Genomic DNA, 136,731 nt, shown 5'->3' on the forward strand with positions numbered 1-136,731 from the left:
CGTCGGTCCCATCTCGTGAACGTGATGTCTTGGGAACACCTTGAGTGGGATGCCCAAAATAGCTCCTACCACTTTGCAACTCTATTAAAGGGCTAGTTCACCTAAATTACCAAAGCACATACTTTCTGACCTACCACTAGTGGTATTGAGCCATGCAGAAACATTTGATTTTCTTTGTCTAGATTTTGAGATATCTGTCTCTGAGATTTCTTCCATCTTGCCAGTGCAATGGAGCTGAATGGAATTTATGCTCTTCTCACTCTAAAGTTGTACTCACAGCCTTAAAGGGAAGCTGCCTACTGAAGCTTTTTACATCATGTTAAATTTGTAACATTTAATAAACTAATCAGCAACATGGCTCTGGAGAAACAGAGTGCATTCTAGTCTGGATGATCTTTTCTGTCCACAGTTTTCATTGAAACTACTTCCTACCGATGAAATAGTCCCTATGAAAATTGACAGCGAGGTGTGTGGATTATCCAGACTAACAGGGACATTTATGTTTGAAAAGACATTTTGCTGTTGGATTCTTGTAATGCAATATTTCAATGCCAAAAGAACCCAACGTTGAGCCAAAGGTGACATCAAGCCACTTACACACTAGACACTCAGGTGAGCGACATGAAGTGATTCCTGCCAAGCAAAGGTTTTAAGATTCTTAAATGAGGACAGCTTCCCATGTCCCTCCTGCATTGACTTGCAGAGACAAGGTAAACGGGCTTAAGACAGTCGAGACGGTCACTTGGGGAATACCATGAAATCCCAGACAGTTGCCCCAGTCTGGCTGATTCACCTCCGAGATGACCTACATGCCATGTTGTGGTGTGAGACCTGTTGGCTTCGTGGTTTAAGAGGAATAATGTGTCTTGTTGCTTTCCAAAGCAACTGCTTCAGGACCATAAAAGATCTTTTGTTCTCAACGTTTTGTCCTTAAAATACCTAGTTACACACAACACGGCATATGTGGGCTCAGGTAATGTGATAGGAGTCTTCTGTTTGCTCTGTGGATATGTGTCAGATACCGATAGGGACTGGTTCAGTCACTGCAGGCCGATTCCTCTCAGACATCAATCACAACAGGCCCTCAAGATGTTTTTCACACCAACATACTTGAAATGTAGTTCCAAAACAACATTAGTTCAGTAACGTGTCTATGCAGGCATAAAGACTTGATACACAAGACACTGAGTGACACAAAGCGTGGTCATTTGGGACTTTGACTTAGCAGGTTTTAAGTGCGCTCTTGAAGCAAATCCCCTTTGTAACTTAGCTCAGATACTAAAAGGTGTTTTTACAGTAGGTCTGAGACTGTTGACAACACAATTGCCGTTGTCTTTCATCATCACTCACCTGTCTGAGACCATCACTCACCTGTCTGTGAAAGCCCCCTCGCCCCAGCTCTGTCACTTACAAGCTCGTCTAATGGTACATCAAAGCACCTTAACTTAATCACCAAAGCTGCAGCAAGAGACCACAACAAAAGCAAGAAACAGTGGGGAAACTCCCCAACCTCTGACCTTTTCCCTTATGAGACTTCCCATGAGGAATTAAAGCACTCAGATGTGGCACACATGAACCCCTTATTTCAATCCCCACCCCCCCTCCTGCCCAGTGAGCTTTGGTTGCATTTAACTGTAGCCACCCTTCTGTGAACAGCAGGATCCAAGGTGGGGTCAGTTACTGGATCATATCTGAGGGAGAACAGGGGTGGATCCTCTGGAGACTACAACATGCAGATTTCAGAGGGAAGCCGGAGGCAGAGCGTCTATGTCCTATTTCCCCGTCTGTCTCGACGCTTGAGGTTCCCAGACGGTTCGGTCATATAGGAAAAAAAACAGCCAGGTCTTTCAGTGGAGAGGAAGCATCAAGCTGTCCAGTCATCGAGGTTACCGTGTAATATAGCGCAGGCCGACTATAATAAAAACAGAGGGAGGAAGGCATGTCAATAAAGAATGGCCTTGATCTCATACATCTGCTCAGCATTTGGGCAACACCATTCGGACAGGTGTCTGAAAGCTCTCAGATGAAGTTCAGGTAGTAAAGGTAGACACTAACAGGCATGCAATTTTACAAGAATACACAGAATAAAGGTAGCAGCAAGGTTTTACTGCTGTATGCAAGACTCCAAATCATAAACAGAAACTGAGAGAGCTGGAAACAGTGGTGGAAAATAACTGGATACATTTACTGGAGTATTGTACTTAAAGTACAATTTTGAGAAACAGACTTTTTTCCATTTTATACTACGTTTACATTTCAGAGGCAAATATTGCACTTTAACTCCCCTACATGATATGACATATATAGTGTACAGATTAAGATTTGCCTTATTAGACGTATAATCAATATATAAAATGTGATTTGTATAGATTAAACTATCCAATAGTATATAAAGTAGTTACAATTATTTCCAAATCAACCAACTACTAAGTAAATGTGCTCATACTGCAAAATGGCCTCTGTCAGAATGGCATGTGAGCACATTTACTTTTCACACTTACGTATATTTAGCAAATTATGTTTTTTTACATTTACTTGTACTTACTTGTAACAAAGTATTTATACATTGGGGTATCACTACTTTTACTTAAGTATACAATCTGAGTACTTGCCTCAACCACTAGCCGGAACAATTAGTCCATTAATTGGTCAACAGAAAATTCACAATTTTGATAATTGTTTAAAGGGGACATATTGAAAATCTCCTTTTGTTAGTGTGGGTATCTGGAGTGCCTACCAACCCACAAACTGTGAAACAAGACAACCCAGTCAGTTTTTTGTGGGCTGCCTGGATCAGAAAACATGTGATTTAACGAGCCATTCAGATCTGGCTCCCCTTCCTATGTCACATGCAGGCTCATTAGAATATACCGCCCACAGCTGGAGAACTACCTTTGCAAAGGTGCACCGTATTTTTCTTTCAATCAAATCGGAGCAGACTGGGATTTATTCAAGATTGGGGTAATGTGTGTTGAAGTCTGAACCTGAAAATGAGCATGATATGTCCCCTTTAAGTAACTTTTCATTAAAAATACTAATTATTTGTTGGATTGTGCTTCTCAGATGTGGTTACTTGCTACATGTATCTGTTTTATATCATCAGACATTGAAACTTTTTGGGTTTTGGATTGGTGGTTGAACCTAACAATCAATCTGAAGATGTCATCTTCGGCACATAGTACATGGCGACGACATGGTCAGCGTCTTAAACCCCTAGCTCATCACGACTACCTCAACGTTTTACTATTTTTGACACTACACTCACTGGCCACTTTATTAGGCACACCTGTTCAATTGCTTGTTAACACAAATAGCTAATCAGCCAATCACATGGCAGCAACTCAATGCATTTAGGCATCTAGACGCGGTGAAGACGACTTGCTGAAGTTCAAACCGAGCATCAGAATGGGGAAGAAAGGGGATTTAAGTGACTTTGAACGTGGCATGGTTGTTGGTGCCAGCGGGCTGGTCTGAGTATTTCAAAAACTGCTGATCTACTGGGATTTTCACGCACAACCATCTCTAGGGTTTACAGAGAATGGTCCGAAAAAGAGAAAATATCCAGTGAGCGGCAGTTGTGTGGACGGAAATGCCTTGTTGATGTCAGAGGTCAGAAGAGAATGGGCAGAGTGGTTCAAGATGATAGAAAGGCAACAGTAACTCAAATAACAACTCAAATAACAGTTGTTATTTGAGTACACCTTGTACACCTTGTACACCTTGTACCTAATAAAGTGGCCGGTGAGTGTATATAATAGATTAAACAACTAATCTGTTGTTCAGTAATGAAAATAATTATTAGTTGCAGGCCTAAACTAAATGTGTTGAACACGTTGGGGCTCATAAAGGATGACGCATCAAGATGGGCACTTGAAGAGGCAGAGACGTCACAGGGAAATGAAAGAGTTACAGAAAGGAAGACTGAATGCGAGCGACGTGGGAGAGAGCGAGATCGAGAGATGAGGGGAGAGTTTACTCCTTTCCCGTCATCTGCTGTCCTTTTATTCTCCTGTATCTAGATCTGGCCTGCATATCTTGGACTGATCCCTCCCCGGGGTTCCTCAAACTGCCCCTCTGTGTTTGGGCAAGCTTGAAAGAGAGCTGATAGTATTCAAAGTACCATGACAAGAGATTGACGCACACAGTCGCTGAGTTTTATCTCGACATCGGCAGCTGGGAGTGCAGCTTCGACGCATGTCCGCCGTCTCACGTTTCCGCAAGCAGCAGCAGCAGTCCCAGATGCAAAACGGGTAATGAAAGGTGCTTCATAGGTCAATGGCTTGGTGATTTATGAGACAGTGAGGTACCACACAATAACAATACGCTGCACGGTGTACTCTGGTGTCACCTGAAGAGATGCATTGATGGTCTTGAAATTCCATCAACTGGATCTCTGTTAAACCTCCCCGAAGCCACGGGTAGATGAACTAAAAATCGCCAACTCTTGCGGAACGCCTTGAGGAGAAGTCAGCTGATAAGTTAATTATGTCAATGTGCCAACGTGGTTGGTCTAATTTCAAACAGATTGTTCTAGTCAGAGAACAACAGGATGTGTGTTGTAGTTTAGACCAACAGAGTTGCTTTATTGTCAGCAAAACTGGCAAATAAACCAGCGCTAACTGAGCGGATGTCCTTAAAACGGCCTTCGGTGAGGATGTGTGTCTAACTCTTCCTCGCTCATATCAGCGCCACAGATCGCTGAAGATTGCCGCAAGGTCTTTCACATACAGGCTGGTAACTGCTCCACAACAACGATTGTGTTTGTTTGATATGCTCATCTGCAGTTTAAGTATATAAGGCATTTTATTTCTCCAGAAATCTTGGAAAAGAAGGTCCAAAATACAAACTTTAATCAAATTTGCTCTGCTTGGAGACTCTTTATAATTTAATTTGACCAATGAGGTGGTTATAAATACAGATATTGTACAGATCCAAAGGTTCCATAGTTTTATCCCACAGTGGATGATTTCACAGAGGGTCTGATTGTCTGTGTGCTCCATGTTCCCAAATGAATGTAGGCACATACATACAGTGTATATATAGTGTATTTATATCTGAGTATGTGATTAACAAGGCTGGTTTATCAACTGGCCAAATTGGGAGATCGCCGCAGACTCTCATGATCCCCAAGTTTTCTGAGTGCAAAATTGTTTTTTGGTAACTGATTAACTGCTAAATTTCTTTGGTAATATGCACCACTAAAGGCATGGATGGATTATGAGACAATGGGCCCCTGAGCATGTAAAAGGCCCTCCACCCTGTCTACATTTGTGGTCATTTTGCATCTCCTTGTAGTCGTTTTGCTTCTATGTGGTTGTTTTGTGTCTCTTTGTGGTCTTTTTACATCTATTTTTAGTTGTTTTGCACCTCCTTGTGGTCATTTTGTGGTTGTTTTGCATGTCTTTGTGATTGTTTTGTATCTATTTTGCATCTTTTTGTTGTAACTCTGGGTCACCTTGTGGTCATTTTGCATCTCCTTGTAGTGGTTTTGCATCTATTTTTAGTGCGTTTTACGTTTCTGTGGGGTCGTTTTGGGTCGTTTGTAGTCGTAATGTGTATGTTTTTGGTCATTTTGTGTCTGTTCTCAGTCAATCCGCATCCCTTTGTGGTCGTTTTGCATCTCTATAGTCATCGCGTGTCTCTTTGAGGTCATTTTTGTTCATTTGTAGTCGTTTTGTGTGTGTTTGTAGTCATTTAGCGTCTCTTTGTGATCGTTATGTGTTTTCTTCAGCAACATTTTGTGAGTCGGGACCCCAGACCCCTTGGCCCGTGGGCCTGTGCCTGGTAGGCCCGTTCAGTAATCCATCCATAACTAAAGCATAAGCTAAAATGATAAAGGTGTCAGTACTCGGGACTAAGTTGTTCATACGAGGTGTTGTCTGACCACATCCAAAGGCAAAAGTGTTTATGCCTGTTCCGATGGCCACATTGAAAGACGGATTGAAAAGCTGGCTGTCACAGGGAGGGATGAGATGTGATGATCACTCAGATATGGTAATAACAATGAGAGCTTGAGAGAGAACTTAAAAACTCACCTTTGCACAGCTGGCCAGTGGCTGTGGGCATCCTGATCTGATTGAAAATGTTGTCCGACAAAGCCTCCAATTCAGACATTGGAAAGGTGTGGGGGGAGGGGTTTTCACAAGCTATTTGACCATACATCAAGTAGTATTAATGCTTATTATTGTTTCTGGGGCTGTAGCTAAACATAGTGAAGCTGCCCTGTGTAGCCCACTGTGTGCACTGCATACTTAAAGACAACAGGGTACACACACAACTCACAGAGAGTGTGGAAAGAACGGGGGTTCCAATAGGGGTTCTCCCATGATCTCCTCGCAGGGTGATCCTGCCCTGGTCACACACCATCATTAGCAAAGACTGAGAAAAAGTGCAGGGTGGTTGTGTCACACTATTCTGTCTCTGTCTCCTACAGGACGTCACAGAGGCCTCAGGTCTAATGTACTATATAACAGCAATGGTCTCCGTTGTTCTTTGTGGATATTTGTTGAAGATGAAAATGTCAAACCTGGGTCACTTTGAATCCGAACCCTGTCAGGCACCATGCTTCTGAAATGGTTTCACTTTGACCTGAGCCTTCAAGCACTTCAGTACCAGTGGTATTAATGCTTTATGGATGAGGCTGATCAGACATCTCCCCCCCAGCCATCCAGTGTTGTTATCATAAACCTACTGGAATACTGAAGCAATGGCATTTAGAACAAGTTAGTAACAAAATGCTGTATCTATTTGCATGGAATTTCAAACTTCCGAGGACTTATCAACATGTCAAACGTGTACCTGGTGAAACTGAATAACCCTCAGCAGTCATCTTCAGTAGTGGACTCACCTCTTCAGTGATGATGTCATCAAGTGAACAAATGATGATAGAATCAGTCAAATACCCATCATGGGGCCTTTCTGTAGAAAGTGATTATTTCAGGCAAAGAGCAATCCAATGCTTGTTTTAATTAGTAATAAAGTACATTCACATTTATTTTATTATTCTCAAATCTACAGGTTTTTATTAATATTGTTGGCATGTGGAAATCCAATGGAAGGTTTTCTGTCATCACTCATTAGGAAGGAATATGTCTAAAACCATTGGGCTAAAAGAGAATGTGTTACCTGTTAAAACAGATACACATTGACCTGGAAAACCACTAGAATATCAAAGCAATAAGCAGATACAAATTTGAATTCATGAAATTTAAAAAAAAAAGTTGTTTTTACATAGGACCACAGATCACTGGTTCCTCCTAGTGTTCACTAAAGGTATCCCACCTGACACCTGGCACACATCTCTGAAGTGAGACTCTAAACTCAGCACAAAGCAACATTTATTACTTCTATAAAAGAAAAACACTGGCTCCAGCTGTAAACCTTCCTCTAATGTGTGATTTTGTTGCTCCTCTTTACCGTAACAGCGGGGGGGAACTTTTTTTACTGGATCATTTGGAGACATCACAGAACTCCCTCACTGATTCCTCCCCTGAGAGAGGACTGTTAATGTGTGATTAGTGGTCGGGGGTGCGTGTTGGCGTCTGATGCTCCTCCATGGGCTCTGCACCGCACGCTACCGTGACTCGGAAAACCAGACTGGGCCGTGAGTCAGAGAAGACAGGGCACTTGTGGCCTGCTTTATACTGCCAGCTCACTCAGCCAGCTGTGACTGCTGTGGTGAGGCTTTGGCTGTGGATAGCCTGACAGCTACTGTATATGCAGCAATCTGTGGTCGGGAGTCTGGACCTCAAGTGACCAGAACTACGTTCTCATGGTCTTCAGAGGGGAGATGAAGGAAAGTCCCAGGCAAAGTCATATCCGAGAGAAGCAGCCTTGTAATTCTTCCTGTAGATGAAAGTAGAATTAGCAATCGAGGCGGTTCAGTTGGTTTTTGAAGTCTTGAAACTTTGAAATGACTTGTTCCCACCTGCAGGATTCTTAAAAACCTCAAACAATGACAACCTCTTGACCACTTCTTCCAGTTAAGCCAACAAAATGCCAGGACCGGATGTAATAGACCGGATCCTTTGAGGTTGACCATGAGTCACTGAAAGGGGACAACACCCTCCTCCCCCACCCCCCTTTCGGTCCCCTCCCACAGCTTTGAAGTGGTGGCAGATTGTGCACAAACAACATAAACCTGGACCTAGACAAACGCTGTGATTTACCACCCAAGGCAAGGAAATAGCCACTAAGACAGTTCCATTCAGTTTATAGGGCTGTTTTGTAGCTTTCGTACCTCCGGACGGACGCTCCTTTGTGATTGCCACTTTGAGAATGCTGGAAATGGGGATTCCCAAAGCGGAGCCAGAACAAATGCCTAACTGAGGCTTACAAGCTCAGGACAATTTTGTCACAACGAAACTCACACTCTAACTGCTGTGGTTGGGACATCCAAAGACCAAATGTCACTGAATTCAGAGGTTGGGAGATCCTCTTTCAGTTTCAGTGTTCATGTGTGATCCAACTTGAACAATGAAATCCTATAAACTGTAAACTGTGAAATTGGATAGCTTGTTGGTTCTTCGACATATTTTGAGTCAACTACAGTTCAGTCCAACTGAAGGATACACATTTTGTTGTAATCTCATGAATCAGAAATCTTTTGTCACAAAAAGAGTATATTCAATTTATTTAAAGAGTAACTATCAGGTATAATGTTTTGTCCTTATAAGGCATACAGCATATACACTGTTGTGTATGGTAATTCAAGCTGAAATAGCAGCCTGCGGTTCTTCCTGGCCTCCAGCTATTTCACTGTCACGTCAAATGACGGCACTGGATGCAAGAAGAACAACAAGTTTTGCAGCTGTGAACTCTGTGAACTTTCTGCTTCACTATAGCACACACTGAGGAATTTATTGTTTCAATCGACTACATTTATCATCAATACTGATTGGACATCCACATAAAAAGTGGCAGATTTTCTCTTTAACCCTCACACAGAAGTGGTGTACATCATCTGAAAGCTGGGAACCTGAAGATTAATATGAGATGCAGCTCAGCACTGTGTGTCAAGTTGTTCTAGTCATTAATCAGAAATAAACATGAATTCATTCAAATAAATTGTAAAAGTGTATAAATGTTTAGAACATTATGATGGAAGTATAACATGGTCATCCCCGTGCTCTATTATTGTCTCATAAGTTGTTGCAGCAAATTTGGGGTTGATACTATTTGTTACACAGATCTGGTGCTAAATTTAACCATTTTCTACCACTTGAGAATTGATAAAAAAAAATGATCAATAATCCCTCCAAAATACCACATTAAGACACCAAGACCTTGAGGAACACCATAGAAAAAGACATGCTGAGATTTGAAAACAAAAACTTTTGACATTTGGAAATTTCTGCAAGAATTGCATTTTCTAGCTAGGAAAGCCATCCATCCTCTGAATGCTCTAGGTCTCTAGTTTGTGGCTGTAAAGTTTCACGAGGCTGTGATTATCCTAGAGGTCACCACAGGTCATTTTATACAGTGAGTTCAAGTTTCAAAATATGGTCTCACTACAATGAAATGGCTCCTATGGGGACTAACATCATCACACATGAATACAGTTGGGCTCTTTGGATCCAATAGAGTCTCAGCTTTACAGTGAGACACAATACATGTAATTCAAGACTGTTTAGGGAGCCCAGTATGCAGAAATATTCAGATACACCATTTTAGGATAGGAGACAATAACACATTTATACTGCATTCAAAAAACTGCATGTGATTATCATAAAGAGGGCATGCCTGTAAAGGAGAGACTCGTGGGTACCCATAGAACCCATTTTCATTAACATATATTGAGGTCAGGGGTCAAGGGACCCCTTTGAAAATGGCTATGCCAGTTTTTCCTCGACGGGGTACCAATGGATTCCTGAGGTTTTCTAGTTTCATATGATATTACTTTCACGCTACTAGCACGCACACTAGCTCTAAAACTGAACCTGCTACAGCTTCTGAAAGACAGTAATCCCGCGGGTCTTAGAGGGTTAATGCATTATATTGTATGATATATTGGACAGTGTATATACAAATATCAGATTCATGTCTCCACAGTTAAGACTGGGATTATTTCAATATATCTAATTACTTCTCAGTTAAATCATTCAGTTACTCTTAAATCGTACATGTTGTTCAGGAGCTCTGCTTGCTCTAATGTTGCCCACCACATACATACATAAATGAATATTACAAACACATTTCAATACAATGCTGTCCCATACAACACCATTACAAACAACAACCTCAGTAATAAACATAGAGTTGAATGTATACCTCTCTGACCGTGACAGTGAAAACTGAACATTATTATCTTTGTAAAGGTAGGATGTTTGACCGAGCTGCAGTATTGTATTGGATTGCATCAGATTTTACAGGTGTACCTAATAAAACATACAAACATTCAGATTCAATTGTTGCAAACAGGGGCTGTGGTCTAGCTGGTAGACAGTAAAAAGGTTATTGCATGATGTTTGTCAAGTCAAACTGAAGGTTGCAGGAAATTAAGCTTTATAAAAATTTATAAATAGCAATTAAGAAAATAATATAAATAGAAAAATAGAAAATAAATAAATCAGAAAGAAAAAATAGAAAATAAATAAATCAGAAAGTAAATTGTAAATTAATAAGTCCACTGGAAAAACTGAGTGCTCAGGGAGTAAACCAGAGGGGACTAATTACTCTAATTACGCCCGGAGCTTAGAAAAGTAACACTCAGTGTGTCACAGGAAAAAGGGTCCTGAAAAGTTAGCAGCGCGCTAACAAGTAGGGCTGTCAATCAAACAGCGCTGCGATCTGCAGTAAAACTATGTGCAGAACGGACATCTACAAAGTGTGAGAGGCAGCCGGTAAGAACCCATCTGAATGTCCAATAGATAATACAGTGAGAGATTCACGGTGAATTGTGGCGATCAAAGCGCTAAAAGGGGGTTGATTGCTTGTTGATTTGTTTGTTAAGTGCGGGCATATCCTGGTTCATTCATTCACAAATGTGGTGAGAAGTACAGGGGCTTATGGGAAATGTAGTTTAAAATTACTGCATGATTTAATATGAACTCAAACGTAATTATAAAATACGTTGTGTTTAAATAAATACTTAAAAATAGTAATTAAATAAAATAATATAATACACATATACATATTACCTTTTATGTTAAGGCAAAGGCTATATGGCAGCCCAGGCATTTGCTTATTTGCATTTAACATGAGGCATTTTAATAGGAGTGTGTGTATTAAATTAAATGAGGATTAATGAATTTTTCAAAGACTCATAAAATGAATTTGTTCTTATTTATACTTATTTTGTAATAATGTGTATATTTTCTTTTCTGTATCTTTTCTATTTCAAAGGTTTTTCACCTAATGGCTAATGACTAATGACTAAATGAAATGGATAATAATTCCAAAATCAACTGAACTTTCATCTCAACCTACAAAATAAAGGAGAGAAAAAAGGAAAAGCTGTTTGTCATTGAGTGGATTCCAGTTGGAAATCTTCGAGTGGATGTTTCAATCTCTTTCAAGTTTCTTTCAAGATACTGCACATATTTAAACAATAACTTGACAATGTTTATATTGCATAAATGAATGGTAAAGTGAGATGATTTGGTGTTACAGGGTTGTTGTTCCAAATGGTGCTGCCTCTCCCACTCACAGGTCTTCACTATGAGTATTAATGATCCCGCACAGTCACACAGCGGTTCTCTGCTCAGGGTGGAGCTGTGCTGGAACTAACATGAGGTCACCGAACTTCACGAACCAATAAGAATGATAAAGGTACAACTTTTCCCACCTGAACAGATGCAACCAAACTACAAGGACGAGGGTCAGAGAGATGTTAATCAAACACCGTGTTTAAACGCCCATACAGTACTGAGAAGGAGTCTAGTTATTAGGGGAAATAAGCAACACCAGTGTGGGTGGACCATGGCTGTGTAGGGCCTTTTAACTAAAGGCTTGTAAACACAGCAGCAAACACGCATTGTTTTTCAAGGAGGATAAAAATGTAATGACTGAGCCTACTGTGACAAACAAGCTGTAATATTTCAAAAGACCAACAGAGGGCGGCATTTTCTAAGAAATTCACGCCACTGCTTCCTCTAACGAACATGTTCTGTGAGACCGACTGAATGTATTCCTTTTCTATTGGACAAGTTAGTTGTTCAAACTTCAAAGTACTTTTTTAAAAATCTATAGCAATAAAGTATAATACTGTGGTACCTGGGGGTCAAGCTGAGGGGTCAGCAGATACTTTTGTGATGCAACATAATGTATATTTTTCTTGAAATCCTGAATATTTTCACCACTTCAGGCCTTTTAAAAGTCCCTCAAATGAAACAACCTCAGAAGAAAAAAAAACTATTTGGTTGAACTGCTCACATCTCATGTCCACATGAAGGCCACAACCTGTGACAAGTAGACATGACTTTATTCTAAAGAGGTCGCAAGTCAAACAGGTTGGGAACCACTGGTATAGTATTTTATTATAGTAGTAGACCTCAGGAATCCATTGGTACCAACCGTGTCATACTAGCTTGTCGGGAAGGAGGATAAATAACGCTCCAAACATGGGTACCCACGAGTCTCCCCTTTACAGACATGCACACTTTATGATAATCACATGCAGTTTGGGGCACATTTTTTATGCTAAATGCAGTACCTGTGAGGGTTTCTGGACAATATCTGTCATTGATATATGTTAATTGATTTCCAATAGTAAATATATACATATATTTACATAAAGCAGCATATTTGCCCACTCCCATGCTGATAAGAGTATTAAATACTTGACAAATCTCCCTTTAAGGTACATTTTGAACAGATAAAAAATGTGTGATTAATTTGCAATTAATCGGGATTAAATATTGTAATTGATTGACAGCCCTAGTATAACACGTGTACGATGCAGAAGAGTAAACCAGTAGACTTTAAGAAATGTCCCAAGTCAAAAATTGAATAAAATATTTATTTTTGAATTACTTTAATTATTTAGCACATGTAAAGTAAAATGTTTGAATCACCTTAAGCTCCTGTCTGAACACTCGTCGATGGGTATCTACAACCTGAACCTGGTGGACACGGGGAGAGGTCGAGCCAGTCTGCTGCCCTGAGGAAACAGTGCAGTGCTGTGGAGGCCGCAGAGAGTGTGGTTGAATAGACTGTCAGCTCAGTGATGAGCAGATAAGAGGACAAAGTCACTACTGTACTCCAGCACAGGGCTTCCTCACTCACCTCGTCCACTCTACATGGATGTGAGTGAAGTCAACCTTATTTATCTAAAGAGTCTAAAGATAGAGAGTCTTTTTATGTTGTACAGATTGTAAAACCCTCCGAGGCAAAGCTGTGATTTGAGGCTATATGAATAAAACTAATTTAGCAATGGAACAGACTGTCATTCAGGACAGGGTTAATAAAATAAGCAGTGACAAATATTGTTGGTAAACTGAAACTAAATTTAAAAAATAAAAACGATACTCTAAGAAAAACTAAAACTAAACTGAAATGATATTGCCTGGTTAAAAAACAAATACAAAATTAATAAAAATGTAAGTAAATTAATTTTAGTTTTTTTTTTAGCTATAATATATCACTACCAAAAAAAGGAGACGGCATGCATTTCTGTCGACTCTTGTGACATTGAAGCACAGAAATTAAACAGACTTGATATTCCAGATGGCGCTATGCCGCAAAGTACATTGCGCAAAAATTAAACATTAAACATTATGGCCATTCCTACACAGTTCTCCAATCATGTATTCTGTATGTATATAGAGCTACATACTTGTGAGACTTTATAACAAAAACAAACTAAAACTACTGTAAAACTAAAACTAAATACATCTACTAATACAACCTTTCTGAAGAACTGAAACTAAATTAAAAAAAAAAAAAACTAGCTAAAACCAAACTAAAATGAAATCAAAAAATCAAAACTAAAATAAAGTAAAAACTTATAGAAAATGCAGAACTATTATAACCTTGGTTTAGAAAAGCTCTTTGGTCTATACATGTGAGTAAGGTGCCTGGTAGATAGTAATAATATCATTATGAGCTAATATATTTTGCTTTTGTGCGAACAATCCAATTTCTAAAGATTCTTTTGTTGTGGTTTTTAGGCAGAAACATTTGTTAAAACCTCAAAAATAGTTTTAAAGAACCAACATTTCAGTCATTGACCTTCATAAGGCATCAAACCATTTCGCATTTAGGCTTGAAAAACCTCAGAAAAAAAGCATTAGATCATGAAATTCAGAGAAAGAGAAAGACATTTACCAAAAACATGAATTAAATATGTATACTAAACACATACTAAACACTGAAATGGGTAAAGAGACTCATTTTGATGACAAATGTGCTGGTATATTCATCACGTCAACATGACTCAGCAGTACAATGATCACTAGCTTACCAATGTATCAGTCAAAACTACACACAGCATCATAACAAGATGTTGACCACAACATCATATGAAAATTTGTTTTGGATTATCCACTAAAAGAGGCGATGAGTTCATTTAAACAACATGTGCCCCATAAACATTTGGGTAAATAACAAGTTGCACCATCACAGGCTGCAGATGTTATCACAAAGGAATGCATGAGGTAATATGATCAAACCATAATCTTATGGTCTCCCTATCAAACTCTCCTCGCCTCCTCAACTTTATCCCTCTTCTTCCTCCTCCTCCTCCTCCTCCTCCTCCTCCTCCTCCCTCTGTGATCCTTTACTGTCAGTGTTCTGCAGTTACATTCTTCTGTTCCAATCAGAAAAGGCCCAACGAGCTCATTAAAATTCCTGCCTGTAAGACCAGACCGGCACGGGAGAGAAGGCCAGAGAGCCTGACACTGGCATTCACCCTCTGAGGACGTGCTCAGGCTCAGAGCTGCACAGGTCGCTCATGTGCACATGGCGTGTTCAGAGAGTGGCCACTCGGGCATGATGCAGGCACAGAGAGAGACAATAGGTGGCAGCACCTCGAGCCACGAAAGCAACCAGGCCTGACCGTCCCTCTGTGACTCGTCTCTTTTCAACCTCTCATCTAGCCACCTCGTTTTGTCTGCTGTCTCGTAAGGACAGGGAGACCAGTCTGTGTGGAGTTTACATGTGATTACCATGTTTGTGTGAATTCTCTCCCACATATAAAAGACCAGGCATGTCACTTAGAGATACCAAACTGCCTCTTACACTCTGTACGGGATGAGCAAGTCATGGGAAAACTACATGACGGAGTGAGTGTGGAGGCCATGAGGGGAAGCAGCCTCATACCGAGGACTGTGTGGTAGCATTTCATTTCACAACATAACTAAGTAGATTGTAAGGTACTTTTACTTTACTTTGCTCCACTGCATTTATCAAACATATAATCAGTTCATAAGATATGGTGCATTGTTATGAAGTGCCCAACACTATATAAAGTGGTTCGAAGTAGCTCCACCTTGACCAGCTACAACATTAAAATGTTGCTTACTCATGAATGCATAATAATACAAGATAATAATCCAATAATATAAAATATATATCAATGTAACACACCTGAAAGACTGTGAAAAGAGTACTTTTACTGAGTGACACTGGGTCATATCATCTTGCAAATTTGTGAGGTTTTTTTCTCATAAATTTGCTGCATTAATCTCAGAGAATATCTGGGATTTTTTTTCTCGTAAATTTACGACTTTAATCTCTGACCACATTTTTTAAAATTATGAATATTACCCCCGTCCCTCCGTTGTACTGGGTCGGGACCCACTGATGGAGATTTTAGCAGCTTCTTCCATCGTTTTTTATTTAAGGTGTATATCTGCAAGACACCTTTGAGCCACATGAGGGCCTAGATGTTGGTATTGTTCTGATGTATAGCCTGCTAATAACATTGAATCTAATATGAAAGGCTAGCGTTCATTCTGTTGAGAGCCTGTTAAATCCACGTCAATGCATTTATTTGGTCTCATTTATAAAGTATCTCACATGTAAGTTTTCAATAACACATGCATAAAACAAAGTTGTGATTTATCAGACATATATCTCTTCGACATGGCTGCTTTACCTGATCTAGATAATATAAGGTGATGTGGAAATGGCGGTAAAAATGGTCAGAAACGTTCATTTATGCACAATTTTGCTCTTCTCACGATGTATAGATAAGGCCTGTTGTGACTTGGGTTGTGATGGTTTCTTAGTTTTATACAGTGGGTTCCCATTAAAATTTAAAAATAAAAAGTTTGGGAAACACTGCTTTGATATATATGATAATACATGAACGGATGATTCAGTAGAACTAAACACGATTACGTTTTGTTGGAAGTAGGGCTGTCAGAGTTCACATGATAACGCGTTAATGCAAATTAGTTTTAATGCAAATAATTTCTTTAACGTAACTTGTGATTTTTAGGTTGTAGCGGGCTCAGTTTTAAAGCTGGAGTGAAGATACTGGTCTCGTATGAAACTAGAAAACCTACGCTAAATAATGCTCCACCCTTACGCTAAATTTTGGCAAGGGAAAATCTGTCATGGCCATTTTCAAAGGCGTGCCTTGACCTCTGACCTCAAGATAAGTGAATGTAAATGGGTTCTATGGGTACCCACGAGTCTCCCCTTTACAGACATGCCCACTTTATGATGATCACATGCAGTTTGGGGCATATTTTAATAATAATTTATAAGTCATAGTCAAGTCAGCACACTGACAGCTGTTGTTGCCTGTTGGGCTGCAGTTTACCATGTTATGATTTGAGCATATTTTTTTATGCTAAATGCAGTACTTGTGAGGGTTTCTGGACAATATTTGTCATTGTTTTGTGCTGTTCATTGATTTCCAGTAATAAATATATACATATATTTGCATAAAGCAGCATATTTGTCCACTCCCATGTTGATGAGAGTATTAAATACTTGATAAAGCTCCCTTAAGGTACATTTTGAACAAATACAAAATGTGCGATTAATTTGCGATTAAATATTTGAATCGATTGACAGCCCTAGTTGGAAGATACTGAATTAATGAAAAGACTTTTGCATGGTCCGAACATCTTGACAATGCATGGACTGTGACAAAAACAGTGTTTTTATATTGTATTCTCCTGTCTTTGCTTTGCTTTTAGTGTGTTTTATGCAGCAATGATTCTTCTTTCTTCGGAACATGGACGTCAACTGACAGAAGTCTTTTTATATTTTGGAGTGAGTAACGTTATCGACTCCGGCCCAAGCAGGAAGTGTTAACAGAGTTTGGTTTGTCCGTTCTGGGCTACTCGAGAAACATGGCTGTGCAACATGGCGGACTCCGTGAAGAGGACCAACTCCCTACATAAATATAAACGGCTTATTCTAAGCTAACTAACCACTCTTATTATCAGGTGATTATTCACTAAAGAAAACATACTTATTAATATCATATTCCATTTCTGCCAATAGATCCCACTAAATGCTACACACTGGTCCTTTAACCCTCATCCACCTACTAGGACTACAGACTGAATAAACTACTGTAAGAAACAACCATCATAGCAAAATGTGAACTTATTTATTCTCAAAATGTTATTAGCTATGTAATTAATGTAATTAATGTCATCTGAAGAAAAACAGATAATAATTATTTTAGGAAAATTACAGTTAATTTGCATATTGTGTAAAATGAAAATAGACAGAGCACATGAGTAAGTGTGAGTGCCGCCCTGATAGTGTGTGACACTTTAAATAAGGACCCATGGCAAACATTTGATCCACCTTTTCTATTTTAAATATTTAAACAGGCTGCAATAACACATCGGTCTTTTTAAAAAGCACTAAACAATGATATGAAGTCATTAGGAAAAAATTGATTGACAAAGTTGTGAAAAATTGGAATGATAGAATAAAGCGTCTGTGAGATATTATATGACAAAAAGCCGACCTCGGGCGGTAGAATGAGGGTTAAAGATGTTTCTGCTTTATCATCTAATCTAGTTTCAAGACCTTCATCATTTCACTTTTGCGCTTACAGTATATGTTGTGTATCCCTAAATTTATGTTTTACATAATGAAATCACACAGCTAATCTGTGGCCAAGTCGTATTCCAGGATAGCAAAAAAAAAACTGTACACACAGAGAGGGAGGAATTTTCTTTCTTCTCTCTACTTCACTTTCCTTAGAAATAACCATGAATTAAAAACACTAAATGAGCATTTACACTGGCACGGACAGGGTTACTTTGGATAACAAACCCTACAGGAATGCCCTGCTGAATGAAAGGTTCCAACCAAGATGAAAAGGGATGGGAATAAACAAAGCATGAATTATGAAGACTGTTTGCTAAAATCAACGAGCTTTAACTATAGGGTCTGGATGTGTTTGTTGGGGGAATGTGCGTTTGGTTTGTTCTGGTTCTTGAGAGCGCCTTGATCATCTGTCCACCCACTCACAGGAATCACTCAAGAAAAACAATACAATTAGAGCTTCAAGAGCTCTCTTCTTTTTTTTTTTACAACTGCAAGAAACTTGATGTTAACAAAAGCTTTGTGGAGCTCTACAGTTGCAGCTGATGATGTGTGATAGCTCCTGTGACTTGTAAACCAAAACCGGCTCCAATAGACATTCTTAAAGGTCACATATTATAAAAAAGTGAGATTTTCATGTTTTTTTTTATTATAAAGCAGGCTTAAGTCCTATTTAAATATTGTGAAAGTATCGAAACACTCAATCCACAGGGAAATACACACAGCCCATATTCAGAAACTCTGCTTTTGAAACAAGCCGTCAGGATTTCTGCCCATTCGTGATGTGGCGAATATACAATATTTAGACCCTTTACACAATTTTAAACGTAAAATTCTAAATGTGTCCCAGTTTATTCCTGGTTGCAGTGTATGTGAAAGTCATCAGCTGACAGGAAGTACACATGGACCAAGCTGTTGCCTAGCAACGCAATTCTGTTGCAATTCCTCAAAATGCGCTAAAACAGAGCGTTTCAGACAGAGGGTAAATAAAGGTATATTCAAGCTGAAAATAAAGTTTTTTTTTTAACATTACAGCATTTAAACATGTTCTAGTAGAAACACAAAATATAAGTATGGACCTGAAAATGAGCATGATATGTCCCCTTTAAAGCCCGTGAAAAATCGAACAATAAATGAAACTTTATCTAACTTTTTTCCCTCCGTCTTGCAACTGCTGGATAGAGTTAGCCCGGCCCATCTGGTGCAGCAAATGGCCCAACTCACCAGGGAGCACGGGGAGTGAGAGAGGGGGGTTGTGGGGGGTTCGGATTGAAAACAGATCAGCAGCCTGAAGATCTCAACACCACCGCATGTCTCTGCAACAACTGTCGAGTGAAACCCCCGCTTTTAGTTCCAAACTTTTACGCAGCAGACTTTACGCACGAGAGAGAGAAAAACAAATCTTTTTTACGCATCATGTTAGTTTGCTGAAAAGCGCGCAAAGCAGCACTCCACACGCTATAGAGCGCAACCTCTCTGGAGAAGATGGATTGTAAGAAAAAGTTCGACTCGACTTGACTCTCTCTCCGGGACTAGAGGAGCTTTGGTAATGCTGGTAGTGCGAACTTTGAGCGTCTCCAAACTTTTTGGTTTTTTCGGTTCATGGAGTTTCGCGTAAAGTCCGGAGAGGCTTGTTTGCGCGTTTTGCGTTCAATGGTGGTGCCAGCTCAGTCCTCCTAGTTTACGGGAATCAGACTCCAGGCAAAGTTTTCCTCGGGACAAAAAAAAGAGAGTGAGCGGAAGAGAGAGAGCCTCGGCTTTGGGAGTGAAAAAGAGACGGCAGCGGAAGGTAAGGGGAGTCTGTGGTGATGCTGACAGCAGCTTCTGTGTTTTTGGTCTTTTTCTGCTCTTATAGTCTCACTTCAGTGGAGTTAACTGTTTTTTTTTTTGCTTTCCTTTCCTCTCTTCTCTGCTTTTCTCTGTTGCCGTGCGTGTCAGCGGCAGATGAGGCTTTAACAGGGGGCAGCTTCACATCTCATTTGCACTTTGAACTTATCTGACACAGGAATCCAAAAAATGTTTTGTCCTGCAACTTGATCCATATGGGAAGAGATGTGATCAGAAAGCTCGGCGCCAATCCCTTTTTTGCATAGCTTTATAATAGTTCAACATAAACTGTCTGGAGTGTGTTTTCCACTCAGGTCTCCAAAAAACAGTGCTTTTATGGTTCAAACTAAAGATAAAAAACAAAACAATTAAAATAGCATGCAACATTTCAAATTAGGTACATTCTCCAACATCAAGAAAACCACTAAGCTGTGTGTTTTTTTTCTACCATTTCACCTTTGAATGAAAAACTGTTAAAACAATTACAATGTCACCCCACTCTTTGCTTTTTTTTAATCTCTTAATGCTACAAAGCAAAAGGACCCAAACATGAGGCAGAAAGTGTGAGGGATGCAGCAGCAGCAGCCTGTGACAGGACTGTGGGAGATGTGTACTTATTGTTGAAAGATTCAGAGTTTACTGTTTGCTCTCCAGCCTGAGCAGTCAACAAACACTTGACGCCTTTGTGGGGCCCTTAAGCAGCTATATTTGCTGTTGGCTTTTACTCCTATCTAACAGGCGCTGCTAATGATCTCCAAACTCATGTGTGGACTTATGAGTCCCACTTTTTTGTGTTAGTTGTTTTGGCCTACATATAAATGAAAGTGTTTTCTTAAAGCTTTTTTTTTTCTCCCCATATAATTCACATTTGAAAAACGGGCTCCCTCTTTGGATGACGTTTTTTTTTTTTTTTTGTGCATGCTGATGAGAAACAGACCTAGAAAAGTTGTAACATTATTGGGGTTTAAGATAAGAAGTGCAGGCTTTTAAATAGATGACTAATTCAAGTAAATTAAAAGTTTCACAAATGTGTAAAAGTTCATAAAAAACAACATTTTAAAAAAAAGGACTATATACGTGCATGTGTGTTTTTTCCGCTTCACATGATGACAACCCCAGTCAGTCTTGGCTGAGGTGATTTGCATGAGAAAAAAAAGAAAGAAAAAGTTTTAGTGCATTTGGCCATTGTGAGGAATGAAGAGTTCCAACAGTTAGGGCCTACGGAGAGTGAAAGGAGTAAAGAATGGATGAGCCTATTCAGCTCATTCAAGCCTCAGTTCGGGGGAGACCCATAGTGGCCATGTCACTTTCATCTCCACAGCCCCAGCCCCTGGGTGCTGTTGTATGGATGCTGCTGGAGCCCCCGTTTTCACACATCGCCTCTCTGCACAGGCCCCACTTTATTGATCTGGTTCCCTTCTTTTTTGCCTCTTTTCTGGAAGTCCGCAGAAAATTTAATGAACCAAATACTGGAAAAGGAGTGACTGTGTTGTGTGTGTGTGTGTTGGAGGGGTATAGGGCAAGGAGGAGGAGGAGACGGGTGGTGGCGGTGGTGGTGGTGGGGGGGTACAGCTTTTTTTGAAAGCAAATACCGATGAAGTCTAGCGTACAGGGACAGAGAGGAGGGTTGGAGGAGAGGGTGAAGAGGGTGAAGTCTGAGTGACTCTGAGGAGGGGGAGGAGCACACCCCACCACCACCACCACCACCACCCCCACTCCTGCTGAGTAAACTCAGTAAAAAGTTGAAGAAGAAACAAAAAAAGGAGAGAATACCTTCCCACCCCAGCCCATCCCACCGTGACCCTCGTTCCACTGATCTAACACGCCGTACTGTACCGATGAAGCCATTCAGCGGCCTGTCACCCCGTGATGGCAGCTGTAAGAAAACGCAGCCTGTGTGTGGGGATGCGGTAGGTGGTGTGTGTGGGAGGGTGGGTGCTTCTGAGGCCTCTGTGGTTTGGCTGAAAAATGTTTGCACTGGAATTTAGTGGCGGTGGATGAAGGGTAGCTGCTGCCGTTTCCCCTTAATCGCTGTGTAAACCTCTGACCTGCTGCTAAACATACTGTAGTTATAGCTACGAGTCATTATCATCCTCACAGTAAAGTCTCATCACAGATGTGTTCTTCAGTGTGTTTCTGGAGTTATTTGGTGATGACCTGTTTTTGTTTTGTACCAACCTTCTTCTCAGTTTTTTCTCCTTCATTTCAATTAGTTGATGTGCTACATTTCCCATAATAGAGTGACTTTATACAAAGCCCAGAGAATGGATGTTTGGTTGGCCATAGGTGGTGGAGTAGCATAGTTGAGCCTGATCTCATGGGGAGGCATAGAAATAAGACAACATTTTAAGGACATTCCAACATCACAGTTGGGCTTGAAGCTTCAGTAGGCAGTATATTTTTGGCATCATTGGGCATAACATCCATAATAACCTTTCAGCATATTGTAATTCAAGTGTTCTGAGAGAAATCTAGACTTCTGCACCGCATCATGGCTCTGTTTTCAGGCTTTAAAACATCTAGCCCATGACGGAAGACTTTAGATAGATAGATAGTAACTTTATTGATCCTGAGGGAAATTCAAGTTTCCAGCATCACAGTTCCATAGTGCAAACATGTTAGTAAAAAGGCAGTAGTACAAAGTACAAAGTACAAAAAATATACCAGATATAAAAATACCAGGAGATGAAGAAAACTGTTAAAACTGAATATAGTGCAGGGTAACAGCTGAGATACAGGACTATTAAAAAAGTGAATATAGTGCAGAAGAAACTGTTAAAAATGAACATAGTGCAGGGTAACAACCGGGATATGGGACCATTACAAATGTGAATATAGTGAAAAAAGTGATATAGTACTGGATAATAAAATATAGGAGATATACAGTAGAGACCAATCACAGGTCATTTTTAAAATTGGATCCATCCGCCTCCCCTCCGTCCCAACATCAGCAATCTCTCTCACTTTTTAAAATCTGTAGATTTCTCCTAAATTCACCCAAAGTTAGCATTAGATAATGCCTGATTTGCATATTTAAACATAACATTTCAGAAAACTTGTAATTCAAAAAAATATTGTCTTAATGTCAGTAATCAACTGGGGAAGTTTCATGGTGATATCTATTAGTTATTTATTTTTTTTTACCCTATTCACCTGTATTGTCTCCCCTTCATTTTAGGTACAGGAAACAGTAATATCAGTATTCACAACTTGAGAATCAGCAATTGTTTGCTACTTTTACTTAATCATTTTAACAAATAATGATTAATGGTGAGAAATATTGTTCTATCATCAGTGATCGGAGTGGGACTTTGGCTGTCGGGGTGTGTTGTGGATGGACTCATGTGCAGGGATGAATTGATGAGACTTTAATGGCCATTTAGGGGGCTGTAAAAGGCAAGCTACGTGTCGGGCGATGCCACAGCGATCTCTCACAGTCAGCCTGCACTTCAGACGGAGAGACGAGTGGGAGAGCGAGAGAGAGAGATGGCCGCTTACATTCATCTGTAGAGCCCTTCACTGAATCCCCATCTCCTTTGCTTTTGGCATGCAGGCACGGCGGCTGGACAATCCCTGCTTGTTTTAACGCCTCTTGTTTCACTCCCCTCGAAGCATCCTGTTCATTCTCCCTCAAGTGTGTGAGGTTAAATAGGCTCACATCATATCTGGGTTGGGGTTTGCACATTTCAACGCTCCTCCTGCTTCTCCCCCCCTCTTTACACTAGAGCAGCTATGAGTGGCCACTCCAATCCCAGAACAGAAACTGAGGTCACGCTGGATTGTACCACTGCCGTCAAAAGAACATGTTCACGCCATAAGGCCTCTAAAAAAACACATGTCGTTGAGAAACGGGCGGCGGAGCCTGATGTGCATTTAACAAGCCATTTTAATGGCTGTATGGTAAAATAACCGACAAGCTCATTACAGGCCGATTGACCTCATCAATCACCGGAGGCGCTCCCCTTCGTCTGGAATTGCAGCGGAAACAGTATTTCCACGTCATGCAACGAGGTCCTAACAACCCTCTCCCTATGCCGGCGCCTCTGCGATTCTCACACTGCAGAAGGACCTCAGCCAGCTCCAATATCTCCAAAAGGGAGGAACGCTCTAACAGATTGAGTCTTGTATATATACAGTGTACTCTGTGTGATGCATGATGTGTCATCACCGGCACGGCGCAGAGATCTTCCCATCACGTCTTTTCCCAACTCCGCACTCACTCCTTCACTCTCATACTGACTCATCGGAAACCCAGTTTCCCAAAAGCATTTCAGCAGTAACCTCATCATTGTCTATCGGCCTACAATGGAACAATGGTGCTGGTAGCTCTGGGGTGTACTGGGGGGACCCTGCCCAGGTCACGGAAGGTCAGTTCATTTGTAGGAGGGGGGATGGTGGAGCTAATTTCATTATCTCAACACAAGATAAACTCCACAGACAATGGGAACTAAACACGTTGTTTTATCCCGACGCTTTGAATCTTCTCATTCGGCTTCACGTCTCAACAATTTTAGAGCTGCAATGAGTTTTGCACTCTATGCTTTATTTTTTAAGAAATAGAATTCCCACAATTCTCTAGTTCTTGCTTCTCAAATGTGCATGTTTGCTGATGTCTTTTATGGCGGCACACTGAATATCTTTGGGCTCTGGAAAGGTATTATGGGATTTTTCACCATTTTCTTTAGGGCTGTCAATCGATTAGAATATTTTATCGTGATTAATCGCATTATTTTTTATCTGTTCAAAATGTACCTTAAAGGGAGATTTGTCAAGTATTTAATCCTCTCATCAACATGGTAGTGGGCAAATATGCTGCTTTATGCAAATGTATGTTTATATTTATTATTGGAAATCAGTTAACAACACAAAACAATGACAAATATTGTCCAGAAACCCTCACAGGTACTGCATTTAGCATAAAAAATATGCTCAAATCATAACATGGCAAACTGCAGCCCAACAGACAACAACAGATGTCAGTGTGTCAGTGTGCTGACTTGACTATGACTTGCCCCAAACTGCATGTGATTATCATAAAGTGGGCATGTCTGTAATGGGGAGACTCGTGGGTACCCATAGAACCTATTTTCATTCACATATCTTGAGGTCAGAGGTCAAGGGACCCCTTTGAAAATAGCCATGACAGTTTTTCCTCGCCAAAATTTAGCGTAAGTTTGGAACGTTATTTAACCTCCTTCGCGACAAGCTAGTATGACATGGTTGGTACCAATGGATTACTCAGGTTTTTTAGTTTCATATGATGCCAGTATTTCACTCTAGATTTAAAACTGGTGTACTGGCGTTAAAACAAATTTGCGTTAACGCATAACCTGCACCTTTAAAGTGGAGGAACCCTGTGTAACATGGCAGTCCTGCATCAAGACTAACTGTTGGTTGACAAAACAGGCAATTTTTTTTATCTCTAGTAAATAGTGATGGGCCTTTTGGTCATTATTTTAAATAATTGGCAGCTATGTGGGATAGCATGGTGTATAATATGAGAGCTCATGGGTGCTTTCATCTGGTAAATGAAGTCCTGGCTGGCAGTTGTAAAAAGATGATCAGCTGTTATAGTGCCATCGGGCAGACTGTAAGGAGAAGGATCATGATCTCCCTTCCACTGTATCATTAACACTTCCTCATCAAACAGCCCAACAGGCTTCGCTATGTGACTGTGAGCTATTGAGATAGAGTGACACACAGGCTAGCAGACAATGGCGTATTGTCTGCGCTGTTTGCCGCGGGCCTTAATCTGATGCAGAGGCAGAGATTGGGGTCTATGCAGAGGCCACTGACAACAAAATGCAGCCAACAGCAGAAAGAAAGCAAGAGGGGAGGGAGGTGGGATCTGTTTGTGCTCCTAACTCTGGGGTTTGCGTTGGGAGGGGAGAGGGTAACGGGTGAGTAAGTTATGATTTACACTCGGCCCTCCCATAGCTACAAAGTCGACGCGGCCTCTAGGGCAGGGCGGTTGGGCTGCTTTTCTTACGTTTCCATACGATGGGAGATATTAGATTCCAAATGGCGCTGACTCAGTGCCAGGCCACAGTCTCCTCTCAGATAGAAGCCGGAGACAAGAGACGGAGAGACCCAGTTGTGCTTGGATATATAAAGACATGTGGTTGTCTTTAGCAACAAGCTCCGCAACTTTCCCCCTCCTCCCTCTCAACGTGTCTGTTGCTGCCATCATCATCATCATCTCCTCCTCTCTCTGTTCTCTCGGTCTCTCGGTCTCTCGCCCTGGCTCTGGGCCAAAGGGAGCTCATGTTTTGTAATCAGCTCATTAGAGAGAAAGTGGGATGAAAACCGTGCTGGTTACGTGCAGGGCCATATTTGTGCTCGGTTGTTTCACATTGTGAGATTTGGGTAATGTCAGGCTGTTCTCGGACTGAACTCAGCGGTGTCAACAGGTGGTCGTAGCGTAGCAAAGCATTCCAGGAAAAAGAAGTTGGTGAGGACAGCAGAACATCTACATTCATGACATTCTTCTTCTCCGAGTGGAAGGCTGCATGTATAGCAATAAAGTACACATTACTCTTCATAGAGAAGTATTTAACTTTGACAGCCCTAGTAAGAAGGCAGCAATATTAAAATGGTTAAGCCTATATTAACACTTACCAGAAGTTGTGTTTAGAAGTGGTTGTAATGTGGCTCTTGATTGAATACATTTAGAGTCTGATATACTTTAGACTGCCCCACTAAACCAGATCAATCAGAACACACATTTAAAGGGGCACTCCACTGGTTTTAAGCACAAGTGCCAGTTTACTTGTCATGAGGAGTACTGCTCAGCTTGTGAAGCTAGTATCATGTCTTCTGTGGCAGAGGAGCTTCCTAATCATCACTCCGGGCTTAGAGACTATACAGAAAGCCTGCTTTACAAACTGGGGTTGTGGAGATTCAAAGATGTTTGGCATTTACCAGCTATCAAGGTTGTAATGAGAAAATATAGTTGGTTGCATTATGGGTAATGTTTGTTTTTTTTCCATCCGATGGACTAAACGACAGGATTTTGATCGTTCTTTTCCCTTTTTTTAAACTCTATCTTGAGAGTCCACCAACTTTATAGAAGTGCAATAGCAGTTAGGGATGTCACGATACCAGAACTTTAGTAGTCGATACCAATACAAGCTAAATTCCACGATTCCCGATACCTAATTTGATACCACGGTAAGAAACAAAAGCACAACAATAAACCCCATTTACTTCAACATTCACTCCTTTAATACTGGTTTATGTTAAGAAGTTAAACAGGTCATAATTCTCTCTCTAATATCTATTTTATATTGCTGTGAAAACATCTCCTTCAAACAACTGGATTTATTTTAGTTCCTCACCAAAGCTACATATTACAAGTTTACCTATGAACACATCATGATAACGTCATCATGGTAACCTTCACCTCATTTTTACTGAATAGAGCCTGAATGTATCATTGTGTAACTCAATGCAACCTCTATATATATTAGCTGTTAGCTCTGTTCTTTAACTAAGCAGGACTGTGTTGCTCAGCGGCATAACAGCTAGTGTTACTAGTTCTCCTCCTGCCGATTTCAATAGGGATTTATTCTTCCCATTGTAGCATTATCAGGGAATTTTTCCTATCGGTCCCTGGACAATGAGACAGAGTTTGTTTCAAGCCAAGGTAAAAACCGTCAAGTAACCTTAAATAAAAAAAAAACAAAAAAAAAAAAAACGTCAAGTACCGTGATGTTTTCAGAATTTTGGCATCAATTTGGCACCAAAGTATCGGTTCTGGTGACATCCCTAATAGTAATATTGTAATAGACATCCCCTCTAAAATGGGAAATGTGTGAACGTGCGCACACTAGTGATTTCAGAAAGAACTCCTTCGTCAATGAAACATCTAAACAATGCAAACGTGGTTAAACCTCCTGTTCTTAGTCCTCCTCCGGTCGGTGCATCTGGCTAGACACATCCCGGTCACTCTGTTGAATCTCAGCTGGTTACATCTCGTTTCTGTCCCCTCTTTTTCTTTCAAGCATTTTATTACAGCAAACTCAGGATTTAGTTGTTCTCATTTACAACAGTAGGAGCACAACATAGTCATTTAGTTGCGCTAGGCTTAGTGTGAACAGAAGGATGAAATGGTGAGAAAAAGACACATTGGCCGGCTTAGTGTGGACATAGTTAGTTCCAATTACCACAACATCTCACCTGGTGACACGCTCTGACAGCTGCTACTGCCAGGTCCTGGGCCAACAAAAACATACACATACGCTAAGATCCCCTCCGACTTCAAGGGAAGTCCCCCTCCCGTCACCAAAGGCCTGAGATCTGACTTGGCCGTAGTAGCACCTGGCTCTTGTGGGCCAGCAGCAATGAACAACCGCAGACTGTCAGCTATCACGAGCACTTCTACTGGAGTGGGGGAATTCACCGCAACAATGTGGAAGTTGCACCGCAGTGAAACCTGAGTGCAGCAAATGCCAACTTTGATTCGGCCAAATCTTTACTCACTGGCTTGTTGGCATCACCGCTGTGGTTCTGCAGAGGAACACACACACACGCACATACACAAAGCCAGTTTTGCTTAAGTAGTTGCGAGGTTATTGACAGCTGAAGCAGTCGAGAATAAGTGCTAACAACACATTTAGGATGAATGGCCCAGTCCAAATGGTTCAGAGAGGAAGCTCGACTCAGCAGTGTGCAATGTGGCACCAGTGACAGCTGTGACACACACACACACACACACACACACACACACACACACACACCTCCATTACATGGTTACAGGGTCAGTTTAGTGTTCTTTCAGCTGTGACATGTCAGCAATAAAAACATCACAGTCTTAAACTCAGGATTATTTTTTTTATTTTCAAGAAATCCATCTTGTAATTCTTTGATGAATAGTTCAGAATATAAAATGTTCGAAAATATAGAAAAATGCACAATTTCCCAGATTCCAAGCTGACAAATTTAAATTGTTTTTCAGTTTACAATTACATACATCTGAGATGATCATAGACTGTATAAAATATGGACGTAGTCTCCGTGACGTCTCCCCCAAAGACAGAAGAGCCGTCGTGACTGACTTCAATTATGCCTAACTTTAAGTCTTAATATTATTTAAGCAGGTTAGTTTTACAAAAATCCACCCCCGTACAGTTGTCATGAACGGGGATATTAGCTACAGAGACCGAATTTTATTTTTTGTACCAGGTTGTAAACATGTTTATTTCTGCTGTAAAGTTGGACATTTTAACATGGAGGTCTATGAGGATTGACCCTTTTGGAGCCTCAAGTGGCCATTTGAGGAACTGCAGTTTTTCCGCATTGGCTTCATTTTTCAGCACCAGAGGTTGCCGCTTGGAAATGAACAGCAAATATTCACATTTAGGATTTTTAGCCACGTTAGCGGCACGACTCAAGGGATGGTAATGTCGTTCGGTCCAGACTAAAATATCTCACCCACTATTGGATGTATTGCCATTTGATTTTGTCCAGACATTTCCAAGAGGATGAAGATTACTGATTTTGGTGATTCCCTGTTTTTTAGTGAATTGATAACTCACCATCAATATTTCAATTTGTCCAATTCTCTGGGGTATGTCCAAATGCCTGCAAAAATAATAGCCACCTCCCCCATGGCTGCAGACTCTTAGATTAACTGATTATCAAAATTGTTGTCCGTTAATTTCTGTCAATTGATTAATCAACTAACTGGTCCAGCACTTCAAACATCCTCCTGTAACCACCTGTCTGTACATCTGTTCGATACCCTTGCATCAGTATCTGCTCCTTCACTGCAGTTTTTTTGATTCTCTGAAGACAAAAAAACCCCAAATTGCATCCATGTCGATTCCTCCCTGCCCGGGACTATGTGTAGGCCATGAGCTCCACATCTGTTTTCTGTTGGTCGAGGGAGACGAAGAGATCAACCACAGGATATTGCCTTTACTAGCAGGAAAGGTCAGGTTCAGGGGTGGGGTAAGAACTCATCCACAGGGCTTTTCTCTGCTGTTTTAGATGCCTTTTATATTACATCAGTTGTTAGCTGCTCATTACTCTCTAGCTTCTGCAATCCACTGGATGATTGGGTTTTGGTAAGGGATTTGAGTCCCCATGTGCAGTTGGCAGATTGTAAAGATTTGTAACGGATAGAAGATTTATTTTAAGATTTTTTTTTTTTTTTAAATTTACATGATTCAAAACAGGATTGACATGCAGCATATGGAGAATCTTGCTCAACGTCAATGTGATACATAATTTTGGATTGGAATTTGAATCACCTGCAGGTTAAATTTCCCCTACTTTCCAATTTCCTTTAGTTGCTGAGCCACGTGAAGCACTTAAACGACATACCTATAGAAAAACTGCACCCTGGTTTGAGAAAAGATATTGTGGCAATACTCTCCTTCCCGCTTGAGTGAGCGTAATCTATACATGCGTGACAGCCTGTAGTGATGTTGTTTCAACCTCTGAATCAGACTAATGGCTAATGTGTTGCTGTCAGACCTCTCACAATCTACCTCATGACCTTTTAGACCTGAGCTTCAAATCCTCACGGGGAGACGCATCTCCAGAGAGTGATTCACTTGTGGAGAATGTGCCCTGTCCCAGTCTAAACTTGTCTTCTCCCAGAGGTCTCTGAAACTCGCCATCCATAGCGGTGTGTCATCTGTCAACATAAACATTCTCAGTCTGATGTGAATTGCTAAAGTACAAAGGTACGAAGTCATCATCAAATAAGACATTGACAAAAGGATATACAGTGAAATCGTTCTTCTTCGTTCTTGGAAGAGCGTCAGATATTGTCGGTGTCCTCTGAACGTCTTTAAACCTGCAATAATAGATTTTTTGGTCACTTGGGGGCAGCAGGAACAAGCTGTAAATACAACGACATATTATCATCTTTTAACTTTTTAGCATACAAATGCCTATTTACACATCCAGTAGGCAATGCAGCAATATTAGATTAGATAGTCTTGTTTCTGTCCATCTGACAATTGTAAGTTGACTTGTTTTGGTCTCTAACAATCTCTAACTTCTGAGGAAAATATTTGGCTGTGAAGCTGCTAAATGCTCCACTATTTTCACCAGCTAGTCGCTAACTTTGTCTGCCATTTGGTGCTGGGCAGGCACTTCATAGTGGGTTTCAACAGCTGTTTGCTGTGGCTGAAAACTTGCTGTTAGAGCGGTCAGTGTGAACAAAAACAGTAAAGTTACAGGCCGTAAAACAACAACAAAAAAAAACTAGCTGAGAGGTGCTTAAATGCTCCGTAGATCCTAGAGGAACTGCACAGTTAGGGGATAACTCTTGGTGAGTTTGTCACTACGATTGGTGGTCTAGGATCTTGGTTTGTAGTCAGCTTTGTGTTTCATTGATTTCAAAGAGTTTTCTTTCACCTCACCATGACCCAAGGGGCGTGTTATTATTTCTTCTCTTCATCCTGACCTAGAAAATGAAGAAAAGTTAAAACATTTAAATGATTGAAGTTGGCAGGAATACAGTTTTAAAATGTGGTAAACCAAAAGTTGAAAGTTTTCGAATGTGGTTTAAAACCTAGAGAATGCAATTTCTGAAGAAACTGTGGTGGGTTTCCTGGCAGCTTGAAAAGCCGGAGGCTGGACTGCATTGCTTCATGTATAGCTGGGTGTTTAAACTGCATTGCTGGGTTAACTTTAAATGAAGGAGCAGCTGAAGGAGTATTGAGTTGGAATAATAGGAAAGCTCATTGCTCAAGGGAATATTGATGATGATGAAACAATTTGTTCGGGCAATAAAATGAGCTGAAATAGTAGTTTAAGTTAAAATGTTTGTATGTGTTCTCTGAAATTTTCATTCAAGTGGTTGTTTAATGACACAAAGATAAGAGAAGCAGTCTAATTAGCCAATCACAATCAGCTGTGTGTCCCCACCTGCAATTAAAGGTTGCCATGGTGATGGTAACTGCTGAGTCAGACAGTTCATGTAATAGTGATTACGCTGAAACTGTCGCTTATTACTCAAAGATCATAGTTCCTATTGTCTAAATGTTTATATCGTTAGAGAGAGGGGGCTCTGTTGAACACGATGATGTAAAGGATGCGTTCATGGTGTCACAAATGTGGGAAATGGAGCCTGTTAGAAAAGTCATTTTTTGCTTCCCTCTTGTAAATTCTGGTCCCATTGTACATTGTAGTCAATAATGGCACTCCTGTCACTTTGAGGCTCATAGCACTCAATGTGTAACTAATTTTTTATTTTTCTGTATTTTTTCTGAGGAAAGTTTTCCAAAATTGTTAAATATTTCGGAAAGTACGAAAGATACAAGCACTAAAAGTAATTTAGATAATGTCCTCAACAGTCTGAAGTTTGAATAAAGTTTCTACATTAAACAGTGTTAAAGTCGTTAGGTGCCCAAAAAAAGGGGTTAATAATAAGAAAGAGAAACCAGAAGAAAATATGAGATTGCTTGCTCCAATCCACCAATTAGTACTGTAGCAGCCAAGACTAAAAATGAGCTGCTCTATCTGGAGAAGGAAGTATTTGGTAAGCTGGAGAGAACATTCGGTGAGTTAAATTAAAGGTTTCTCATGAAGTTGTTGCCAGAGAGTACCAGAGAAAGTCCGGCCAATGTGGTTAGGGCTGTCCATGTGAGGAGAAAAACAGCTGTATTTTCTATAAATTATGCAAGGAGCTCTCTGGATCCGGATATAGTGAAGGTACAACTGAAGCACAGTGAAACAAGAAGCCCTCGCTCCTACACCTGTCCACCTGTAAATTAGATCTGACGGTTCCAGCGTTCCTCCTGAGTGTAACATTGTTTTTAGCCTTTTTCCCCATTTAGGGTGCAACTGGAGGAAGGGTTAAGAGCTGCAGCAGACTGGATGGGTTTCCATATGTATCACAGCTTAAAAGTCTGCCTTAATTCTTTAAGAGTTATTAGTCACTGGAATCTTTCCTCCTGTCATCCTTTCTGTTAGGATAGACTATCCCAGCCTGTTATTTAATGTGTGCCAGTTGGGAATTCAAAGCAAGCACTCTTGACACAAGAGACAGTTGTCCCATCGTGTCGCATTAAGTCACTGGTTTCTTTTATTTAAACCATGACCACAGTCTACCCTAAGCCTTAAACCTGCAATGACAGATATTTGGCGACTTTAAGACAACAGAAACGAGCTGTAAACACACTGACATTGACATATCAACACCTTATAAAGTTTGAATTGCAAACTTGTTAGTAAATAATTGCCTATTTACACATGCAGCAGTTAAGGAGCAACATTAGCCACTTTATTTGCCACTTGGCAAAACATAAATTTGCTCTTCTTTTAGCTCAGTTTTTGGTCTCTGCCATCTCCTTAAGGAACCATCTGCCTCTTTAGCTGCTAAATGCTCCACTATATTCGCCAGCTAGTTGCTAACTTTGTGTGTCGTTTTAATGATCCAATAATGTATGAAGAGAATTGTCTTGTTCTATCTGATTGAGGTGGTTAACTAATTTATATACTGTTATATAACAATCCATCAATGATTCAATATCAGCAATGTTGCAATGTGGTTAAAAAATCATATTCTGCAAAGAAACCAGCAATTAAAGATATGACGGATGGAGTAGAATTATACAACCCGTTCGCACTCCCAACTCGTCAAATACCGCCGTTTGGTCAGCGCCCCTCGGCATCGGAAACCGACACACGGAGCCATCTTTAGCAACAGTATGTGACGAACTGGGCTTTGAACTAACTCCAATGTAAACCCGCCCATGGTGTTATTAGACGGTCGGAGCGAGTGACGTAGTATTAAAGCGATACTCGGTTTTCCTCCAGTTTGTCAAATCTTGCAGAACGTCGACTTATTTTGTCACGTCAGCTTTTTGTCACGTGACTCGTCGTTATCGTCCATTCCGTGAGTCACGTGAGTCACTAGTCGCTTGAGTCGAGTCAGTGAAGTTAACGTCAACCACGACCGTTTCCTAACCCTACCTAAGTGGTTGTGTTGCCTAAACCTAAGTTTATTTTGAAAGGACACTATGTAACAAGCGTATATTGACACGCTGTCCCTGGTCCGTCCAAAAGTAACGCAAAAGGGGTACCCCGTGCATGGATCTCTGAATCCGAGGGGCACTGACCAAGCGGTGGTATTTGACGAGTTGGGAGTGAGAATGTGTTGAATTATAATATAAATACTCAAGAACAAGGTACAAGTATCTCAAACTTGTAAGTGCTGTAGGTGAGTTACTTTCCACTACTGTCACTAACCAAGTTACTGTCCCATTGTCACAACAAAGGAAAATAATCTCTAGTATAGTAATGCAGTAGGCTGGTGAAAAACCTGATCACAGCGCTATATAAGACTTACAAAAGTCTCAATCGCTTCTCAAAAATAACACGTCAACATTGCTTCTGTGATGTGAAAATATGTGAAACAAAACCATATTTTGGCTTTTGATGGTTGTTATGTTAACCTGCATGAGTGTACTTCAGAAACCTGAGTAGAGAGGTCTGCAGGTGGCGTAGGGGCAGGAGACCTCACCTATCTATCTGTGTGTGTGTTTGCCAAGTGAGCAGAGTGTGGGACAGCAGTTGGCGAGCCTGTCATTGTGTATGTGCAAATTCACTGTGTGCACCCGTGTAAATGTGTGTGTGTGTGTGTGTGTGTGTTTGTGTGTGTGCTGCCAGGAAAGAGAGCCTCTACCAGCATACGGATCACATTGACTGAAAGATAGGAAGGAAGAAAGTAAGAAGAGCAAAGCCTGGAAATCTTCAAAATGAGAGGGCCTCTTTTGATGTGTGTTTGCATTCCTTTCAGTGTTGGTGAAAGGGGAGCTGTTGAACGGTAGTGGAGGAGAGGAACACTTGAAACTGACCGAGGCGCTAAGAAAAACACACACCAGGTCTCATAACAAAAAGTCCTGCGAGTGTGAGGTGGAGGAGGGGGCTGAAGGTAAATTAACAAGAGAGAGAGGAAGAGGAGTTCAGAGAGAAGAAAAGACGAGGCACGGATACTGTTGTCTTTAAGGGGAGACACTACAGGGGAATAGGGTCAAACTTTAAACTAATATCACCATGAAAGTTCCCTTGTTGATTACTGACATTAAGACAATTACAAGTTTTCTGAAAATGAATCTTTAAATATGCAAATGGGGCATTATGTAATGCTAATTTTGGGTGAATTTAGGAGAAATCTACAGACGCAAATAGACAAAGTAGTAAAATAAACACCTAAATGTGAATTTTCTGTTCCACTATTGTGAAAGAAGACGTGTTATGGAAGCAAAATAGCACAAAAAAACTGATGTTCTTGCCTGTAGTGTGTCTCCCATCAGAGAAAAGCTGCAAATGGAGCAAGTGACTGCACTGACTTGAACTGTAAATTCATTAGTCAACTGAGAATTCTGACTTTCATCAGCATTCTGTCAGAAAGAAAAAGAAGCTACACAAACAAGTGATCCCGCACTGGAAACAAGTAGAATTATCTGATCCCCCTTATGATTTTTAAGACTGACCTTGGCAGAAGAAAACATAACAGTGACTTTCCCCATTACCTCAGTCTTTTTCCCTGTGCCTCGTGTGGTTAAGTGGCATGTCTGGATGCTCCATCAGAGCGAGGGCTGGGTGGAGGAAAATCAAGATGTACAACATCTGCTATAAACTGTACTCTTCTCTCTTAATATTTACCATTCTGTGCACTAACCCCGCTCCAAAAAAAAACCCAGACTTTTTCTGCTACCTATTTTTGTGATGAATCATTAAATATAAACCAAAACATATCCATAGTCTTCCCGGTGTGGGCGGACTTGAAGAATTTGTTGAATTTATGAAATACAAGACATATTTCTTGCCATCTGTGTTCACTTCCGTAACAATTAAACCTTGTCAAGTCTTGCACTTGGGGGAAAAAAACAAAACGCACACAGATTCTTCAGCAAACCTCCCTCTGAATGTGTGTAAGATAATTCACTAAAGGCAAAGACATTTCCCAATGGAAAAAAACATCCCGTTTTGTGGCTCAGTGTGGCAGGAAGGAGCAAGAACAAAGCAGCCTCACTGTAAAACTTAGGGTTAAGGTTTCGGATATGGTTTGTCTAGTCTTACAAAAAAAGCAGCTTTGCATTGAAATGAACGAAAATAAATCACTTAAGGCAGTAATCTGGAAGACTCTTGTTTTGGGATTTTGGCTGCTAAACAGACATTGCTCTGGTGTTTTTGCTCGGCACTTCCCAGAAATCATTCGGTAAGCAGACAGTAAAGCCCATCCTGGGGCGTCTTTTCCCACGATTTTAAAACTTGTAGGTTTTGTTCACCATCACGTCCTGTGACAACAGATGTAGTTTTCATGTTTTGGAAAGTAACAAATCATCATTTGATGTCTTGGGAGTTTGGGGGGACGGTGTATTTTGTGAGTGGGGGTAATCCTGCTATCTGAAGTCCCCAGCCTGTGGTCACATGGCACAAGAGGGTTGGGAAAGGAGAAGGTGTGTGTGTGGGGAGGAGGGGGTTGCTTATCCTGTTTGTGCTGCAACGGGCTGCCCAGCCAACCAGAAGATGAGAAAAGAAGTGCACCCTTGTTGTTTGTTCGCCTTTGGCCCCTGCCATCTGTCCGCTTGGTTCCTGACACCTGTACCAGCCTGTCAGAGCTGGGCTTCCCTGTCATCAGGGGCAACACGGGTTTGGCCTGTAGGGAGACACCGGGATGGGGGGGTGGGGGAGGTAATGTAACAGCTCCACAGAATTAAGGGGGGGTCAGGGTGAAGTTGGGGCCACTTTTTGAGAAATTAACTCCAATCTAGCAGTTGTATTCAAGGATTTTCAAATCTTAAAACTGATAACTGATAACGACAGATTTAACAATTTTGTTTGAAATTTTAATCGTAAGAACGCACTCACCAGACGAATCAAGATGCAGGACCGCACACTTGGTGGGATTTGATAGACAGTTGAGACACTTGATAGATTTTTTAATACCAGAATCGATATATTTGCTTCATTTGAGTCTATGTGGAGGTAGAAGGAAGTTACCGCCTTTATTGTTGTAGTCTGAGTAACGTAAAGTCATATCCGTTCTGTATCCGTCAACCAAAACAAACCGCAGAAAACTGAAATGAAAAAGTATAAAACGGCGGGAGGTCGGTGGGGATATGACCTGCACCGTCACATGTTTAATCCAAAGTGGTAAACACTACACATCCAGTAAAGTATGGAAACACTTTGGGTTTCACACATTGCAGGAAAAGCAGAGCTAAACATCACGGCTAAAGCTGCATGCTAACTGTCACGGACAGGAAACGTTATCGTATTGCGGTAACTCATCTCCGTGGTCAAATGGGCCGACGCTACAACTGTAGAGCACACATATACTGACATTTATGTTAAATGCATTCAAACGGCCCCGATGGAGCTGACCATGGATGGATAAAGAGAACGGAGCTGATCGGAGAGCTAGCAACGGAGCTAGTGGAAGTAGACACGTGTGACTACGTCCGGTTTTCAAAATAAGGTGTTAACAAAGGGAACTGTATATACAACATACATATATGGAAATAAGACTGATTGGATTATATTCTCCAGAAGTATAAAACATTACATGTTCCTTATAAATTAAAAAGAAAACATCACTGTGAGGGAAATGTCTTTATTCTTAGATTTTTGAGTTGCTGGAAAAAATTTAATAAATGATTCCTGACAATGGCTGATATATTTGACTACAGGACATCTCTGACTACATACATGCTGAAAATCAAACATTTTGACTGCATTAATTTAGATATTTTCCAAACTAAAAGTCCCTAGAAGTGTATGATTCAACTTTTTCCCATGGTCTAGTGTTTAAAAAGTTAACAAAAATCACCATACATATCGAATCGGAAGTCCTCCTTTCCTGCTGTTCACCTAGAGACAAAATTCCTATTGGTGCTGTTGGCAGCTATGTTTCTGTTCTTCAGAAGTACATAACATCTGGTTGCTGATGCCTACTGGTCAGCTATTGTGGGTTTCTGCTCAATATTCCATCGCTGTTCCTTTCACGCTTCAGGATTTAAAGCGGGCAGACTGATCCAGTCGGTAAATTAAGATTATGGCTGTAAAACAGTCACACTACAGGGTAATTTGTGGAAGATAATCTGTTCAGACGAGCCTCGAATCAGGAACACCCCCGCGATTATAAGGAGGAGCATGATCAGATCCAAATTATCCTCTAGGCAGTTTTTAGATCTAAAAACTAAACTGCGCCTGCTGATTCTGTTTTTTTTAATTATTATTTTTAAATGACCTTTACAGGTGCTTGTACCCCAAACCTCCTCTCATCAAAATATTGGCTCGAGGTTCAGAGGCAATTGAAAAGCAAATAGTTGGCATGCTGTAAAAGCATGGAAAGAGCTATTAATGCGGTGCCAGATGTTCATCAGGCGGTGACGTTAAGGGAGGATTCTCAGTTATTTTTAAGGGGGCAGCCTGCTTGAAAGGCGAACTCTGTTGCTGTGAGCACTGGTGTGTTCATGGGCACATCTTATCTTTGCCAAGAGGGTTCACTACCAAAAAAAAGAGCCTGTTTTTCTGGCCAACTCCGAATAAGATAAAAGCCCATGAAAGAGCACATTAAATTCTATCACAAAGGTGATGTCAGAGTGACGGAGTTCTCTCCAAGACGAGACTCAAGGACGTTTTTTGGCACCAGAAAAAAAAAAGAAACAGATGCAGCCTAAACCTGTTAGTCACCCACCTCTAATCGGCTTACACTGGCTCGGTGACAGGCGACTGGCACCTCCGAAGGGTCACAGACACGGCTGCTAATACACACACGTCACAATAAAGGATGACATGTTGGATAGCCACATGAAACCAAAAACAGCACTTCACACATTCGGCTAGCGGTAACCAGATCACTGAACAATTACGTTTACCTTGCAATGACAGTATCATTCCCAGCACTCATAGTTATGTATTTGTGTTTCCATATTCTCATACCCCTCAACCAGTGTTTTTAATATCCTTTGATCCTTTTTTTTAATGGTCTTTCTTACAGCCAAAAATCACATTTGTTTCCCCTGACTTGAAAAATTAATTGCTGTTTCAGGGTGTTGTTTGTGTCCTTTGGCCACAAGTCAGGTCATAAACACTTTTGTTTTATAAGACTTGAGACTGCAAAAGGATTTCCTGTAAAGTTCAGTTAAACTGACTTCCCCATAGCTGCCAACAGGTGCGAGGAGAAGTGCTTCATTCGGATGCCCCAAAGCATTCAGATGCAGACTAAAATGTTTTTTGTCCAAATATGGAAAGAAGCCCTTTCCCCTCGCACCTGTGAAACATGAAGTCACCCCCACTCTGATCGCATCCACTCGGCTCCGTCTCGCCGTAATGTCATCTCAGCGTTCTGTCAAAGCACGCTGACATTTTCACGGCGGCGTCTGAAAGCAGGTGGAAAAGCGCTGACCACCAGCTAGCTGGAGAGTGTGGAATGACCTCTCCCTCCCTCCCTCCCACACCACCGCGGGACTGGGTAGTTGTTTGTTCTCGGCAGAGGATGATCTTGTAGGTCCCACCAAGTCAAACAAGTGGCACGCTGCCAAGTCATCGAGCCATTCACACAGACATGAGGAGGTATTGACACAGCGTGTGTGTGTGCGTGCGGTTAAAACCTCAGCGCTGAGGGCCACTCACATTTACTATTGGAACAGAAGAGGACTGTGAAGTCGTTACATCAAACTGAGAAACCTGTCTGTGTGTTCAAAGCCTGACCTGACATTAGTTACACTGACAGAATAAATACATACAAGTCACAGAGTAAATGTTATAATACGCTTCAGTTTGGGTTACGACATTTTAAAAAAAAAAGAGATAATTTACCTCTCTTGCTTCCTAGTTGGTCTGGTATTTGACCAAAAAAGTGAAACATTTAAGAATACTTAATATACTTAATACTGATCAATTATGAGTCAATATTCTCTTACTGTGTTTCTCTCCTTAAATGTTTCCAGAAACATATTTCAGTGTATTGTTTAGCTGTAAAATTGTCAAAGTTAACGCAAATTTGTTTTAACACCACTAATTTCTTTAACGCAATAACAAAGCTAGCGATTTTTAGGTTGTAGCGGGCTCAGTTTTAAAGCTAGAGTGAAGATACTGGCATCATATGAAACTAGGCTAAATAACGCTTCAAACTGGCACTAAATTTTGGTGAGGAAAAACTGGCATGGCCATTTTCAAAGGGGTCCCCTTGACCTCTGACCTCCAGATATGTAAATGTAAATGGGTTCCATGGGTACCCACAAGTCTCCCCTTTACAGACATGCCCACTTTATGATAATCACATGCAGTTTAGGGCAAGTCATAGTCAAGTCAGCACACTGACACACTGACAGCTGTTGTTGCCTGTTGGGCTGCAGTTTGCCGTGTTATGATTTGAGCATATTTATTTATGCTAAATGCAGTACCTGTGAGGGTTTCTGGACAATATTTGTCATTGTTTTGTGTTGTTAATTGATTTCCAATAATAAATATATACATACATTTAAAGCAAGCATATTTGCCCACTCCCATGTTGATAAGAGTATTAAATACTTGACAAATCTCTCTTTAAGGTACATTTTGAACAGATAAAAAATGTGTGATTAATTTGATCGCGATTAACTATTTTTATTTATCGACTGACAACCCTAGTAAATTGAGAAAGTTCTTTCTGGCCGGTGGGCGTTGCTTGGTTTTGGATGGACTGTTTACGAGCAGTGAGTGTCAGCTGCTTTAAAGACGGCTCAGCTCTGATTGGTTGTTTTCCTTCGGGCGTCGTGGAATCTTCCAAATGCCATTATGAGCGCAGGAGGACACAGAGGAACATGAGGATTTTTCACAGATTATCTGTTTTATGCACTATTGTCAGGATATAGTGACCGTTTTATAAAAAAAGCTCACATGAACTTTTTTTCATGCATTACTTTATTGTTGTCCGGACCGCAGAGGGCCAGCCCTACAAATGCAAAAGTCTATCACTGAGTGCTGAAGTTACACGATTGGTCGGTCGAATGTTGGAGTTTCCTCATTGGCCGTTGCTCTTTCAAAATGAAAAGGCGGGAACAGTCCTTATATGCAAATGAGCCCGTCCAGCCCGACGCTTCCGACTCACTAAGCTTGGACCAAGCTGTGAAACTAGGCCATCTAGTTCTAAAATGAAACCAGATTCAGCAGTGGCATCGCCTATTTCTCGCTTCAAATGTTTTCATAAGTAGATTTTGGTGGATTGTTTAGACGGAATAACAGAAAGTTTACGAGCAGGCCGCCATGTTGTTTCCTGTTTGAAACGCCGAGCAGAAAACCAGGGACCAATCGGGTGCATTCCACGAGAGTGTACGTCACCGCTTGAACGACCAGTTGAGTGGAGCAGCGCGTCACCTAGTGTCTTCGCTGGACCTGGTGGACATGTACCGCTGGATTTAACATTATAGATATTATTTTATGACCACTGACTATTTGTGTAACAATTTAGCCACAAATTCACAGACTAACCGTACACGGTCCAGACATATACTCGGTTTTGAAGTCTTGTTTTTCTATTGCACGGTGGTCACAGCCAAGATGGAATAGTTGACCTAACATCAGTGTCTCTCTCCTCTCTCCAGGTTGTGACGGAACTTAAAGAGCAGCATGGAGACTTCAGCTCCAACAGCCACTGAGAAGAAGGAGTGTAAGGGTTCAGGTCTGGATGGAAGCAGCTTCTCAGAAATCCCAAAGAAGCCCTCGCCCACCACTCTGACCAGAGGTACAGTCATTTACCCTTTCTACTAGATATTTAACATAGTGTGGACATACGGTAGGTATATTACCCATAATTGCTGCAGAGTGATTAGCAAGTGTTAGCAAGGTCATTTGGTAATTTGGCGAGAAAGCCGGCAGTACTTCAGCCCTGTTCATTTGAAACACTTTTACAATATAGCACTCTTGTATCCTTTTGTTTTTCTGTAGCATCATGTTCTCTGAAACATTACGGCCAGTCACACAAGTAGCCGGGTTGCACATGAAAAGAGTTAGACCAAGAGATAGGGGGCCGCATGTTTCAGAGATGTCAGAGAATGGGTGATGAAAAAATGTTATAATGAGGTCGAAAGACCTTGTTCTCACCTCCCGAGTGTAAATTTCATGAATTACTAAAGAAGGCTGGCGTAGCAGTGGACGACATGGTGTATCAGAGTCCTCGGATAAAGGCCGGGTGGAGGGAGGCACCTTTGAAATGCTAAGAAGATGTCGTACGACATTGTGGCGTTAGCGGTATTTCTGCTTAATGATGGGCTTGGTGGCCTGCCACGAGAGGAGCCACGCGCATTAATTGTTCAGGGATGCGGGGTGAGAAACTAGGACGTTTCAGTGCGCCCTCCCTGGCACCTCCACAAAGAGGCCACAAGTTTTTCAAACCAGCAAAGAAAAAAAAAAAGAAAACATTGCACTTGCCATGACATGAATTATTTAGTCATTTAGTTATGACCATTGTGTGTTATGTAGGCTGCGGTGGTTGAATTATCATAACCTTGCACCACTGGAAAAAAAAGAAAGTAGTCTGCAGCCATTAGGGCTTATTTGTGCTTGTGTGGTGGTAGTGCCGAGGTTGCAGGGTGTGCAGATTCTCACTAGAAAGGGGTCATAATTAAAAGATGAGAGCTCATGTTTTCATTAGTGAATGTGTGATGAAAACTTCTCATAACGAGGTTTGAGGACCTTGTTCATGGCCTCAGAGGTACCGGTGTTATGAATTACTAACGCCTGCTGGTGGAGGCGGCTGGTGGACACTGAAACCCCCTCAGGACAACACACTGGCATCATCTGAGGGGCCACTGCAGGAACATATCACTCAAGTTGCTTTACTGTTTAATGAAGGGCCTGGTGGCCTGCCATCACAAAGCTCACTTTTTGTCACACGGGGGAACAGCAAAAAGTAGGACGTTAGTATGTCATTAGATAGTTTTAATGCTCTGCTTTTGTTTTCCAATTTGATTATTCTTTCTTTTTTATTTGAACTGGTTCTCAAATTAGTATGCATGTGGAAACAAAAAAAAAATGTGGGGCAAATGTGAATAAATCAAGTAGCTCGGAAACATTCTTTGTAAGATGTCACAATCTGGCTTACTTAAAAGGTCCTGTTTTATCCAGCTTACTTGTATTTGAAATGGAATTGCAAAGTACTCCAAGCGACTACATTAAGCTTGAAAACCGCACAATATAATAGTGTAACCTAAGCAGAGACATCCTGAGAACATCTTGTTCACCCTCATCCCGTCGTGTCAGCTGGCCATGAAACCTCATAACTTGTTTCACGAGCTCACTTTGCTTGTGTTTCATAGAGACATGCCTTGCCTTGTTGAACTTGTCTTTGTCTGTGTGTGAAGACATAATGGAAGTGTGTCTGTCTGGCCACTAATGCAGAGTGTGTGTCAGGGGTGCAAGGGGGAAGTGGCATAAAAGGATACTGGCATGAAAAGTGCAGGTCGGTTCGATCCATACGATGGGAATCTTCTTTCTCGGGGCCTTGTTAATGGTTTTAAATGGGCGCCCACATTCTGTGTGACAGCCTGCATCTGTCTGGCAGCTACGGGGCGTGCTTCCACAGGCTGGGCCCTCGCAACCCGACTCCCAGGCCCTTCGGGATTTACGAGTCTGCGTCGGCTTGTGCTTTACCATGTCAGAGTAACATGTGTCCAGATTAGGTACCAGGACTGTAAAACATCTCACGGTTTCAAAGGAATACCTGTGATTGATGCATCCCCCCCTCCTCCCCACCACTTCACACCATGAGACTAGCATATGGACGCTCAGATGTGCCGCGCACTGTGAGAGGAAGACCGACCGCTTTCAAACACGGATCTGCCAACTTGTTGTTTTACGGCCCCTTATTATATTCCAGAGAAAGTTTGCCAAAGAGAATTTTTCCACCATCCCTCACATTGGTGTTGACTGTACGAGGCCAGTGGAGCAGACAAGCTCGCTAACACTCTGATTATTTTCTACCTAAGCAGTGTGTCGTATTCATCCGTCTTATAGAGTCCGGCCGTAGCTCCGGAACTCCCGACAGAGATTGATGTTCTTCAGCGTAAGAAACACATTGTCCACAGATAATTATTCACAGCTTTGATGTATCTAAGGAGGATGCCAATGAGAGGCGCCACAAAAAAAAATTTCCTCACCTTTGTCAACACTTGCCGTCTCGCTTGTACTCAAACAAGAACACGGCATTAAATCACCCCACCTCCAGTTTTTTTCCACCATGAAAGTGGATCGGTCGCAAAAGACCTGACTGGGAGTGGTCACTGTGGCGCAGATGGATGAAGAAGAGAAGTGTGGTATAATTAGTGTTGCCGGGAGTAGATAAGGAGAGGCTGAGATGGAGCTACAGTCTGAAGGGTCTCCACTGGGGTCTCCGCACTGGCCACAAGGCCTTTCTCTTGAGCGGGTCATGCCCCCCCCCCCACCTCCCAGCCCCCTCCGGCAGAGAAAAATGTCCCAGAGCAAAATAGACCCCCTCCTCCCCCCACGCTCCATCCCCGTCCACAGGCCTACTCCAAAGGGACAGCCACTAATCTTCCTGAGAAAGAGATTTCTGCCTTTCTTTCTATGCTCCTAAATGAGGCTCTTACGCTGCTGTGGTTCCACAGACCGGGTGAGAGGTGGAGGGGGTGGAGGGGGTGGAGGGGTCGGGGTTATGCAGGGGATGACCGCATTCAAGCCAGACCCCTGTGCCCCCTTTGGTTTAACTCCTTGGCCCTCCAACCTCAGCTGAAAGAATCAGAGAATCCATCTCCTGAAGTATTCTACTTAGCAAAAAAGAAAAAAATGCTGTTCTTCACAATGGCCGTGATACTCTGTAACATCAGGAAGAGTTCATTATTTTTTGACCAAGACGAACAAACGTTGGGGTTAAGTGTGCAGTGCAATGCGACTTTTATCATGTATCCTTGCTATTTAAAGAAGCACTGCCGATACGAGGCTGTACGTACAAGAAACACGTCCCCGGAGGCCTCCAAAACATGTCATGGATTTCATTTTTAGTACCCGTTCGTATCCCCCAGTGTTGAGAAAGAATCAGCTCGATCAGGTGTCATCTACAGTAACATTTTGTAACAGCATATCAATAAATGCCTCTCTTGATACTTGAGAAGACCTGCGAGCAACAAGCTTACAGGAAGGCCTATTGACCAAGTCCCAGTGTTGTTTATTTTCCTGTCAGGGTCTATAGCCGCACACTATCAGGAACTCACCGCCGTCCTCCAAGAATGACTTCCAAGAGAGGCCGATATTGTTTCTGTCCCGGAATGACTTTCAATTTACGACCTTCATCATCTGCAGAGTCAGTTTACACTTCTTTGTGCCTGATATGTCCAGCATGTGCACTTACTGCTCACGTCTAATGCAGCATTACATCCATTTTTATGCCTCCATGCCGGCGACAGTCGTGTGTCCCATTCTCATGAACACAATATTTCAGAGAACTTCTTCAAATTTGGCACAAAAATCCATTTGGACTCAAGGATGAACTGATTACAACTTGGCAGTCAAAGGTCAAGGCCACTGTGCCCTCACAAAACATGTTTTTGGCCATAACTCAAGAATTCATATGCTAATTTTGATGACGGAGGCATAAAACTGCGAGGCGGTAATTCTAGTTTTTCATTCCCATAATCCCAACCGGCCTGCTTGAAAAAAAATAGAATTACCGCCGTATGCCTCCATAGGCATAACTAGTCAAGTTGCAGTTTACATCCATGTCTGTCCAAAATGTCATCACTTCATCATTTGATCTTAATAGAAATTTGTGTAAAATGATCATAATTAGCATATGACACCTGTTTTTGGTCACAGTGACCTTTGACCACCAAGTTCTAATCAGTCCAAGTGGACTTTTTTTTGCCAAATTTGAAGTAACTCCCTCCAGGCGTTCCTGAGATACCGCGTTCACGAGAATAGGAGGGACAAACGGACAACCAGAAAAAACATAATGCCTCCAACCCTGCTGAAATACTTGAACTGCTGAGCAGCTATCTGGGTTACAGAGATCAGTGCTCACATTACTTCATGTGGCTCTTATAAACAGTTAACTTGGTCGCTTTCCAAGTCACTCCTCAACTCCCCTCCCAGTTTCATCCCATCCTCGCATCTTTCTCTCTCTTATCTAGAGTTTCACTTTGTTCACCGGCTGGCCAAGACTGGATTTAAAGATTAGATATTCTAACTGAAAGCAGCACGAGGGGACATCTTGTTTTTTTTCATTGCTTTTTTGGCCTCGCTGATTGCTGTGTAAAAGCCTGAAACACAGGTTTTTGAGCCCTGAGTACTCGCGGCCTTTATCATCAGTCATTACAGGGCCTAAGAGAAGGGAAATGCAGTAGGACATTCTCCTCCAGTGATTGGTAGCGATTGTTCACAAGGGTTTTGAAGCCAAATATAGTCTACTGTGTATATATATATATATATCATTACTTTATTTTCATTTAAAACTTAATTATACATTAGTTTTCTGGATTCTTTTTTATGTTTACTTGAAATAAGTAAGCAAAGAGCTGAATCCAACCATGGAGCTCAGAGGAATTCTTAACAAGTTGAATGCACTATAGAGACTTGTCTTCCCAGTTTTTAAAAAAGAATATCTCAAGACAAATGTTTATTTTAGTGAATGCTTACAAGGCAAGTCATAAAGGCAAATATTAAGCAGCCCAGTCCTCAGATTGTATTCTCTGAGCCAGTTGCCTATAGTATGTTGACTGAGTGGAGCACTGACAGCCTTTGGAAGCTCTCTAATGTGGTTATGAAACATAAATCAGGCTCAAATGAGAGGACATTTCTGATATTGGTTGTTTCTTTGGAACGCTCTGCCTCTGCTTCAAAGCACCCAGAGTTAAAAAAGCGACGTGGTATGCTTTGGGCAATGTCTGCGAATATAAATCTGTCTGTACCAGAGGCGTCTACACACACACACACACACACACACACACACAGGGCCCAAAGACAACATGTTACATTCCTCGCCGTTTACAAGCAGTGAGAGAGGAGGTGGAGGCAATATATGGATGCTTTAGGGGATTAACCAACACCCCATCCGCCAGCTTTCTCTCCCTACCCCTCGAGTCTCTCCCCTTCTCCCTCGCTTGTACTTCCCTTTTTTCTTTTTTTTCTTTTCGAGCTTCATCCTCTCTTAAACAGAAAGCTCTTTCCCAGCATGCAGAGTGTAATCCATGCCCCCACCTCTAAGACACTTCCTGCCTGTTTTGTTTGTCGGGCTGATGGGAATCAGCCCAATAAGGTGCCTATAGCTCTCTCCTCTTCTCCGAGGTGTCGCCTCAGGCAACCGCTTTTCTTTTGACGGCGAAGACGGCGCATGTTATTAAAGAACTTGTTGAAAGTCCATGCCAGTGCATTTCTATTGCCGTCAAACTCTCTGACCCAGTGTATAACACCCATCGGACTCGAGCCACCGGTCTGCCAGCCTCGGCTACTTTCATCCTGCTAATGTAGCCCTAACACTCACAGTTCAAGTGAAGCAAAATAAACGTCCGAGGAGTTTAGACGTGGTAAAACAAAAATGTGTGCTAGCTGTAAACACGGGCGGGAGGCGCTTGTGTAAACAGGCCTGGTTCCTACGGCTGAGTTGGTCTAGAGGCGGACAGTTTGTGGTCAGGCTCTTCCGGTTCGTGTCCCCCCACCCCCCTCCCACACACACATACACACACACACACACACCACCACCAGCATCCCCCCCCCTCCTCGCCTGCAGACACAGCTGTGGTCCGCCCTCGTAGAAACGCTGCTGGAGGAAAAGAATCAATCACAGCGCTGCATGGAGCTAAAAAGCCCACTCACCCATGGTGAGAAGTGCATGTCTGCAGTTACTGAGGCTTCAGTCGAGAATATATAAAACAATAAACACATTGAAAAGTTTGCATCATCATATACAGTATCTCTGCAAGGTTTTATTAGCTACGTAAGTGTTCCAGCCTTCCAGACAGTGGACAATAGGTGTCTTCTCAATTAATGCCTGGTGTCATTGTATTGTAGCTTCCCGAGAAATCAAGAGGAGGAAATTGATTTTTGCCATCAGTGAAATTCGTCCTAAGGGAAACTTCTCGCTGCTTCTTGTAATCACAGATCTAAAGTTTCACTACTGCTGCTGCTGCTCTACAGCCGCTGCTAGCGTTTAGCAATTAGCCAAATGACTGAGAGCTCCGGGTCACAGTCACATAGAGGCAGACTTGTTCGTATACATATGTCACCTGGCCAGCCAGTGAAATGAACCGGGGTTCAAAGTTTTAAATAAAACTGGTCGCGGCCAGAAACAATAGCAAACCAACCTGCCCAGTCAGCGGGCTAGGTTTGCCGCGATGGGGGAGGAATTCCATAAACATTTATGCAAAAAAATAAACTTTTACAATATATGTGCATGGTCACATCCCCAGGAGGGGGGGGAATCTGTCTCCAGATGGAGTGTGCGGCCGCGACACCGGCCAACGCAGACGAGTCGCAGTAAACCGTGCGACCAGCAAAATAAGCAGATGAGGTTGCCTCGGTAAATACAGTGGACTGCTGTCTCTGCCCACGATTCACGGGCTCTTGGAACACGTCCTAAAAACAGGATCAGAGGGGAAAAACTGAAAGGCTTCTTAAATAAATGTCACATATCAAATTTAGCGTCATTTTTTCTTCCTGCAGTTTGTTCATGACGCACAACTTCTACTACGTTCTTTCTATTATAAAGTCAAAGATTTTAAGCAGTATGCGTGACAAAATCACATTTCAAAGGTCACCTCAGAGATTTCCATTGCATCTCACCGTTTTCTCCTTCAAACGGAGTTGACTCAGGTTTCATCACGTGACCTCAACGGAATGTTGGTCACATGATAACAAGTGGACACCGAAGACCTTGTACTGTGACAGGTTAAAGGAGTAGTTAAATGGGAAATGTGCTGTCTGAGTGAGATGAGAAAATGTGACGTCTTTGTGTTAAGTATGGAGACAGGAAGTGATTAGCTTAGCTTAGCATAAAGACTGGAAGCAGTTGGAAACAGGTAGCCTAACTCTGTCCAAAGTTTTAAAAACATACACCTGCAGAAATGTACAAACAGCAGTTTGTGGTTTTAGGGGGATTCGTAAGTATTTCTCGGCAAACAACTGCCCGGTGCAGTGACTTCTTTGTCGTCACTGTGAGATTTCCAGGCAACCAGCAACCACTCACTACAGGACACCTCGCCATTGAAATCTCCACAAAAGCTAGTAAAATGACATTTTGTTTAGATTATTTTGTCACACTTAAAATAGAATATTGGCAAACGATATGTGTGAGAGAATGTAAATCTCAACTCAAAGGTCCAGTTAGCTTTTCAGGTCCTTTCAACCACATCTCATGGTCTTCATCAGCGAATGGAGCGTTCTGGTGTCATGGTCTTTAGCATGCATTTGTCATTAGGGGTGTAAGAGAATATCGATACACTTGAGTATCGTGATATTATGTTTTGTGATACTGTATCAATTCTCAAAAACACTGCATCGATTTTGAATGAATAGTTTACATGAACAGATTTGTGGCACAAAAAGTAGTGCTGATGCTGGATGTTTTTTACTCAGATTTTATGTATATGGTGGTGTATGACAGTTTTCCTAAAATTAGATTAAAAAAATATCATTTGATAGATTGAATCGTAACCCCTGTATCATGATACGTATCGTATCACAAGATTCTTGCTAATACACAGCCCTACTTGTTATCATGTGACCGATGACCTAATGAAGACTGTGAGGCGTGGTTGAATGCTCTGGCGGACACTGAGTTGAATTTATTTTGTCACACAGAATAGAATAGAGAAAGAACTCCAACTGGTGGCTGCTTTTCCTGCACATTTCCTCTTGAACCCCAGGATTTGAAAAAAAAAAAGTATATATCTGCCAGCCATAAGCATCCATTTGCTACAGTGCTGTATTCTTTGTGAGAAAGTGCTTCTGGACTGCACTACTATTAGTTACGCTGCTCTGTAATCACAGCGTAGCCTGTCATAAGGCCATTGTATGGTTGTCATGGTCCTTTGAAAAAAAAGGCAAACAAAATGCTGCCATATGGAAAACTGATTTGTAATGTCATTCATCATACGGCTGCAGGAAACAGGAATATTCTGTAACAGCTGGGTAGCAAGAGAAGATTGAGTGCTAACCCTGGCTGGGGTTGGCAGGGTAGTTTTTTTGGTAAGAAAGAAGCCGCTACGTCTCTAGAAACAGGATGTCTGAGATTTGGATATTAAATTCTTACCCAAACATTACATTTGCCCTTTGGCCGCTTCACTATGCCCTTTTTTTTTTTGGATGGCCTCAGTGCAATTCTAAGGTGGTGGTACAGCAAAGTAGATCTTGTGAAATATTAAAACATAGTTTCATTGGGACTTTCTTTGCTTTTTTTATGTGATTACACAAGAATATGTTAAGATTTAAAGTGCAACCTGAAGCTCATGAAATCCTAGATAACACAGAGCGATAAATGATGTTGAGAGAAAATTTGAATCAGTCATCCATTCATTCATATAATACCAACAATGAAAATACCCTCAAACCTTTATCTGTCAAATAAACTTCCATAACTGCTAATTTAAAGTTTTGTTCTATTCGGAGATATAATTACACTCCTCATTTTGTGATTACCGCGACAAGGTTCATCGCATTGCTTTAGCTGCATTACGTAAGTGGAAGGAGGCGGCTGTCTAATAAACTGTCTACAAATGAAAAGGGTTTGTTGAATGAAAGCCTGTGTGTGTTAGTATAGCGTGTAAGCCTGTTGTGTTTTGTTTGCCAGGTGATTTCCCCGACGGTGTTAGCTAAGCCTGAGAATTTTTGGCGCTGGCTTCAAAGAGCAGCAGGGTCATCCCCTGGCAGCGGCGAATACAGACATGTTCATGGCAGACATGGATCTGACGTGCGCGGTACTGCAGGCAGACTGTTTGTCAGTTTGACCACCATCATCTCACATTTTGCAGTTTGTCTAAGGATTTGTAGAAGTAGTTTCAGAAAAACACTAGAATTGTCTCAGCACAGTAGTTGAAATGAAAACCTTCCACACTTACTATATACAATATTATCACACAAACGCATACACTCACAATGTGAGGACACCTCGGCTCTGGGAAATTGTGTTGGTAATTTTCAGATTAGATTTTCAGATGGGCATTTTTCAGAACAGATCACTCGATAATGAAAACTATCATTAGCGTCAGCCCTATACTTACATTCACACACGTTCACAACGTGCAAAGGAATACCGTCTAAGAGTGCACCCACACTAAAGCTGTATTTAGATTTGATGCAAGGGGTTAACTGTGGTCCTGCCTCACATACCTATGGCGTAGGTGTCGTTGATTTATTAATTCATTGAGTTGATAGCACCGCTGCAGGACTAAATGGATGTGATCCAGCCGTATTGTGCTTTAATTCCACTCCCCACAGTAACTGTGTTTACATTCTTTCATTACCTTCCGCCAAGGAGGTTGTGATTTCCGTTTTTATATCTGTTGGTCTGTTGTCAGCAGGAGGAAATCATAAGTTGAGTCATTTTTACTGACAACGGTCTGTTACGAGACGCTACGTCACTGAGTCACATGATGTTACGTCCGTAGCTTATACTGTACAAGCGTAGTTATTTTAAGCCAAACCATGTTTTTTTAAAGGTAATTAAGTGGTTTTGTTGCCTAAACCTAACCGTCGCCGTTTCACAACGTTAACAACGACTGTTTCACGTTAACCACGTGGTACAACATTAACCATGTGTTACAACGTGAACTGTGTATTACTTTAACCACAACTGTTTCATGTTAACGTGTTACAACATTAACCATGTGTTACAACTTTAACCGTGTGTTACAATGTTAACCGTGTGTTACAACGTTAACCGTGTGTTACAACGTTAACCGTGTGTTACAACTTTAACCGTGTTTTACAACGTTAACCGTGTGTTACAATGTTAACCGTGTGTTACAACTTTAACCATGTGTTACAACTTTAACCGTGTTTTACAACGTTAACCGTGTGTTACAACGTTAACCGTGTGTTACAATGTTAACCGTGTGTTACAACGTAAACCGTTTGTTACGTTAACTGCAACTGTTTCACAACATCAACCACGTGTTACAACATTATCCGCCACTATTTCTCAACGTTAACCACGTCTTACAACGTTAACCGCAACCATTTTACAACATTGACCACGTGTTACAATGTTAACCACAACCGTTTAATAACGCTAACCACATTTTACAACGTTAACCGCGACCGTTGTGCCAGATGTTGGACCACAGTTTTGTTGTTTGTTCACCCAAAGAAGAAGAAGACGAGATGTAATTGTCTTCCTATTGTTCAGGCCTTCCAGTGTGGACATGGAGCTTAATGAAGACAACCTGGAAATCCTAGCGAGGAAGGCTTTCAAATTTAGCCTCTTGACCCTGGCAGCTTAAAGCAGCCTGTCTCCATATTGTTGTCTTATCAGAGATTATAAAGTAAACTGTCATGGTAAAAGATTGTATACTGTCCGGCATGTTGTGGCATGGTGCTTCTTCAGCAAGCACACCCAAGCTATTCCATTGCTAGATGCACAGCTTATATCAGTCAATGCACACCTCCTCAGGGACTCACATATTGCCATCTTGACTTTATCATAAATGCAAAGTGCTTGTAGCTTGGCTAAAACTAGTAAAAGACACATTTTATAAACACGTGTACTGGCAGTGTGTGTTTCTGTGTATGCTTCTTCCATGAGTGCACATTCTCTGAGTGTTAGCTTTGGCAAAACAGGTTTGAGATGCTTAAGCGATAAAGGTACTGTAAATCCTCTTTATTCAGCAAAGTTGTAGTCTTAGAGAGAATCTGGCCCATCTGAAATTCCCACGGAACAAAGAGGAAGGCGGGAGAGAGGCAGGGGAGGGGGTGACGGAGAGGAAGAGAGAGAGAGAGAGAGAGAGGGTACTCAGCTGAAGAGGGGGTATTGTTTACATATCAAGACGCTTCCTCTAACTCCCAGGAAAAGCAGTAATTTACCTAGCGAGGTTTTACAGTTTAATTTCTCCATTGTGCAGGGGGATAACCCCTTAATTACAGAGGAGGAAGTAGCCCTAAGCCCCGGACAGAGGGCGAGGGCTCACAGAGAGCCTCAGTGAGTTTTGGACTCCCTCTTCCTCAGCCTCGATCTGGATTCCTCACTCCCTCTTTGCTGTGGCCATTTTGCCTGTTCATTAGCACTTGTGGGGTGTCTGGGCGCTTGCCAATTAGTGCTCCGCTCCAAGTAATATTTCCTTCCGTGAGGCCAGACCAACTCTACTGGTGGAGACTTATAGGCGTCTGGGCCTGAAGGATGACGGGTGAGGGGGGGTTGGCACACGCTGCCAAAACCCTGGGGACCCTTACCCTTTACAGACTGGAAATCACTACAATAAACCATCCCAAATTTGGAGCATTTAATGCAAAAGCCATCTCATCACAACTCTGGTATGTAACGTCCAGACTGGTTTGTTGCACAGTAAGCCATCGTGACAGACATGAGCAAATATTGACCTAAGTTATAAATGTTCAAAGTATATCGGATCAAATGTATGGATACAAATGCAAAACTATCCATCAACAAGTTATTAAGTTGTGCATTCAGTCTGAAGAAATGTGCAGAGGGTTTGTGTTTTTCACTTCTTTTAAATGCAGTTTAACTTGAAGTGACAAGTGACAAAAACCTCAATGGGAGTTCATTTTTCTCAAGACATTTTCACATGATTTTGGAAAACAGAAACAAACACAGGACTTTCACCCAGGAGACCACTGTTCATGTCCCATGTGAAACCAAAAGTAAATAATGACTGTATGCTTGAAACCAAAAGTAAACGTTAATTTTACGCTTGTTACATAACTTTACGTAAGAAAGTCCGCTAAGGGTGGTTGTTATTTATTTAAGTTAGTTACGTTAGTTACGTTGTTATAGTCCCTTTAATGTTGTTACGTTATGTTGTTACGTTACGTTGTTACATTATGCTGTTACATTACGTTGTCACATTACGTTGTCACATTACGTTGTTACCTTGTAGCGGGCACAGTTTTACAGCTAGAGTGAATAAACTGGTATCATGTGAAACTAGAAAACCTAAGGGATCCATTGGTACCAACCTTGTCATATATGAAGGAGGCTAAATAACGCTCAACTTACGCTAAATATTGTCAAGGAAAAACTGACATGACCATATTCAAAGGGGTCCCTTGACCTTTGACCTCAAGATATGTGAATGAAAATGGGTTCTATGGGTACCCACGAGTCTCCCCTTTACAGACATGCCCACTTTATGATAATCACATGCAGTTTGGGGCAAGTCATAGTCAAGTCAGCACACTGACACACTGACAGCTGTAGTTGCCTGTTGGGCTGCAGTTTGTCATGTTATGATTTGAGCATATTTTGTATGCTAAATGCAGTACCTGTGAGGGTTTCTGGACAATATTTGTCATTGTTTTGTGTTGTTAATTGATTTCCAATAATAAATATATACATACATTTGTATAAAGCAGCATATTTGCCCACTCCCATGTTGATGAGTATCAAATACTTGACAACGTTACGTATGTTGTCACGTTATGTTGTTACGTTATATCGTTACGTTATATTGTAATGTTATGTTGTTGATACGCGTGATACGAGGCTGATATGAAATGTGTTTATGAAACATATTTTTGGTTCAGAAACGTCAACATTCATCCTGTGGTTTGCAGAAACATATAATTCTGACATGTTTTCTGGCAACTGGGTTGCAGTAAAACTGGTGGGCATTCTTCTATTTGTATATGGACCACTCAATGAATGGAGAAAGTCATCTGCAGCCTAGTCAGTGTTGAAAATAATCGTTAGTGTGGGGACCATACCAAGACCATACCTGGCATTTCATCGAATCAAGTCATTCAGAACATGGAACCATCGAGGGCAATTTATGTTCTTATGTTTACACAGCAAAAGGAGAGAAGAAGGTTTTAGTGAAAACTTTATTTAGTATCTAAGACGTCTTGTTGTGTTTCTGGAATATCCTGACTAACTGATGCAAGGGAAGCTGCAATAGAGCTGTTTTTGTGAAAGACAAGCATCTGTATGCTTATTAACCTCTGTCTATCTCTTCCGCTCTCTAACTTTCTCTCTCCCTCCTCCTCCCTTCTCGCACCCTATACTGCCACACAGTTACTAGCACCATTAGGCTGTCATAACACGGCACATATAACCTGAGGTGATCCCAGGACTGAGTGAACCGGGCGTCCCCGGGGGCAAGGCACTGCGGCAGCCAAACAGGATTGCTACCTCATGGTCTGGGGGTGATGGGTACCACATGTAAGCAGAGGCAACCGCTGGCCCTAATAGGAGCTGACAAGTGGCGGTCTGACAGGGGGAGATCAGATGGCTTGGGCTGGCCTATCGCTATAGAAACAGAGCTCTGTGTCTATGGGCCCTATGGCAGAGTGGTTTGCTTTAAATAGAGTCTTTGTACAGAAGAAACACTCACTCATGGCTCCCCTCCTGCTTGGTCTCGCCATCATTCTAGAGCTGGCTATAGCTGGAATTCATATGTTCCCTCGTCTTTAAACTAATCCTTTTAATTAAAGGCTCCTGTGGAGTTTTAGGGCACTTTCACAAGCCATGGGTCCGTTTGGCGAGTCCGAATCAGAGTGAAATTGATACTTTTTGGTTTGTTTTCTATTTAGTCTGGTTCGGTTTCACAGTGCACAATTTAAAGCAGACCAAATAAAAAAAAATTTTTTGCTGAGGGGCGTGTGCAAAGGAGCGAATTAATATTTTTCCGTCTCAAGATCTGCCACTTCTATGGAGGGAATCACAGACTTTGATACATTGCACTCTGCGCTGATCTACTGTGAGCACGAATCCCTTCTCCCCCAGTTTACCTCAAATGACTTTATAAACTATTTCTATGGACTTTATTTAGAATATTCTGTATGTTCTCTTCGGCCCAGATGTCAAGCAAACATCAGATTTCTGCAGAAGTCCAGGTCAGTCCTCTCCCACTCAGGATAAACTGTCGGTTACCTGTGTCCATCTCAACAAATGCCTACACAGGCAGCCGGCGTTTCGGTTTGCTTGGAAACGGTAAACGGAAACACAAGTGGTCTCGGACCGGTTATTTTGGTCCACATCAGAGTGAGAGTACTGCGCTCACAACTTCCCAAACAAACCGCACCAGAGTTCGATTACAACAGACTAAATGTTGGCTTAAAAAGCACCCTTAGACTTCTAATAATGCTATAGAGCTGTTTTTCTATGAGTGGGTACCCGTTTTGTTAACGTTGTGCATGTGCAAAAGGATGCATGTGTACGCGGGTTACACAATACACAGTCCAGCCAATGGTTTCACACTATTCCACTAATCTACAGGTGGCGGTAACACGCCAAGATATGCTGCAATGCATCACAAAAGGGAAGAAGAAGGCTCGAAGCTAATAAACATGGCTGTAAACAATTCTGGATTCAAAAGACTTGAATCATGTTTTATGAGGAAGGAAACGCACTTGACACGTTTGTTAGACCTCAGGGACACACACAACGCATTAACGCAGCAACACTGAACGTACACACAACTTTTGTTTGTTTACAAGAAAACTCCACAGGGTCCCTTTTAAAAGAGTGGAGTTGCATTGTGGGTAATGTAGGCATCAAGAAGAATGTGTGGAACAATAACATCTCTGGTTCTGCTGCATCGATTTTGATCTTTTTTTTTTTTATCCATCATGAGTGATACAATTTCAAATGAGAGCAATGCTGAATCAGTGGAGTACTCACCAGCCTTGACATGTATGATGTGGGTTGTCAGTTGCCTGAGGTGCACAATGAATGCGTTGCAATGAATACATCAGCAAGGCCACACCTCATAGTATGAAGTGTAAAGAATTTGTCCAGAGTCTCTGTCAGGTAAACATACATAGGTCACACTAGGCTTTTGAACAAGTGACTAATGCTGTTGCTTTTCTTGGGATGACAGCCTGGTCCGTTTGTTCCCTCACCTAAAGATCCGATCTTTTTTTTATACAGTATTTCTCCTCCTTACCAAGAAATGTCTTGTTGTGAAGTTATTACTGGGACTGTGGTTCGTCAACGTCGGCAGAACTCAGAGAAATGTTTCTCCTCGCCCACTGTGACACTTACAACACCACACAAGAAGACATGCTCTCACCAATCCATGGGGAATGTGAAAGAGTCGCAGCTTTTCCGGAGTGTCAACTGGTATTGACGCCGGAAAAAATAGGACAACCCAAATAGGTTTCCTGGCATAGTGCATCTTATGAAAGCACACCTCAACGCTAGTGTGTGGTCTTACATTGAACACATCAGTATGTTCGAAAAATACGTCATACACAGCTGGTGTGTAGTAAGTACCTCAGACTTTTTGCTTCTACAGACCTTGGTTGGATTACAGAAAGGATCTCTGAGACATGCAGGGTGAACAGGTTTTGTGGTGTGTCCCGCCCGGTCGGCTCTAGTCTGCCCGTGTCAGAGTTTTTCCGGCCGATGCAGCATGTTGAGTCATTTTGCTTCTTTTTTTTACAGAAATAAAACTTTATTTAGTTAATTTTCGCATATCAGCACCATGTTATCCATACATAGTCGGACGACGGATGCCACTAACTGAAAGTAAATGTGTCTGCTCCGTACAGAGTCTCAGCTCAGAGTAGCAGGAGTCGGATTTCACACATAAGGGACGAGTTGACAGACAAGACGATGGCGGAGGATTTGGTGTCGAAGCGAAAAGCAGTAGCGCCTATTTGGCAATATTTCAGGTTTTAAACCCAATGCTATAAGGGAACCATAACGTTAATGAGGTAATCACCGTGAGGAGGACGGAGCGGTCACAGCCGGTATACGTGGCGGAGCGGCGTTGGGTGGAAACCTGAGGCCCCGCAGGGAAAATTCTACCAGAGAGGCCAGACACACCGCCACCCGACGTTAAAGATCAAAGTAAGCGTGCTACACATATTGACCATCATCTTTTCTTGTAAAATGTCTGGTGTAATCGGTAACACCGTTGTAGTCACAAATTTATTAAATTTCCTCACCGTCACATTACTAGTGGAGAGTTATTTCATCACACGCAGGCGCAGAACGTACGTGCTAACTGGCCGGCGGCTGTAGTCTTTGCGGTGTGTTCGAGTGCGACTTTTGACCAAGACGAAGGCGACGTGAGGCGACTCAACAGGCGGCCTTCATCGCTGCTAGTTCTTTGATGTCGGGTTGGTGTGTCTGGGCCTTTAGATAGATGGGTGGAAACTAGTGGGTGCAGTGCATTCTCTCTACGCTAGAGATAGCTGAAGCCACCAAAATCACAACTGTTTTTACCGCCTTTTGCTGGAGCCATGACTCATTCCCCCCTCTCCTAAACCACAGCGTGCAGTGTGACTTCACATGATGTTTGCTGTAAGCGCTTAATGTGGTTCATTTAAATAGGAGATTAAGAATAATACAGTGGCAGCATGTGGCACCCTTTCCCCGCAAGAGTTGGTTGATGTAGATCACTTCTGTGCCACATGTGGATCATTATCAAGAGCCAGGCAGGAACAGTTAAAACTTCAATGTGCTCTTGGATTGGGGGCTTTGAAGCAGGGCAAAGGGAAAATGCTTTCTAATCAAGGCCTTGCAAAAACAAAAGCCACAATGCCTAAACTGTAGACGACCATCTCCAAACCTAAGGAGCCAGATGGTATTTGTTTGTTTCTATTGAAACAAAATAGTGGAATAATTATATGATAAGTCAGTCTGTAGTCATGTGTTTGTTTAGTACATAAAAGCTGAGCAAAAATTCCCTTTGGGGATTCTTTAAGAGGTATAAAATTACAACATTTTCTAGGTATATTAAATGGGGCTCCGCACTGGAAACAGACTGTAAAGACAATTTACCAATTTTTCTTTTTTTCTTTTTGAATGGAGTCAAGATAAGCGTACAAGTCTTTACCCTGGATTTGCTCTGGAGTCTGGAGTTTGGCGTGAGTCCACACTGTAATTGCTTCACCATGTCGCCGCTCAATTGCGCCGTCACTAAGACTCAAATAGCATATGGCAGTCTCCCATTTTTGGGTGTCTTATTTTAGCCCTCCAAAAATGTCAAGGTTTGATGAAATCCCACTGTTATCATCACTGTTGTAGTCCAAGAAAGAAACATTTAACAGACACTCTTCAATTTGTTCCCCAAATGTTTCACATTGTATGTTGATAGAAGCTCTCTAGGCAGTAATTCAGTCTGGAAAAGGGCTCAATGACAGAGTACGATGGCCTATAGTCAGAATTCTTAAGTATGAGTCACCAAGAGTGGTGACAACATGTTGCAAATAATGTTGGTCAACAGGCTGAAAGTCATCCACCAAGGATTTAGTTTTGCACTTGATTAAAGTTGGAATGAAAAGTGGAAAAAAATAAAAAAATTGTCCCGTTTCTCTTCACCATACTGTATATAAGAAGTGGACATAGTCACCGTGACGTCACCCATTGGTTTGTGGACTGCTGTTTTGAGGCCTTGAGAAATCACACTGTGAAAGGGTTAAAGTTGTAAGATGAAAATACGGACAACTCCCAGACCGGACAACGCCGTGGTAGCGACCTGTCAATCACAAGGTAGCCCCGCCCTAAAGCATCCCCTGCTTTATGGTCTATTTGACTCCAAATGGGACCATAATTTACTAAATGAACATCATGCTGTATTGAAGAAGACTTGGAACTAGCGATTGAGACCATAGCAAACTTTATCACTCCTTTCAACCTTGACAAAGGCAGCGCATACCAGATCAACTCCTTCCGTTCTTACCTTTCACAATAAAAGCCCTAGACATACAACATTCGCAGGTGAGTATTTCGCATTTCCTGTTGTTTATTCGTCACGCCCCCGGTGTGTAAAGGCGTTTATACTGAAAATCTGAAATCTGTCACTCACTGACTCTGAGATTGATGGCAATTTTCCATGAAGTAAAACCTGAATTTTCTTTTCACATGCACAAAAAAAACGTGCTCTCAACTCTTCTAAAAATGAGGCCCTCCTCTCTGTAATCACAGCTCAGTCGCCTACTTCTCTGTTAGTGTCAGGTTGCATGGGGACCAGGGATGTAGGGAGTTCAGGCTTTAATCAGAACCTGCATGCTTTAGTTACATTTTCAAATACTTGATTGTATCGCTGTCATCGCCATTTCCATTCTCTTTTTCATTTGCTCTAACCCCCCCACCGAAGCAGCCTTTAGCTTTTTGATCATGTGCCTCAATGTGGAATTGGATTCTTTTATTTTGACATTTGCGTGTTTTGACATGTTCACTGAAAACATTGTAAGGGTATAGCTGAGTAGTTTAGGGCAAATGAACACACAATGCAGTCCAGATGCAGAGGGGAAAGTCTGCTGTGAGTCAATGGGAATCCAATAGATTAATACGAGTCAGTTCCTTTTTACTTGTTCCACATGAACAGCAGGAGCTGAAGGCAGACATAACCCTTATATCATCTTGCATGTTTATGTGTTCTCAAGGATGCAAAAGTGTTAATGGGGATAAACTTGGACCTGACTGCCCAGCCTGTCAATGGCAGTGTATTTTCAGCTAAGAGAGACATGGAGGCCAGGAGACATGTCCATCCTCTGACAGTGTTTAATCTGCTGTTGAGATTGCTTCGAGGATTGTGTGAAAAAAACATAGCAAATGAGTCTCAATTGGCTCCCAGGCTTTACTCCATTACAAACATGGCCTGCTTCAAACATCCGATATACCTGACCATGTGCAACTCAGGTTGCATTTTCAAACTTTGTTATGGTAGAAAAAACATGTTTCTTTTTATTTTTACTTATACACGTTATTACACGGTGTTTTAAAAGTTGCTAGTTTGAATCCCCAGGCCTTTTTGGGAAAATCTGTCTCCTTTCTCAACAGCTATTGTTAAAGTGACTTCGAGTAAGGCACACACTAAAGCCCAAATGTTCAAGTAGAGCTGCTCAGTGGTCATCAGTAGACATGGGTCTGTGGTTAAACTGGTCAGATTCCCATTATGAATGTGTGCAATAGTGTAAATGTTGAACAGAGAACTGAGGGAAGTGTGAAAAACAGATAAACCTCTATCACAATAATCCTAAAACATTGTTTTAATAGATAGCTGTTAAACTTGGAGATGTATGATTAAAAAAACAAAACGAATTATATTAGATCAATTTGTTATCTATTTTCTGTTTAACTTCTCTTCTTGTATGTTATATTTTGTCATTCATTATTCCCTTATTCCATCATAATGTCATTTATGTACTGAAACAGGATAATAATTATCCAGCTCGACGCAAACCCCTCGTGAATGAATGTTACATTACACAACTGCAGAGCAACTTCCTGATGATTGAGAGCCCTTCCAGATAAATATCCAGATAAAGGAGATTCCCCCACAGGCTTACCCCGAGGTGACTCAACTCTCTCAGTGTCACACAAGGGATGCGGCATGTTGGGCTAATTTTATCACACAATGCATGCTGTTTGTCAGTGCAGCTCCAGTGACGAATGATTCCTTATCTTGAGGGCTGTTGTTTGTTGTTGCTGAGTAATGTCCTGGCCACTCGCTCGTGTCTCTGGAGCCTTCAGAGGCTTCAGCTATACTCCGCCGTCAACTGTCAAGGAACCACATTCACATTACAGTCGTGTGTGTGCACGTGTACGCACTTGAGCACACACACACAATCAAAGATACGCAGGATTTCAAGTGCAGCTCTGCAGAAAAACAAACTTTCTTTGATTTGTACACAAACTCAGGTGTCATTTGCTCTGTAGACTAACTGTTTTCTGTGTTTGCCATTTCCTCTCTGACTTGAGCTTCCCACCACTCAGCTTGATGGCCTTTCCATTCGCCTGCATACAATCTAATGAAGACGGACGTGTAGACCAACACAGAGCAAGCTCCCCTTCTCTTTCAATGTCACAAACTCCTTTATAAACGGTTCGACCCCTTTTGCCAGCGAGGGACTGATGAAAGCGACATGTGTTACTCATCGGGCCCTTTGTTTATTTGACGTCCATACTTGCATTAAGGCCAAGTAAACACATCAACTGCCCTCCAGGCTGCGGAGCAGCCAGAGAGTTGCAAGCGCTCGTCGTTCAGATCCCTTTCACAACGAGGTATAGCTGCAGGGAGGAGACTTAGATCTCCCTGGCAATGAATGAACTTGCTGATTAATGTCATTCAGCACTGATATAGTAGAGGGTAAAGATTGTGTGCAGTTGTATATTCCAGAATAATAAGCCTCTGCATCTGGGAAATAAACTAGACACTTTACAAAATACATCGTCACAAGAAATCAAGTCAAGAATGTTTTTCTGCAAAAAGGAGCTTCTCAGCCTGAGGGCTCTTTAGTAATCCTAGCACCCCCACGGCACAGAAACATTCAAATCACATGTTTTGTAACCTGGCAGATCCCAGAGGTTGTGGCCCTACATGCCATTGTTGACTCCATGCCTTCTTCCTATTTCCTTTCATCTTTTCTTATCACTGTATCAACTGACTCTCTTCACTTCTTCCTTCCCTCTAGCCTGAAGCAAGGCTGTCTTGTTTTTCTACCTGAAACCACAAGAGACAGGAAGGAAAAACCCATGCTGTTTAAATGTACCAATAACCAGTAGCACTGCCCGTGTGCTTTTCTACACGTCACTAAAACTACACAGCTCGGACTCCACATCACTCACCAGTTGTGAAAAGTGGAAAAAAAATATGCTTTTTGTCCCCCGTCTCTGCACCATAGACAGTATAGTGGACATATAGTCACCGAGCTGTCCCCTATGGTTTATGAAGCCTCGAGTTTGACATTTTGGCCGTCGTCATCTTGGTTTTTGGCTGTCGACATCTGTTTTTTTTTTGCAACCAGCAGTGACACGAGAGGGTGGAGCTAAGTACAGTCAAATGCTGATAAGACATTTTTAGGAGACCAAATGGTTATAATTAACTTACATGAACTGAACATTGTGAAAGGTTTTAAGTTCTAAGACGAAAACACAGTCATCTCCCAGACTGGACAATACCGTGGTAGCGACCAGTCAGTCACAAGGTAGCCACGCCCTAAAGCATCCCCTGCTTTATGGTCTATTTGAGTCTAAATGGGACCATATTGTATTTAATGAACATCATGCTGTATTGAAGAAGACTTGAAACTAGCGATTGAGACCATAAACTCATGTTTACAATGTTTACTGAGGTAATAAATCAAGTGAGAAGTAGGCTCATTTTCTCATAGACTTCGATACAATCAGACTTATTTTTGCAACCAGAGGAGTCGCCCCCTGCTGGCTGTTAGAAAGAATGCAGGTTTAAGGCACTTCAGCATTGGCTTCACTTTTCAGACCCCGGAGGTTTCCCCCTGCTCTGCTCCTTTTCAGACCTTTTGGCTTTCTATGCTGAACCATGGGACTACTTCCTTTCACTGATTCTGTATAAAACAACCAGGATGCTTCAATAAAGAGTCTCATGTCAAAGAGCACCCCCTTATCCCTCCCCACAGTTCTTTATCAGAGTGGCTGTGCAGGGTTTGAAACTAGCGAGGCTGTGCTGTTAAAATGCTAAGTTGGTTCATAAATCAGTCCTCTGTCGTCACTGTGATAGGTAGGAGTTGTCCTTTTCAGCACAACGGAGTCCAACTAGCCGAAACAACAACAGATGGAAAACAAGTCAGCAAGCATGCCATAGTTTACTGCTCACGACAGCAGGAATATAGGGTTGGGTACACTTTGTCTGCCTTAATCACAATTTAATTTACAGTAATTACAAACATTCATCAGAAAAAGAAGGGGTTTTATCTATTTCTCTCGATTAGAGACAATCTTGTACAAAACAATACATTTGTAATGGTACAATATACTGAAGTTCAAAGTGATTTAATATTCTATTAATTCAATTCAGATTAGAGATTTGATATTTCTACTAGTTCATGAATTATTGTATTAGTTCTGAGTAATTAAATGACAAAAGAAGCATCAGTATTTCCTCAGTTTAAGTACTGAATAAAATGCCCAGAGTAGTAGCATAGCTATATAGTAATAACTACATCTGCTGCCACACTAAAAATATATTTAAAATAAATAAATACTGAGAGCATTATTTTCCTCAGTTTGTGGGTCAGTGTCATCTATCTGAATTTAGTATTTTCATACCATACAGACACATGCCCCTGTAAATAAACAATTAATGGTTTCAGCTATTGCCTTAAACTGGGAGTAGGAGGACGAGTCACTGTGTTTTAGTGTTAGCTGCTAACGTTGCTAGCCTTGGACAGAGAGTCCAAAGCTATCGCTATAGCTTATTAGCTGTGTTGCATCATTCACTTTTACTTAAAGGTCCCTTATCATGCTTATTTTCAGGTTCATACTTGTATTTTGTGTTTCTACTAGAACATGTTTACATGCTGTAATGTTAACCAAGCTGAGCCAATGAGCTAAAGAGTTTGCTAACTGACCGTTAGCAAGCTCGCTAGCTCGTGGAGCTTATATAATAACGTATGGGCAGCAGCAGGGGACACGTTAGAGTCTGACATTGGATTGCAGGTTTTCCGTGTATTCCGGTAGTTGTATTTCTCAGTATTGTTAAGACCGATCACTCCATAATGTCAAGAAACAGTTCATTCAATCAAGACACCTTTTGAAACAAGTTATCGTGTTTCTGTTAAGCAGATATCCAGAGCAACTCACAGAGAGCCAGCCAAAACACATCGCTGTTTTAGGGATAGAGGCTTTCAGCCCTTTTAGTCATTCTAACTAAATATCAACTTCATATTTTCCTGTTAAAACATGGACCCTAAAATGAGGGTCACTTCACAAAAACAGAAAGAGCGAGGCACTATTATCAGACCGGGGATGGGGGGGGGGATCACCTGAGATCCAATCCAGTTGGTCGGAAGCCCTCTGACCTGCTTCACAGCTGTTTCTTGTTAGTGCTTTAAAACAAATTCCCAGAGTGAGATGGTTTCCACGCTCAATCCTGCCCTGAAGAAGGAGGCCAGACAAGAAGGGGGTTTATAAGACCCCACTGCTGTGAGTGTGTGTGTGTGTGTGTGTGTGTGTGTATGTGTGTATATAAACAGCTCGGTCTCAACGTTTTATCTTATCGGGATAGATGACCTGAGAGCCCAGGGGCCTGCACTGAAGACGCTCTGCCCTGTGTTATGGACGCCACCAACAGTCAGCAGAGTTGGCCCTCCATCTCTTCAAAATCTATTTCCGGCTTTAAAAGTATGAACCCTTAACTGAGCTTCAGTAACACTCAGAGGATGTTTACAGTTATTTTAGCGAGAGTCGACCTTTGATTCAACCGTCGCCGAATATAAACAAATGTAAGTAAGCCTCATCTTAGATGGTACAAACGGATGGTACCGAATGTTTTTGACAGTTTATTCTCGCCCGTCACCAGACTTTTAAGATACCAAGAATCAGTCAGCTTTTCTAATGCAAACACGCGTGAAGACAAAGTAGAGGGACGTTTGCTGTGTCCTACAGCTATAAGTCTGAAATGAGCCACATGTTTTTTTAGAGCTTTTGTAAACTTTGCTGCTATTAATGTCATCACGAAATGAATGGATATCAGTCGTTTATTTAATAAAACCTCCATTGCTGACGGGTATAAACATTTTTTATGGACATGGATTATTTTAGAATTCACCTCTGGCCTTTTTAAGCCTAAATCCATCTGCGTCTTAAATAACATTTTGGTGTCTTCGATGTTCAAAAGGGGGAAAACGTTGTGCATCATTCTGTAAGACCACAGACACGGTTTGATAGAGACCAGGTCTCCATCCAGGAGATACTCCCCAGCCTACCACTTGGGCTTGGAGAGCAGTCTCCCCTAGTGGGGGGGTGGGGGGCGCCTCACCTCATGGTGACCCCCAGCCGAGACGGCTTTTAGATTGATGTGCACTGCCTCCCTCTCCCACACATTGTGTGCTGTTTTTGGGTATTTCCTCTGCCTTTCCCTAAAAGAAAAAAGCCCTGTTTACAAGTCGCGGAGGGGGGAGTGCTGAGCTTGTGCTGAAGGATGCCGTCATAGGGGGCTGAGGACGCTCTTTGTGTGAACTGGCAGCTTCTCCGTCAGCTGTGTTTCCCGGAGGTTAAAGGGCTCACGGAAGACAGAGGGAAAGCTCTGAGTTCCCGCCGTTTGAAGTGACTCGGCTTGACTGGTGCATTTACACTTGCCAAAAAACTGGCAAGCAAATGCTGTTTGGACCTGAGAGAACGAGGAACAGATTGATGAAGTCACACGTGAACTGATTTTGTGTATGTTATTATACGGGAATAGCAGAAAACATATAACTCAAAGTATCAGTCCACTCTCTAACTGGGACCACGGTTTTATCTCCTTTTCTCCTTGCATCCTTCTGAATTGAAATTACCTCCGCCGCAACAATAACAAACCCGGCGCATTGATTACTTGATCAGCCCTACACCTGTGCTCCAAAGGGGGCCAGGAGATAAATCAGAAGTCTGCACGGGAAGCTGATTATCCCGACACCTCATCAGTCTTCACAGAGAGGCCCACTGCCTGCCACAAGGAGAGGCTTGCTAAGCCAAGCTATACCTGTACGCTAACATGAAGGGTACACCCGGCCCCACTAAACGCCTAACACTCCGGCTGGGTGATGCATGGCGGTCGTTAGGCAATGATCCCCAAGTGCTGCTGCTGGACACTACTGATTATACCATCACCTCCAAGATGAACTCTGATTTTGGTGTTTTTAGTTGGGTCTCAGTGGGCTGAGATTATAACGTTTTGCTAGTGAGCTTTAAGAAAAAGAACTACAATTTCAGAAATGCAATATTTTTAAAGGGAACTTGTTGACAGTTTTGAGGCGCAAGCATCTGACAAAAGCAAGAGTCTCCTCGTGCCATGCCACTTCCCTTGGTGCCTCTTTTACATTCAATGGACGTTAGTTACCACCAGCTGATGGCAACCCAGGTGAGAAAAGGTCTTAGTAGCACTCGGTCTTCAGAACAATTAGGAGAGGCGGTGCAGCACCTCGTAGCCCAGGTGATGGATCATGCTGGTGGTGGGTTCGTAGGGTTGACGCTGAGACTAAGGAGTGATTGGCTGAGGCCGGCGTGCAGATTTGACAGAGACTGATCGCAGAGGAGAGAGGCCAGCTGGGTCTGAGTGGGATCTGTAAACACGGGACAGGAGCGCAGGCCCGGCCAGCTACACAACAGCCCCTGCAAGGTGATACAACACATCTGGGCGGTGGAGGGATGAGGGCGTCATGGCAACGGGATATAAACACAGATACAAGGCTTTCATAATAACTGTTTTTTTTTTTTTGCGTTCATAAATGCAGACCTCACTGCAAAAAGGCCTGTGTATCATTTTCATTTTAGTTTTTTACTGCATCAATCTATATTTTTATATAAACATCTTCTTCATTTTTTATCATATTTATTGAAATTATCTTTACATCCCAACAGCAATTAATAAATCAAATGCTCTGACCAAAAAAAAAATAAAAAATCCGGCATCTGTGGCCATTGCAGGACTGTAATAAGCTGCCTACCTGTCTACCTATTTATGCACACATTGCGCGTCACCAGAGTCTTCCACAAGCTGCTAGCTTGACAGCTGTGAGTACTAACAACAGCATTGTCCGTTGTTTATGTTCATAATGATAATTTTGGGGGAGTGTCTTTGGAGGGATACCTGAAGGGACAGACTGTCAGTGTTGATGACTTGGTGTCTTTCTCTCTAGATGTAGTGTGAGTGCTGCTACTTTCATTGGAAAGGAGTTGGCAACACCGGGCTGGTTTTATAGATTGGATAATTCATAAAGTTTGGCGTACTCTTGCTAGTTTCTCCAATGTTACCTATTCTAGCTTTAACGACCCACAAAGTCACTGTTGTGGTTCAGTTTCTCCGCTCTCATCAACCTTGTCTTTAGCATTTAACAACTAAAGAGCCATAAATATTTCTCAGGAGTTGGTGGAGACCAAAACAGAGCTAAAAGGAGAGTTAATATTGAACTTACCTTCGTTAGGTCGCCAGAAACACGGCTTCAAATTAATGATAGTGTTGACCCGTGTCTGTTGGAAGTGTATTATACAGTAGGGTCACTTTCAGGGTATGTGTGTTTACTCTTCAGCTTTTTGTGGAGCTGCCGCCAAGTGGCCAAAAAACTGTTGCTTTAATGCTAGCGCTGATACAGTACCTGAGTTTTGGTACCTTACTGAGGAGTACAAATGTGCTCTTATATTGGAAACTTATTTCTCATTAGATAAAAGAATACAAGCAAAACTTCTCACTTTCCATCTAAATCCAAGCAGCTGTAAAATAATTTAGCCTAAACAAAACAGTCACAATTGCTAATCTAAGCATGCATTCAATGTTAGTTTTGAATACTATGTGCTATTGGACACATTTCGGTCTGTACTATAAAAGTGTTGAGGTTCAATACCCAGTCCTAGCCACAACTACGGACTAATGGACATTGTTATGTTTGAAAGATAAACATGTGATTTTATAATGTGCTATAAAAAAACAGTTACAAGCTTCAAGCACCACGCTCTCATTACAGTGCTGACTCAAAGCCCCTGGAAAACAACTGTGTAAAGTCTTCCCAGGGAGAGAGTGTTTGATGTGTACATCATAACATATACAGACTTTGCACGAGTTCACAGGGACTAATGAATTTCCGCTCCAACCATCTCGTGTCATTACAGAGACCACTGGCCTAATCCACTTACCTTCTGCCCAAAATCCCCCTATCAATAAAAAAGGTATCGTTTTACCCTCCCCGAGGGCTGTTAAAAGTAAAGAGCCACTCTGTTAAGACTTCCTTTCATAGATGGCAGTGGTTCCGTGCTCTCCTGTAAGCCCCTAATCCCTCTGTCGCCATCACTCGCCCATGTACTGCCCTAGAGGAAGCGACGTCTTGCAAACTAAACCTGCAGGTTTCATGTTGTGTGTGTAGCGCAGGATTCCCGGATTAGGCTAAACATACACTTTTTTATTAACCTTGGGCATAACACTTGCTGTAGTGTGAGTGTGTATGTGTGTGTGTGTTTAAGAAAGGCATGTCTGTTGAACCTCAAAGTAACACATTTGTGTTTGTCTCAGTCACTCTTGATGGTTGCTTACCGAGAGTGAACTGCAGAACAAATCAGTGTCTGTGTGTGTTATTGTGTGTGTGTGTGTGTGTGTGGGTGTGTGTGAGAGAGTGTGTGTGCATGCACATGAGCATTTGTGTATAGCCGTTGGCACGGTGCTGTGTAGTTAGGACCCAGGCCAACTTTTTCTGCTGGAATTTCCTGTCTGAATTGAGCACCCCCACCTCTCCTACTCCTCTGCTCTTCACTTCCCTCTCTCTCTGTGCCCCCCCCTCACTGCCCCTTTCTCTCAAAGCACGACAAAGGATTTTTTTCCCCCCAAAATTATTCCTGGCCTGGCCCGGCCTCTCAGGGCATTATTATTATCATTGAGTACTTCCTCGAAGACATGAGCCCACTCCACTCTCCACTTCAGCGCGGTCTGATCGGGGGGCTTCATTTGAACATAATGAAAGAGTGCTTTTCCTTCTTCTGTCTCTGAGTCATGAGACTCGAAGGGGACCTTTGTTAACATCGAACACCTGGCATTGTCTTTAGTGAGGCTTTAGGATGCAAACTTAAAAAAAAAAGGAGGAGAAGATGTGACAGGATGTTTGGCACGCCTGAGCCTCATCATGGGGGCTATAGGGGGGGCAAAGACATGTTCAGTCTTCAAAGATTAGTTATGAGAGATCGGAGCAGATATAGTGGCTGAAAACGACCACCAGTTAAAGGTTCCTGTGGGTTGAATTGATTTACGATGTAAGATTACACCAGTTTTACAAAATTAGCACCTTACTGTAAAACATAGCCTAGCTGAAAAGGACAAAACACCAATGGACCTTTAGTAACCTTTACGTTACCTATCTGAGTTAATGACCTGAAAATGAGGCATCATGGTTATGATATCCAGCTTTTCATAAGCAGTTGTTTAGATCCAAAATAGCCCTGTATTGAAAAAGGGCTCCATCGGTGAGGGTGTGTGGTTTCAGGTACCAGTGAGACGATAGAATACGTCTCAGGAAGTCCATTTTGAGCAGTAGAGCCATGATTTTGGAGACTTATCAGATGCCAAAACGCTGCACAGTGGTTCACGGCACTATAAGACAGGATTTTACAACCTGGCTATCACGGTGACCATTTTATCCTTCGTCTCAATGTCACATTGGGTTGTGGTAAAAGTTGAAGCAAGTTGTGCTCGGGCTGGCTGATAAAATCTGCGTAAATTTATGAAATGTATTCTCAATAAAGATATATTTTTTAATCCGCTTTCCTCCACCTACCAAACCACTAAAACATCCGGCTCCGCCGTAGCTCCGTCTCTTCTGTTGCGACTGTGAATTGGTGGATAAATAGTGTCACAACCCCTGCGAAATTCACCATCAGGATTTGATCAATTCAGTAACATTTGGAAAGTTTAGAAGAGCCGCATGATTTAATTATTTTATCCCCATTCATGTTAGCGTAGGGCTAACTAGAGGTTAGCTAGCTCGGCCGGCAGAAGTCTTCTTCTCCTTTGGATTCGGCAGACAAGATGCTGCAAAAGCGTATTGCTGTCCTCTACTGTTTGTTATTAATGATCCTTTTAACACTGTGCAGATATTTCATTAGTTTCTTCATTTTAATCCAGTTTCGGCGGAAGTGTGTGGTGCACATGCTCAAAAGTAGCGTGCAGCAGTGACAAGGGTCGTGTATATACTGTACATACTGTATGTAATCAACCCTCAAGAACCCGACCCGTTCTGATAATAAATAATTGTACATTATAAACCAGAATTAACCTTCTGGTTTCTTTAGGGTTCTGTCCTAAGGAGAAAACTCTTTAAACTGTACATTGAGCATTATTCATATTATCAAATATAGCCTATATCATGATAATTATCGATCAATATAAAAAATATCGTCCACCTCTAAGTTGTGCTAATGTCGGTTTGAACAGTCTGTTTTGGATATATAGTTTGAGGCCCCGGGTGGAGGAGCCCTGCATGCCAACACACCCAAAGGGGCCAGACGGGCGGTAAATCTAGAAACTGAGGCATGTGAATCGTCCCAGCCATGTACCTGTCGGTAGCCGTCGGTAGCTGTCCCTGTAGTCCGGGAAACAATGCAGCTGTCTGGGTGATGGAAGGGCCTGTTCAGCCCTTATCGCCCCCACATTCAGCAGCCCAGAGCTGGGAGCATACAGGGGAGGGGGATCGGCCTCTGGGGCTTCTGCTGGGTTATTTTAGTGTGTTGTGTTTCACTAATGGACCGAACATTATTTCTGCATGGGAATTTAAACACAAATCATTAGTAATCTATAACTTTGTCATATGAATAAACTGCCATCAGCAGTTTTCATTGATGACAGTGATTCTCACTTCATGAAAGCTTTCACATCTGCTACTCTAAATATCTGATATCAGGCAGGTGTCAGCAATATATCAATATAAGATACCCCAGCTGGAAAACTTCATGACATCACAACACATGTGCCATGCAAAGTAATGAATTAATGACAAAAGAACAGGGTCCTGCAGTTTGACAGTTTAATTGATCAGCTTTCCAATATGTCTAAAAGAAGCTACTGTGCTGGCCTGACTTCCAGCACAAATCTTGCTGTCTTTGTCTCGGTCTAGTCTCCTTGTCCCGTGCCCTGCCGCCTCTCTCCACCAGAGATGTGCCAGGCAGCACAAGCAGGGGGCACCTCTCAGACAAAACCCCAACTTCTGGCTCCACTTGTGAAACAAAGCTCAAACTCCTTTTCCCAGCTCTCACTCCCTCTCACTCATTTACTGGGTGCCTCTTTTGGCTTTGTAACACACAAGTTGACTCGGAATTGGCCGCCCGTCTCACGCACAAAAGCAAGGGAGGGTCACTGGCTGAGATCCAGCGGCATAGATCTTGACAGAAACACAGAGCCCTTGGCCTTCTGAGCTCAAAGACGAGAGGAGACAAGGAGCGCGGGGCACCAGACGGATTTTTTACAACTCACTTTGGCTTCACAGGCAATTTTCACTATTCTGTGCGAGTGTAGTGGAACATTTTGAGTCAGCGGACATCCAGTGATTTGCAAAAATTTCAGGGTATTCATTCATTTTACTGCAGTGCAAATCTGCCATGTCTGCAGTTTGTGAAGTAGAACTGATCCTACATGTTTTGAAGACATAGGTCCTCTGGTAATACTAGTCATGTTCTATAAGCTGAATTTAAAAAATCTGGTTTTCAGGACAGTTTTGAGTATTTTAGCTTTCATGTTTGCTTCACAAAAACAGGAATCAGCCAATTGTACAAAATAATTTAACTCCAGCAAATGTCATCATGGCAGTGTTTTCGTTGTCGGGTAATGCTTGTTCTTAAACAAATTCCACACCAGTCAAATGGTTCACAGTTCAGGGCCGCCCTCAGGGAAACTCCTCTCCTAGTCGTGTGTAATCCCATCAGAATTAACTGAGAACAAGATGGTACAACGTCATGATGACTACCTCAATCACAACAACAAAAGGCCTCAATCAGGGTTAAGTAGCAGTAATGTCTGTCTTTGTAATTGGCATCACCTAAAAACAACATGAGGCGTTCTGCCATAGCCTGAAGGCACGGAGTCCTGTTACACCTTGTTTTCACAGCGCGTTGGGACCCCTAAGGCACGGCTTAAACGGGGAGGTGTTTAAAAAATTGCAGACTGAAAAGAAAATCCGTTGTGTATTATTATCGCGGCGATCGCGGTGAAAAACACTGGGCTTTAAATTGCAAATTCCATGTATCCAAAAATGAATTTGCATGCAGTAAAACAGCAAGAGGGTCGCAGGTTTGAATCTGGCTTGGGGCTCTACTGTGTGGAGTTTGCATGTTCTCCCCATGTTTGCGTCGGTTTTCTCTGGGTTCTCTAGTTTCCTCCTACATTCCAAAGACATACAGGTTAGGTTAATTGTTGACTCTAAATGTCACAAAGGTGTGAATGTGTCAACTGTGATAGTCTGGTGACCTGTCCAGGGTGTATCCCGCCTTGACCCAATGTCTCCCCCCCCAAGCCTGAATAGGATAAGCGGTCACAGATAAAGTCATTATAATGTACACTCTACTCACCAAATATTTACTCACCAGTCTACGTTTTGAACAGTTTTACGTTTTTATACACAAATTATTTCCGGTCACTTCCACTTTTCTATTTTTTCCCCCCAATCTGTGAAAGATACCATCAATGAAAAACAAAACTTCCTGCACAGATGTTTCACATCAAAAGCCCTCCAGTGGCTGAATGGGTATAATTAATTCCTTTCCTGGCAGACCTTTAATGTGAAAAAATTAGCAGGATGTTTTGGGTTTCCTTGACAGTAGCTTAACAGCGATCGAAAATAATAAATTGATAAGTGAATGAAATGAGTATTTCTGTTAAAAAAGATGAGTACAATAAGTGAGTATGGCATGACTGAATTAAGACTGTCGAAAAATTGACATTTTGCTGAATGTCTATTCATTCTGACAGCATATCCTTTGGACTTTAAACATTGGTTACTCTTGGGATATTGGCATCACATTTGGTATAAAAAGACGCACCCATTTCCCCCTTGTCATCTAGTCCCAGTGGTCCTCTCAGGTAGAGATAATGATCTGCTCTCACTGAGCTTTGGCCTTTAACCCTGGTGGTCTCTGCTCCCAGGTCATCCCAGGTTTACTGGACCGTACAGCCAAAGAATCCTAATAGCAACCGGGGATCAACCCAAGGGAGCTCCAATGCACTATACTCTCTGTCTCTGTCCCTCTGTAGTTCGCGCACACACACACACACACACACACACACACACACACACTGCTCTGGGTTAGAGGTTATTCAGTGTAGCTGTTTTTGGTTTATTTTTATATTTTCCAAATGTGAAATTTTAGCATATGTAACTGGAGATAATTAGTATGCCTTTGTCTATGATTAGAGCTCTCCTCCTCCTTCAATCAAGACAATAATGTCTCCTACTCAGCCGTTGTAATCACAGTAATTAATGAAGATCGGCTGTGTTGTCCTAATGAGACTTCCCTCAAGCCATCGGACCATTTATGGCAGGAAATGGTGGATTCGTGCATTCTTTGTCTGACACATAAAAACACATTCATTGTTGTGTAAACCCTGCTTTGGTCTCACTGGATAGAGAGGGCCATTAATGAACATACAGTTCTCGGGGGCAAAAGCCACAGACAGTGTAGAAGGTTTCAATTACTGGTGGATTACAGGAACTGTAAAATGGTACAGTTGCATCCCATGCTGCGTTGCAGGCATTAGTCAGGGACTGTATTACACCCTTAACATTTGTGTGTCTTGTTCTACTTTATTTCAGTACTCTCACAACTTGACCAGCTTTAAGAAAAAGTGTTATCATTCACTGTATTTGTTTCACTGTATTTTTTATTTATTTTTTATTAATTGTGACCATTTCTCCCTTTGCACTCACAGGTACCCACCACCTCTTCCCCACGTTTCATACGCCCATCCCGATCGACATGAGACACCATGAGGGGCGATACCATTATGAGCCACACCCACTCCACGCCATGCATGGGTAAGTATTAGGGCTGTCAGTCGATTGAAATATTTAATCGCATGATTGGCTAATCGTGAGTAATCGCAAATTAATCACACATTTGTTTATCTGTTCCAAATGTACCTTAAAGGAATCAACATGGGAGTGGACAAATATGCGGATTTATGCAAATGTATGTATATATTTCTTATTGTAAATCAATTAACAACACAAAACAATGACAGATATTGTCCAAAAACCCAAACTGCAGCACAACAGGAAACAACAGCTGTCAGTGTGTCAGTGTGCTGACTTGACTATGACTTGCCCCAAACTGCATGTGATTATCATAAAGTGAGCATGTCTGTAAAGGGGAGACTCATCGGTACCCATAGAACCCATTTTCATTCACATATCTGGAGGTCAGAGGTTAAGGGGACCCCTGTGAAAATGATCATAAGATTTTTTCCTCACCAAAATTTGTTTGAATTTGGAGCGTTATTTAACCTCCTTCGTGACAAGCTAAGGCATGTTGGCACCAATGGATTCCTTAGGTTTTCTAGTTTCATATGATACCAGTATCGTCACTCTAGCTTTAAAACTGAGCCTGCTACAACCTCCGAAAGTTCAATTGTGTTAATGCGTTAAAGAAATTAGTGGCGTTAAAGCGATTTTGCGTTTACGCATTATTATCGCATTAACTTTGACAGCCCTAGTGAGTATCATTAGAAATCATTAGTCGTTGTGAAATAAATAATCATGGTGACATCCACAGTGTTTCTTCCTTAATAAACAGTGGCCCACCCTTGGGCCGGTCATTGCACCCATGTGAATACTTGAATTTGTATATAGAGGTAAATAATGGTGGCTCAATATGACTTGTGAAGGTCAGTTGTCACTTTTCATTGCTTTCTCTCTCTCTGAGAATTGCACTACTACTCCTTCCTATCTGTCAGCACTAGAACTGGAACTACAAGCTGCCCCCCTTCCTGAGCATTCATTGACAGAGCCAAGTTCAAATACACCAAAGCCAGACAAGATACACAGAGCAAGAGGGAGACAGAGATGGAAGAGACACGCCACATTAGCCCAATACAATAGAGTGTTGACACTTCCTCCTCTATCGCCTCCTAAAATTACATGTTGTGGGACTTCTAGTAGTCTCTAGTAGAACAGATCGGCTGGAAGAAAGCCCAGTAGGAAGACAACGTTGCATGTTGGTCAGTAAAACTGGCAGCATAGTAAAATGTTATTGGCTAACAAAGTAGAAGTATGTCAAACTCAATCATATGTTTATATATTTCATGTCTAAAAAGCATTCGATTTTAAACCATGAACTCACAGTATATTGGTGAGGATAAATAGGCTGGCAGTCCAGTTGTGTGCTTGGATGAAACTTGTATCCTAACCTGACCTACAAAGAAACACTAATTTATTTTCTGACTTCATTAATGTGGCATTACCATAAGTCTGGCCTTCCTAACATCGCCAGGCCTTCTTACGCTTATCTAAAATATTGGAATCCAGGAAGGGAACCCAGGAGTAAGATCAATAGTGGTTTTGTGAGAACTGTGCTGTTACATTTAAATTCAGCGAGATCAGGTGATACACGGCGAAGGCAGAGCTATTCATCACCTGCAAAGCGAGGGGGAAAGGAGGAGGGAAACAGTTTGGCTGCGCACCCGGTTTTGTTTTGATTAATGTGATGTGACTCTGACAGAGTGCTCCCACTAATTCATCAAGACCTTGATCGAGCTGTCTTTTCCCCCCAGCATGCGCCAAATTCACCTAATTATCGCGCGTTGTCCCCGGTGAAATAGAGCAGGGTGTTGGCGCAGGGTGCTTGGTGGCAGCATTTTGTCAGTGGCTTTCTACTGTGTGTCAGGATCCTACTTCCTGTCCTGAAGTATCGTGCTAACTCCATATGGAGCGCCCTTCATCACTGTTTGCATGTAACATAATGAGGGCTGCAGGTCACGATGTCACAGCTGTCATAATGCAGATCCTGCGGTACGCACTGCTTTGTTACCTGCTTTGCTCCCTGGCTGACAGTGCATGGGAATAGACTGGGGATTAATGGGACTCAGTAGGCCAATGCACACAACATGCATGTGTACAGCAGCTTTGAGCCAACTTTTGTTGCATGTCATTTCATTTTATGTTTCAACATATGCTGTTTAATTAATCTGAAATACAAAAGGTTTGATTTGTTTGGCGTTAGAGGTGTTTATAGAGTAGTTTTGTACTCCTGTAACGTTGTCCGAGTCATGTTGGACAGTTTAACGAAAAGGATCAAAGTTGATGCAGCAGAACCAGAGATATTATCTTTTTTATTTTATGCAATATTGGTCCTTCAGACTGTTAGTAGACTTTGCTTTAAAGGTCCCATATTGTAAAAAGTGAGATTTTCATGTATTTTATGCTATAAAGCAGGAGAACGGATAAGAAATACACATAGCCCGTATTCAGAAAAGATGCGTTTTGAAACAAGCCGACAGGATTTCTGTCCATTTGTGATGTCACAAATTAACAATATTTAGACCATTACACGGTTTTAAACATAAACATTCTAAATGTGTCCCAGTTTATTTCCTGTTGCAGTGGATGTGAATAACATCAGCTGACAGGAAGTAAACATGGACCCAAACTGTTGCCTAGCAACGCAATTCCGTTGCAATTCCGTTGAAATGAGGTAAAACGGAGCGTTTCAGACAGAGGGTGACAGACAGACAGAATGAGGAAAATAAAGTTTTTTTTTAACATTACATTATGTAAATATGTTCTAGTAGAAACCCAAAATACAAGTATGAACCTGAAAATGAGTACAATATGGGACCTTTAATTGAGGTGCTTGTTCAATTGTCTCAAGCCCTTTCAGTCTGCTGTGGATAAAATAATCTGCTGGGCAATATGATCAAATTTATACGCATTACGGAGGGTTAGAGTGTTGGTACATAAAGCCCTCTGGGACACGTTAGGAAGAGCCTCCCGTGGGAGGACAGTAGAACTTGGATTTACAGTAGAGACGGCACTTATATGTATGCAGTTTGCTGCATATTTTGGAGTCGGGCATCTTCTGTGCGAAACCCACAAGCCAGGAAAGCCACCGTGCCAGCATGTTTGACCGGATAATTAGCATCCGAAATCCAGCCTTCCGTTCCCAGAACCTCAACGACAACGCAACAGATGAGAAAAACAGATCCCCCGCTCATTCCACAGCCCGTATTTATGCTTTTTGGGAAGCAGTCGGGGGGCAAATTGCAGCACTGAAAAGTTGAAATATGCCCAAGGTTTTTGTGTGGCAGAGCTGCGGCCTACACCGCCCCTGTACACAAACAGATGTGGTCCCGCTCACCAGGCAATCAACCCTGTTTCAAGGCCCACAGCCCCACAGCACGGAATGTGTTGATTAAATACAGTTCACAGATCAGCCATTTGGGTTGATGTTGTTTTTTCCCTTCATTGTTATGGTTTGGTTAACATGGAAAGAGGAGTGGAGGGGCAGATTTTTTGAGTTTGACGATTGGTTGTCAGTGGTTTTGACAGACATGTTGTTATCTTGTGTTGTTGCTTGTTGGCTTCAGCTCCCGGCTCATCGTCACGGCTAATGTTTGAATTTGGATGCTCCCCTGAGTTACAGCCAGGAATGTGCTGCTGAACAGACAAGGGACCCATCAATCAGAAGACTGGCAAGTTGCAAATCAATAGCCTGAAATTTCCACGGTTTAATCACACGGTCTCAGCGTCATCTTCTCGCACTCAAAAAAAGACTAAATGGTATGTGACAGCGACGGAGCCGAATAATGGATAATTACCCTCTGTATAATCCCGTCTCATTTAAGTACATTATCCCATCGCCTGACATAGTTCTACTGGGGCCCCTCCTTTGTACACAGTCCTCTCTTCTTCGGGGAGTACAGTATCAAGTTGTGTCCAAATCCTCAGCATCCTGATCAGGGCCCCAAAAACAACTAAGGCAGGATCTTAGCGTGTCCCCTGTGGGCCAGCGTGGTGATTTATCTTGATCGCCTTGGCTGCCCAGAAGTACAGAAGGGAGTGTGTCACATCATAATTCATCCCACCCCGAGCCAGTAGGGAAAATGCCAGAGAGGCAAATTCTAACTTGTTGGTCAGCCAGGAGGGCAGAGAGGAGAGGCAGGCAGACAGACAGAAAGGGAACTTGAAGTTGGGAGTGTGGCTTTAACGCCTCAATTTGAAAACAGGTTACACGGGCAGCATCTTGTGGCAGGGAAAATGGATCATTTTCATCGCTTACAGAAAGACCCATTCAAACTTCTTCCTCGATGAGACGAACTAGTTGGTATGAAGTGTCGCCCAACTCCGTCTTCTTCACATGGCCACGCTCCACTGTGCGTGCACTCACTCATAGGGTTACTCATATACTCAACAAGCTGCACCATGTCCAAATCACTTTTTCTCACAGCAGAGCTTTAACAATGGAACAACAGAGAGCATGTAATCACACAGTACAGAACACAGAGACAAATAGCAATTACCATAGTTGAAAGCATGTCATCTCCTGACTCACACTGGCTTCCTATCCCTCTATCTATCCCTGTTCCTCCTCATCCTTACAAGGACAAACTCCTGGCCGCAAGAACCGCATGCGAGCACCATTTCTCAGTGTGTTTCCAGCAGGACGTATAGGCTACAGCCACCCATAGTGTTCAGATATGATGGAACTTTCTTTTAAATGGCAGCCGCTAATTAAGACACAGGGCTCTCTCCCAAGGCTCTGAGGCCCTTCAAAGAGCGTCCCATTCAACCTCTGTGACTGAAGCCTCTGGAAAACACACAGACTTCAAGTAACATCTTGTCAGGAAAAAGGGTGGATCGACAAGGCTTCAATAATGGTACCTGCCAGACGGGACTATTATTTGCAGCCTCTTGACAGGCAACAGCAGTAAATTTCACCTTATTATCAAGGCCTCATACACACTCTTGGTCCTCGTTGAGTGATTTACTGCAGCTAGAGTGATGCGCGTCGACACGCTGGTTCGCTACCGGCCAAGACGCAAATAGCTATTGTCTGCGGATGCAGGTTTGAAGTGAAATGTTGCTAAATGGTTTTGGTGGGTGGAGCAAGGTGAGAGGCGTGTTGATTATAATGGATATGAAATTAGTTTCTTTTCAAAGCAAGTTCACACTTGAAGTTCTGATTAGATTTTCCTTTCAGCAAACACATGAAGCACGCTGAGGATGTTCAGATCTTAATATAGGGTGCCTGTGTAGCCAAGTACTGATTCCTCTGTGCCATAGAGCTCCATTGTTATCAATGAGCCACTGCTCTGAGTGACGTGTTCCCTCATTACCATGAATACACACACTGTAGTTTTGACCCACATACACTGTCCTGCTGTCTGAAATACTCACTAGAGCACCAAATGTGGATTAAATCAAAAATACATTATACATTTGTGGCCAGTAAAGAATCACATCTTCAGTAGGAACCAATGGGCTTGAGGCTCAGACAGCGTAGAGAAGGACTAACACATTGTTGCAGGGCTGTCACAATAACCGCAATATTGCAATACCGTGCTATTGACAAGCCAACCGCAGGGGATGGCAAGCAACCGCTGCAACCGCTATGTTAACCGAGCGTCTATTCTGCGCTGAGCGCTGCACGTATGGCGTTTTTTTCTGGCCGCCGACAGTCGAAAAATTTTCAACTTTGGGTAAAGCGCTGTGCCCGTCGCCGTCACTTTTTACCCAGCTGTCCAATCATAATGGAGGAGGGGCGGGACAAATACCACAAAAGACCAACTGTCACATCCTACATGTAGGCTACAAGTGCTGAACAACAACAATGGAGGAGGAATGAACCCACACAGACCCCAGCGGGTTCGTCCTCTCTCCCTATGTGCGTCATCCTTCCCCTCCCTTCCAATCCGGAGCAAGTGCTCTATACCTCTTGCAGACATTTTTACTTCTGTGGATATTCCGTATCGTAGCAACCAGACACAACCAAAGCGTCTCAGCTGAAATAACACTGCGCCTCGTTGCCCTTCTGTGTTCTATTGAACTAGTTTTAAAAAGCAACAATATACGTAATAATAGCCTTACAATAAAGCTTATTTATATAGCACGAAAATCTGGATAAATGAAGTAATTTGCAAAAATAAATAAAATAAATGGCAATAAAATATTGCATATGTTGAACCAATCATTGTCACCACAGGGGAAATTCCTTCACCGTGACAGCCATACATTGTTGGTTTGGGTCTGGTAGTGACATTTGTTGACAGTAAGACAATTATGCAATATTGCCAAAAATATGACTATACAAAATATTTTAACCATACACTCATGAAACTGATTTCTGGTACCTATTGCGATCCATTATTTAATCAGCACCAATCAGAGATGGAGGTAAAGATGAAATATGTCAAACAGGTTCCTGTATTACATTAGGCAGGCATTTCTAATATTCCATCCATTCAGGAAACATATTAGGCTTTATTGCATTATAGCTTTAGGCTTTAGCTAAATGTTGGGAATCCCAGTGTGTGATTACTCTGATGACCTTTGAGTCACCCAGTCTGATAAGAAAGAGAGCCAGCAACGGTGCCAGCTTACCCAGGTAGTCCTTCAGTGGAGCGGCCGAGCACTAATCTGAGGCGGCACTGCCAAGCTCTCTCTGTATGCTGCTTCGAGGGCGGACTGAGGGAAGCGTGTTTTTGTGTATGGAGCGTCTGTTTCTTCTCACTTCTCCCCTCCCGCCCAGAACAGAGGGCTCTTTATGGTTGTTTGTAGAGGAAGACTGGGCCTGACGGCAGAAAGTTGGCCCTCAGACAAGGCCAGCAGTCTGCAGGCGCTTACTGGAAATGGAGCGAGGGCCGAGGCTCTGGGTTGGTTGGCTCGGCCTGAGCTGGGCAGGGCCGGGCCGGGTGCAGGTTGGCGTCCGCACAGAGGCAGTGAATGGGAGACTGAGCGGGGGAAACTCTGAAGGGATGATGAGGGGGGGGATTCTGCCAAGCATGCTTGCTAGGTCTCAGGCCCACCTTTCATAGCCACAGCCAGTAACTACAACCTGCACCAGTCACACTCATTTCATCACAGTCAAATGATTTGACACCCCTGACTGGCTTTTATTCACATGTATGCTGGATTATTAAAGCTTCTTCTGAATGATGATTTACTATTTACTGACCTTAGGGCCTCTATTTTCTGTATTAGTCTTGCTGGGCACACCGATGCAAAACTGTGGGTGTTGTGTAGTCCCTCAGAAGGTCATAGACTAATCACCATATTTAATTGAATACCATTAATGAATCATGTTACCAGCTACAGCTACACCCCTTTCATAAGCATGCAGTTGTTGCTGCCAAGAATCAAAACCACACATATAAACACTCATGTGTTCACCGCAGCCATCAGGCTGCTTAACTGTCAGCTTAAGCAGCATTTGCTCTGAGGCCCTCATAAAGACTAAAGCTATTCTGTTATTTTTTATTACATTGTATTGATGTATGCAACCGTCACTGTGGTCATATTTTCTGCAAAAGACTAGCTCCAGATGCAACACGTTCTCACTCCCAACATGTCAAATACCGACGCTTGAACAGTAGCCCTACGCTTCAAACTATGATGCTCTATCTACCCTATAGTGTCAGTTCTGGGCATGTCAGGGACGGCGTGTCAGTTTCTGCTCGTTACATGCACGGTGTCTTTTTAAAATAAACTTCTGCGTTCACAGGAAACGTACAGTTTCTGCTTGTTAGTCTCTTTTCAATATACACTTCCAACTTTATAGGTTTACTTACGCAACAAAACTACTTGGTTAGGCTGCTTATGAAAAGGTTGTGTACAGTGGTTTGGGTTAAAATAACTAGATGTGTTATGTAAATAGGTCATTTACTGTCACGCTTCTCTTTCTCCTCTCGTTTTTTTCTCTCTTCTCTCTCTCCTCTCTGATCGCTGCGTGCCACCCATGGGTGGAGCAGCAAGACGGAACTTGGCAGTCCAGCTAGCTTGTTGCTCTCGCTACCAATATCAGCTGCTCTGATTCAACAATGTTGAGCCGAAAAAAAATACTATAGCAGGGGCAAAAAAATTAATGAATGAAAAGTGATGAATAAAAGGTCAAATTAAAAGTAGGCCTAAAAATGCTGTCTCAGTGTACTTATTATTTTTTTATTTTTCATTCTTTAAAAGTCACCAGAATGCAGAAAACAAAGTCTCTGAAACTCTCGGAACCCCCAGACCCCCCACTTTGGTTTTGAAATCCTCCCTTTTTTTTGAGGCGTCAAGGTTGGCAAGTATGAGTCCTGTGTTTGTTTGACCCGTCCAACCTCCACTCCCACCCACCCTACGCAGTCTTCCTCACTCTTTATACTATGCCAGGTGCTCTGACCGTAATGTAATGATGCGGATGGGTTTACATTGGAGCTGGACGCTAAAGGGTGCCTCGGTGTGTAGGTATTTGGGAGTGAGAATGGGTTGCTAGATCATGAGACAGAGTGAAGTGGAGCGAGTAGTGTGTAATCTTTGACACATTCCAACAGGGCCAGCATAAAAACTAAATTCAAAACGTGAAGTAAGGATAAACATGGGAGCAAAATGACCAAAGCATATTCACATTTTGAATACAAATGTTTAGAGCTGCATTGATTAATCAATTAGTTGTAAAACATTGAATTAATTGCCAACTATTTGAGTATGTTTCAAGAAAAAAAGGTCAAAATTCCCTGATTCCAGCTCCTTAAATGTGAATATTTTCTGGTTTCTTTACTCCTCTATGACGTTAAACTGAATATCTTTGAGTTGTGGACAAAACAAGACATTTAAGGAAGTCATCGTGGACATTTTTCATTTTCTGACATTTTATATACCAAACAACTATTCGATTAATCGTCAATGAGAATAATCGTTAGTTGCAGCCGTACAAATGTTGAGCCGACAGTGAAGAGACCTCAAACATGGGTTCCATTTTGAAAGCAGGCTACGATGCCTAACATTTGACTCATGTGTTACTCAGGCCCATTGTGTAAGGCCCTCCTCTACACCACTGACAGCATCACAGTGAGTCATTAGTTCTCTCCCACCCTCAACCCTTTCTTACATTCCTCCTTTTGTCTTAAGAGAGATTGATCGATGACTTCTAGTTACCATACTCCCATGACGATGAAATACTTGTTTTATGTCTCCTTGCCACAGACAGTTGTCATGAAGACAATGGCTTATGGGTCCTAGGTTTCTCTTGTGAACTTGACTTCATGCAAACTCACTCTTTTCAAATATCAGTTGTAGTTAGTGCTAACATTTGTGGTCTTCTGGGTCTGCTTTCTTTCTCCTGGATGTAGTTAACTTGTAGCCACATTGTAACCACCATGGATGTATTAAGAGAACTGGATACAGCGTTGGAGGCGGGGCCCTGTTCAGTACTATGAAAGTTGCTCAGTGGCGCATGAAGCCAAAATAGCTTGACTTCCGACTGGAAAAGTACCCGGATCTTCCGGCGATCTTACACATCCATTGGGCCCATAGAACAGGCGCAGTAGCGTCCGCTCTATCACATGGCTCGGTCACGGGGTCACAGCCGTCACGCTGTCGTTGTAGCTTACTAACTCCGCCTCCCAGCCCTCACTCCAGTCTCGATCTGGGTCTCATTCACATGATCGAAGGAAGGAAAATAACTCTGAATTCAGCTATTAGTGAGTTTTACAACTTTTAGGACCTAATGATTTTAAAAAAAGGACTATTAAAGTGACGTTCAGACGTCTCTTTCCCGATGTAAGTCTATGGGAAAAAGTATTTTTGGGCCCAATGGCATCACGTGACGGACACAGAAGTTGCAGTACCGTCATTTGGCCACTACGAAAATTGGCATCAACGACCGGCGGGGGCTTCCTGGGGGTTTGGTTACCACCCTGCCAACCAGAGAGCAGTTTCAACTAAAAGTGAATTTGAAACCCTTCAACAGTGTTGATTGACAATTCTTCTATTAGTCATCGTTCCTCTCACTTAAGAGTCTTTCTGAGGGCTGGATGTCTACCAGGTGTTCTTACCACACACTGAGGGAGGGCCGGGCCTCTTATCAGAGCTGGAGCACACTAGGCTGACATAAGTACTAGTGCCCAATCAAAGGGGTTGTGCCACAGCCAGCGGCCAGCAGACATTTTAATCTAGAGTTCAGCCCCTTGGGGCTATTGAGAATTACAACACCCACTCGTCTGTGTTTCTGCAAGCAGAGCCAATTACCTGTCAGAGATGACACATTTACTGGATAGCCTGTGTATGTGACCGGCAGGGCTGCCGGAGAACTTCTGACTTTTCTTGCCAAAGGTGGCTATAGGCGGCTACTGAAGGATCTGAGCATCCTGTTGCACTCTCTTATCATGTAATACCTGATGTGATAGACCCTGCAGTGTTGCCCACCCAAACAGAGACAGAGAATCTGCTTCCTTGTAGCCTCGCAGTGGAAAGCCCTTGGTCTCGACTTGTCTGTAGCTCTAGGGCTTAATAGGAGAAGGCGAACAAAAGGGGATTATTATGTATTAGCTTTGGGACTGGGGAGGGGAAAGGGTGTAAGTGGATTGAGACAGCAGACACTTTGGTGGAATAACAGAAGTTAAGGCTTGTCTGTGAACATACCAATGAAGATCACTCACGATGATAACTGAGCACAATGCAAGTAATCACATTAACACAGGAGGTCTCCACTTATCTGTTTTTGTCTTTCTATTTATCCATGTCCCTCATCCTCCATCCCATCTTTCCTGCTTTCTCTCTATCATTTTCTTACATTGGTTTAATTTTTTACTCCCTCTTCTTCACAGACCTCCAGGACTGACGGGCAGTCCGGTCATCTCAGATATCTCCCTGATCCGTCTATCTCCCCATGGGGCGCCCGGGTCGGGTGAGTCACCGTTCAGCCATCCACATCCTTACGTCAGCCCCCACATGGAGCACTACCTGCGCTCGGTACACGGCAGCCCCACCCTCTCCATGATCTCAGCGGCCCGAGGACTGAGCCCGGCTGAAGGTAAGATTTATCCCAAGTAGCACCACCAAGGTATTGACCATAATATATATCTAATATCTACAAATTATATGTCGCTAATACCACAGCCAAAGAAAAAACATCATGCTACTGTATATCACAGAAAAACCTCGACCTCTATGACACCAAAAGATGCCTGAACATCAGTATCCCACTTGAGTAACACAAAGTTATGTGGCACAGGGCTTGCGATGTGTTTGACTACTCAACGTCTCTGGGTTTGAAGACGTGATGCAATTTTTTTGACACTGCTTCCATGTTTTTTAACTCTTTGTATTTTAGCTCTTCGCTCTACATTACATTTGCACCACCTACCGTAAATGGTTTTATAAAGACAAACTGCAGCTGTCTAAGTCCTCCTTTTTTTCATAATGGTTCGCAACCATTATTAAAGTGCGTTACCTCATCCTACTGGGCTACATTGTCTGGTGAATTTGGAAAATCTTTTCCTCTTATGTTCACAATCACATTTTCACTGTAGATTGTACAAATACATGTGTATACACACACACATACAAAGTACATTTACTTACCTATGGCAAGTGCTGGAACAGAATGTGAAAACGACGTGCCAATGCTTCTCGCATGCTGTCATTCTGACATGCCGCTGCTGTATTTTTGTAGGCGAACAGGAAGTTAGCATCGTTCTGGGATTTTTCCATTGGCTTTTGGATTATTGCAGAAAATAAGCTCTGTGGCAAACACAAGTTTATGATACTTAATCTTCACAAATGAACACCACTTACTGTACATGATTTTTTTATGGATGCATTTCATTTCAATTTTGCATTGCATTGATTGCATTTTTGCATCCATTTCTAGCTTGCAACTTTACATTTTTCTTGTTAACTTAACTTAAAAAGTTGATTATTTTACTTCATTTTGTATTTCATTTTTAGCTTGTAACTTTACATTTTCTTGTTTTTTCTCGTCTAACCAGATCAGCATGATGAGCTCGTATATCACACTTACAAAAACGGCAAAATGCCTTTGAATCGTCCCCCACTTGAGGGCAAATTCAATCTCAGTCCTCTCTCTTTTTCCCAGGTTTTGTTGTACTTTTTGCCATATTTTGCTTGGCCATATATTTGCCATATTGCCCACCTAGTATCTAGCATTGTTAGCTAAACTCCATCAAAGATTTGTCTCACAACAACAACACTCTGAGTGGCGGCGGGGGCCTTAAGATCAAAAGTCAAATCAAAATGGGGAATTTGGAGAATCGGGACACCTCTACATGCCTAATGTGTGAATGCCCAGGCACACATTGTTCATCCATAAACACTCTCATACCTGTTAGGTTGCAGTCATCATCATGCATTTGCGAGGTGGAAACACTCACACCAGTGTTCTTATGATGTATGCAATGTTCACAATATGAAGAATAAACTGCAAGTCATGTGGAAAATCTGTCGCGTGTGGATATTCTGCGGCTGCTTTTACCAGTTAACATTAAGGAGGTGAGATTAGAGTTGAGCGGGTTCAGAATTTATGTATCCTGTTCACTATAAACTCACTGTGTCTGCTCGGCTGCAGCTCACTGCACACACGCTTTAGTTTACACAGTTGATTATTTAACCGACAGTGATAATTAGTCTTGCACCTTATACATTCGCCTACATAAGGTTACTGAAGCGCACCTTTCATCAAGCTTGTTATGGTGTTTCCGCAAGTGTGTGCATGCTGGTGATTTGCGGGTGTATCAGGGGTATGATTTGTGAGACGTACAAATGTTTGGGCAGGAGAAAACCATGGAAATTAGCACAGAAAAAAAACATGCGGCGCCCTCCGAACTATTGAGTTCACACGATGACAGACCTGTCCTCGCTACCCCTGTTCAAACAACAGGTTGGAGAAGTGAGGAGCCACAGGCCTGCCTGCACCCAGCACCGATAAATCACCAAGCACACGCTGCTGGCAAGTAATGCCTCCCCGCCTTTCAAGAGAAGCAATGCGGAAGAGATGCTGTCACTGATAAAGTTGTAGGGAAGTATGGCACCAAATGGAGGGCACTCTGCAGCTCTGCAGAACATAAATAAAGTCTGTGGAAGCACGGAGCTCAGTGGAGCATGTGTAAACCGTCTGATAGTGATACCTGGTGCCAGGCATGTGTTGAAGGTCTTTGTGAAACCCTATAACTGCCTAAGGTGTGAAAGAGTACTAGAATATTGTACTCAAGTAAAAGTACTTGTGCAAAAATGTACTTAAAAGTAAAAAGTGGGTTAGTTTAATTGCATTAAATGTCATTGTGTACACGAGTGGAAAAATATCACCAACACAAGCCTTTATTTTATATGTATATACAACAGCCTTCCTCTGTATCACCTTAAAAGAATTAACCAGAAAAGAGAACAAAAACGTCCGACATAAAAAGAGCTGTGGACACCACGGCAGGTGCAACAAACTGTTTTTTAGTGACATACATTAAAGCTTGACACTTCTTATAGAATCAACAGCAGCTGCAGCCACAAACACACACATTAAACTAAAGGAGAGCCTGCGCAGTTTTTACACACCAAGTTACGTTAGTGTGACGTTTGTCACGTGTTTTTTTAGTGATGTTTGTCATGTGTTTTCTATAGTTGTGTTACGTTGTTTCCTCATGTATTTTACATAGTCTACATACTTATTTTGAACCCAAACAGGATGTTTTTCCCTACCCTAAGTGGCTTTCTAGCCTGAAGCTAAGTTAGTGACTTTCTTGCCTAAACCTAACTGCGGACGTTTGTGTGGCGTACAAATGACACGCAAAAAGGCTAAAATGCGTACTCATGACACTGGTAATTTTACGCCAGGTTTTCAAATGACATTCATGTTCTCCTCTGGATGAATTTTCATAACTTTGATGATCCCTTGACCTTTCATCTTTCGCCATCATCAGGTCAAAACTTAGATTTGTCCAAAACTTTAGTTTATGACCAAATACCTTCAAAACTAATGACAATCCCATCTGTGAACATGGTGAACATTATACCTGCTAAACATCAGCATGTTAGCATTGTCACTTACGTCAGCATATGACTCAAAGCGTGCAGCCCCACAGAGCCACTAGCACGGCTGCAGACCCTTAAACTGAAATCACACCCTATTTACTATATAACGCCCATAACATTTACCCTTCATCCTTTTATTTCACTGTAAAATTCATACATTATATAGTCCAAAATCTCAATTTACTTCACCTATAGAGTAAACTGCTCAGTGTTTCTTACATTGGGAGAAGTGAATGAGTGAACGAGGGAGTGAATTCAGACGAGATGTTGTGTTTGGAAAAAAAAATTCTGCTTTTTACCAGAGTAGCTTTTTGTCTGATTGAACTGGGACCAGTAGAGGCTGATCTGCTATCTCTCATCCTCTGCGTTGAGTGAGGTCACACACGCACAGACACAAAATGCTACTCTGCGGAGGTGGTAACGTGATCTGGCAGCCATGGAGGAACCAAAGGAATATGCCTGGGTCGCTGCTGCTGGAGCACAAACACACTGCCTGTGCACTGTTACCACAGCCATGGCCTAATAGGTTCTGATAGATCCAGATTTTTGGGGTTTGTGTGTGTGTGTGTGTCTGAGAGTGGGGGAGGCTGTGGTTTTTTGCTCCCCCAGTATCCCACTTGGCCCCCACCCAGTGATCCCAACCCCCCACAACCCCCACGTCTCCAGCAACATGCATATTAATCCACCATCGGGCCACACCCGTGTCCCCTCCACACACCACTAAGGGGGGCAGGAAATGGAAGAAAAGGGGGGGACACAAGCACGGTTAGATGTAGGCAAGAGGAAAACCAATCCATCTCTCTCACTCTTATAGTTCCTGACACTTTTAAATGTGGTTGCAGGTGTTAACACATATTTACGTCGATATTACCTTTTCACATGCAGCATTTAAGGCTTCCTCAGCATTATGAGTGTGCGTCTGCGTGCACCTGCACTCCGTGTGTGACTTCATCCTGTCAAACTTAGTGCATACACAACGCCAGAGAAGTGCAGGAATGTGGTATTCCTTCCCTCTGCAGCCTCCACCCTCCCTCTCTCTCTCTGCCCTGCTCCATCTCTCCCTCTGCTTCCTTTACTCCCTAGAGATATTACCCCATAGCCCGGCAAGCCTCAAAGACATCACACATCTTTTATCAAAAGCCTCGTGCCCCGGGGCATGCATGCAAGCACAAAATCATCAAATCTGTAAAGCAGATCACTCGTCTCCTCTGTTGAGTCCTTCTCGCAGCCTTTTCTGCTCTCGCCTTTGTTTTGTCATTCCGTCAAGGGGTCTGTCAAATGACTAAATCAAAATGTGTTTTGCTCAGCCCCTCTGACATGCCAAAATGTGTTTAGCATCACTTGGTGGGTTACGACCACTGTGCTGAAGCTCCAGCAGGAAATGCTTGACAGAACGTACCTCCTGATCAGTTAATATTGTATTATAGGACACAGACAATGAGGCTATCTCCCTTTGATTTTTATTTCAACTTCTTCTACTATTTGTTCCTCTCATTTTTGCCGCAGTGACCCACGAACACCTGAAGGAACGCGCCCTGTTCAGTCTCCCCCCTCCTCCGCCGGGGGCCAACCCCACAGAGTACTACCACCTGATGGCCAGTGCCAGCCAGCGGAGCCCCTACGGTGACCTGCTGATGCAGAGCAGCGCAGCAGCGGCGGCGGCAGCAGCAGCGGCCGCAGCAGCTCATCTACCAGATTACATCAGCCCCGTGGATGGTGAGGATCAAATTTGCCTTTTGACTGAAATACAACTCAAGATGTTTTACTGCACCTGAACAATTTATGAATCGACAATTCAGCATAACAGCACATTTGCAGTTACAACTTGCTATTCATAAAATGAGAATTACATTACAGTATATGCATCAATAGCACATCAGATTATAAAACTGTTGGATTTCGATAGCATTTTATCAAATCTTAATCCAGTAAGAAATGTCACTTATCTAAATTGAATCCTTACAAATCTGTTCAAATCTCTTAATGTCAAACCCACATTTAACTCCTAGTTGAATGCAGCATATTTGGGTTTCACTGGGAGAATCCGACTGCTGAAGCTGACAGATTTTTCCACTACAAGACTTAACACTCTGCTCAGCCTTTTGCATAGTATCTTGACGCAGAAGGTTCGAATGTGGTTAACGTTGTAACATGTGGTTAATGTGAAAATGGCCATGACGATTTTTCCTCGCCAAAATTTTGCGTAAGATTGGAGCGTTATTTAACCTCCTTCGCGACAAGCTAGTATGACATGGTTGGTACCAATGGATTCATTAGGTTTTTTAGTTTCAAATGATACCAGTATCTTCACTATACTATGTATACTACTACTACTATGTATCTATCTGCTATACCTGATCTGCACATCATAACATGCTGTATAGGGAGGAGGGACAGAAGATTCAAGAAATCCGTTAGTCTTGGAGCCTATCTTTGTATTTCAAGAACCTGTACTGAAAAGCTTACTGAATCACCAACATGATATGTCCATGTGATATTTTCGGGTCAAAAATGATTAAGTATCTCTAATTAACTGCCTTCCCAGTAATACAAAAGCACATGCGTGCCTTTCATCCCCGGTACAAGAGTAACAGCCAGACTTAACAGCCATGTAGCCCTTTGTTCTCAGCACCAGGCATGTTGATACCATCCTCTTATTCTTCCTCTTGAGGCTTTTTCATGGAAGAGTTCCCCACATCAAAGCCAGTGGAGCTTTTTTAGACTTACACGTAGCATGGGGGCCGCGGCTAGCCGAGGGTTGAGGGTGTATAAACACTGAAAGCCCCGAGGCCAGGAGCTCGTAAAAACACGTGTTACCTTTAGAGTCTCTCATTCTGATGGTGTTTCAGGTGTGTTTCTACTGTTATTATGAGTAACATCCTACAAAACAAGTCCAGGGTGACCGTAAAAAAGGGCAGCATGAAGAGAATTTGTCCGTGTGAGGCTCAGGAGGAGTGTTACCCTTTGAGACCTTTGCGTCTGCTCTCTCTGTGTCAGGCAGTACAGAGTGCATGTGCTGTCCACTTAATGGCAGGGATGAGGCAGCTTAACTCTGACACACACACACACACACACACATGCGTATAAAAAATTTAACAGCCAAGCAAATAGGCAGGCAAATGCTCACACGTGTTTGCACACAAAACTCACAGAGGCCAGCCTGTTCCTTCATGCAAGTTAGAACCCCCGGCCCTCTATCAAGATGACGGTCAGGCACCAGAACAGACGTTTGATTTCAGCAAGTGAAACGCATCCAAGAAACCTTCAGCCCTTATGAATGGGGAAACAGAAAGCACACAGAGTGGAAAACTGTCCGTGAAAGTCAGCCTTTTCGATGCTTGATAATCAAACACCCCAGTTGGCACTGACGCCCGACCCTGCACCGGGAGAACCTCGCTCTTTCTTTCATCCCGTCCAACCACCACCCACCCAGAAAAAGAGAAAACGGCCCCACTGCTTCACCGCTGCAGTTGTCGCGCTCTCCGAAGTCACTGGCATCCTCACGCACAGGTAGGACAACAGAGAGGGAAAAAAAAGTGAATCAGATACGGGATCACTTTTCAATGAATCTTTTAAATGACCTCAATCACTTAGTTAAACACAGCGGTGGTGAAAGGAAAGGGTTAGGGGGCCTCTCCTCCTCTCCCGTTTTCTTCTCTACCTCCAACCACCTCAGTGACCGCCGCTGTGCTGCCCTGCCCGCACTTGTTTGGCGAGGCTTGTTTGCTCAAACCGCCACAACCTCCGCCCCCCCCCCTCACTCTCAACGCAGCCTCCACACTTGCCGCCACCATCACGGCAACTTTTTATTTAGTGTACGACCGTGCAAGGAGTGATGTGGTCAGGTTTCGGGCCGCTCTGCCAGTCTGGAGGCTCTTCCATTGCGGCCCGCAGACACAGGGCCCATATTGACCAAGGCGGCCGGCTAATGGTCATCGCGGGCAGCCTCGGGTCTGAATCAAAGGCCTCATTTACTGCCGGAGCGTTGGTGGAGGAGGAGGAGGAGGAGCGGCGGAGGTGGCAAATATGTGCTTCATCCCTCACCGTTAGTTTTGGAAGGCACTGCAGATAAATCCCTTATTAAAAATCAATTTATGCATTAATATTCAGCAGACCCACCACAAAAAACTGGGAGCCCTCAGTGAACCCATAGTATGGCTTCTCACCCGCCTCCCCCCCCGACCCCTGTTTATCCTCTGGATAAGTGAATTGCAAGGCTTACGGCTGAACCATGAAACACTGTGTGTTGCTGTGTAGAAGAGTGCTGGAAAAGTTGTGGACACATGCACTAGGGGGGGGGGTTATCAGGGCTGCAGGTCTTACCTTTCCACTTATGAATTTTAGGATTTACTGTCGGGCACACCTCGAATCAGACACTTCAACATTTCTCTCCGTTATATGAGGAAGACAACATTTAAATATCATGCCGTAAAAGTCGTTTCAACTATACACAACCACAGACTTTCTTTTCATGTCCCCCAGTTAAAACTCAAACCTATACCTGGCAGAATGGTTGTTTGTTTGCTCCTGTTTTACTGTGTAAAGATCCATAAGCTGCTTGCTGGGTTTTCCCTCCCAAAGAATTTTGCCACATGACAGTGTGATGGACAGGACTGCTAGACAAACATGGTGTTACCAGCAGCGGCTGTAAAAGGCCTCTCTGAAACGCTTAGCTGCTTCTGTAAGTCGGTGTTGGGAGTCTGTGGTGTGTTTTTCACGCATTAATCATCTCCTGTCTCTTTATCTGATGACAGTGACATGGAGACGTAAGATGAGCAGACTGGACTAAAACAACAAAAATGCATTTTGCTCCAAAGACACATTGTTAGCAACGAGTCATTAAATCTTCTACTGTCTCATTACTTTTAGTAAAACTGGTTTATGGGTCATTTCATTTCTTTCTAAAAGAAAAATGCTGGTTCAAATCTTCATGAATCAGACATGCGTGAGCCTTGTTTTGAATGACATACGTATCTAAAAAACAGCTGGATTTTCTATAGACTTGAAAAACTCTGACAAAATGATAAATGAGCGGGGGCCTTTGGGTTCAGGCAACATGGAGGGGAGTTCAACATTGTTCATTTGCATATACTACCCATATTGTAGTATCCCTTTAAGCATAGTTAGTATTAGCGTTGGTACACCATCACTACTGTGGGTACAAATAAAGTCACATTATGCTATTTGACATTAGGAGGCTTTCAGATGACTGTCTGTTTGTGTATGAGCGAGCAGGTATGTAAGGGGCTGGGTGGGCAGAGAAATATCAGAGCGCCTTCCGGGAAAACTCCGAAGCTCCCACGACAAAAGTGGCGGCCAAAGTAAATGTGTGCCATCCCGAGGAAAAAGATTTCAGTGTTGATGCAGCGGAGGGAGTGAGGGAGATAGATTTGTGTACTGATGTGGTGGTGAGGGGGGTCGGGGGTGGAGGGGTGGGGGGGGTAGGGACCGGTCCCCTCAGACTGCATACACAAACACTTAACTATATGTTGGTTCACGAGCACATGGGTGGAAGTGTGTGCATAAACACACTGGCAAACACAACGGCGGCTTTGGGCCGGACACTGGGGGCTCATAGAGGATTCAGCGCGAGCCCCCCTCGCTAATAAAATTCACAGTGTTAGCATTAGTGAGATTTAGCAGGGAAAATAAACATTTCCCCACTCCGACTGGCCTGTGGGGTGGCTGAAGATGTGGAGGCCTGGGGGCCCTGCTGGCACCAACTCAAGCTGCAGTGTGCTGGGGATTGGGGGAGGGTGTTGGTCAGAGTAGAGCAGCTCCTGTTCATCATGGAGGGGAGGGGGACTCTGCTGAGGCCTGCTTCACCCCAGACAAGGTCAAGGTGAACAAGCCAAAGATTATCCACTGAGGCCAGCTGCGCGGTACAGAGGGGGTTTTGCTTACATAATGATTTTACATATCTTGGAAGCGATTTTTTTACAAAAACAAAATTGAAAATGATAGTAATCAACTCCACTGTAATTTCTATTTTTATTAAGGTTGATGACACATACTCATCTGTAAATCCACTGGCTCCATACATTAGCAATATTACTTAAATAAATATTTAACGTGCTGTATACATGTCCAAAAAATGCTCCTAAAACCTGAATAATATCAGGATATCCCACATGTGTTAATCAGAAAATGCTCCATTAGGAATAAAGCCCTATAATTCAGAATATCCAAAATATTATTAGAAGAATCTGCTGTTTACATGACCCGTATCAAATTCAGTGTATCGTCATATTCAGAATAATAGTTGAATGTTAGTCACTGGTAAGACTGGTCTGAGTGGCTTTGATCAGCAGCAGCAGCTGGTGTAATGTCATCAGCTAACGTCACGTCCGTCTCATCATCTCCCTCTGGAAGCTTTTTTAGAGTTTCAGAGACTTTGTTTCCCGCATTCTGGTGACGTTTAAAGAATGAAAATAACTAAATAGCAAAATAATAAGTACACTGCAACCACATTTCTTTTGTTAAATAAGCCTACTTTTAATTTTACTTTTATTTCTCAGGACAGAAAACTGAACCATTTGCCCCTCTGGTGTGAACGTTTGTGAATCTTTGGTATAAACAAATATTCATCAGTATTCATTCATTCATTCATTCATTTTTTGCCCCTGCTTGAGTATTTCTTTCTATTAGTTCTCTCCATTTCTCTCCTCTCACTCACTGAAGGCCCCACTTTGCTCTGAAACCCGTTGTTTCCAATGACTTTACTGTGATGCTGTGATGTGTGGCGAGCGAAGCGATAGTTGGTGTAGCTCTTTTGCCGTCCGGGTGGAAACAATAGGTCTCATACACGCTGTCCAGCGCCAGAAACATGTTGAGATAACAAAAAAGGAAAAAAAAAGGTGTGAAAAATTGCCATGAATCAGGAGAAATGTGGGAGAATTGTAACCCCGGGAGGAAACTGGGAGAGGGCGATGAAAAACGGGAGTCTCCCGGGAAAATCGGGAGGGTTGGCAAGTATGTGTCATACTGTATGTGCGCGCAATTAGCAGATATACATTTTTTTAAACTTATATGCATTAATTTCATACCCCTCCACAAAGCTAAAGAACTTTGCATCTCCATGTTTGCCCTCTTTGCCGTATTAAGGAAGTGCTTCCGTTGCCTGCGAGGAGGTGCTCCATGTGCTCGAGACCAGGATGACACTGAGAGAGCTAGCTGCTTCTGGGGATTAGCACAACCCTCCAATTAAAGTGTTTTCATTTTCCACGAAGCCATTTCAGTTAAAACAGCACAGGCAAATGCTTAAAATAATCACTCACACACATTCTTCACTCCCATCCTTTTTAATATATATTTTTTTTCTTCACTGTATCGATGTGCACTGGAGCCCCTGTAATTATGACTCTCTATATAAATCCAGATCCCACAATTACAACCAGCCCGCGATGCAGTCCCACACATAGACACACACTCCCATTTCTACACACACACACACACATGCCATATTACCACACACTGCCGCGCCGCCATGTCCTGTGCAACATCTGTTTTCTCACTCCCTGCCGGAACCTGCTCACTCTTTCAATTATAACCGCCACCTATAAAACACTCCTTTACCAAGTGGTGAGAGTTGTGTGTGCATGTTTATGTGAAATTTGTTCCAGGTAAAATTAGGTTTCAACCGATGACATCCATTAAAACAACACTGAGCTAAACAAAACTAGCTTGTCCGCACCTTTTAGCTTTAGGAGAACGACCATTATAGACTTTTTTTAAGCTTTCCTGCTGGAGGCGTTAAGAATTCTTCTGAGCTGAGGTTGATGTATAGATTTTAGGGGGGCGGTTTGATGGTGGAGGTAGAGGGCGGCGTTTTGGGCACAGTGCCCAGAAGGGGTGAGGCAGGCGCCAGGCTACCATGCAGGCCACCAGGCTGTGAGGCCTGTTTCCTGCTTCATAAAGGGGGAATATTAATACACTTATCTCACATTAAATCTGCTGGCAAGACAGCGAGCTCGCCTCTGCAAAAATAGCAAATCCTTGCAGCTGCACGACCCGTATGCAACTTATCAGAATGAACTCACGACGGTCCATGTTCCCAAGTGGAACATAGTCTCCACCCTCTACGCTCCTTCCGCTCCTCCCCTCCTTTACTCCATCCCTGTGTAGTTAACCAGAGATGACACATTTATTTATTAGCCCTTTAAGAGGCGCATTCCTGAGAACCGTTTGTTGTTTTTGCCAACTCTTTCATACACATCTCTATCATCTCCGCCAGTCTTTTTTTCTTTCTTTTTTCAGGCCCCCAACTACTGTCGTCTGCCGTCTGTCGTCCTTTTAACTAAGTGCATATGCCTCCGCTTTACGACTCGCCACCTCCAAACATAGTTTTGGAAGTCAGATGCTGGTTTATGGCTGTAGGTCTGGCGCGGTGATTATGGCGGTGCCTGGATTCATTTTGCTTGAGGGGTTGTGAGTTCCACCAGCAAAGAGTTGGGGAGTTGGCTGCATATTGACAGCAGTGAGGTTGACGTGTGGCTAATATGTGCTTAGGTGAGTTGTGATGGGCCTATTATGAGTTTCCTGCCTCTCGCGCCTCTGATGATGTCTGCTGTAAGACTTAATCACACGTGTGCACAAAGACACGCATGCCAGTCCTGCTCTCTGTCCCCTCACACTGCACCTGTTGGTCCCAAGTGATCCGTCTCTGTGGGAGCTACACGCCACAGAAATTTAAAAGAAATAAATACACGTGAATAAACGACTGTATGGAAAAATAAATAGCCTTCTCTTTCGAGTTCATGGGAAAGTAGTCTCCTCCCGTCATTTTCTTGTGCTCTTTTCTATGAGAATAAGAAACAGCCAGGTCCAGCGGAAGGCCGTGAACGCTACCTTTGTGCGTCAGCCTTGTTCTTTTTTTAATGGTATTCTGAGATCAATTTGTTTAAATTGCCTCCATTTAACTTGCCCAAGTACAGCGGTCTGAAAGAGATTGCTATCACGGTAATTACTGAGAATGATTGGGGGCGATTCATTATGCATAAGAGGATGCGAATGTTAAATAGGGGAGCTGTGTGTGAGAGAGAGAGAGAGAGAGAGAGAGAGAGAGAGAGATGCAGGAGATAGAGTGTGGTTTAGCATGGCTGTGACCTCCACTAGAATGCTCGGGGCTGAATGTTTCTTCTAACGTGGTCCAGAGTGAAACTGCTGGTTTCTATTGAGGCCAGGCAGAGGGTTAGTGGAAGTACGAGGTGTTTTACACATTAGTTCTCCAATCTGGTGACTGGGCGCCGTGACAGCCGTGTCTGAATGGTTCTAAATATCATGTATTTGTTAGCAAGCAGATTTCTGTTTGAAGTTGTCCATCGAGGTAGCAATGTGGAAACAGCTGACATTGTCTCTATTGTGTCTGTGTCCAGTATCACGTTTCTCCAGTCCACGGCTGACGCCCCGACTGAGCAGGAAGAGGGCGCTGTCTATCTCCCCGCTGTCAGACGCCAGCATTGACCTGCAGACCATGATCCGCACCTCACCCAACTCCCTGGTGGCCTACATCAACAACTCCCGCTCCAGCTCGGCCGCCAGCAGCTCCTACGGCCACCTTTCAGTCGGAGGGATCAGGTAGTTAAGACAGTGCATGTGCATACATGTTGAACAATGACAAACACTCATACACGCACATTTACAGGCATATACTGTACACTTTTGAACATACATAGCCTACTAGTAAAACAAGTATGGTCTGCCAGATCTGACAGATTTTACAGTCGTATTCAATAAACAAAGATTCCTAGATTTCCACTTGGCAGTGAGAGCCTGTGTGGCAAAAATGGGACATTTTGATGCAAATCAGTTGGAATTCATTCAAATAAAAAAAGTCTCTATTTCCCAACTTGTTTCCTCTTCTCTCTCTCTCAGCCCCTCGTTCAGCTTCCCTCATCCCATCAACCCTGTGGCGTACCAGCAGCTGTTGTCCCAGCAGAGGAGTCTCAACGCCTTCGGCCACACACCTCCTCTCATTCAACAGTCGCCGTCCTCCTTCTCTGCTCGCCAACACCCCCTCACTGTCTCACCGATGTCCACCTCCCACAACAGCTCCAACCATGAAACAAACCAGGTAGGAATGGGAGCGTTTGTAGGCCTACCTTTGAATGTTACACTTGTGTACCAATACACATGCACAGATTCAAGGGCATGCACTTTCTCTTTCAATTTCTCTTACCTTAGATCCCATATGGATGTGTAATGTCTAAGATACATTGTTTCTCAAATCATTTCTGCTACCAAACAGATGATTTTTTACTTCCATGTACGTTGTACATGAACATGTTCATGTTCCTGAGGCAAGAAATAGCCATGTTGTAAAAAGAAAACGTTGCCACTGTTGACATGACAGTATTAAAGCTAGGGTTGGTAATTTTAAGAACCTAGCAAGAGTACGCTAGATTTAAAAAATGATCCAATTGTTAAACCCAGCCCAGTGTTGCAAACTCTTGAGAGTAGCCAGCAGCACTAGCTCCAAAAGTCACTAAATCTAGAGAGAAAGTCACCAAGTCATCAACACTGACAGACCGTCCCTTCAGGCCTCCCTCTAAAGACACTCCCCCAAAATTATCATTATGTTAGCACTCACAGCTGTCAAGCTAGCAACTTGTGGAAGACTCCGGTGACACGCAATGGGTGCACAGGCAGAGTGCACGCAGGTAGACAGGTAGGTAGCCTGTCCAATCATTACACTCGGGCCGAATGAAATGATTAGACGGGTTTATTACAGTATTGGATTTATTGATTGCTATCGGAGATGAGATTACTAACCCTAGCTTTAAGAGAAAGTCTTGATTTGTTTGCTATTTTGTTTTGTTTCAGTGAACACTGGAGCTGTGGGTTGCAAAGAGCAATTAACTTAATGTGTTTCATTTAGGGCTGTCAATCCATTAAATTATTTAATCACAAATAATCATACAATTGTCCATAGTTAATCGCGATTAATCGCAAATTAATCAAATTTTTTATCTGTTTAAAATGTACCTTAAAGGGAGATTTGTCAAGTATTTAATACTCTTATCAACATGGGAGTGGACAAATATGCTGTTTCATGCAAATGTATGTATATTTACGTTACTTAGCCTCCTTTCATATGTTGTCAGTATCTTCACTATAGCTTCAACAAGCTAGTATGACATGGTTGGTGCCAATGGATTTAATAGGTTTTCAAGTTTCATACTGTATATATACCAGTATATACCAGTATTTCTATTCTCTCTCTCTAGACATTTTTCTGTCACTGGTTTTCTGGCTGTGGCACAGGAAGATAATGCGCTAATTGACTCTGTTGCTTTTTCAACCCGGGAAACAGTGTGAATGACATAAACTGAGCAGACCTATTTAAATTGGAGATGTGGACAGCAAAGTTTGGCATAGAAGATAATGAGACCACAACAAGGAATAAACTATTATTGATTGTTTAACACTGAATTCACACCAGGCAGAGGCGAAGTGCGCCTCAACATGTCAACATGTAACAAGAGTCACGAGATCTGTTCGCTGATTGGCTACGGGCCCTCTCTGGCCACTAAAAGTTCAACTTGTCCCAACTTTTGGGTTGGCTGCTTTTCACCGAAGAATCAAAATGATGTATTTTCTGCATTTAAAAATGCCCATCACAAGCTGACAAATTGTCCTAAAAACAATATATTGAACTGACAGATACTGGAACCAGCATGTGAGTTATGTTGTGCTTTATACATGACTTAAATAAACAATTGATGATCAAATTTGTAATAGTTAATTTTATGTTAATGTACGAATCGACTAATTGTTTCAGCACTTATTCAGAATGGAGGATGAAGGCTTGTATTGTTCATGTAGCCTACATTTAGAAGTAGTCATGAATGAAGTATCTTTTTGTAAATTGTCTCAGGTCCGAAATATGCAGGAGGCTCCCTCCCAGATCCATCTGTCTTACTTCCTACTGTCTCCTCGGTCTCTTTATCAGCCCACTGTATACACTACAGCCTAATGTCATGTAAACTTCCCACTCAGTGAATCACTCCACCTCACACTGCTATCAGCTGCCTCCAGCTCTGTGTCAGCACGCTGTCTACTGACACACACTGAGAGTATCCAAGAGTGTATCTTAGCACCTTGTTGCATATGCTCACACACATACACACACACAAAGAAGACACACCCCCGTTCACACACTTGGTGCACGAACACACATTCGGCTTCATTTCGGCAGTGATCAGAACCATATTTCCTTCTTGGTTTTCAGCCAACTGAGCAAATCATCGAGGCCCCCAGAAATGACGAACTGCACCGTAGCGTCTGGGTGGGATTAACAGACCCCCCTCCAGTATTGGACCCCCTCCAATGAACATTAATATACACACACGCACAATCATTCATCAGCTGCTTTACATTTTATATCTTTCCTTTCTTTTCGTCTCCATTAGAGAGCTGTAACAGGCCTTGTGTGTCTTTGTCCTTCTGTCGTCTTAAGAATCAGATCAAAGCCCCCCACCCCACAACCCCAGACCCTGCCGCCTTCCCCCCTCTGTACTGAGGGCAATAACTCCTCTTCTTTCATATTTCCTTGCGGCTTTGGCGATCATAAAGCAGTCTAAACTGTTTAGTCTCGGCGGCGGGTCCCAGTCTGACTTATAGGCCACTGCGCCGGGTGCAACAAGGACTCCACACATCTCTTCTCAGCGCACTGACGAGCCAAACACAATTGCTCCTTGACTTCGTTATCTCATTCCCATCCGTCGCTCTCTGTGGTGACTGAGTGGAATCTGTTGATTTAATAAATTGAATGAATGGTTGAATTAATAGGAGAACGAGTGGGAGGGCTAATGGATGCATGGATGGGTGGGTATGTGTTAGGATTAATGGAATGATTCATTGATAGATTATGAATGAGTGGGTTGTTGGGTCAGTGGATGGTTGTTTGGATAAATGGAGACAAATTGCATGAATGACAAAATGGTTTAAAAAAGGGTTATTCTGCCTCCTTTTCTGCTTCAGAATGTCATTCAGAAAAATCACATTCGCTACAGTAAAAAAACTTCAACCCTGTCTCTGTTCTTACCTGTCCTTCAGAATGCCAGTGGAGACCCAGCAGTGAGTAGCACAGTCAACCCATTGACGACCAAGAGGTCAAAGGTTAAGACGGAAGCAGAGGGTCCGCTGCCCATCTCACCATCTTCTCAGGTAAGAGAATCAAAAAATAGTGGACATAAGTAAAGTAGGGCTGTCAAAGTTAACACGTTAACGCAAATTCATTTTAACGCCACTAATTTCTGGTTTTAAAGAGAGAGTGAAGATACTGGCAACATATGAGACTAGAAAACCTAATGAATCCATTGATACCAACCACGTCATACGTCATACTAGCTTGTCGAGAAGGAGGCTAAATAACGCTAATAAGTTACGCAAAATTTTGGCGAGGAAAAACTCTAATGGCCATTTTCATAGGGGTCCCTTGACCTCTGACCTCCAGATATGTGAATGGGTTCTATGGGTACCCACGAGTCTCCCCTTTACAGACATGCCCACTTTATGATAATCACATGCAGTTTGGGGCAAGTCATAGTCAAGTCAGCACACTGACACACTGACAGCTGTTGTTGCCTGTTGGGCTGCAGTTTGCCATGTTATGATTTGAGCATATTTGTATGCTAAATGCAGTACCTGTGAGGGTTTCTGGACAATATTTGTCATTGATTTGTGTTGTTAATTGATTTCCAATAATAAATATATATATGCATTTGCATAAAGCAAGCATTTTTGTCCACTCCCATGTTAGTAAGAATATTAAATACTTGACAAATCTCCCTTTAAGGTACATTTTAAACGGATAAAAAAATGCACAATTAATCTGTGAGAAAGCAACAGTAGATATTAGTTTTCCAGGTTGCACTTTATATTTCAAACTATGATTAGTTTTCTTTAAGAATACTTTATGACCTCCAAAAAATCAACTGCATGGATTTTGTTTGTACTTTAGCTATCTCTATAACAGCTTCAGCTGTTCCCCTCTTTAACTGCAGTTGCAAATTTGGCTCTTATTGATTATAGGTAGCGAATGAAAATGCAGCTTTAATCAATTACAAGAGGTGTTGTCACGCACGGAGATCACTTTACAACTCATTAGGATTAAGAAACAGATAAGATAAGAGAGATGCAAAACAGCGCAGAATGTTTCAGTAAGATATTGACCACGGATTCAGGTAAAAGATATAGTCTGTGTCTGAATGTGTTTATTCTAGTCATTGAAATGCTTTAATGGATACACACATCTGTACTGACAAAGTGCTGTCCCTTTTTTTTCCAGGACCACTGTGGGGGGATCTTGGACCTGAGTGAGGATCTGGATAAAGACGAGTGCAAACAGGAGCCCGAGGCCGTATATGAGACCAACTGCCACTGGGAGGGCTGCACCAAGGAGTACGACACCCAGGAACAACTCGTCCATGTGAGTGATATCCCTGTGGCTATTATTGAGACTTGAATGCTTGAAGTTTGAATGATAGACTCAGTTGCACTGCTCAGGCTGGTCCCATACACCTAATAAGACCCGGTGACCTTCTTCCATCGCTTCGTGGTCCAGTTCTGATGTTCACGTGCCCAGCATTAACTTTTTCAGCAATCTGAGCTACAGTAGCTCTTCTATTGGATCGGACAACACAGGCCAGCCTTCGCTCCCCACGTGCATCAATGAGCCTCGGGTCGGACCCTGTCGCCGGTTCAATGGTTTTCTTTCCTCGGACCACTTTTTATAGGTCCTGACCACTGCAGACCGGGAACATCCCACAAGAGCTGCAGTTCTGGTGATGCTCTGACCCAGTCGTCTGATCATCACAATTTGGCCCTTGTCAAAGTCGCTCACATCTTTACGCTGGCCCATTTTTCCTGCTTCCAACACATCAACTTCAAGTTCAAAACGTTCACTTGCTGCCTAATTTATTGCCGAAGACTGAAGTTTATTTTGAAAAGACTGTGTAGCCAGCAAGACACGTGTTGCTGAACATTCGTAGAAAAATGCATGAAAAATGAGGAATAACCTTTCGTAAGATATCATACGAACCGCTGCATCAGGATACTGTTTTATTACAGCCCTTACAGCCTGTAGGCCATACAACTGTGAAAACACAAACTGTCCAATGCCAGGTCTTTCACAGACGTGTCACATCTTGCTGTTCTGGACGTCGTCATCAACATTATTAGTTTCCTTTGCTGTAGTGAGTAAGTAAATTCCAAACTGGGCCATCAGAACACAAACACTTCACGCATTTTGTTGTGTAGAAAGTGAAAAGTTCAAACAACTCTTCTGCTCCTCATTAAATCTGTGCTGATTGAGTCCGGTCAGAAAGCCGTCCACTTACTGATCCCTTCCTGTTGGTTGACACGCGCAGCGTTAATGAGCCTGCCGGCTCTCGCCACATTCAAGCCCAAGCCCTGCAGCTGTGCCCCCCGTCCGACCCCCCCAAACCCTCAGCCCCATGACCCCTAACCCCTAACCTCTCACTCCCAGCAACACCCCCCCACTCTCCCTTACCCCTGAAGCCCAGAGGGCCGGCCATAAATCCATCGTCGTGCCAGAAGCGCTGGAGTTACGGGACCTCACGCTCCCCCCTTTTTCCAGGCCAACTTCTCTTCTTGCTTTCCACTTTCTGACTGGCTGTCAGTCACTCTCTCAGAGCAGTGGTAGGAGGGGCATGTGTCAGGTCCTCAGACCCAGAGACTGATGGGGTAGTGGTGTGAATGGGTTGCTATGGGCGGCTACAAGTCAGGACCAGAGTTACCTTTAGAAAACTTTTGCCCCGACCCCAGCTCCCCGAGCCACAAACTCCGTGAGAGTGTGCCAGGATTAGTGAGTAGGCTAGCAGAGGATCGGTGGTTTGAACTTGGGTGTGGATGGACAATGTGAGGCCAACACATTCTTTAATCCTCACAGGACCATGGCCTCTGCTTTCTATCAACTTTACAAAAAACAACCAGAAATCCAGGCTTGTAATAGACATTTCTTTCTGCAAAAAACTCCTGACAGCATGTCCCTAAGCACACCCAGGGTTTCACACAAGGTTAATATCAGCAAAAAACACACACCTGTGGGGTTTTTTCTGGCTTCTGCTTAACCAAAGTAATCCTGTGTCGAGAGCCCCCAAATGATGGATTCACAGTAGTGTGTAACCTGAAAATAGAGGCCTCCGCTTGTTTTCCATTCCTCCTCCTTCACCCGAAATAGATCTCAGCTGAATCGCCAACCACTGAGTTTTTTCGCTGGTTGGAGAAGTGGCCACATAAGTGGAGCGCTGTGGGCCTGGATGTCCTCAGGAAATGAAGTGGTTCCTCTGGGTGTGTGGTGCACGGGATGGATGAGAGTTTTTTTAAGTGTGTCTGTTCAGAAACACAAGGCATTTGAGTTTAATAAAACCTGTTGTGTCTGAGGACATACTTAAGATAACTGTGAAGGTACTGTGGCATTCTCTAGCATGTCTACACAATATCTGACCGTCTCCTTCTACAGCAGTGAAAATTATTCATTTTAACAGGACAAAAAAAAATGCAAGGTGGATTAGATGCTGGAATTAAACTAAGACGGATAATTTTTCAGTGTAGATGGAAAATTTAAAAGAGAATTCTCTGAAATTTCACAATTTAACTTTAAGCATCACACAGGAAACTTTGTGTGTCCTTCACTGACTTCCTGATCCATCAAAAGGAGGGAGAATAGAAGATAAATCCTCTTCCTGATCACTTTTACTGGGATCCGAGGAAGTTCCTCTTCCTTGAGAAACTAACACACAGAGCCTGAACAAACAAAACCAGCTTTTATCTGCCTCCTGTTGACAGATGCATAATAACTGTCAGCCATAATGGATGGTCACTCACAATGTCTGTGTGTGTGTGTGTGTGTGTGTGTGTGTGTGTCATCACTTTGACATTCATCTCATTGTCTGCATGTTAAGCTACATTGTGATGATTTACTTGAATGAAATTGTCTCCTCAGCACATCAACAACGACCACATCCACGGCGAGAAGAAGGAGTTTGTGTGTCGCTGGGAGGAGTGTTCACGGGAGCAGAAGCCCTTTAAGGCTCAGTACATGCTGGTGGTCCACATGAGGCGTCACACAGGGGAGAAGCCGCATAAATGCACAGTAAGGACCTCGTAACCCTGTACAACAGTGTAGTGAACTGTTAGTGACTAGCTGGTTAACTCACTGACTGACTCACTACTGCATTTGAAGATGTACTCCAGCAATTTAGTGTTTGATATTGCCTTTCCTTGAAATTAGGGAACTTGTGAGAAACTGATTTTAGAAAAAGATTTATCAAAACTAGGGCTGTCAGTCGATTAAAATAGTTATTCGTGATTAATCGCAAATTAATCGCACATTTTTTATCTTTTCAAAATAAATAGCTCTTAAATAGCTCTAAAATTGAGCCCGCTATATCCTCTTAAAGATCGGCAGCCCATCAGATTTTTAAGAGGTTAATTAAAAATCGCAAATTGCGTTAAAGAAATTAGTGGCGTTAAAACAAATTTGCACTAACACGCTACTATCATCGTTAACTTTGACAGCCCTAGTCCAAATCTAAGCAACAGGGGCATAAATATCCTGGCTTTTAGTCAAAAGCACTGGATCCTACATTTCCCATAATGCAACCAATTGTATCTTTTGGTGAAACCTCCCTACCTGAATGTCCATGTCTTTCCAACCTCATGCCCCCGATTTGTAATGCAGGCTTATACAGGGTTATACATTTAAATTCTCAGAGCCCAAGCTGATGTACCCTGATGACATCACAACGACATCATTAGGGTTATTCTCTCAGACATGACAAAGCTCCTCCAGAGGCACAGTAGATATTATACAACTGTCTTTACAGACTGAGTCTGCAAAAACCCTGACAAAATATATGTTTGTGTGCTTGTTTACGGGCAATAGGATTTTAATATAATATGAATTATTTAAGTGTTTTATAAAGTGTAAGTTTGGTATTTTTCAACCTGGACCCTATTGTCCCATGTTTTTGTGTCTATAAGTGACTAATGGGGAGAACGCTGTAACCTGCTGCTGCGAAACGAGCTGTGAGGGCAAGTGAGCAGCATCAGTGTAACATCACGTTCACTAAAAGTGCTTGTTTCTGACACTGACAGGCTCAGGCTCAGATTGTTATTAGAAGTGTCTGACAACATTATGAAAAGGACTTTCCAGAGAAACACAAGGTTTTTCTCACCTTTCTCTTGATCCTGTCTGTTCGTTATTGTCTCTAAGTCCCTCTCAAGGAGAAATCTCGTTGTGAAATCTGAATATCTGTATACTCTGGCTCAAATGAATATTCAAAGACCACATCCACATTGTGCAAATCATCTAAATATTCAGCCATGACATTGGAAATCTTTTAGATAACACACTAAGCTACTGCTGCCACTCACGTTTCCACCATGGATGTATTCCACTATTCTACCGTTGTCTTCCGGCAACACGTCACCACCTCGCCAGATTTCAGAACGAGACTTCTCCTTGAGCGAGACTCTTTACATAATGTCAGACATTTCTAATAACAACCAGAGCCTGTAATGGTAAAAACAAGCACTTTTAGTGGACGTACATGACGGTGCCAGCTTGCCCCAATAGCATCCTATTGCAGCTTGTGAGCAGCTTGTGAGCAGCTCGTGAGCAGCTCGTGAGCAGCTGCCGTCTACAGCGCTCCCCCTCAATACTGGACCTGTTTCAGAAATTGTATTGTCAGTTAGTCACAAAAACATGGGAAAATAGGGTCCAAAAATGCCAAAGTCACTCTTTAGAGACCTGAGGTATGCAGAATTGCTTGAAAACACACCCATGCATTTAAGGGTTAACTGATTGGCTAACTAGTTGACCAACTACTGGAACTACAACTTGGATGTTGCTCAGCCTCTCTCTATGCTGCAGTACAGCCCGTCCCTTTCCCGAAAGAAAATGTTCATATGATTTTCAGCCCTATTTTCCATGTTGATAAATCACGAGGGTTTTATTGAAGGCTTCGTTTGCTGTGTGAAGATCAAATTGAGGGGCCTGTTTGCTCGGCTTCAAAGCTTGCTCACAGGCTCTTGTGAATGCATTAAAACAGATGACTTGTGAAGGAGAGAGTGAAGAAAGCTGATTGACAGCGTGGGCGTATAATTAAAATCTGCAGACACGCAGGGGGCCATGGGTCCTTATTAAGACCAGGCTGTATACTTTGCACAAATCCCACGTGCATCTTCTCACAACACTCTAACTCCCCTTTAGTCTCGTCTTACAACGGAGAATCTTCTGACTTTTATATCCAATTTCTGAACTAGTCTAATTTGATTCTCTTTTAATTTCAAAGCCAATTACGTTCACAATGACTGCTCACAAGGAATACCAAATTATAGCTTGTACAGTACAAGTGAACACAAAGGCTAAACACAGACCTCTCTTTGTCTCAACAAAGCACACCAGCCACACCTCACACTCAGTTTAGATATGTCACATAATAGTCCTTTTTACCAAAGCGTAGCACTGCTTTGCTTTTGTGTGGCATGCCACAGTAGGTGGGCACGAGTCCAAGAGTAGATTACATTTAAAAACTGAAACACACACAGCTTTTTTTTGTTGTTGCCCAGCTCTTTTCTCTACCCAGCTGCAGACAGATCAACGCAGCACTCAGGCATTCAGTCTCACTGTCTTTGTCTCTATATCCACCTCTCTGCAGTTTGAGGGCTGCGCAAAAGCTTACTCCCGCCTGGAGAACCTCAAGACCCACCTCAGGTCCCACACCGGGGAGAAGCCCTATGTGTGTGAACATGAAGGCTGCAACAAGGCCTTCTCCAACGCCTCTGACCGGGCCAAGCACCAGAACCGCACACACTCTAACGAGGTATGTTGACGCCAGCCCTGTCTCCTGAAAATTACGTTCCTATTAGAGCTGTCAATCGATTAAAAGATTTAATTAATCACACATTTTTTATCTCTTCAATGTGTACCTTAAAGGGAGATTTTTCAAGTCTTTAATACTCTTATTATCATGGGAGTGGGCAAATACTGCATGTTTCTTTATGGAAATGTATGTATATATTTATCATTGGAAATAAATTAACAACACAGAACAATGACAGATATTGTCCAGAAACCCTCACAGGTACTGCATTTAGCATAAAAAAATATGCTCCAATCATAACATGGCAAACTGCAGCCCAACAGGCAACAACAGCTGTCAGTGTGTCAGTGTGCTGACTTGACTATGACTTGACCCAAACTGCATATGATTATCATAAATGGGCATGTCTGTAAAGGGGAGACTCGTAGGTACCCATAGAACCCATTTACATTCACATATCTGGAGGTCAGAGGTCAAGGGACCCCTTTGAAAATGGCCACGCCAGTTTTTCCTCAACAAAATTTTGCATAACTTATTAGCGTTATTTAGCCTCCTTTGCAACAAGCTAGTATGACGTGGTTGGTACCAATGGATTCCTTATCTTTCAAATTATGTCAGTATATTCACGCTAGCTTTAAAACTGAGCCCGTTACATTCTCTGAAAGATAGATTGCGTTAATGTGTTGAAGAAATTTGTGGCGTTAAAACGATTGTGCATTAACCATGATGTTTTTTGTTAACCACGTGTTTAAAACTGCAACCGTAATCTTGGAGAAAATATGTAAACGTTATTCAGAATGCAGTTCAGTTTTACGGTAATGTCATTTTGTAGGAGACAGGGTTGGTTCACGCACACACATCGATTAACTGACTTACTCAGTGGGATTTCATGCATTCGAGCCACCATCAGCTCAGTGTTTAGTTTAGTGTGAAATATGCAAAAATTGGAGTAAACAAAAAATCTATATCACCATCTTAGTTTCTGATTTTTTCTTCTCAAAGCAGAACACTGGACAAGTGATTTACAGAGCACGTACTGTATGCTTTAGTCGACCCAAAAAATGCAATTTAATTTCAGTTGGACTTTAAATTCCTCTTTGCAGAAACCATACGTGTGTAAGATCCCGGGCTGTACCAAGCGCTACACGGACCCCAGCTCTCTCAGGAAGCATGTCAAGACGGTCCACGGACCCGAAGCCCACGTCACCAAGAAACAAAGAAACGACGTACCTCCGAGACTGCAGCCACCCAAAGGCAACGGGGAGAACGAGGCGAATTCCAAGCTCGGCGCGAGAGGCGTGGACGGCAAGATTGAGGCCAACAGCACCTCCAGAGGAGTGGAAGACTGCCTACAAGTCAAATCTATCAAGACCGAGAACTCTATGGTGGGTCCTGATCACATGAATTTAAAAAAAGTCATCGCACACAAACCTCTTTTATAGTTCATAAAATATTGATAGGAAATTGATAGTTCTTTTATTTAAACTATTGAGTTTGAGTGACTGCATCTTGAAGGAAATGAACCACTTTTAGCACTCCAGATTATCAATGTCACCTGTTAATATAACACGATCGTATACTTGCATGCCTTTGTAAGTTTAGGACACAACAAAGAGAAGGACACACTTGTTTTCCTACTGTATTTCCACTTTCCACTACTAACATTGCTTTGAGGTGAAATGTTTACTGCCTGCATCCTTCCTAACTCACCTCTCTGGTTGTTGCTTGAACTTGCTTTTCTCAAGTTAACCTTTCTAATGGACAGACTTCACTGAGGTGAGCACTCAAACTGTCTCTCTGACCGGTCGCAACTCAGCATGGGGGGAGATGTGGGAACGTGTCCTTGTGTTTCACGCCACATCGTTGCATTCTCGCATGATGTAAAATGTTCTTTTTGCATGATTATCCATTTTTTACACATTTAAAACATGTATATGGGATGCACATATATGCATGTACGGAGACACACACAGCCATTAAACTGTTTTTTTCTGTCCACGAGATCACTGGCAGTAGCCTCGGTCGGCCGATGATAAAAGTCATTGTCACATTAATATTCAAAGGCTGGGACTGTTTTAGCATGTGTGCTGAACAAATAGTGCCAACATCAAGCTGTGATCAAGACTTTAGTTCATTTTCGGCCAGTTTGAATTACTGTTGCCGCTGGATTGTTGCTCACAGAACTCATCTATTATCCACTTGTTTTCTTGTTGTAAATAAATCAGCTTCCTCTATAATTAATGAGATTATGGAACTGTAGACCTACATTAGTTATTACAAAACACCATTACAATCGGAATTTCTTAAATCTGGTAATCATTTAATATTGAAGAAAACATAATGGAGTTCTCTGAACCAAGCATGAAACTATAGCTTTTATTATTTTATTTTATATTTAAAAAAAAAAAAATTTCACCATTTTTCGTAATTAGCATATTGTTTGCAGTTTTACCAAAGTTTGGCAGAATATTACATATTTACTGAAATTTTAACAATGCAGCACTATCATTTGTAATAAAGCTTCTATAGTTGGATTCCACTTACATCTAATTCCTCCCTGTTGTCCTCCACCAGACGTATCAGTCCAGTCCTGGTGGCCACTCGTCATGTAGCAGTGAGCCGTCGCCTCTCAGTAGCGCCAACAACAACGACAGTGGAGTAGAGATGGCCTTGCACAGCGGGGGCAGCTTCGGGGACCTCAGCGCGCAGGATGACTGCCCCATGGTTGACTCCACTGTTCCCGCCGGGGGACAGCAGGCTGGGGTGGGGCTTCAGTTGAGGAAAGCTGTGGGACATGGTGGCGGGGTCACCATCAAGCTGGAGAACATCAAGAAGGAAAGGCTGAAGTCAGTGAGGGACTCCTGCCCTTGGGGCAATTCTGCACCACAGCCGCCGCAGGGCCAACGCATCAACATGAAGCTGCCTCCCATACCTGCAGTCGGTAAGTGTGGAAGGTTGAGGAAGTCCTTTACTGTGTGGTGAAGGTGCAAGATGGCTGAATCACATTATGTCTTAGTATGTGAGTCCAATAGCCAAAACAACCATATACAGTATCATTAGTTGGTGTCATTATGTAATAATGTCCTTTGTATCTGCAGGTTCCTTGCTGGAGAACTCCAACATGATGAACAACTTAAGCGGTTCATACCCTGGCCAACACATGGGTGACCTGTCATGTGAAGTAACGCTGCTGAACCAGCTGAACGAGCGCCGTGACAGCACCACCAGCACCCTCAGCTCAGCTTACACTATGAGTCGGCGCTCCTCCGGTATTTCACCCTGCTATTCCAGCCGCCGCTCCAGTGAGGCGTCCCAGTTTGGTGGGAACCGCCACAATAACATCAGTTCGGCTGACTCCTATGACCCAATCTCCACCGATCTGTCTCGCCGCTCCAGCGAGGCCAGCCAGTGTGGAGGTGGCGGCGGAGGAGGTCTCCCAAGCATCCTTAGTCTGACACCGGCTCAACATTATCGACTTAAGGCAAAGTATGCTGCTGCCATTGGTGGAGCTCCACCTACTCCTCTCCCCAACATGGATCGAATGAGCCTGCGGACCCGCATGGCTCTCTACAGTGACTCCCAGGAAGGCTCGTCGCACCCGTTCCTTCAGCCACCCTCTGGAGCTGTGCCTCGGCGATGTAGTGATATTGGCTATGGCACACGGAGCATGATGCCCCATGAGGTACCCGCTAGCCTTCCACGTCGTTCCAGTGATCCAGTGCGTCGTCCCACACTGGACCCTCTCTCCTTTCCAAGGGTTCAGCGCTATAACAGCATGAATAGCATGAACCCCATGAATGTTCCATCAGCTGAACGCCACCAGGCACTGGCTATGCAGGGCTACACTCGCTCTGATGGCAGCCTGCAACGCTACCCATTCGCCCCCAGACCGCCTAGCATTTCTGAGAATGTAGCCATGGAGAACATGGCAGTAGATGGGATGATGATTGGGGGGGAGCAGAGTGGGGAGGAGGACATGGTGCTTCCAGATGATGTGGTGCAGTACCTTAGGACCCAGAATTCTGGCCCCTCAGGTCACAACTCGGGGCAAGTGGACTACCGTTCCAACAATCAGACTCAGGGCTACCAGACAAGCATGGCCCCACCAGCATCGTTTTATGCGCAGCGGAGGATGGCCATGGTGGATGCCACCATGACTGGTCAGGACATGCAATCCTGCCAGATGGGTCCCGTTGGCTCCCATCAGCCCTTCTCAGCACCCTCGAACAATATGAAGAAGAATAACATGCCGGTGCAGTGGAACGAGGTGAGCTCAGGGACTGTGGACGCCACAGCCAAGCTCTCCAAACAACAACAGCATCCTGTGCGGGGAAACCTAGCTGTTGTTCAGCAGAGGCACAATTTTGGTTCCTTCCAGGGACAAGGTCAGGGCCTAGGCAGCAACCAGCAGGTATTGCCTATGAGTCAGAATATGTCTATGCAGGGGTATGCGAACCACAACAGCCAGAGGCTGATGAACATCTCCCAGCAGCAGCAGCAGAGGCAATGCAACAGTGTGAACTTTAGTGAGCAAATGAGTCCTCAGCAAGGGTTTGGCCAAGAGGCAATCCCAAATTCGATATCTGGGAGCACTAGCGTGAGACCTACCCGGAACAATATGGCAGTTCCAGAACTGCAAAGTTGTAGAGCAAGGACACAGGCTGATGGGTATGCTCATGTGAACCAAGTGGATCAGCAGCAAAACTACAGCGTTGTCTCCCAGCAGCAGCAGCAGCAGCAGCAGCACAATATCCATAATGGAGGCAGAGGAATGTTACAACCCAGACCTCCCGTAGAGCCCAAGTCTCTTGCCAGACAACAAACAGGGTCTAGCATGATGCAACCGAGCCGAATACCCAAGCCATCTGATTTCAGCCCCAGTCGTGGTACTGACACCTCAGAGGCGAGCCCAAAGAGGCCCAGTGGCTCAGCAGCCCACAACGGCAACTCTGAAAATCCAGACTCTGCTGTGCTCTACACAGGTCAGATTCATATGTTTGAGCCTCCTTCTGTCAGCTTTGATGCCCCCATGTCCCCCAGTGCCAGCCAGGCTCCTGCCAGCAACACCACTGCTGCAGCCAACATGGCCTCGCCAGGAGTCAACCACGTCTCCAGCAGTACGGTGGATTCTTCCACTGGCAGATCCGGCAGCACGGAGCACGCCCAGATCGACTTCGACACCATGCTAGATGACGGGGACCACTCCAGCCTGATGTCAGGTACCCTGAGTCCCGGCCTTCTGCAGAGCCTCTCCCAGAATTCCTCACGTCTCACCACCCCTCGCAACTCCGTCACCCTCGCATCTGTACCGGCAGGGATCGGCAACATGGCCATTGGCGATATGAACTCCATGCTCACAGCCTTGGCCGAAGAAAGCAAATTCCTCAACATGATAAGCTGAGAGCAATCAAAACACCTCATCATCCATCCAGTCTGAACCATTTCTACATCAGGAATATATGGACCACACAAAGCACTGATTGAACAATGCAAAACTGGCTGTTTCATACATTTCTTTCGTCATTGTCCATAGTAATATGCTTATCTTGTAATATTTGCTTCAGATTATAATATGTTACATTAAAAATAATAGTAAGTATAGCTAGGGTTAAGGACAATTTCTATCATTATTTGTTAATAAGCCATACATTTTACCTACAAATATATGATAGCCCAGGGTATATAAATGCACCTACAAACAATTGCCATTCAGTATTTTCTGGTGTAATAGCCCTTTTACAAAGTGGTGCACTGAAAGCTGTTCACATACATGTGGTACCTTGCTGAGGACATCAACATTGAGCATCGGAGTTACCAGGAAATTGACATGTAGATAACAGATCATATTTTCTCATGAAGACTTTTATGTGTATAGATATACTGTATGGTACTTGCTATAGACTGTTGATGTTTAAACTAGGGCTGTCAAAGGTATAGTAACGGAATGTAATGGACACCTACTATTAATTCATAAAGGAATAATGAATAATTATTATTATTTATTTTTTTAATGAAATCAGTTACAATTTTGTTTTTTGCTTTGTGCTAACCACATGGATTGCAACAAAAAAAAAGATATTCTCACAAGGCTAAGCTGTAATACTCTATTCTTGGCTCAGAAGGACATACTGTACATGGCAATGTATGTCATTTTTAGGCAGTTAAATTATCACAGAATTACAGTTTGTTTAGCTTTTCACTTCACCGCCAAACATGCAGGTGCTTAACGCACCGAGGTGACAGTAAGTGCCCATAAACGAGCCATGCATGTGGAAATTGTTTGCACTTAATTCAACTATCTTGCAGCATAACAAATAAGCAAAGAAGTGACCTCATAGGAACATGTCTTGTGCACAACCTGTCTTTGTATTGCTGAAAATTTGGAATAACATTCTTGGTGAAATTCATTATGCGAGCAGAAATATGTGACTGATTGCAATTCACAAAATTAAGCATTTGACGGCCCTAGTTTAAACACGTGGTTGTACAACATTATGATCCACAGAGATTAAGTGCTTTTTGATCATGGTCTGAGCTCTCGGGGATGGCTCAGTGAAATCAGATTTCCTTCTTCGCCCTCTGGATCAGAGGCATTAACTCTCCATGGTCCCATCTCACAAGGGTAAATGATTGAAAAGGACAAGGATATGCCTCTGTGTTAGTCTATCAGGGCACATGAACCCCTGTGTCTGATGAGGAGCATTCTCTAAAAGAATATACAAGTACCCCTGTGTGTTCTCAGTAGAGATCTGATCCTAATTAACACATTTATACCAACCCCCCCTTCGCTGCACCACATACTCCCCCTGGGCTCTGGATGAACTGCAGAGAGTCCAGGAAGGGACACAGACTTTGATAATGAAATCCTGTTTCGGACAGGATCGGCAAACTAGCCCTGCAAAATTCCTCAGTTTTATTATGTTTGCTGAATTTCTAAGTAGCCTTTAAAATGTTTGTGTGTATGCTACCATTCACTTTTACTATGCTCAGTGTGTGTGTGCGTGTGTGTGTGAGTGTGTGTGAGTGTGTATATAGTTTTTGTACATTTCAAATAAACTATCTCCTTTTTTTCTGTTTAGATCCCTGCGTTGTCTTGTTTGATAGCATGGTCTTTGGTCCTTGGAGGTCACATGAAAGTAGGGCTAGTATGCTACAAGTGAAATCACATTTGGCACGTTTCTCAGACTGCTGTCGAGTACAGCTCTGAGGGCAAACACCAGTACATTCACTGTAGCCATATGTATGAAGGCTGCACTCACATAAAGAGGATTCTGAGTACCAGATTTTAATGAGAACATCTTTGATTTGAAGAGATGCTACTTACACTGCACACACATGGTGCCTACACAGTAGACATATATAACAAGTTGCAAAGTCAACATGTTTAAATGAGTGCACAAACCAAACCATATGTAAGAAGTATAAAGTATGATTATTTTTCATACTCTGGAGGACCGTCAGTTTCAACAGGTATAATAATTGGTTTGGAATAGTCATCATATGTCTTTAAATCTGCAATAACGGATTTTTTTGGCCACTTGGGTGCAGTGAAAACAAGTTGTGCACACACAATGATAGGCTCATTGCGCCTCGCCTGGAAAGTAGACGAGATCAGGCGGCAGCAGCAGGGGGTGGAGAAAAAAAGCTGCGTTCAAGTCGGACAGTTTCCAGCCGTTTCCAGCATCCTTTAAAGAATTTACTGGAAGTCACAGGAGAAGTTGCATCCTGTTAGATCCAATCTGGAGGCCACTTGTAATTTTCAGACCATGTTGGGATTTATTGATATTTGTCTGTAAATATATGTGGAAATGTGCGCATATCTGGCTTTGGATTCTGTCCTATATTATTTTTATGTCCGCCTTGTAAAGCCCTTTGTAATGAGCACTCGTTTTGATGTGCTTATAAATAACCTTCATTATTATTATTATTATTATTATTATTATTATCAACCACACAAGATATGTTTAACAGATGAAACTGTTATTGCACAACATGAGACTGGTAGCCTACAATTTAGTGTAAAATGTCACAGAAAGTTTGGACTTTCGACAACATGTGATATTCGTTGTCAAACTGAGAGCCAATCAGCTCTTTGATCATGCGACAACCAGGCGTTTCCCATCATGCCCTGTGTCTTGCAGTCGGTGGAGAGCAACTGTGGAGCGGCCTGACTCTAAAAACTGCGGCTGCCTCGATCTCGTGAGGTTATCGTTGCCCAAGTGTGCATGACGTCAGAACAAGTCGTGATCAAGTCGGACACAAATCTAACCGGCATGCATTGCGCGGCGATTGCCGGTGATCGATTCTGTGCAGGCCTGGCTCATCTCCAACGAGCCTTTAGACATATCATCACCTTTTAACTTGATATGGCAAACTTTTTAGCAAACAGTTGCTTATTTACACATTTGGAATCGTGTTTGTGAATGTAAGTCAACATTCACTCTCTTTTAGCTCCGTTTTTGGTCTCTACCAACTCCTGAGAGAAATATCTGTTTCTCTAGCTGCTAAATGCTCCACTATGTTCACCAGCTAGTCTCTAACTGTGTCTGTCTGCTGTTTGCTGCTGAGCAAGAAGTGTATAGAGGGTTTTTAAAGCTTTTATTGTTGATAACAGTTGCCTGCTGTGGCTGAAAGCGGCGTTACGAGAGCTGTGAGAGTGAACCAACAGTAAGGTTGTGGGCCATGCAGATAAACTCACTATGAAGATTGCAGATTCAGCTGATAATTGTCTGTAAGTTCATCACTAAGAGCGACCCCTTTAACTCTGTCACACTTCAGGCACGTTGGATAAAATCGACACCTAAATTATATTCCTTTAAAGATGTATAATGACTATAGCAAACCGTGTGCATCAACTGCCATGATATTACAAGTCATCGCAAACAGAGCAAGTTGAATTATGGAAAAATGGCAATGACGCCTCACAGTTTTTATTGGTTTTATTTCATTATTTGGGATGTGGAGCAATTATTTGGGGGTTCTGTAAGTGTCTGACTTCCAGTGCCCTCTTTGTTTATCACTATCTGAACATGGAAACAATTTAATATAAGTTTTACATTAATCTCTATATCTTTATTTCATCTAAAGTGCTGTGTTCAGATCTTTGTTTAAAATGCCAAAGGCATCCGAACATACATTTTTTACTGTCACTGAAATCAAGTCGAAATAAAAACACTTTTTCTTTGGTTGCTTTAAAATCGATATGACACCATAATTGATGTGGTGTCAAATTAAACACATTTCTTTGCACTGTCTCTGTTGTCTCAGAGTCAGGTCTCTTTAGATTTATCTATGATAACTGCAGTGCATATGCTTCAATAATAGAGGAGCAGCATTTGTTATGCTTTGAAGCCCTGTCTTTCCTCTGCATGCATCTGTGTATCTCTCTTGATGCTCTGCTAATGAAAAGATAATGTATTACTATCCTTGATTCTTCATTCTGCATACTAGAGCAAAAGGAAGAAAAAAAAACCTCCTGTTTGAAAACCCAGGTGAAAAAGGATACTCCATATGCACAAAACGCATACAGAGCAGTTTCTAAAGTTAGATGGCATGTTGACCAAAATTAGCAGTGGCAGGCCGGCCCTGAAAAAATGGGTCTGAGAGCAACATGAAATAGGAAAGAAGAGAGAGAAGAAGAGGTGGTGCAAGAAAAAGGAGAGGAGAGGAAAAATCAGGAGGGAAAGAGAGAGTTGAACAGAGCAAAGCTAGTAATGGGAAGGAGGAGAGAGACTACAGACAAGGGAAGGGGATGTGGGTATAAGAAAAGATGCAGAGTGCTAAAAGAAAGAGAACAAATCACTTTTAATTTGACAGCAAATGCAGCTGGGGACTGGTTCGAAGTGGAGCCTACTGATTGCTTTTGCCACTGGAATTCCTTATTCTCTTCGAGAGAGGATGGGAGAAAAATAGCCCCAGGGTAAGGAGTCTCACCAGAGAGGAGAACAAGAGGTTAGTGAGCCAGAAATGGATGATTAGACAAAGCACACAGATGAGGAGAGATTGGTGTGATGTGAGGCACACAGTCTTTACTGTAAACATGGCAAAGACACACAGTACCGTGTATCCATATGTTTCCTTGTCAATGCTTAATACAAAATGTTGACTTTAAAGTTGACACACCTGCTCTTAAAGTTGCATCAAGCCATTTTTGCCACTTGGAGATAGACTTTTTGCAACAAGCTAAAAATCATGCATAATGCCATGGCCTTATAAAGTTGACATAGCTAACAAGTTAGAAGGATTCACTCTCATTTTAACTCTGTTTTTGGTCTCCACCAACAGCTGAGAAAAATATCTGTCTGAACCGTGTCTGAACCAAACATATGTTTCATATCAGCTTCGTATATCGCTTGCAGAAACACACAATGCCAAGTGGTTTTGGCAACAAAACTACTTGGTTAAGGTTAGAAAAAAGATCATGGTTTGTTTTCAAATAATAACGTAATAATGTAAGAAAGTAACGTAAGAACATAACGTAAGAACATAACGTAACAACGTTACGTAACAAGCGTAAAGTCAACGTTTACTTTGGGTTTCTCCTGGGTGAAAGTATTGTGTTTATTTGGCCCATCCACCACCCGTCCCGTCCAGCCTTAGTGGACTTTTTAGTTTGTTATACTGGTATTATATCACGTAACTTTCAATAACGCCCGCTCAATGTCACCTGCTCTTTCACTCGCTCTGAATGCAAAAGTATCTGTGGTTTTCCTGGCAACTTGGCTGAAATGCTCCGCTATGTTACTAGTCGTACTTTGTCTGTCTGCCATTAGGTGCCAGCAGGTAGCCTACAGAGCATTAATCAGAGCTTTTTCATTAAAAATCGCTGTCTGAGAGGGCGGTGAGACTTAACCAAAACTGCAGCCTTTAAAACCAAAACAATGAGCTAAAAGAGACAAAAAAAAAACTCTGTAGAACTGCAGCATCGGGTGATAATTTTGATTGTAACTACAAGCAACACCTTTCACATTTCATTTTATCATTTGTTATTGGTTAGTGCAGCTTTAACTAAATATTCAGCTATCTGGCCTTCTCAAACACAAAAATCACTACATTGATCAAAGACTGTCAGTAGCAAAACCCTTCAATCACCCATTCTGATCTTGAATTATTCGTGATCATATTCCGACCTTGTCAATTATACCTCGAGATTAGAAAAAAATATGCAAATGCAATAGTTCCTTTGGATGCACTTCCCATTTAAAGCTGCACAATCATGTAAGTCTCATTGTTAGCCCAGCTCTCAGAAATGTGGAGAGGAGGTGGGGAGGGGAAACATCCGATCTCTATCTGTGGAATCCCCTCCTCAGCTGTCCCTAAGTTGGCAAACATCTCACTCTATAGGGCTTTAAAGTGCCGCTGCCCGTAGTAGAAGGCATTTGGAGGAAGTCAGCTGTTGTTGGTTGACATTCACACCCTGAACCATGGCCACTACCAGACAAAACAAACACGCATCAGAGGGGCAGAGGGGTCAAGTGGATGAAAGATTGTTATCCTCACCTGACCCACAATGGAACAAATGCTGCAAAGCTTGAAAATAGATTTTTCTTATACAGTAAAGCTCTCATAGCTTTAAAGTGCAAGTAGGAAGATGTTCATGGAGCCCACAGCACCAGACAATCTGCACTGGTCTAAAAAGGTTATTGATGAGTAACAATAGCTGTTACTGAGCGAATAAACTTGGCTACTGCGTCGTTTGGTCAGAAATTGGCCCTAGCATGGCTGTGATCCGCCAGAAAACAGAGTAGAGGTTGTGAACTGGAAACAAAACAAGTCGGATTGGCCGTCTAACCATCTTGGCAGTGCCCGATCCATTGAAATTGTAGAATTGTACTGGATGGATTGATACATAATTCGGTGAGACGTTCATGGTTCCCAGATGATAAATCATAACAACTTTGGTGGTGCCCTGTCTTTTCAAATAGCACCACCAGCAGGTTTACAGATATTCATGTTTGCCAGAGGACGAATTGTAATAACTCTGGTGATTCCCTGACTTTTCATCTTGTGCCATCATCAGGTCGAACAATTTAGTACTAAACGAAGCACATTTCTTTCTTTCTCTTTTTATGTAACTTCACTCGTTAATGTATTTTTTTTTTTTTAATCACCCAGATCCATCAGGTCCCTTAAATATTCTCTCCCACTTAAGGGAGAATTTAGTTACTTAGCAGTTCCTCAGGTCCCAGTGGTGTGTGTGAACAGTAGTTCATTGTTGGATTAGACCAGCTGCTATTGGCACTTCTCAGATGCTTTCTCTTGTAAAAATGAACTGTACCCTTTTCACCAGCCTTTATTTCTGGTCTCTTTCACTTTCTATACTTAAATGCATACATATACATACAGTATGTATATACAGTGTGTGAGTATGTGATACACACATATAGTTTTGACAATGGCACACTGTGCTAACATGATAATAAATTGATCATCACTAAGGCCACTGGTGTATCCACCAATTCTATTTTTTTATATTTTGATGTTGCTGCTATGAATGAATCTAATTTGCTTTTGTTAAACTGTAATTTAATGGGCCAATATTCAGTTTGAAATATATCCCAAATGAATTTTAGGGGTATTTCAAGAAGTATTGAAGTGTGTCACATTTTGCTCTTTGACCTCTGAGGTCAGGTCATCATAATAAAGCGATTCACTGGCTGAGGCTGTTGTGCCTTTCTCCCCAGGCTTGGATCAGTTTCTCATCAAAGGCTTCCTGCGTCGAGATCTGTGCCTACTGAGATCAGAGGGACGTGACCCGTGTCTGAGTCAGGGTTACCTACTGCCCCAATAGAGCTTTTGGCCCATCCTGCTTCTGCTGGCCCTAGGGCAGAGCGTGCCCCGCTAAACTGTGGAAGTGCAAGAATTATGATCCACCCGCACAGAGCCTAGGGGATGTCTGTGATGAAGGCCAGCATTGTGCCCTTCCTCGGGGGTGTAAGAACCCAGGGTCAGTCCATAACCCGGATCTTGACCTCTCCTATAGGTTTACTCTATTGCCAGCCAGACTGGAGGTCAGATGCTCTGAGAGCTCCGTCATGAGTAGGCCGTTTAGGAATGCCATCGTTTGATTGAAGTCAGGGGATCTTCTGATTAAAGGCTTATGTGAGTGAGAGTGAGTGTTGCGAGGGGATGACCTCGTCTTAGCTCTCGGTCAGCAACGTTTTTGAGCTTCTATTTTATGCTTTTTAGACTTTTCCTTTTCCTGTTGTAACTGGCACAAAGAATGTGCACCCACTCAAATCCCTCACCCGCTGCACTTTCCCTTTGAAATACATGGTGTAACAGTACTCATAAAGTCATTCTGATTGTCGAAGCATAAATCACTTTTTGTCTGCTGAATAAGATACCATTGGAACAAAACATTTCTAAAAAGTCTCTAATATTCCTGTATGCATTGAAAAAAAAAAAGAACTGTTATTGTGGCAAAGAAAAATGTACTGGGTAAAGACCACAGGAGTACGGGCAGTTCCGTTTTTGCTAATGTTCCTTTTGGTTTGGCTCTCTCACATATTCTGCGAGCCACATTGACCCAGGCACCTCCCCAACACTGTGAAAACCCTCTCATCGCAGCATTTTTGCTTCTTCTGGAGCAAACACACTAATAGACCAGAGGAGGTTTCCCACCCTAAACCTGAACCCTTGACCTTGTTCAAGGGTTGGGAGACCTGGGCTGTAGCTGATCATGTTTCTACATAAAAGCTGTTGAGGATAGGCTAGTATTTTCACATCCACAACACTGTAATTATGTAGTGGAAATGCCAACTAGAACTACAGTTTGAATAGCTGAGTGCAGCTGAGAGACGGTGGAATGACTGGGCTTAAAAGAAAAAGATCTCTACAGTAGAATTGATCCTTGCAAACAGATATTTTAGTGTTCCTTAATCATATAGGCCTGGAATCCCTTAAAAGACATCACTGAGATAATCTTCATACCACCATCAATCAATGGAACAAAGAGGATGTTGGTGCCATAAGGCATTTTAAAGAAACTAACCACAGCACGTAAGGCTCTGGGGTCAGTTACCTTTAACTGTTGCACCAGCTGGTGACTTGAGTTTAACATGAGTCCTTACCATCTCAGAGTATCATATATTCACCCTTCTTTCCCCCAGGGCTGGAGGCAGGAAAGGGGGTCTGATGCAGCAAAAAGCATCAGCTCAGACAAAAAACAGATTGTTTCCTTCCATACAATACACAATGGCCCACTTGCCAAATAAAGTTTTTAGCGCACACAGCAGGTCTGTATAGAATGGTCAACCACTGTGGCGCTGTTAGAAGGAAGGAACAAGTGTTGCATATATCCTGGACATAATGCCAGCATGTGGGATGTTGGCTCTTTTGAGGAACTACTTCTGTCATCTTCTTGTATCATTTCAAACCACTGGAATTGCACCCGATTCGACTGTTATCAGGCCATTAAATAGACGTTGTCAGTCACTATAAGCACCACAGATGTGGGTCATTAGGGGCCTACTACGCCTACTACATTGTAAAAGTGAAAGTGAAACTTAAAAGCAACATGTTACAACATGTAAAATTGAATGAAACGTCACCTTTTGAACACAAACAAAAAGGCTTCTCTAGGTTTAGGCAATAAAACTACAACTTCTTTAGGTTTAGGCAAAAACAATAGTTAGATTTAGGCAACAAAACTACAACTTATTTAGGTTTTGGCCAAAACAACATATATTCAGGCAATAAAACTACATTTTCTTTAGGTTTAAGCAACAAAACTTCAACTTCTTTAGGTTTAGGCAAAAAAAAGAAGAAAAGAATACACTGAGTTAAGTTTAGGGAAAAAAAACATTGTGTTTTGAGTTAAAATAACTATGAACACAAAGACAACTGCACATTATTGGTTTCACACGGAAACCATATTGACCCACATCTATGGTGCTTATTGTGATTGATAACGCCTATTTGATAGCCTGACAACAGTCTAATCTGCTGGGATTTCTGTCAAACTACATCTAAAGGCACAGAAAGTTGCCCATCCCTGTCTACTCTCAGGCCCTGCCTGATAGATGGTTCAGGGCCGATCTGATTTTGCTTAGTTGGTAAACATAGTCAAACATAGCCAAAAGCTCTCACACACTAAAGGATGGACGAGTGCCAAATGCCTCTTCAACTGCATGTTTCATGTCAGCAGATTGATTTCCCAGGAGATGTAAATACCCCATGTGAACACTAAGTGAGAGTCCTTCATCTAGTCAATGAATTGTATTGTTGTGTTTGTGGATAAAGCTGGCAATAGTCTATATTTTTCTTATTGTAAACAAATCCCATGGAAAAAACAAAACCAACAATGAATTGATCCGACTAACTAATTATACGTATCCCAAGCCTGATAGATCTTCCTCTGTGCCATAGAGCTCCATTGTTGTCCAGAAACTATTAAAAACACATCAGTGAGGGAAAAACAGTTATGCTGTATATCACGTACAACTGTACCTCTGTTTCAAATAAATTAGAAATTAGAAGAAAAAAAAACCCATCAATGAGTCACACTGTTGCACTGGGTGACATGTTGCTTCATTACCATCAACACACACACACTGTAGTTTATTTTGACTCGGTCCCACATATACAGTCCAGGTGCTGTAAATTCTCACAAGCACACGAAATGTGTTTTAATCCGCGACTGAATAAAGTCCCCAGCAAATGCACTATTTACTTCTGTGTGAGTAAAATGTTTGCTAAAAACTACAATGCCCAGCTGTTTTAGGAAATGACTGAGTCTTTTTAAAACAAAATGAAACAATATATTTGTGGTCTGGTTTTACATCTGCAATAAGTTATTTTTTGGCCACTGCAATACATTGTGAATACATTATTGACATATTATCACCTTATTAAGTTGATACGGTGACAGTTGTTAGCAAACAGATGCCTATTTACACATCCATCAGACACAAAGCAACATTAGATGAATGTAAGGCCATTATCACTCTCCTTTTTGCTCTGTTTTTGGTCTGCACCAACTCCTGAGAGAAATATCTGGCTCTTTAGCTGCTAAATGCTCCACACCAGCTAGTCACTGATTGTGTCTGTCTGCCGTTTGGTGCTGAGCAGGTGTACAGTGGGATTATCAGAGCTTTTTCCGTTGAAAACAGCTGCCTGCTGCAGCTGGAATCGAGGTTGCTTAGAAAGGCAACGAGCGGAAAGATGATAAAACGCTCAGGTGAGTTGGATGTTTACTCTTTTCAACTCCTTCCACATTGCACATAGTCCATTGTTAATATAAGAATTAGTGCAGCTTTATATTACGTCTTCAGTAATAGACTTGGGGCTGAATGCTACAGACAGGACAAGAAGTCAAAAGACTAACACATTATTGGTTTTGGTCTTTTTGTTGGATTTGTTGACAACAAGACAAAAAAAAAAATCAGACTGCATTTCTTCTAACCTATTGGGAAAAATATATGAAACTACTTACGATCTTATAGGCAGCAACTGTGGAGGTTCCCTCCCTCCGTCCCATTCTTGACATCACCTTTGACATTAATCCTCTTTTGTTAACATAATGAGATCAATACAATAGTTTGTCCACATGTGACAGATTTCAATCCATTTATCTCCTGTTGCAGTGGCGCACTCACACTTTGGAAAGGCTTCTCCTTCTGTTACACTGCAAGTGAATATATTATTTTTTATGAAAATTTGACTTTCTGTCAAACACATGATCTGAACATCCGTGCCACTGGGATTTGCTTTTACAGCATTTTAAATGTCCGTCTCCTCGTGTACCTTGATACATGTCCATGATGAACAATGTAAACAAGACCACATTCTTAGCAAGTGTTCTTAGGTTAGTGATCTTGCTGTTTTGCAAATCTGTAGCCATACAATTGTGAAACACACACCCGGGTTATGGAAAGTTCATCTGTAAATGTGTGCTTATCATGATACAGTGAGTCTCTATAACATTATGTGCCAGTTGGATACAGCAAAGCTTTAAGAATGCAAACATCAAACTGTGGACTCCAGCTGTAGTGTGATGCTCTCTGGCCCTCTCTCTTCACAGTGACCACTGTAAGAAATGAAGGAAGTTATTGTGAAGAGATGCTTCACAACACAAGTATTTTACATTAGAGCCTCAAAATAAAATTGACAAAACAGTAATGTGTGTGATCAGATTTTGGGGGTAATTTAGTTCAAACTTTTCAAACAAATCTACTTTTAAGGCAACAATAATGTAAAATTGACAAATATGAACGCGTACACGATGGATTACACAAGTCAAGAGGTAAATGATTTTCATGCCGTATGGGAATGAATAGAAACCTGGAGCTGCTGGACTAATTATAATAATTATTATTAATAAATTATTCTAACTTGTTTGCATAAAAGGAGTAAAATTTGATTAAAAATGTGAGTGATTCTTTGAAAATATAATAATTAGCCTTTCTGATGCTCATTTTCATATTCATGCTCATACAGTTAAGATACAGCTTGGCAAGATTATTTTGGCCACCACCTGTACAACCATGGGTATCATATGTAGCTAATACCGTATTATGCACATAACAACACTGTCTTTCAGCTTTTTGGCATCTTTGCGCTACAAGATTCACTCGTTGAATCAAATAAGAAAACCTAATGTAGGATCTAACCCTCCATATATGAGTACCATTCATGTATTCTCACATCCTAAATGACTGAAGGAAAAAACACTCACTACTTGGCTTTTAGTGTGACTCGGGTACAGTGCTAAAGTCCTCACTGATATCCCTGCTTTTAGCACTCCAAAGTGTCAAAACGTCCCATTTTAGGTGACAATGCATTATCACACATCTAATCTCTGGCTACATGGGTGGGGGTGACTAAGAGCATCATTTTGACTGACAGCAGGATACTCCTGCTAAATGCTCAAATGCCCGACATTCAGCTGAACAGCTATTCATCACTATTAACAGAACAAATGTACATCAAAGAACAGTGATCGAAGTATGAATCACTAATGCAATCGCATTTAGTTGTCCTCTCTTGGTAAATCATGTTCCATATAATTTATATCCAGGAAACCATGTGGAACACTGTGCTTTACTATTATTAAACTGTATGGTTATTGCCACACTGACATTGCCCACTTTTGTACTACTATTGTAATTAAAAGATCAAAACGTAGGCCTAATATATTTACTGTAATAAATCATAAAATCAGAGATTAAGGAATGCTTGATTGAAATACAGGCTTCTCCGACAACAATCCTACAGCCAGTATTTTCTCCTTTGAAATTTCCATTCCGGTCCAGAATGTCTGTTTCTGTTTTGCCCGATGTGATCCCGTCCGCTACTCATTTCAACACCACGTTGACACAACAAACTGGCACGCAAACACTAAGCAGCCTTCTGCAGCCAACTAACGAACTGGATCAACAGAGGTAACGTTAACGTTAGATTCTACACGACATGAAAAGCCTCGGCACATCTCTCTGTGGTTCGTATGAAGCTGGTTATCAAGGCAGCCAGTATTTGAGACACACAGCCGCTGAAGTGATTCCAACTACTGCTGCTGGCCAGAGGCTAACACGGCCGTGTCTAGAAGGTAACCTTCAAATTGCGAAAACATGAGCCGCTATGAGTCACACCAGAGGAGCAGACGGGCCACTTCTCCAATGTTTTGAATTTGGACTGCTGTTACCCATTTTAAAGGCTAGCTGTCAGTTCTCCATATTGTTCCTTTAAAGTTTCTCAACAACCTCTGTATCAGACAGTCATGTCAGAACTGTGATGCTCTATTCAATTCTATGGTTGGGAAAAATATATGTGTGAAAGATTGATTCCCACCCTGGCCTCACACCACCTACTTTTTGACATTTATGTCAACAGATATGTGGTGTCTCACATATCGCTAGCCAGAAATAAGCTTTTACTTTTGTTAAAAATGAAGAGTCAGACTTTGAATGAAACTTGGGGCTGTTACTTCAGAGGTGGTAGCTGGTGGTAGACTACTTTAATAAACCTCAGTTTCCATTTCCAAGGTGAGTTGAGTACCTTTTCTACTACAAATAACCTCGGTGACTTGTTAACTTGTCATCTGACCTCTTCACCATGAGGTCGAAAATTGTCCAATACTTTGTTTATGACTAAATAACTGCAAAACTGATGACCTCTCCATCTGCCATCTCCATCAGCCTCAGTTGTAATGTGTTGCATTTCATATTAATATGCTAAACAAGAATGGTTAACACATGGATGTATAAAGAGAACTGGATACAGTGTTGGAGGCGGTGTCCCGTTCATTCCTATGAATGTTGCTCAGTGGCGCATTAAGCCCAAAAAGTTTGACTGCCAACACTCCAACACGCCCGCCTCCCAACTGCTCGGTCTGGGTTTCATTCACATAAACGGAGGAGGGGAAATAACTCTGGATTCAGCTATTAGTGCATTTTACAACTTTTAGGACCTAATGATTTAAATAAGGACTATTCAAGTGTTCGTACTGGGAAGTTGATTTACCTAAAAAAAAAGACATCTCTTTCTCAATGTAAGTCTATGGGAAAAAGTCATTTTGGGTCCAATGGCACAACGTGACGGACACAGAAGTTGTAGTACCGCCATTGGCCACTACGAAAATTGGCTTCAAAGCCCGGTGCTCTTCCTGGAGGCTTGGGTTAACATGGTAAACATTATACCTGCTAAACATCAGCATGTTAACATTTAGCTCAGTACAGCTTTACAGAGCCGGCTGTAGATTCTTAGTCTTTTTAAACACTAAATGTGGCCTCATCTAGCCGCATGAGTGGATGACCTTTTCCTCTAAGTCCACTGTTTGAACAAAGTCTCAAAGGAGGGGGGGCCTTTTAGGTCCTAAGCCAGTTATCCAGGGGGAAAACATGGACAGGGGCTTAATAAGGATGATAGTCCTTTAAGTGCATAAGAACGTAATGATAAGGATTTTCTAGAAAATGTTATGTAATTTCAAGTGATTATGTACGGTGCACCAGACAAAAAACAACTGGAACTTGTCCTCTTATTTATCTTATTCTTTACCAAAAAGTAAAACAAATGTAACAAATAACCATAATACTACTACTAATAAGAGTATTTCCCTGTATCAGATTAGCCTTGTTTATGAATCCAGGCAGCCACCAGAGTATGAAGCCACTAACTGACAGTCTGGATGGAGACGTCATGTGAGCTGGCAGCAGTACAGGGCCCCTGAGTGTAAAAGCTGTTCCCTGTGTTCAGAGAGAAAAACCTGCTTTGTGCTGAATCAAAAAGCTCTCCCTGGTTTTCCTATTCTCCTCTGGCTGCGTATCTCTGTGGCAGCGGTTCCAGGAGCCAGACCCCTCGCCCCCACCACACTTCCCAACTCCAAACCTCCCCCCCACTACACCCTCTCATTTCTGTCCATTAGCAATCCAGAGGGGGAGGTTTTGCTGAAAACAAACAACAACAAACAAAAGACCAAAGTGGGGCGAGTGAGAGCGGAAGGGGGTGCAGAGGGAGAACTTCTGTGTGAAATAATTGCGAGGAACAATTTCAAACAGATGTCTGTTTGGACTTGGCCCTGGGCTCGTGTCCCCGTTAAATATAGTGATTTGATTGGAAAACAAGCAGTGTGAGGTGGGCTGGCGGCCAGCCGGACCATTCGGGGGCTCTCTAATGACCCCCGAGGGTCGAGGGGTCGTCGGAGTAAAAGCAGATCAGAGAGGATGTGGGGCCGGCAGCCAGGACAGGGCCCATAAATCTAGCCCATTCTCAGAGGAAGCTATCTTTTTTCACTTGGCCATCAGAATTAAAATACAATCACAATCGTCACATTGTGCTCCCTCCAGTGTGCAAAGGTTATAATTCAAAGCTAGCAGACAGATTTGGGAGGTTGGGTTGGGTGGTAGTGGACTTTTGGGAGGAAGGTCAAAAGGGTCGTGTATTTTTAGGCCCTATGAGAACCACTGCTCAGTGGGTTGTGGGAAACTGTCCTACAGATCCATAGATTAAACTCTTTGATTGCTATGACTGAGCTGAGAAAGCATAACATTCAGGAAAGCAAGTGTACCAGTGAAATTAATTTATACCAACAAGTCATAGAAATATGTATTCCAGTCCTCTAAATCCAGCAGCAATAACGCACCATGAATGGGATGCATTATTACAGAGCGAACAACATTTGTGAAGGCCAAAAATCTCTGATGGCATAGCTGACCGTGAGTTTTTCTTCCAATTTTCAGGCGGCTCAGCTTTTCACACGTGTTAATGTACTGCAGGTTGGACAGCTGCACTTTATGGCAGAATGGCGCAAGATGATCAGGATCATTTTCATCCCCGCTGACCACTGAAGGAACACACGTGCTTTTCAGTTCGTCAAAAATAAAAACTTCCATCGGCCTGCCAAAGAAAGAGTGAAGAGAGAGTGAAGAGAATTTTTATTTCTTTCCCGCAACAAAGGGGCTTAGTCAGACTTGACTGTGAGCTGAGATCAGCGTTACACAGCTCAGACACGCTCTCTACAGGGGAGGAAGTAGTGTGTCAAAATCACTCCAACACACTCGCAGGCCACATTTTGTACATGTAAAGTTTTTAAGTATAACAGATGAAATATCTTGACTGAATATTCTCCAAAGCTCAAATCACTTTCTGAGTGAAAGTACATCCACCATATGAATTAAATAAATAATAACTATCAGATAGTTCTAGTTTGTCGCATATTCTAAAGATGGCCACAAACAGATTATATTGAAATATTAAGACTATTAACACTAATAAGAACAGTGCTGTTTTATGATTAATACCTTGACATGAAAATCAGTAACAGTAAAAATAATTTTTTGACTATGTGGCATTTGTTGGGGACTATTTTCAGCAGCGGATTAATACACATTTAGTGTGCTATTGAGTATTAATGGAACCAGGGCTGTGAATGTGGGATTGAGTCTAAATAAACTACAGTGTGTGTGTTCATGGTAATGAAGGAACATGTCACCCAGTCTTTGGACAATACTGGAGCTCTATGGCTCTATTGGATACACACAGTACTTAGTTAGTAGGTTCAATTCTTTGTTGGTTTTGGTCTTTCTGGTGACAATAAGAAAAATATAAAATATCACCAGCCTTATTCTTTAAATTATGGCTAATGAATTAGTTTGAAAAAGTGAATCAAGTTGCATCGTGGGTAATGTAGGCCCCAGGTTTTGACTAGAAGAAGAATGTGTGGGGGAAAAAAAGACAATATCTCTGGTTCTGCTGCATCCTCTTTTATCTTTAATTCCAAACTGTCCATCATGAGTCTGATTAAGTTATATGGGTGCAATGCTAAATGCTAAAAGAAAATCTCTTTTAATTTCACTGTTATTTGCAAAGTTTCTTAGCTTTAACTTTAACTTCTCTAACATGTTCTCTGATGAACGTGTACCTTCTGAAGAGACACAGCAGGATGACACAGTAACATGCTTGCTTTCACTTTCCAACCCGTACATAATGAAGATGTAGATGTAGCTCCGTGCCCTGACAGGAATAAGCAGGCGCATAATGTTTCACTCCTTGTTGACCCGCTGTGCCAACGGTGCAGGTTTCACTTTTGTGTGGGTGGCAGCAAATTACAGTGACACACTGTTCACTGACCAAAGCCAATCACAAAATAGATGTAACAGAAAGTAATGACTCAGTACACTCATAATTCATCCTTCTTTGAGTACTGAAAGGGTGTCCCTGTTTCCTAGTGGATCTACACCTATGTTAGTTATTCACAGCTCCCTTTCACTACAATATGCTATAGGAAGGACACACTTATCACCACAATGACCTTTGACCCCCAGAAGATGACCTCACAAGATTGCTTTCAGCCATGTGTTGCAGTGCCACATATAAGTAGGGCTAACATCTGACTCAATCTATCTTGAGTGACATGGCAGAGAGACAGAAACACTACATATTAATGACCAAATTAGCTTATCACCTTTTTGTAAACTGACCAAACCAAGGCTTTACATTTACATTACAAAATTCAAACGGAACACATGCTTATGATTTTTTTTGGTGTCTATACGTTGACCCTCATCAAATGGAGACATACAGTCTCTTACAGATGTTTGTCACCTGTTGAGCCATCTGCTGCTTTGACATCAGCGTGACACAGACGAGGCCTGTCTCCTGAGGATGAGAACCTGCGCTCAGAAAGGCCAGAGACCAACATGCATATTCAGCAACAGGCTCCACACCTCGCTAATCATCATGAGCCGCATGGTAACAGGGCATCTGCAGCACCCCTACAGGAGCTTGTGTATACAAGTCTGTGAACAATAGAAATGTCCAAGTGAGAAACAGAAGAAGGGGGCATCATTGCCCCGTTGACCACCCCGTCGAACCTCAGATGATACCACATGCCAGACTGTCCGAGGTGGGACATCTTCTCTTTTAGCAACTCCATCACCTGTCACAAGGAACCATCACCCTCCTCCTCCACCACCGTCGAGTTCACTATATAATCATCTGCCTAATATATTGTTTTTATGCATCCTAAATGAGGAGATTCTAAAATGTATTGGCATCCTGTGAATGGCTTTTTTCCATCTCAGCCTTTGGCCTGTTTGCAGGACATCAAGCTATAACACTCATATTATGGTTATGTACCATATATTTAATTAATTTGCATAAAAATGCTGTTTTCGTAATTTGTTCACTTTTAACTCGTTTAACCATTTTAGTCTTTTTTAGGGGGGAAAAGGGGGTGTTTAGGGGGAGATAGCAGGTCAACAGTAGATGTCACATAGAAGTGGTGTACATCATCTGAAAGCTGAGAACCTGGAGATTTATTTGAGATAATGCTCAGCATTGTGTGTCAACTTGTTCTAGTCATAAAACAGTAGAAATAAACATGAATTAATCAATTGTAAAAAAAAACATTTTTTACAACTGGAGAACAGATGAAAATGACCTCCAAATAATACCTCCAAAATACCACATTAAGACACCAAGACCTTGAGGAAAACCATAGAAAACGCCATGCTGTGATTTGGTATCAAAAACTTTTGACATTTGGCGATTTCTGCATGAATTGCATTTTTCAACGATTGGATGACGAGCACTTCTGTTATAGAACCTACTCAAAAACCCCCCTTATTGTCAATCTAGATAGGAAAGCTATCCCTCCTCTGAATGCTCTAGGTCCCTAGTTTGTGGCTGTAAAGTTTCATGAGGCTGTGATTATCCTAGAGGTCACTACAGGTTATTTTATACAGCAAGGTCAAATTTTAAAAAAAATGTCTCACTATATGAAATGGCTACTATGGGGATTATCATCATCACACATGAATGCAGTTGGGTTCATTGAATCCACAAGAGTCTCAGCTTTACAGTGATACCCCATTTATACAAATCCAAGACTGTTTAGGGACCCCAGTATGCAGAAATATTCAAACAGAATTTATACTGCATGCACAAATTGCATGTTTTTTGCCCAAAACTGCATGTGATGATCATAAACTGACCCCATTTTCATTCACATATTTTGAGGTCAGAGGTCAAGGGACCCCTTTGAAAATCTCCATGCCAGTTTTGCCTGGCCAAAATTTTGCCTTACTTTGGAGTGTTATACTCCTTCCCGACAAGCTAGCATGACAGGCTGAGGTTGGTACCAATGGATTCCTTGGGGTTTTTCTTGTTTGATATGATACTAGTTCTTGACTCCAGCTATGACTGAGTGAGCGAAGACTGCGCCTGCAACAGCCATTTAAAGGCGGTAATGTCGGCTGGGATCCCGCAGCTCTCAGAGGGTTGCAGTGATTCATTTCATATGATTAGTGAACGTGATTTGCTTTAACATGTTCTTTTCTGAAATGTAACCGACTGTGCTCATCTTGTTTATTGGTCTTGGACAACTGTTGTATCTCTGAAGTTGTATTATGGGCACTCACAGACTCTGTGAAACATAACACAGGGGGTTTTATCATTGTTGAGCTTGTGGCGCCCTCCTGTGTGTGATACAGGTAAGAACTTCCTTAACTGGACAATGCAACTTGATACAATGACGTACTGTACTTATTGCAAATACATATACATTTAATGTGTGCATCTTTATGTTATATTTTTATTATTACATTAGTAACTAAGGCATGTAAACAAAATGAAATAGCGTAGTACAATGCATTAGGGATACTGAGTTTTAGGATAGTGATGTATTTCTCAAGTGTTTGACTAAATAGCAACAGCTACTACTAGAAATGGTAGAAAAGCATCAAAAACCACCAAACAGAAAATAGTAAGTTATTGATTTCAGTTTTTAAGTGAGCTCAGGCTGATTAATCATCATTTTAGACTATGAAGTCTGAAGGTTGGCAAACATGCTGATCAACTATACTTATTTATCATTGATCATGATTATTGACTTGACTTTTCATCTATAAATGCGTCAAAATTGAGAATTTGCCTCAATCCTTAGGGGTTGAGGAGTGATGACCTCTGACCCCTGCTGTGGGTAACGTCACAGAAGGCCTACTAAAATGCACTGACTTCACCGATACTGAATCTCCCTCAGACGGCCTCTCAATATGATCTGATCAATACCACGTTGGCAGATTGATTTATTGACTCTGTAATGTCACAGGACTGATAAATTCCATAGGTTGTGTAGGCTACGTAATGTAGTCAACAATGAACGACAGCTATGAAACTGAACATTAGCTTGATAATGTTGAATGTGAAGTTATTTGGTAGCCTACTCTGAAACAGTGAACAATAATTCTGTAGCGTGAGGTGGGGACCACAAAGGGGGATTTCAACATATAATTAATTAGACTTTTAATCTACGCAGCACAACTAAATAGTACATTACACACTTTTATATAAAAAAGTACAATACATTATCTTAATGGGAATTTGCCGGGCTCTGCATTGCCCGTGCCTGGAGAATAATAAAAAGGATTGTGTACCTTTGTGTGTTTTCAGAGCTAGATCCTAAAGCATTGTGAACATATTCACTGCTTAATAACTGTGAAATAATCTTATTCAAACAAGCTACAGTATAGCCTTCTATCATCCTTTCTATGTATCTGGCTCCAACTGGACTCGTCTGGAGCATGGGAGCATGAAATAGGCTCTATGGTACACTCTACTGGCTGAAAACGGAACTACAACTACTGTTGACTGAAGTTGACCTCAGCTGCTGAAGGTGACTGTTTGATTTCTGCCAATGCTGTTTTCTGGTTTGCATCCATCTGCTTCAGTAGCTGGTGCATGCTCATGCGAGTGTGTCATCAACTTTTTCATTAGCATATTTGGTATTTCTTGACTCGGTGGTCTGTCTCTGAGACAGAGTGACATGGTTGCATATGTCGGCGATAGATATAACTGATGATATGTAACCCGCAGATTAAGTAAAGTACAAAAAATTACACAGTGATGCCAGAAGCTCTCAGTCTAAGCAGCCATCTACCAGGAAGCGTCACGTGACTCCCTGTCTGCACCGAATCTTGAACTAAAATTATTTCTCCAAGTTCCTGTTGCCTTAAAGGGGACATATCATGCTCATTTTCAGGTTCATACTTGTATTTTGGGTTTCTACTAGAACATGTTTACATACTTAAAAGGGTTAAAAAACCCTATATGTTCCACATACTGTCTGCTTGAATATACCTGTATTTACCCTCTGTCTGAAACACACATTTCAATGAAATTGCAACAGAATTGCGTTGCTAGGCAACAGCTTGGGTCCATGTTTACTTCCTGTCAGCTGATGTCATTCACATACACTGCAACAGGAAATAAACTGGGACCCATTTAGATTATTTTTGCATTTAAAACTTCAAAATGGTCTAAATATTGTAGATTTGTGACATCACAAATGGACAGAAATTCTGATAGCTTAAAGCACAGTTTCTGAATACGGGCTGTGTGTATTTCTCTGTGGATTAAGCGTTTCAATACTTTCACAATATTTATATAGAACTTAAACCTGCTTTATAATATAAAAGCCATGAAAATGTCACTTTTTACAATATGGGACCTTTAAAACATATCCCACATATCTGTTCTCTGAGAAGCTGAGAAGAAACTGTCAATATTTTTGGGAATAAATTGTAATATTACGAGAGTAAAGTGGAAATTTAATCAAAATAAAGTCATAGTATTTCAAGAAAAAAATCGACCTGCCCTATAGTGTGTTGTGCATGATGTTATTGCTCTGCTGATATGATACTTCAGACCATCTGACAGACACACAACCCCGTTTGGGACTCTTGTCTCTGGATATGACAAAGGTTACGGAAGTGTCTGTACGCTGCTTGGAGAGACAGCATGCTTTTTAGGAAATATTTACCGAGGTCTGGACCTCGGTGACCTCAATGACCACAGCCATGATTTTGCTGCCCTGGGATGGCGGGGTATTTGTAAGACCCTCCTTCTCCTTTTGAGTGCTCAGTTCCATGGTGGGGAAGTCGCTGTGACGCGGTGACCAGGATGTAGGGCCATATTGCGGAGCAGATCTAGGGGAAGCATGACAGTTCCATTTTTTTTAACAGGTTGACTGTCAAGAGTCTCATGTCTCAGTGATTCCAGGCAGCTGTTTTCAGCGAGAAAGCTCTAATAAACTCACTGTACACTACCTGCCCAGCACCAACCAGCAGACAGACACAGTTAGCGACTTAGCTAGTGAAAAAAAGAGGGCATTTAACAGCTAATGAGACCAAACCTAAAATTGATAAGCAGAGTGAATATTGAACTTCCATAAACACAAGTTACCTGACTCCAATGGGATGCTCTTTAACCGCTGGATGTGGAAGCGGGATATAGTATACAGAATATAGACTCTATAACATTTGTAAGTAGTTTGCGAACATGTTAAACAAAGCTTTTAGCTCCAAATTAAAAGTGTTTGTTAGGCTACCAGAGAAAATAATACACAAAAGGCAGATATACACTATTTGAATGGGAGTATGTGGACACTTGATTGTCCCATCCATATGTGATAGTTAAACATATGATCCTAAAAACATATGAATGACATTAATGTGCTAGAATAACAGCCTCCACTCTTCGGGTTTCAGGTTTTCCACCAGATGCAGGGATTCACTCCCATTCAGCCACAAGAGCAATAGAGGTCCAAAACTGATGTCAGCTTTCAGCTCTCTGGTTCTTGTTAATGTCATCATTTCAAGATGTAAAATCATATAGTTTGTATGATGTAGCATTAAGAGATCCCTTTATTGGAACTAAAGGACCCAAACAAGGATAATCGGTGTGTCCACATACTTCCGACTATGTGGCTCTCTGGTATACAATCTTGTTTTTCAGTAACTTGAAGTAAATCCACATTACAACAAATGGATAAGAATATATTTCACTTTTATTATTAAATTATCCATCTTTACAATATACCCTAATAAAACTGCAGTTGTACAAATCATTGAGAAGGAAAGAAGTAAGAGTAATCATGACACCACTCAATGAAGATATATATAAACATGTATGTAAAATAGTAAAACAAAACTTTGATCAAATTAATATGAATAAATTAATGAACAGATAATGTCAGGTTGCCATGCGGCCTTTGCCTTATTGACCTGGGTAATAAAAGAAAGATAAAACTAATTGAATGATATAATTAGTTTTCATGGTCTGTTAATTGACTACTTGG

General features: G+C 42.2%; 1 protein-coding gene across 2 annotated transcripts; it reads left to right on the plus strand.

Moving 5' to 3' along the window:
- The first annotated feature begins 19,196 nt into the window (after positions 1–19,196).
- gli2a (GLI family zinc finger 2a) lies at positions 19,197–114,149 on the plus strand. Of its 2 annotated transcripts, XM_074658229.1 has the most exons (15): positions 19,197–19,750; positions 41,346–41,485; positions 74,223–74,328; positions 74,441–74,482; positions 85,089–85,294; positions 89,812–90,021; positions 97,680–97,881; positions 98,179–98,377; positions 101,362–101,472; positions 102,596–102,736; positions 105,275–105,424; positions 107,994–108,158; positions 109,262–109,543; positions 110,733–111,099; positions 111,257–114,149. In XM_074658229.1, the coding sequence occupies exons 2-15, from the start codon at positions 41,371–41,373 to the stop codon at positions 113,557–113,559; spliced, it is 4,599 nt and encodes a 1,532-aa protein (XP_074514330.1). In that variant the 5' UTR covers positions 19,197–19,750; positions 41,346–41,370; the 3' UTR covers positions 113,560–114,149. The 2 variants fall into 2 exon arrangements, with proteins under 2 accessions (XP_074514330.1, XP_074514331.1); XM_074658230.1 differs by lacking the exon at positions 74,441–74,482 and having other exon boundaries at positions 19,198–19,750.
- Positions 114,150–136,731: the final 22,582 nt, after the last annotated feature.

This window comes from Sebastes fasciatus, chromosome 14, assembly GCF_043250625.1.
Source record: "Sebastes fasciatus isolate fSebFas1 chromosome 14, fSebFas1.pri, whole genome shotgun sequence".
Taxonomy (NCBI): domain Eukaryota; kingdom Metazoa; phylum Chordata; class Actinopteri; order Perciformes; family Sebastidae; genus Sebastes; species Sebastes fasciatus.

Excerpts from the sequence above, each read along its gene's own strand:
- gli2a (XM_074658229.1), top strand. The coding sequence starts at position 41,371 with ATGGAGACTTCAGCTCCAACAGCCACTGAGAAGAAGGAGTGTAAGGGT. Across the intron at positions 74,483-85,088 it reads ATATGCGGATTTATGCAAAT|ACCTCCAGGACTGACGGGCA; the intron begins GTATGTATATAT and ends TCTTCTTCACAG. Across the intron at positions 101,473-102,595 it reads CCATCTCACCATCTTCTCAG|GACCACTGTGGGGGGATCTT; the intron begins GTAAGAGAATCA and ends TTTTTTTTCCAG.